The 118,140-nt window shown below is 40.4% G+C and overlaps 1 protein-coding gene across 1 annotated transcript; it reads right to left on the bottom strand.

The window, feature by feature from the left end:
* Nucleotides 1-17,551: 17,551 nt before the first annotated feature.
* Nucleotides 17,552-117,844, bottom strand: cacna1ba (calcium channel, voltage-dependent, N type, alpha 1B subunit, a). Its single transcript, XM_076165127.1, has 52 exons — nt 117,585-117,844; nt 115,305-115,410; nt 113,767-113,906; nt 84,950-85,041; nt 84,604-84,756; nt 80,845-81,032; nt 69,240-69,343; nt 64,697-64,812; nt 64,496-64,582; nt 62,140-62,223; nt 60,521-60,727; nt 59,170-59,282; nt 58,674-58,786; nt 58,452-58,583; nt 57,953-58,025; nt 57,759-57,876; nt 57,539-57,606; nt 55,784-55,890; nt 53,999-54,064; nt 52,549-52,584; nt 50,779-51,542; nt 50,269-50,487; nt 49,371-49,491; nt 48,159-48,288; nt 47,791-47,850; nt 46,911-47,017; nt 45,999-46,010; nt 43,775-43,798; nt 40,626-40,722; nt 40,323-40,483; nt 39,412-39,549; nt 38,567-38,768; nt 37,813-37,977; nt 37,052-37,162; nt 36,893-36,976; nt 36,104-36,109; nt 34,709-34,825; nt 34,475-34,540; nt 34,262-34,353; nt 32,815-32,965; nt 32,356-32,483; nt 31,105-31,201; nt 29,334-29,439; nt 28,096-28,203; nt 27,516-27,631; nt 26,720-26,901; nt 25,636-25,768; nt 25,103-25,222; nt 22,624-22,662; nt 21,395-21,629; nt 19,685-19,905; nt 17,552-18,106 (listed from the first exon to the last, which is right to left on the bottom strand). The coding sequence occupies exons 1-52, from the start codon at nt 117,842-117,844 to the stop codon at nt 17,552-17,554; spliced, it is 7,230 nt and encodes a 2,409-aa protein (XP_076021242.1).
* Between the last annotated feature and the right edge of the window lie 296 nt (nt 117,845-118,140).

Below are 118,140 nucleotides of genomic sequence, written 5' to 3' on the forward strand. Positions count from 1 at the left end.
ATCTACTTAAGGCCGAGCTTTACCAAATGAACAACAAACCCTAACCCTAACCCAACAAATTCAGCACATATTTAACAACAACAAACATATACAAATATTTATTGATTATTTTACACTGCATAGATTTTGCCCCTCCCACTAAGATCTGAAACACCACCCTTTAAGCCACCACCATCCTGATAACCATATCCAGTCATATTAAGCCGGAAAATGAAACACTGCACCATACTATTAAATCCCAGCTTTACAAAAACAAACAACAGCAGAACTGCATTTTATGCTTCCTCCCTTAGTCACTTCTCACTTCCTCCTTCAAGCCTACAATGTGTTCTACTAGTAGCAAACAAAGCAATGCTACATATTAAATTACAAGGGATATCAAATAGATTGCAGGTGATATTTTAAGCAAGTATTTTCTTTGATTGGTATCATAAAATACAGTCAATCTTATAAGTACTTCTTCTTTTCCTTTTGGCTGCTCCCTTCAGGGGTCGCCACAGCAAGTCATCCGTCTCCATCCACCCCTATCCTCTGCATCCTCTTCTCTTACACCAACTAACCTCATATCCTCCTTCACTACATCCATATATCCCCTCTTTGGTCTTCCTCTAGGCCTCCTGCCTGGCAGTTCCCACCTTAGCATCCTTTTCCCAATAAATTCACTATCACTCCTCTGTACATGTCCAAACTATTTCAGTCCTGCCTCTCTGACTTTATCTCCAAAACATCTAACATGTGCCGCCCCTCTTATGTACTCATTACATTACATTACATTACATTACATTACGGTCATTTAGCAGACGCTTTTATCCAAAGCGACTTACAATAAGTGTGTTCAACAAAGGTAGACATTCCTGATCCTATCCATCCTTGTCAATCCCAAAGAGAACCTTAACATTTTCATTTCTGCTACCTCTAACTCTGCCTCCTGTCCCTTCCTCAGTGCCACTGTCTCCAAACCATGCAACATCGCTGGTCTCACCCCTGTCTTGTACACCTTTCCTTTCATTCTTGCTGATACTCTTTTGTCATACATCACTCCTGAGACTTTTCTCCACCCGTTCCAACCTGCTTGCACATGTTTCTTCACCTCTTTTCCGCACTCTCTGTTGCTCTGGACTGTTGACCCTAAGTACTTCAAATCCTCTACCTTCTTTATCTTTTCTCCCTGTAACCTCACTGTTCCACTTGTGTCCCTCCCATTCACACACATGTATGCGGCTAACCTCCCTGCTCTCACTACAGATCACAATGTCATCTGCAAACATGGTCCATGGAGATTCCTGTCTGACTTCATCTGTCAATCTGTCCATCACCATAGCAAACAAGAAGGGGCTCAGTCACACCTACGGCACACCTCACCACTGTCTTGCAGCTCTCATACATGTCCTGCACCACTCTAACATACTTCTCTACCACTTCAGACTTCCTCATACAGTACCACAGTTCCTCTCTCGGTACCCTGTCATAAGCTTTTTCGAGATCTACAAAGACACAATGAAGCTCCCTCTGTCTTTCTCTGTACTTTTCCATCAACATCCTCAAAGAGAATACTGCATCTGAGGTACTCTTTCTTGGCATGAAGCCATATTGCTGTTCACAAATGCTCACTCCTGTCCGTAGTCTAGTTTCTATTACTCTTTCCCACAGCATCATTGTATGGCACATCAACTTTATTCCCCTGTAGTTGCCACAACTCTGCACGTCTCCCTTGTTCTTAAAGATCGGCACCATCACACTTCGCCTCCATTCCTCAGGTATCCTCTGGCTCTCTAAGATCTTTTTGAACAACGGGGTCACAAACTCTTATATTTACTGATTCTGCTTATTTGAATGGAGAAAAGTTTCTCCTGTGCTGTTTGGTATCATTGTGTGCAGAGATGTCTGAAGAGATAGGAAAACAATTGCCAAGCAAGGTTGAGGTGAAAGAGCATCTCCAAGTAGCTTGATGTTCCTATGACCACAGTTCCTAATGTTATCAGGAAGTTTAAACTCCCTGGATGTGGCCACAGGGGTTAAATTGACCCCAGATTGGATAGAGAGATAGCTTGAATGATGGAAAAAAAAGGAGAACTTCAAAACAGATACAAGCTGGGTCCAATCACAATGAAAGAGAAACATAAAAATGCAGACTGGAGTTTACTAAATGCATTGCAAATTGTTTTTTTAGGTACACATTAAGCCACATTTTATGTTAGAAATTAATCAAAAACCAAGTTTACCAAGTAGGATTCAAGCCTAAACTTACTCTGATATAAAACGTAAAGGTTCTAACATCCATTCCATTCCATTACTAATATTAACATTTGTTGGACAGTATATCAGAGAATTAAGTGTTGCAATTCATCAGCTGAGCAGAAAATGTACCTTGTGTTATTTCACAGCACATTTAAGCACCAGCATTATCAGCATCTATAAACCTATATGCATGAATCGTGTACTTATATAGCTCTTTAATCCAAAGAACCTGGAAAGAAAGGTCACATTTGGAGTTCTGTAATGCAGGTAAGAGAATGTTTTGGTTCTTTATTGCAAGATGCTAATGCTCAATGCTAATTTAATGCTGTGCAGCATTGCATTGTCTTTGAAGAATGGGGCTTTGTCTTTATGCTGTGTCTGGTGTTTTATGGCTTACATTGAATATGGAGAATCAGTGCTTCATATTACTATTATGCTGAGGTCCACACTTTGAGGCACTTTGTTTGAAAAAAATAGGTAATATTCACATTTGCTCAGTCACTTAGTATGTCTAAAATGCCTTCAGGATAGTGTTTGTTTTTGTGGAGCTGATATGCAATATCTGTAAATATAATACTTTTGCATGCCAATTAAAATATTCAGGGTTTCTTTTAACAGAAGCAAGATGAGGTTTAACTCTCCTACCAAGCTGGTGTTGGAGGCTGGTGGTTTGCAGGTAGGCAGGTGGAGTGCACAGTGGTCTCTAGCAGCATCTGGATCCCCCATCACAAAGGTCATCTGTCTGACAGCACCCTGAGGACACCAATCGTAGGATGACAGAGTGCCAAAAGGTCAAAAGTTATGTGTGGGCAAACTACAGCCACAGGGAGCTCAACATTTCACTCATATATGGTCATTTCCCACCAGTGCAGATGAGGTCATGAGGGCCAGGAGAGGAAATGGAAATTTACTACTGCTGTGATCTTCCTAAGACCTTTACTTCATACCTTGGAGCTTCGACAGTGTTGTGCTTGGATTTGAAAAAGAAATGGATGATAGATCATGTAAATCTAGTCGACATAACAGAGGATGGCATGAGAGAGCATCCAGGGTGTTTTCTCTGGATTCAATTAAGCTTCAGATGAGCAGTTAAAAGATGACTTACACACTGGTCTCACACTTAATTATGTTTTGAGGTGAAACGTTTGCATTATTTTCCTTTTGTGTTCAAAGGAGATGCTTAAATTTACAACAAGCAGCCAATCATTTCAACTGTTAAAAAAATGACTTGAACAGAAAACCATAATGCATAATATACAGTATAATATAATTAACTTTTATCTGCTGCCACCAAGTGGCAGAGAGGAATCAGTTTGCTGTGGTTTAACATCTGATACATTTTTATCAAGCAATCACTCATATATGTGGTCAAACAGGCAAATAACAATCAGTTATACTTTCTTACTTCAAAAGCATTCTCAAAGCCTTCCAGGATGCCCCCCAACATCAAAAGTCCATCAGTGGCGATATCCTGCCAAGGATAGGCCCAGTTCACTCTCTCCACCAGAGCACAGTCCACATAAACCTCCAGCCAGAGTGGGGAGACACCCAGAGATACCTGGTGCCACTGGCCATCACAGAGAGAACTCACTGGAAACCTGCATATGATACAGGCGAGATAAATTGAGTAAAACTGAAAAGATATTCAAGAAAGTGATATAAGCTCTGACCAGGGTAAAGAACAGCTGTCAGGGCTACTTGTACAAGCAGCGACGTTAACCATGACATAGAACAGACATCAAATAAACATCTGAGCTCATTTCTTACACCAAGGCATCTGACCATAGACTAGAATGGATGCTCAAGCAACCTCCTGTTGCTGTTCAGCACTGTTCACTTGTGCCGGACACTTAAATATGAGTACTAAATTACAACCTCAAGCTCCTCAGTTCCGTTCACACCAGCCCTGTGAGAAAATATTCCATTTCACCAGGAGGACTTTGTGAAGAAGAAGGACGTTTAGCAGCCTTCTTGAAGCTGTGACAGCATTTACAATTTGATTTACACAGAATCCACAGCAAAATTGTGCCTAGTTAAGTTGGTCAATTTGAAGTAAGCTCCCAATTTATTAAATAAACGCACGGTAAACAGCTGTAGCCAATGAAGGAATATTTTTGTTAATGTCTGACCCAAATGGACAGTTTTGTTTCAACAATATTAACACAGTAGTTACACTGTTAAGATGTATGAGTAAAGCAGTTATCTGTAAAGTGTAACTATTGTGGTGAAACCATACGTTGCATACTAGCAATCACAGTGTGAACACATGCCATTAGGCACAATAACAATCATGACAAATGAGGTTTTGGCACCTTGAGTTGGTGAGGCAAACAAAAGTATAAATCATACATAATTAAAACAATACATTGTATCTTGTCAAGGGAGCTTTGAATAGATATGAACATCTTCAAGAAATCTACAGAAATATCTGCTACAAATTTATGTGAAAAGGACACTGAATGGTTGATACTAAAAAGGTGGCCTCCTGTGTAAATACAGTTAAATAAAGTTGGGCAGAGTGAGGTAGGTGGGGTTACCCTCCACAGCGTCCCTGAATGGGACCTCACACATGGCAAGTAGAGCATAATAAAAATAATGTCTAAAGAAGTTCTAATGGTTTGAGTGTTCAACAATATTGCCAATACTAATAAATTATAAGACTGAGCCACCCTTTGCTGACAGAGTAAGCTGTCAAACTTTGCTGCGCCTCTGGTCTACAGTACATGCTGTGGGTCACCGTGCACAGTAGAAGACTGTTTTCTGGGAGTTGCACATACTCATATTCTCTGTGTTGTGTGGAAATGAAGGTGAGTGAATGGGGGCTAAGGCGGAGCTGGAGGTGGATGTGATGCTGTGAGTTTAACAGAGTGACCAGACTGCTCTCCTGCTTCTGAATGCTGCGCAACTCCATTAGGATGCTGAACTCATTGGGAAACCTGAGAGGAACAGACAATAAATCATAAATACATGCATGTATACACACACTCAAAAATGCGATATCATTGTATCATAACATGTGTCATTAATATCATAACATGATATAACCACTCATTGTAAAGTTATCTATATGACCTGTTGGTACATTATTACATTTTTTGTAATAATTATAATTTAAATAATCACCATAACCTTGTTCCAAATGCCCATTGTGCAGCCATCACCAGACTGCCATATCGTGTCATTTGCAGGGCTAGACACCTCTGGCTGCCCTCTGATAAAGACATGTTAGTGGCACGAACCACAAGCTGGGAGACACGCTGTAACACGTCCACTTTTTCTGTGGAGAAGAGAGAGAAAAGTTTGACTTGTGAAACTACTATGGGCAGTTCCTTCGTACAGCAGTTCTCTGAGTGGAGACTAGGGTCTACACACTAAGAGGTATACATTATACAGTTATGATATAATAGGAGACAAAAATAACTTCATACTTGCATTAAGAAACATTGAGGCATCAGTTTCTATTCTATTCTAGAATTCAATGATAACTTCAAATGATTATTTATGTAAAAGTGAAAATGAAGGCCAGCTTCATTACTAGCATGTACCAGTAGAATTGATAGTCTGGTTGAAGGATTACACACACACACACACACACAAACACAGGACAATGCGTTTATTGAAAGTATTGCAGTTCCCTCTACGCTGGAAGTGGTGGAACATGCCCTGTGAAGACAGACACAATTAGTTGGCTAATGATTGCTAGATGTGTGTGTGATGGGAAAGGCTGTGTAAATGGGTTAAATGTATGTGGTTTGTGTACACACCTCTTGTGTCTCCTCTCCAAGGTGTTTGGGCAAAAGAGTCCCAAGAGAACACAAGAACCTTTTTTAGGTTCCAGGAGAGACCAAGTATGAATTACTGCAGGGGTCATTGTTGGTAGCAGGCTATAGAAGGCCGGCAGTTCCCTTTTGAAGGAGACTGCTGTGGGGACCACATGCTACCCAAAGCCTCAGGATTGTTTAATTTGGATAATGTTTGGTTATCTGTTTGTTTTCATCATTGGAGAAAATAAACCCTTGGTTGTCACCTTACCTCTGCCTCAACTCCTCCTGTTAAAATCCAACCGCTAAAGGCCATGGTAACAGTCATCTTATCAAATTCTATATCTGGGAGGGCCTGCAAGTATTTATCAGTATCATTATCAATACCTGTATGTTAATTTATAATAAAAGTTTCGCTATGCTGAGCTTTAATATACCCTATCATTTTTATTTCTTTTTATTACAGGCATCACCATTGACATTAGCGACTGTTGGTATCCATTATGTTTAAACTACTGTACATCGGTTTGCTTTCCCAAGAGACAATGTTCCCCCGGAATGGAACATGGAATTTATTTGCTACATGTCAAATCAGAATCAGCACTTCAGACAAGATATTTTGCCACCACATTTCATTTGGCCTTGGGTCCAAGTCAGAGAATCTTTCTCTCATCTTCATTTAATTTTTAGAATTCTCATCAATCCAATCTGCTCATCCAAATTTTAACTGCAGACAGGCAGGCTGAGAGTAAATGTTGTATGCAAGTGTGCCATGCTCACAGCCCTACCATTAACTCATCCCTGTGACTCCTGACCCAACCCTTGCACTTTTGTTACATGCCACAGAGGAGCCAATGCAGTCATTCAGCATGGAATGGCAGTGAAATCCAAAACTCACAGTGGGGGGAGAGCAAGCCCATTTATTTCCCACTGGCGAGAGTGGAGCTCAACAGCACTGTAACAGCCATGAATGAAGGAAACATGCACCAGACAGAAAGGAACCCAAACTATCTAGCAATCTACAAGCAAGAAGCACTAAAGCATCTAACAAGAAACGTTGTAACTGTAAATGTACTGTAAATGTCCTGAATATAACACACAAAGCCACCCGTTAATCTGAACGAAACGTGTTTACCCAACATACTGTGTATGAAAAAGGTTTTTTTTATCTCCTTTCTCTGCTTTGACTCTGTAATGTGTGACCCATGACATAACTGCTGACCTACTGAACCCTCCAATGGTTGAAGTTCTCTGACACTTCTTGACTTGATTTCTTTCTTTAATATTGTGTTTTGATCAACTGGATTCCAACAGTAGCAATTGTTTCCAAAACTGTGTTAAGCCAACTATAAGCTACATGCCCATCCCCAGATGACTGACTGTGAACTGCCACTATTAAGGAACTTGAAATTTAAGAACATGTAATACTAATGCAGGATCCCGGTGGACCGCATAATGCCTAGACACTAATTAATGAAGGGAGTGAGGTAAGAGGAAATTAAGTTATTAGTTATTTTTTCGATTGAATGCAATATTGCAGCCGTCATGTCTTCACTGCCATTGTCATTTATCATCATAAAAAGGGCCTGCATGAACTCAACTCTCTCTCTTCTCTTTGCATGATCAAACTGTCTTCAATAACCACTGCAGACTTTACATGTGCTTCTCTGAAGTTCAAAAACAGGCACCGTTTCATCTCCTGTAGTGTTCAAACAACAATGATAAATCTGTTTTAGTATGCATTTTAACTTGTCTCTGCTCCTACTACTTCTCCTTCTATATACCCACCCAAAATATATAATGCATCAACCCAAACGATGTATTGATGTATTGGGGCTTAGGTAAAACATGTCAGAGACCTCTGTCTGTACTTGAGACACACAGATGAAACTGATCTTGGCAGCATTTTTTCTGAAATAAGCTCATTGCCCAAAATGTCCGACTCTGTCTTTTTTCTGAGTGTGTGTGTTGAAAGACCTGGCCATGTAACTTTCCCCTGAATATGTGTTCACCAGAGACATCACTCAGTGTGTTTGTCCTTTCCATCTTTTCTCTCTTCCTCCACTACTGAGACTCCAGTCGCACATGACTGGGCTCTGATAACGCGATGAAAGGTCTGGCAAGAGCCATGAACTGCATTCCACTAGTCAGTCACCTAAATATTCTATACAGCATGAGTTTCAGTAAAGTGTTGAAAAGAGGCCATGCATTCTTATGTGAATGTCGTATAAGAATGAAGTTTTTCTCATATTCTTATCCTTCGCTTTCACCAATTTTACCTTCACATTAACAGCATAGAGAGTATTTATATTTCAATATGAAATCAATAGTAAAGAAAATCAGTGCCAAAGACAACAATTTCCCTCTATGGTGTCATCATACGTGCATCATACGGGGATCTGTGGCATTAATGTGGGTCCGGTTAGGCAGCCTTATCTGTGATGATGATGTTTTTCATATGCAGCTTTTCAACATGAGGGACATTGGATAAAATTGCAAGAAGTACACTGAAGCTGCTATGGATGATTATGTCCTGTAGTATGTAGTAATCAATGTTTATATTATTGAACAATGACCATGATCGTCCCATAGCCATAGCACAGAGGTGTAAGTTGTCACAAAAGCATTTGCAGTGACATTAAACATGAAAAACAAAATACAGTTAGCAGTGGTCTTCCCCCAACACATACTTTGCTTTGCACATTTTACAAGATAGTTGCCTATGACCCAAATTCAGAGGAGGACGGTTTAAAGACTCATGATATTACAATGTCTGAGAAGCCCTGTTGCGGTGCAGAAAAAGAGAAAAACACATGGAGAGGTGTTATTTTTCAAAGTGGACACAATGACTTGATGTATCCTGGTGGAAGCAGGGAATCAGGCATCTTGACTCCATGTGTTCAGGGAAGATAAGAGGTAAATTCTGACTTTACTCTCAGGAGCCAAGCCAAACCCTGACAGGATCATGGATGGAGTGTTTAGTGATGCCAGAAGGCAGTGGTATCTGTGTATCGTATGTGTCGTTCAATACAATGTTGAATGTAACTTAGTCTGACTACATACAGGGATTCATTCCTGTCTTCTTTGTTTCTCTCTTTTAAACTGTTATTGATCGAAAGAGGCACCAATATTAAATGGATGAGGGTGAAAAGTAGTTTTTCAGTAATTTCTCCATACAATGTTATAGCAAGCAACTACAAGAAAACTCGTAAATGGTCAAAGAAACAGCACACTGACTTTTAACTCTGCTTCTCCTCACATCTTCTTGTGAATCACATTTTCTTTTAGGGAAACAAGTCTGGGATAATTCATAACCAGTCATCTAAGCCAAATTTTAAAATGCGTTGTTCCGTGTTAGTATGTTACATTTAGCTAGCATATTTGAATTCCATTTAAACACATATTGAAATAAATCAATGCAAATATTCCCTTAGAGACCTTTCATCTTTTACCTCACAGGATATGGTTTCAGATTATTTGCATTCTCTGCCTTCTGTACGTTTGACCCTAAAATATTTCCTCATTTCCTCCCTCTGAGAAGAATAATATTGAAATATGATGAGGTAACCCGGGGTGACAGTAACCTAATACCTACAGCGTGTTAGCCTCAGACTTCAGAAACAATCTGATATGACGCACAAATGTGTTATGTATATGCAACACAGTTGTTTGTAATACGATAACATTTTCTGTTTCAGATTGTATAATACTTGCATGTAGAGTGTGTTAATTAGAGCTATCTCTCTCTCTCTCTCTGATTTAAGATGGCAAACCCAGCTGCTCCTGGATCTGCTTTTCTGTCCCAGTCCATTTCAGCTCATCCTGCATCTGATCTGCTGTCACATTCCAATGTAGTTGGTTGGTTTTTCACATTTCTGCTGGTCCTCCATCACTCCATCAGTTTTGCTTTCAAATACATACTCTGTGTGTTTACTTATACCATAGCAAGTATTGTGTTTGTTGCTCTTCCATCAGTCTTCCAGGAAACATTCCAATAATCATTCACAAGAGACAATATAGTTCCTTTGACTTGAAAATGGGGGGTTTAAGCTTTGTTACTAGGCTTAATATGGAAAAGATAGTGATATTTTTTTCTCTTCAAGACTAATACTGATATTCAATACAAAGTAAAATGTATATGTATAATATTTTTAACAAATGCCGAATAATATGTTAATAATGTCTGAAATTGAAGACACTCCTCCCACACCACACTCTGGTTAGACAACAGTCTCCTGACCCTCATTTTCACAGTGGTAATGGTGTGTAGCCTTGTTAAAATTCTTGTTGACATTTACGGGGGTCAACCTGTGATGCTGTCTCTTCTACAAACAGCTCATTCAATTATGATATTTTTGCTACCACCAGTGCCTCATTACCAGGAAGCCTGTTGGGTTCCTACCTGATGCGCGCCAAACATTCACAGCAGCCAAACCTACTGTGCATCAGAAAAGCAGTCAGTCACAAAGATAAAGGCCATGATGAGAGCCAACAACTCAAAGCTTTCCTGCTACCATCAGCTCAGGTTTCAAATGTTGGAACTGTGCTTATCACTAAATACAGATTATTCACTTTTACCTTATACAAGGTGTCCCCACAGCAAAGAGAGGATATTCTGTCATTTTGAGATGTGACACAAGTTAAACTGATTATAGACCATTTGCTGAAATATTGCTTTTCTGTTGAGATGAAAGGAAGACTGTAGATGCTGCAAAGCTTGTGGTGATTAAAGGGTCGTAGCAGGCTCAGATCTCTCTGTGTGCATGAGAATAAGTGAGGATCATTAAAAGATGTTTTGCAAACAAAAAAAATCAACCAAGATACTATCCTGCGTAGGATGTCTTAACTAGCAATGCCACAGCATGATTACAGCATGGAAAACACACGCAACACACGAAAGGACGCACAAGAGGGCTTTCTTCTTCAATGACAAAACTGTCACTTTACAGTAATTCCACTGCTGGTTTTGTAAAGTAAAATGACTCTACTTTTACCCCCACAAAGCTATTACTCATAGGTAAGTAACTTCAGCCACACTCTCTCTGGATGTGGTGACACTCACATTTTCACTTGGCACTAGGTGTTAGTATTGGGGGGTCATACTGTAGGTGGTCAGGCCAAAAGTCCCATCCAATTACATGATTTTATTTTCCCTGCAAAGAAGTAATAAGATTGCTGCTGCCTGCCTTAAGTCATAAAAAGCTGCTTCATTTGACTTTGAGGTTACCTGCTTAAGATGTTGATGTTTATTGAATAGGTGTTAGTGCCAAAGGGCGGTAATCTGGTATCATTAACGACAAGAGGCCTCTGTCATGTTAAAGGCCCATTCAGGCTGTCAGAGTAGCCTGCTGTTGTTCTTGGATGCACCTAAACCTTGGCCTGTGGGTCTTAACTGAAGAGACACAACAGCTTTTAGTGAAGAGTTTCCCCTCCTTGTGTTTAGAAAGCCAAATTCATTGACGTCAGGATGTAGACCAAAAACTGAAGGCAACAGAGACAGCATTCGGGAAAGGGAAGGTTTATATTAAGAACCTCACACAAAACAAAGAACCTCTTACACCAGTGTGGCTGAAAGGGTCAAGTTCAAAGGGTTTAAAAAAAAAAGACTTACTCCACATAATTTATTCATCAACACCACGTTGAGGTTATAATTTCCCCTGAACTCTGTGGTCCTTGACATCTCTAAAAGACTACTGTCCACATTTCTATTAGATCTGCTGTGGACATTCACGCTCCCCGGGGGACAAATCCTGATCTTTTGGAGACCCTCTAACCCCTACATCAACTATGAAGCTAAATCCCATAATGGTATGCAATACATTTCTGACATTTATGTTCATGTATTTTTTAAGCAGTTACTGCAAAGTTTTAAACTAGCCAATTTGACCATCGCGGTTCATACAAAGGAAAAAGTGAACAGCAAAGTTACAGCTTTAGTTAGAGCTCTACTTTAATCCACTCCAATACAGTATTGTCCAACTGAACTATATTTAGCTACATAAAAAAGTATGTAGAGTACATAGAGTTTTTGAGCTGTATAGCGGCGGGCCAGATTTGGCCCGCAGGCCTAAGTTTGACACCCCTGACTTAGGGCATGGGAAACTACTCCAGTGAGAGGAGAAGCAGGGCTTTGCATCTGGACAATTGTAGCAATGATCTCCAGCACATGTGGAGACAATAAGGAAACTTTATCTGAAAGAGCCATGTATGAGAATTATTACAACAAAATGTCTGAATTCTATCCAAAATAATTAAGTGGCCTACATGGACAATCTTTTCGAAATGTTGTTTGTTCAGAATAACAGATTTCACATTATACTGGACATTTCATTTCGAAGGACCCCCCTGCCATGACTACATACAAAGCTGCTACTTTACTATTTCTAGCTCATCAGATAGATCTAATTAGCATTTAAAGTGGTTTCAGAAATGGTAACTGATGTTTTAACACTGCAACAGCTGCTCCTAGTGGAAGTCTCTGGTACTGCGCCATTGAATGGCAGTATAAATGCAGATTCGCCTTCTTTATGCTGCGAAGATATCAAGTACAAAAGGTGCAAAGACGATTGTTGTAAATGAGAAATTAAATTTGAAAATAATCGCAGCATATATTACGTGTTATTCGGTCTCAAATTAGGCCCATGAATTTACATATTATGATTTTTCTTTAGGAAATAATCTGTTCAAGTTGTCGTTGTCGTGCAAAGTGTTTAATACGGTACATTAGTGTTCGTATAAATGATTAATAGTTTTTTATGTTTCTCTTACCTGTTCCCGGGAAACTCCGCGTGTTTCGCTGTTCAGACAAACCGCCCACAACATGTCCAATATTGTAAATATAATAAAATAAATACACGGCTACAAAGTGTACTCCTCTTAATGGAAACATACTGTATAAGCTTCTTTATTATTTACAATAAACACTGAGCCTAACTCGAAAACTTACTCACGTCAAATTAATTTCTCTACTATCGTCTCCATTATTCTACATTGACTTAGTCAACTCACAAGCTGATGACCTGAACATTACAGTTTTGCTCGCTTTAGTTAAGCTACCTGCAAAGTGAACATCCGGTTTGGATTTCCAGAACAAAACCTGCATCAATAAAACGACTACGTTCCAAATTATTTGGTCGAAAACATAGTCGGTTAAGGTGAATATTATATTGATGATAAAATAAAGTAAAAAAAAAAAAAGGTTACATGCATTGCATTTTATTATGAGTGCGCCATTTCATTATGAAGGAAGTTTTATTTTGAAAGGTTTTGAATTTTTATTTGCAGTTTTATTGGAGATAAAAAATCAAGCCCTGGATCATACATGTAATAAAACGATAAATATAATATTCTGTGTGTATATTTATAATGATGTGCTGTATATATATATATATATATATATATATATATATATATATATATATATATATATATATATATATATATATAAATAAATAATAAAATTACAATCATTTGGCAGACGCTTTTATCCAAAGCGACTTACATTACATTACCACCCTTTGCAGAGGGGGGAGCAATTGAGGGTTCAGTGCCTTGCTCAGGGGCACCTCGGCAGGGGCTCAAACCAGCGACCTTCCGGTTCCCAAGCGGAAGCTCTACCCACTGAGCTACTGCCTCCTTTAAACTATATATGCCTCCTTCCAATATATATATAGTGTGTGTGTGTGTGTGTGTGTGTGTGTGTGTGTGTGTGTGTGTGTGTGTGTGTGTGTGTGTGTGTGTGTGTGTATGGCATAATCACACACACACACACACACAAACACAGACACACACACACACACACACCATATCATTAATATGTATAACAATACCCGAAGAATGGAAGATCAGACTTTAAATTACATCGTTTGACTCTTCCAACTGGACAATCTGTTTTTCACCAAATGCTTCACCAAGTATTTCCACCAACGTTAATAAGAGTTCTTCAAGGGTTGATGGAAGATTTTGACACAGCTTCATTTAGTTATTTTTTTTATTTCAAGGAACTTTTCTTCATACAAAATGTTTAATGTAGAAACAACTGCAGAATTCAAAGTCTGGCCAATAAACATAAATCAGGCAAACAAACATGTCACTGAATCCCAAGACCCAAATTAAGGAAGGTTCCAGCTCTGCGGCACGGTGGAACAATCAACAATGTTCAATACTGTTTTTTTGTATAAATTTGTCTTTTCAACAAACCCCACAGTTGATATCAAATATTAAAAATTAACAACAAAATAACACATGGTATCAAAAAAGTACTAAGTTCTCTACATGCACATACATTTTCAGGACATGCAAACATTTTTGTCTCAAGCAAAGCCACATCTACACTGCCAATGGTATGCAGAAATAATGGGATTTGGTGTCCCACAGGCTTGGGCACAGGTAAGTTTCCTTTGATGTAATACAGTGGCCACAAAAAAGGTACAGGAATTTAGTTAATATGATTGCTGCCTCACTGGGATAATTATTTCAAGGAAAAAGGAAAAAATGCGTTTGCAGGAGAATGATAAGAATGTGTCCTTGTCTTTGACAAAAAATATTTCAAGGATGATCGATGAAAACAGGGCCCTTTGTTGTGACCTAATAGGACAGAGGTAGAAACCACCTCATCCTGTATTCATACATGGTTTTCTGTGTGACATTGTCAAAGTAGGTAAATGTTATGCATGCAAAGATATAAAGTTGCTGTATTATAAATATTATATCCATTTCTTGTTTACACTTTGTGCCTTAATGCATTTTTAAATCTTTTTGTTAACATTTTCCAGAGTATTTGATATAAAACATTTGGTCACAATCATGCTGAAGCCTGAATTTGAAGAGATCAGCATGTAAAGCTACAATGATGGAGAAATGGTGCTCAGTCTTCTTGCATAGCCCTACTCCTTCCACTTCACCTTGTTTTTGCAAGCAGAAGGGCCACTGTAGTGTTGTGGTTGAAGGCCCCTGTCTTTACCCTCCTACAAGTTGAGGGATTTGGCTTTCACAAAAGATCCTATGGGAACATTGTAAACTGTTGCAGAGGTGTAAAACCTTCTCTTGTGTTGAACATTGACATGATGCAACAGCATGGAAATAAAAGAGCATCTAATGCTGATGCTAGTCATGTAAATCAAGTTGCATATAATGTGTAAGTATTGTCCTTGTGTTAATCAGTCTACAATCCACTACTGTCCAGCTTAGAGCAGTGTGGTGTGATGAATCCTTACATATCGGATAATTGGAAGTTGGAGATCAATACAGCAGTGGGACATATTGAGAACCCCCCCCCCCCCTCCATTTATTATTATTTTGTTACTGTATTGTTAGTTTGTAAAGTGATCACACTCCCTTTTCTCTCATGCAGCCACCCACGCATGATTCTGTTCTCTCTCTATATTTTTCTGGGTTATCAGCTTCCATACTCTGAACTTTCTCTTCAGGAGGTGTGTCTGGACTAGATTTTTGTTTTAGCATTTCATTGTTCAAAATACAGTATCCCCAAAAACATCATGACATACTTTATATGCTTCATATGTAGCAGATCCCACAAACCTGCCTCATCTCCTAGTTGATTTCCTTTATTTACCAAATAGCCTTACAACAACAATCCCTAGAGATGATGCATGCTTTCAAACAGACATATGGTATATGAGCATATCAATACCTCAGTTCAGAGATTAGTTGCTTTATGAAAATGAAACATGTTTTTTTTGCTTTCTATCCTGGTCTATTTTCTGCTACTTTAGTTGAAGCTGGGATCTTTGCCTCTCCTACATGGTCACTGATCACCAGTGCATAATGTCTGACATCACAGCCTGGTGTATACCATTGCTGATCAATGCTGTCAACTTCCATTTGACAGTTGCTACTGGAAACATTGTGGGATGACGTGACAACATTGAAATTTTTGCCAGTTATCCAAGAGAGGAAACAAAAAACACCATAAACAACAAACTGGACCAAGAAATGTAAAATACATCATGTGCATTAGCTGTTACGTATTGGTGTCATTTTGGGGTTAAGATTCGTTTTTTAAACCCCCCCACACACACACACGCACCAAGACATGCGACCTGGCCTGTCTCCAATAACTAAAGACGCAGATCAGATCTACTGCTACTACTCTGGGTCCTAAATCTGAAAGTGCACACTGTTTAACCCTGCACCCCCAATCATTTTCAAGCTGACCCACACACACTTGACACACCCAACAACAAAACAGAAGGCAATACAGGAGCTCAAAAGGCTCACACTGTAGTGACATCCTCAGCAGAAATACAAAAACAAACTCCACAAGGTCATCACAGCATGTTGTGGACCAATTCTACCATCTAAACATGCACTTGTGTTACTGGCATTAATGTAACTGGATTGATATATCATTTATGTAGTTTGTATAGTTGTTAAATGCTCACATAGCATTTGCACATTGATTCTTGCTCCACCCACCCATAAACAATGTTATGGTTTTATCGAAAAACAAAAACATGAAAAATATCCACTTTCATTGGGTGGTTTTCCCATTCCTTTGTTTTAAGCGTGTAATTTCTCTGCTTGAAGATAAGGCCATCTGTACAACTTGTTTTCCTGGAGAGCTACATACAGAATGAACCAAACTACAGTGGATGCATTAGAAAACAGTTGACGTTGCATCTTTTTCTACAGTATATCTAAAAGGATAGGCACTTTGTCTTAACATCGCAAAGAAGTCTTTAAGAAAACATTACACCTGAAACGATGGCAGACCGTAAGCAGTTCACATAAAACACGCCTTTTTTTTATGTCATACAAAAAAAGCACACAATGAAAAGATAACATCTACAAGTAAACTTCATATAAAACAAATCAATTAGTCAGTCAGGTACATTTTACTATCATGCTTTGCTTCTGTCACAAAGTTTGCCATAAACGCTCACTGTCCGTGTGACAACAGAGACCCACAGAAAACTGAGTGACTGACTGAAAGGAATGTCATAAAGGATTAGGCATTATCAAAAACAACAGTGTCGGTAATGTCTTTGAGGTTTTACTTAATGTTATATAACTAACATGCTCATCAGTCACAGGACTGTTGACCCACATATTGTCTGACAGTGAAGTCTGTTTTCTGCCGAGGCCACCAAACAGTCTCCCAAATAGACTTTTATCTTATATCTAATATTTTTGCTGTTACAGCCAGGTGATACGATTGGCTATTGTAGAATCTGTGTTTCTGAATAAAAGTTGTCTGAGAGTCAGCAAAATGGCGTCAATAAAATGCGGATGTCACTGCAGATCAGGAGGAGCTACTGTAAAAAGAAAAGAACAAAACAAGCCTACTCTACGCTAATTTCCAAACTCACTTTCTCCTTTAATTCTTCCCAAAGCCGGGACACAGGTGACACCATAATATAATATCCCACCTTCTTAACTTTATTCCTCTTCCCCTTCATCTCTTCGGGTAAGAATCAAAATACAGCATTATACACACACAGTGACAAATGTAAACTAAAGTCTTCAAAGAAGATGATAAAACTCATCACAATTCCTCGGAAATGCATTAAAAACCTTGGTTTAAAGCCATGCTAGCACCATTCATCTTCCTCTGCCTCTTGGTAATACCTGGGTGCCCTGAAGCCAGAGCCTGGGCTGGTGCTGCCCCCATAGCTGTAGTGGTACCCGTTGGGGACCCCGAGGTTTTGCTGTGGAGTGGGAGGCAAGGCCCCCATCATGCGAGGCAGTGCAGTCCGAGAGGAGCGTCCGGCACGAGGGCTGGGAGACAGTGATGGCGTGTCCTGGAAGACGTCCAGCTGATCACAAAGGCTGCTGTAGGGGCTGCCCAGGGCCTCACTGTGGCTCCGGCCAAGGAAAGGCTCTGAGCTGATACGAGTGACGGGGCTGGGAAAGTGGTGGGAGCCACGGTGCTGGAGAGCATTGTGCTCCGACAGGCCACGGCTCAGCCTGCCGGGACTCAGAGAAGCCTGGCTGGACACAAAGTGCACAGGAGAGGAATTGGCAGTCTTGTAGGCCACCCCGGGGCGCGGGGTGAGGGGGGTCTGGGGGAGCTGCCGGCGTCCACGACTCGATGTGCTAGAAATGGAGCTCAATGCCACTGGGCTGCCTTTAACCCAACCACTGCCCTAGATGAAAATTGGACAAGCAATTTGAAACGATAGAACGATGAGGAAAATATGTAAGAGAAGAAAAGAAAAGGGAAGGAGACAGATTGTTGCCAGTGGAGGAGGAAAAGAGAAGGAAAGGAAAGGAAAGGAAAGGAAAGGAAAGGAAAGGAAAGGAAAGGAAAGGAAAGGAAAGGAAAGGAAAGGAAAGGAAAGGAAAGGAAAGGAAAGGAAAGGAAAGGAAAGGAAAGACACCAACATGAGATTTAAGATTACATGAACAATGAGAGACCACAAATGAGAGACAGCGGACACAAAAAAGATTGAAAGACAGTAACAATAATGGATGGAAAATGATGAAGAGAAAAAGTGGAAAGAGAAGTGAAAGGCCATGAGTGGCAGCACTAACAGCAGAAAGTGGAAAAGGTTGTACGTAAGAGCATGCAGAGGGATCAGTGTAAGTGTTCAAGATGCAGTTAACAACTTTCACAAATTCTGTTCTCCATTATACAAAGGCTGATTGATAAGTTCTGAGTGCACTGCATAAAGATCTACCTCTGAGGTGTTGTACCTATTTATTTTCTAACATAATCCTGTTGCAAATCAGCACAATTCTGCCAACCATGTTGGAGGGATTTTATTAGCCGTCCTTTTCTTCACGGCCCGGAAAATGGCTCCCAGGTGAAGCCCTTTCATGTTTGTGAAGAGGCAAAAAATCAGGTGAGTAGGTTGAGTGTAAACTAGTTCAAACTAACTAGTTCAAAATCACAATCATGGCTAGCAGCCACATGTTTGTAGGTTCATTGTTTGCCCTTGAGGTGCAGATCACAGCTCCTTGGATACTCCTTAACTTACAATAGCATAGTGTAAATGAATGTAGTTGATGTATGAAAACACACTACTTCAACATAAAATAATAATAATTTGCTGCAGAGCCAGGCTAAGTATGTATCAATCCAACTTCTTAGTTATACAAATGTACTGTGATTAATACATTGGAAGATGATCTCCGGCTGTCAAATGGGCTTTTTTTTCTAACATCTGGTCTTGTCAATGTGATTCACATTTGATATGATACAGTTTGTTTTGTGCTGTATTTACTGAAACTGTCTTCGATACCTTGAATACTAACTGATTACAATTGTGTTGTATTTGTTGCCTTTTATCGGGGCAGTCAATAACAAATCCGGCGTGCGCTTGCTAGCCGAATGTTACGGTGTCACGTAACCAAACTTGACAGCAGCGTGATTTGTTGGACTGACAGCTGATTGGTTTACAATCGTTTTGTGACAAAAGGGGGCGGAATATTTGTGAATTTGATTGGATAGAAATTTTAACAGCTTTACCAAGTGACATTGTGTTGTCAAATGTAGGTATTCTTTGAACATTCTGCGAGCTACTCAGAACCGGAACTGGTAGCTCGCGAGGGACCTGTTGGTGACCACTGCCCTAGACGATTGGACAACAAACTAAACGTTCTTTTCCTATCTGACATGAATGACACTAAGCAATGACACAGGAAACCTCAGATTAAATTCTACATGATCAGATCAACCGTTCACAAACCATTTCACCCTTTGCCATGCCTGCCTTCCCCACCTGCTTGTTGAAGCCTATTTCCTGCCCCTCGCTGGGGGAGGCCGCACAGCTGGCAGTAGCAGATTTGGTGTGGCAGTGTTCCCGGCTGCAGTAACGGTCACAGGAGTAGTAGCGCTGCTTGTCTGTTGATGAGTGGGGGTGCTTCCTCTCGTGGGAGCGTCCACGGTCATGGGCTCGTTCTCTGGAGCCAGCTGAGTCAAAAGCTGGGTCACCTGGTGCACCTACTGATAAATACAGTTTTGCCCTTTATTTGTTAGAGGTAACTTTACATCTAATGGTACTGACAAAACAGCGGCATTACTTGGTTTGCTGCTCAGAATGCTTCACAGTAATTAAGACGAATAAACATTTCAATAGATGTGGACAGATCATATCTGTTATCAGTACCCAAGTGATTGGATGAGGGCTGATTGATCATGTCTGAGCCCAGTAAATATGGACGTAATCAAGGGCTAAACATGGGTCGGTTAAAATCATTTGGCTATCTAAAAAACCATTACGTCCTTTTACAATATTTGCACTGCAGTGCATGTTTGTCTGCATATAGGGCTCATTATGAAAAAAGAAAACTATAAATAGGGGGATTTATCAGTGGTGTTGGAATTTTAAAAACGTAACAAGCATACAACTCAGATGAAAATTACAGAATGCAATGTTCCAATGAGTTGAGATAAAACTGTTGTTTGAACTTGTTCTAGTTCTTTAAAAAAATATATGAACAGCAATATTTCACTTGCTGATTTGTAACAAGAAAAAATCAGAGTAAACACTAAATATGAGGAATTCTTATATTGAAAATCAGCATATAGCATCTGATTTATCTGTATCTGTATTCTTTAAATGATTTTTCAACCACACGGTCTTATTGGTGACAGCTATGTCCAGCAGGGTTGCTTGGACCCCCATGGTTGAAGGTTCTGCAGCACTCAGACAGACTCTGGACACCAAAGGAATTTTTTTCCCCCTGCTGACATTTTTCTTTCTCCACAGCCCTGCCCTGCTGAGAAGCTGCTCGTAAATTAGTGGGTCATTGGCTGTTCATGTCTGTCAGCCTCTTTTATCTGAGTAATAAAGAGCATCTGTATGAGGCTGCAGTCTGACACCCAGACCTGCTGAGACCACTGCTGATCTCTATCATAGATGAGTCAGCAGTGTGGCCCCTTCTTCAGTCCTCTTGTATAGGGCCAACTTTTTGGCATCCTGCACCTGAGCCTAACTTTGATGGCAGTGGCTCAGTGGGTAGTGCTTACGCTTGGGAACCGGAGGGTCGCCGGTTCGAGCCCCTGAGCAAGGCACCGAACCCTCAATTGCTCCCCCCTCTGCGAAGGGTGGTAATGTAATGTAATGTAAGTCGCTTTGGATAAAAGCGTCTGCCAAATTATCGTAATGTAATGTAATGATGTGATGTGCACACTTCCCCCTCCTCTAATCTTTGTTAACATTTCCAACATTTTGTAAACTTGCATTATGTATTTGTTGTATTTTGTGTTCATTTATAAGGAACCTTGAGTGAGTTTCTTGGATAACATTTTATGTTCAGTCAGTTTTAAAGAAGGGATGGCTATTTGTATTTGACCAAAGCTGATATTTGTGGGGATATATGAGATATTTCTTAGATCATTTGCCAAAAAAGTTCAATATGTGTTTGCATAATGCTGGGTGTGTTTGTATGCAGTATGAAAGTGTACACTGTGTGTGTTGCTGACTAACCAGCAGAACTGGGAGGTTGCCCAGCCACAGATGTATCCAAAGACCTCTGCTTCTTTTCGCGATCTTTATCTCTATCTCTGTCTCTGCGGTGGTGGCAGCGGTGATGGTGATGATGGTGGTGGGGTCTGTCCTGGCTGGGTTTCTCCAGGGTGAAGTCCCTCAGGTTATCCTCCTGAGGGCGTTGTGGAGCCGCAGTGGAAGCTGAGCGCTTCATAGCGCTGGCATCAACAATAGGCTGAGAGAGAGAGAGAGAGAGAGAGAGAGAAATGTGATTTGTGCTACACGGACTCACATCAAATAGCATTCCCATCTCGTGGTGCCTGACACAAGTGCACCAGCAGATGTGACTTCTGTTTAATCTCAAGAACCAGAAAACAATTTCAGTCAAGCAAGAAGATGCATTACTGTTACAGCTGATTGTTAAAACTGGACATGAAAGTTCCTCTGTGTAAGTAAGCAATGACATGAGCCGGGTCAACCTGTCCTTAAATAAGTACAGGGCAAAGGATTAAAGCAGGAATCAATTTGAATTATTTACGTTTCTGCCCAGCTGTAAAAAACGTTTACATTTCAGAATATTGTACTTATATAATACTAATACTACATCAAGGGTTCTTTACTGGGTCCAATGTACTTTTCCATTTACATGCTTTCACTTGGAAATCTGATTCGTAGTTTTAGCATAGATTTCCATTCTTATGCGGATGACACTCAGCTGTATGTAAAGGTGTGATGACATAGAACCTCCTGCTACTAAATGTTAATAAAACTGAAATACTAATCTCAGGTTCAAAAGAGCAGAGATTGACGTTCAGAACATCTTAGTAAAATGTGAAAACTCCCCTGTCCATTGTTTCATAACAATATAATATATACAACCTTAATCCATGCATTCCTTACTTGTCTACAATATATATATATATTATACTATACTGCTGATAAACAGGATGTGTGATGTGTGATGTGATTAGCTGGCCTAAATTTGTTTAAGGCTTAGCCAAGCCTTAACTATCTCTCTCCCTCTCATTTTGCTCTCTTTCTCAGGACAAACATCTTTTGCTGTATTCTTGTGTGTTTGGTGCTTTATTGTTGAATATGTTTTATATGTTGTAAATGCCTTTGTTTCAGATTTAGCCTGAGTACATCCTCTTATCTCAATGGCAAAGGTGGACTGTTTCAAACTATTTCAAACCACAAACAATTACTGTCCACATGTTGTAAGTACATACAGCCAGCTGGATCCCTGGAGAATGGCGCGAGTGGCTCCGCTGTGGTGCAGGAGAAGAGAGGACAGAGAAAGGGAAATAGAAAGAAGCAAAAGTGAATATTAAAATATAATTGGTAAAAAGATATAAGAAAAGAGAAGAACACTGCATGGTCACTAGTCTTTTGTGTCATTACGTTACTTATTGGTGTGATGGAGTTCATGTAGAATACAAAGTTCTCCAGATTTAGCAGGCTCAGAGTTCCAGTTCATCAAGCTTTGTGAAATGTTTGATTTTCTGATTGGATTGCATGCCATAGTCTTTCCTGTTGTCCTTCATCATGACATACTATGTGATCCTCACTGTTTAGCCATAGTGGCAGCTGTTCCTAAACACTCCAGGGTCCAAACCTTTGGTAAAGTATTTGCATCTTTTCAACAGTTATTACAGGAATTTGAGATTGGAACACCCTTATTCTAGGTAGATTCAGTTTTGCAGTTTGTTCAGAAATCCTTCCCCATGACTCCTTTCAAAACATATCCTCTCCGTTTTGTATAACTTAAGTAATTCATTACTCCTTTACAACAACTTGCGTTTGCATCATAGATCTGTTTGTATCATTCCTCTTTAGTCTCTGCTGCAAAGGATCTGACACTATGTGAGCGATGTCTACAGTTAAAAATCTAATTTTTAAGTTGTTTTTTTTGTCATGTATTCGTCAATAGATCAACAGCCTTAGGTTTGCATATTCTCATGCTTTGATCTTGCACTTCCACACCTAACTATTGGGAAAAAATGATAATCACAAATCATCTAATCCTGTAAAACCTACTAACAGGGCACTATTCACTGCTACATGTGTTCTCCAAAGGATTTAACTTCTCTCAGAGGATTTTACTTTTGTGTTAGACACTAGAACAATTCTGTTTATAAATTGCAGACATTTTCTGGTAATTTTAAAAAATAAATACATCGGGCTTGTTTCTATAGTTAGATTCCAGACTAGTAGGTAGATAGGTAGCTTCTGTTTATCCATTTCTTTCATTTGTATTGATTTTGTGGTGGGTTGTTCAAATTTTACTTTAAAATACTAAATACCTACACACTTGACCAGCTCAAAAATACAAGCCCATTTTATTCTGAAATATAGAGGAAAAGAAATAAAAAACTGTGCAGTGCTTGTACATTATTTCCACCGTTTTCACATCCAGCTCTATTAATATCCATGATCTTGAGTTATATACAGTATATTCCATATTTCAGTACCTGTGAGAGAGAAAGTCTCATGTTTTTGTGTCTGCCAGAAAGACCTTTGTTTCTTTCAGCACCTAACTAGACTCTTCTGTGATACCGCAAAGAAAAGATAAGCTTTGATACTTTCTGTTCATGCCTGCCAAGCTTGTAAAGTGGAGAATGGCCAACGAGGGAAAACACAGCAGGTATAAACAGGGTGATGAAACTGCAAAATCAGTATCCAGTGCTGCACATCAGCTAGGTGTTGGCTTTGCTTTCTGTAAGGTTTCATTGTGAATGAAACGGGCTGATTTGAGGTCCATGAGGGACTAAGGTGTCACATGTCACTGCAGTACAAAGAAGGATTTTAGGAGGAGATGTATCAGTTCCTGATTCTGGCAAAGCAGAGCTCAGATTAAGCAAGAGCAGCAATCTACAAAGAGTGAAAAATAAGCTGCCAGCACTGATAATGGAGCACAGAAGTCAAGTCTGCAGGGTACTCTTCCCATCATGCTCCACCAACAGCAATCTCCAAAAGGCCAGCATTAATTTGATTGACTGAGGTATTTCCTGCCCTCTGCCCAAAAAGATGAGAAAAATAAGACAAGCAATTGAACAGGGCAACCTGCCACACTCCTTCCACCCATCCTTCTATTAAATCCTCCGCTCCAAATTCTTTCTCTTCTATACTAACCCAATTACCGAAAATTCCTTTCCCAGTGAATATTGGGCCCAAAGACATTTGGAGCCACTATCATCTTTTCAGATGAGATGAGATGACAGCAGGGGAAAACAACACCAGACATAGCTGGCAGCCTGCCAGAGTCTAATCAGATTACAGTGGACTTCACTTCAGTGCAGTAAGAGTAGGATCAACAACTGCTCCTCCAATTGGGCTGTGAAAGGAATGCACTTTAAATTCATGAATCGATCTACATCAACATCACTCAGGAAATGAGAAGCTTATTATATTTCTTGGGATCTAGTGTAAGATTCATTTGGAGTTGTTCAGCCTTGAGTGGATGAATAGTTCATCCCTGCTTGTCCTCCTTCTTTGCAGAGATTTTCTTTGTGACAATCCACTATAGTTTCCACAGAAGAAATACGTTTACATGAGAACACCAGGAACTACCTTAACTTTTTTAACAAGAATTTAAACAATAGCCCAGGAAAGCATCTGCTTGAATGCTATGGGACAATGGCAACAACATCCAAACACAGGGGCACATGTGTGCTTGCATGTTTATACGTGGGGTGTGTGGAAGAGGACCTGCATCTCAGCATTAAGCCGCGGCATAGAAGCAGCCCGGCCCTGATTCTCTAGGGCCAAACCAGGAACTGGGATTGTACTGCTGATGCTGGTCTCCATCTTCCTCATCTCCACTGACTCCTGGACACAAAAACACACAGATACACAGACACATGCACACACTGAAAAAAAAGCTTTACTTGTATCCCTTTGCCTTCCATTAATTTTGTTAAATCAAATATAATTGTTGCAGGTCTATTATTGTTGCAGCTCTATTGTTGTTGCAGCGAGACTTCTCACTGCACCACAAATGGCTCATTACTACCTGGTTACCTAAAGCAGACCTCCTCCCTTCAGACCAGATAAACAGAGACTTAAACACTTTGCCAAACCCCCATTACGAATTTCATGAGCAAAACCTCATTGAAATCAGGGTGTTTCACTCTGTACTATGGAAGACACTGTACCCTCCACCATGCATACTTTGGAGAAAGCCCAACATTTATGTAACAGTGCTGAACAATTCAAAATTAGGAATATCTGAAACACAGTACCTGAGCAACAGCAGTGTCCGGTGTGTCCTCTGATGGACCCCTGGACAGAGTTCTTTTCGTCTTAGCTCTGGGCACTTCCTTGGGTTTCTCCATTACCCAAGAAGATGACGCCTTGATGTGATCATGACTCGGCCTGAGCATTATAGCAGCCACCACAAAGTGTATGGATAAAAAACCTTAGTCAGAAGTTATCATTTTAACTTTCCATTGAATCCTAAGCACACCTCTTTATTTTCAATCCTGAGGCTTTACGTATAGGTTCAACAAGAATATGGAGCAATAACTTAGGTAAAATATAGGATAACAACTGTCTATGATAAACATTCTTCCATAATGAATATCAGGATATAAAACTACTGAGAAAATGAATTGATTAGCCTTCTTCATTTAATGGAGGCTCTGCTGCTGTATCATGGAAGCCTATGAACCCCATGTTCAGAGCTAAGGTGCTATGTTTACTATGTAACCAACAAATCTTGCGTAAAACCTAATAAAGCATCTATTTTGACAAAATGGTAATTCCAGGGGGCAAAATAAATCTAGCACTAAACCTAAAATCTCGATGTTTTATACCAAAAACTAAGAGAGATGTTCATGGCCATGGTCTTACCTATCATGCACATTTGAGCTCAGGTAGGGGAGACGACCTTTAGTTGAATTGAACCAAACCCAACATGTACCCATGGAATTTCTTTATAAACTAAAATGTTACATTTTAGCATTAAAGAGGCAATCTACCCTTAAGTTATTGTATATATTTGATTCTTTATGTCAGAACACTACCTTAATTTTTGGTAAAACAAATAATACAATTACACATATATAGTATACAATTAATCCCTTCAGTGAAAATGCTCTAAGACCATCTGGAGTTAATATCAACATCAAATGCCATCAGTTAGTTAGTGTTGATGTGATGAATCCTGTGAAAAAATTCTGGTCTGGATGCAGTAAACCGACCTTCAATCTTGATGCATGAAATCAGACTACGGAATGCTGATGTAATAATGCAACTGTTCATTTTGACTTAATTTTTGGTCTTTGTCCCACAATTAAACATGAGACCCTTATATGTTAAACTTACGCAGTGCCTCCGTTGTTGAGGGAGTTGGAGCTAGGTCTGGTCTGTGGCTGGGGCTTGGCATGGGATTTGGGCTGGGGTTGAAGCATGCTGGGAGGCTCCACACTGTTTAACATCGTAGGCAGGTCTTTCTCCTGCATGTGAGTCAGAGGCAGCAATGGCTTAAACCGAGCCCCGACCATGCACTGTGGAGGAGAGATGGATGGCCACATGCTGAAGACATTCGGAGGCAGCAGGCAGAATATTGTTGGACCCAGGTCTGGCAACATCAGCCCAGGGCCAATCAAAAGGTAAAGACTTGGGCCAGAATATTTTTTTCTATTTTCTATTCATTTCTTTAATGTGTACAGCACATGTAGTATTCAGTATGTGTGGAAACAATGTTTGGATATGGTTGTGTCCATGTGTGCATGGGTATGTGCAGGTACACCCATGCATCTGTGCAAGAAGTGCAGGGTGAGCAATTTCCACCAGGTTAATGTTGGGCAGTGGCTGGTAAATGTGGCTACACTGCTAGCTATTTTAGCAGAAATGCAGATGCTTTTTACATTACAAGCCTTATATTGTTAAACTGTAAAAGCGGTGCATAGTGTTTGCATTCTACCAGTTAATGGCAACAATACAAATGCATTTATTTTGCTTATGTTTGCATGCAGGCATACAATAACAGAGTGCCCAAGGAAAATATGTGCGCGCACATACATGCATATTTGCATGTGAGGGTGTTTCCATGCATATTTGTGAGTGTGTATGTTGTCCTGTTTGCGGTGTGCATGCATCTACGGTGTGTATGTAATACCTGGGACCCGCTCTGTTGTTGCTGTTGCTGCAACTGGAGCCTCCTGGCTCGATTCTGCTTATAGTAGTCGAAGATCATGAGGGCAGCATAAACCTTCCCAACTGTCAATTCATTGGCTGAGGACATAAGAGGAAATGAGTCAGAGAGAAACGGGAGAGGAGAGGAGAGGAGAGGAGATTTTCTGCTGACTCATCCACCAACATACTATTTGGCTGCTTTTCTCCATAATGGTTTGATTCCGAGAAATACATTTGTTACAACAGTAATTTGATTAGTTCACAGTAGTAATCAAAAAAGGTTTTCCAGGTAAACAAAATAAATGACAAAACAAGATTGGGAAGTGGCTTTAGGTAGTAAACAATTCTTGCCAGAGGGTGGCAGCAAAAGTACAACTCAGATGTGAGTCCATGTAGCACAAATCACACCTCTCTCTCTTTCTCTCTCTCTCTCTCTCTCTCTCTCTCTCTCTCTCTCTCTGTCTCTCTATCTCTCTCTCTCTCTCTCTCTCTCAGGAATTTAATTCATTGCACCTTATCGAAAGTCTGACATGACTGGTGTGATGTGACTGGTGAAATGTTACGTTTATGTGGTGTCACCAACAGGTCCATGGTCTTAGTGGAGAGGTTGGGCCACACTGTGGACAACTCCTTCTTCAACTCAGCATCACGCAATCGCTGGCCTACCATGCCTGCAGCAGGGCAGAGAGAGAGAGAGAGAGAGAGAGAGAGAGAGAGAGAGAGAGAGAGAGAGAGAGAGAGAGAGAGAGAGACAGAGAGAGAGAGAGCAAGAGAGAAGGGAAATGTAATTGGTTAATTCAAGATTTACATGACAAAGCAAGCAGCACTAAATGAGCTGTTCCTGAGATGACGCATGGAAGAGAAATCCTCATTAAAAGTGCATTCTGAGGCAATGAAGCTAGGAAAGGGAATTCTACAGGCACACCCAGCACAGCACAAAGCCTTCTAATGGATCCAAATGGGACCCATATCGTCCATTCCGAGGAGAGAACAACAAGCTCGCAGCTGGTTTTGCTACATATTTGTCACAGTGGATGGTTATAGCTGGCTGGTGAATGTAAGATTTTGATAAAAGCGAAAGCTGTTAAAGTCAAAATGATGTGATGTTTTGAGACACAGTTCCATTATGCTCAACACCACAGCACAAACAGGCTGTTACTCCTTTCTCACATGAGCTGGCGCTGGTGAATGGTTGGGGGCCTGTTTAATAAAGCAATTCCACCACAAAAAATAATCGCAGCTGAAAGCCTTGCTTCACATGCACATTTTGATCACCCCAAATACTTGGAGGTGATGTCACACAAAATAGACACTGACAATAAGCACAGCACAGATGTGAAAAGATGGGGGCCTGATGTGTCTGACCTTGACGGTAATGTCACTAAACAGCCATGTAACAAGAATAGTAATTTTTTGGGCCATATACAGACAAAACTTTGCCAAATGAATGCTGAAATGCTGGGGGTCATTATAATCACTCAATACCTAACTTCAAGTCATAATGCTTTAAAAGTAAAGACTGAAATAAAGAAATTAGAATGTTGCAGTTATGGGTTGATAGGCTGTGAGTGTCACACTGAAGTAGTTCTCTAAGCTACACAATGCTTGTTCAAGGCAACTGGTAGAACTGACAGAACTGATTAAAACTGATCATCAAGAATAAACCCTTGTAAACAGTATATTACATGTAGATTTAATTTGTCAGTTTTCAATTCAATACAATTCACTGTTCACACATTACACATTACACAGTTCTCTGCAATTGAATTCTAGATTGATGACAAGAGGTGTATTCTCCAACCTGAGGCCAGTTTGATCTCCAGGGCAGTGCGGATCAGGGCCATCAGGGTAGATGTGAAGTGAACGGTATTGTCATCAGCAATGGGCATGTTCATCTTGACTAAGCGCTGAAGAGAGGAGATGTTGGAGATGTTAAATCAGATCAATGTTTGTCAGCAAAAAGACAAATCAGAACAGACAAGTTCACCCAGAGAAATCAGTCTGTGTGCTGTGTTCACTCTCAGGTCCTAACTCAAAGATATTTGCAAAATTTTGATGAATATATGTAACTTGGACTAAGTTGTTGAGAAGATTCAGAGATTCAGTTCAGCACACAAAAAGCCTTCTCAACAATAACACAGAGAGGAGACAAACTAGACATTCACATTCACTGCTATTGGCTACAGTATGCACTATGCTGCAAGTCAAAGTGCACTGGTGCAAGACTGACATTGACCGAAAAAAAGGTGAAAGAAGGCATGTAACGCATAACCATGAAAGTGCCTCAACAGTCGCAGGAGCTCGACTCTGGTTGCTATCCTAGCAATAATCATCAACTTGGGGTTGAGAAGGTTATGTAAACTTCAAAAAACTAAATATAGCCTTAGCTGGAAGACTTGGAGTTTGTGTACTGTAGAACTAATAGAAGTAATACATGCATACATAATGCTGTGTGCTGTAAGAGTTGAGCTCCCCTGAACACAAAAAGCATTCACCTACATGTGCTATCAGTGGCAGTGCAGAAATTAAGAAAGACTAGAGTCAGAATGAGACAGGGATGGAGGGGTGTGGTGCAAACACACACACACACACACACACACACACACACACACACACACACACATACACACACACACACACACACACACACACACACACACACACACACACACACACACTCATTTACTGACACAGACGGACACACATAAAGGCTACACAAAGAAAAATAGAACTGCAGTTTTGTAAACTCAAGAGGCTGATAGAAAGGATGCTTGTCAAAAAAAGGGTCAGGAATCTCTTGAGGAAGTTATCTTTAGCTTTTCTCCGGGTCAAAAAGAAATGTGGCATGTCCACACTGATTTGAGTTCATGTATCATTTAAAAAACAAACATAGCATCATATTTGTCAAGACTGTGCAACACTGACAAAGAAACACACTCGGATGCACTCACACAAAGACGAAAGCATTTTGATCACTTGATAGATTGAGATGTAATGAAACAAAGATGAGTGGGAATGAGCAGTTAAGACAGAATCGCAAAGTGAAAAGCATAGATATAAATTAGTTCTCCCACAGAAAAGCAACAGAAGCAACTTACAAACAAACACACACAGCCCCCCCCCCCCCCCCACACACACACACACACACACCCACACCCACACACACACACACACACACACACACACACACACACACACACGCACACTGCTCCACAAAAATTAATTCCCAATCAGGACATACTGTACATTCAAGGGAAATAGGAAAATGGTGGCACAAGGGAGCAACATTTCTCCATGAAAATTCTACTTAATGTCTTAACTTAGTCCTCTTCATTAAACTCTCTGTTGCTGTTATTGGCGAGGGGTACTAGCCCTCTCAAGCAGCTACACCCAAAAAAACATGATAAAGGAGAGGAATATGCAGTAGGGGCCTACACAAAAATGTCAGAGCACTAGCAAAACAAAATGAAGAAATGAGGGAACACTGCAGAGCATAGACTGGCTTGAATTCACGCCAATGGGAGAAAGGCCGTTGAGCACAGGGAGGAAGGTGGAGGAAGAGGAGGGTCTACCTTGTAGGCGACTCTTGGCGGACATTTCTTTCCCAAACCTAAGGGTGGGGACATGTGGAGCAGCATCTGATACATATCGAGGTACTTGATACGGCCACTTCACAGGGTAGGGAAACCAAAGAAATCAAACGCAAATAGAAAAGGATGGGGAGTTAGAGAGGAGGAGAGGAACAAAGGGAGGAAATAAACCAAACAACAGAATAATGGAAAGGAAAGAACAAAAAACAGAAATCTGTTGTTAATAGATTTCCTTGAGTGAGATGATAGATGGATGCCATCCTCGACCACTTTGTGGGTGCGCGGGGATGCATCATCGCTGTGGTGCTCAGGATCCCTGAGAGGAAACATGGGATGGTAAAGAGTGAGTTTGATGGTGGGGCTGAGGAGGGCAGCGAAGAAGGGAAGATGGGTTGACTCAACACACTGAATGCTGATGGGAGGGAAGAGAAATGACAGCATTGTAAGGGGGGATGTCTGCCTTGGCATGCTCGCAGACATCCCACTGGTATTTCAACCAGGTTGCACGGAGACAAAGGTTTCAATGCCAGCCCAAGTGTTTGTTTATGGCTTTTATTCTTAGGTTTAAAAAATTGAATGTTCAAGTTTGAATCAAGTTTCTTTCAAAGCATCAGGATGAGGTTTAATGTAATTGTTGAACATGTCCACTGTTTATGTGGCACTGTGGACACTTGTGGAAAGTAGGCATGGCATGTGGCATACTGGGACAATGCCGTGGCTTTGAAAGCTTTGTTTCCACTCCGGCATCATCAAACAAAGCCAGTCAGTTTGGAAGGGCGGGTGCTAGTGTACAGGCGAGTTCATTGGTGCGCAGCCATTCAGTTGAAATTCTTTTGGCAGAGAATTACACAAAGCACCCTAGTGACAGAAATGTCTGGTGGTTGCAAACCTTGTATGCTACCCTATTAGGGCAGTTCTTTCCTAAGCCAAGGGGGGGTGAGATAACACGTAACAAATTGTACATATCCTTATAGGAAATCCGTCCGCTGCGGAAAAGAACAAGCACATAAATAAACATAACTTCAGGACAGCTTAAAAAAAACAATGATCATCAGTGGGCTGACTGCATACAACAAGGTAACGGAACATGGTCTCTGTTAGGCCATTAGGCCTTATTCAGTCGGCTTAGTCACAAGCAGGGAGGAGAAGAATATGGTTAGAGGTTTGTATTCCATCTACCTTGCATTTATTTCTATGCTACGATCGGGAGCCCACAGGGATGCATAAACATACCACGCTGCTGGGTCGTACTCGGCCCAAACCCGGATGAACTCATCCAGGTGATGGGGTCCCAGGATGGAGGAGTCTCTGGTGAGGTACTCAAAGTTATCCATTATTACCGCCACAAACAGGTTCAGCATCTGGAACAGAGGCACAGAATGGGTTTTATGCCAAATTTGTAACATACCTTTCAGGCTATGATAAATTGACTTGACAAATTATTTCTTGGGATAAGTTTTTGCCCCTAATTTCTACATTTGATTCATGTGATCCTCTTTTATATACAGTACCTTTCTGAGCCCACTGGACCGTGGAATCCTTCAACTTAAATGAAAAACTCAGATAAAACAGCTAACTACCTAATTCCTATTTGTCCCACTATGGATCAATCAAAGAACACCATTCAGTTATTTATATTACTAATGTGATCTCATTATCAAGTTTGATTGAATGACTTGTTATAGTACTGACCAGAAAGGAGCAGAGGAAGATAAAGGAGACAAAGTAGAAATAGGCAAAGTCACTGCCACACTCCTTCCCCTGGGATCCTGATTTCTCATCACAGGTTCGGTGACTCAAGCATGATAACATGATCTCGTGCCATGCTTCACCTGTTGCACTCCTAATGCAGAAGAAAAGAGACAAAGGATCTAAGATGATATAAGTAACATATTGGCCTTGAACGTTATGAAATGTGTCATTTGGTCCTTGTGGAATTTTAACGAGACAGTGTTGTTCTACAGTGACTTCTGTGTTGGTTTAATGTGAAAAGTATATACTTTACATGAATGCATTGTTGCACTTTAACATCAATGAGTGAATTAATCTAACTACCTGCATGAACTGCTGCCCCAGGAAAGAGACACTCACTAATAGGACTAGGACTAAGAGGAACAACTGCACACCTAGTCGTTCATGGATGGGGAACCTCTCTTGGAATTGCCTCTCCCAAGGTTTTCTCCTTTTTTCCTTATACATTTAGATTTTCTCAAGTGTTTTTCCTAGTCTTCCCTGAGAGCTTTGGGCGGGGTTGGAAATGTTTCTGATTTTGTGGGCCTGTAAACCCTCTGATGTGATATGGAGCTATACAAATGAAGTTGACTTGACTTGACTAAATCAACAGGAACACAAATGTGCTGCAGAAAACATCAGATATTCAGAACTCAAAAAAGTGCTTGGTGCTGAATCAATCAGAATTAGAAATGGAGTAATAAACTTTGCTTTGTGTCAAAAGTATGCAGCAGTCTGATACAATCCGATATATAATAACATAAGACACTTTGGATAAATTACATTCAGTAACCAGAGAGAATATAGTTGGTATTAGAGTTATTACATAATAGTGTAGATAGTTCAATTCTGGATGAGATTATTTGGGAATTTCTCACACATAACATGAAAACAAAAAAGAGAAAAATATATATGAAACAATTTTGTTCATATATAATTGAAATTGACGGAGATTTAAATACGTAATAAGTTACAAAAATGCCATTAAATGTGGCACAAATATGTAACATCATTTATATCAACACAACAAAGAAAGAATGGGCCAATCACTCGATTCATTGAGAAGATCAGAGCATGGCACCATCTAAGTAGTTGAATGGTCACTGTTTTAAATTTGGGTTTCTGTTTATTGATATTTAAGCGAAACTATTATTTACACCATCAACTTAATAACACAACAACATCAACATACTGTGTCATGCATGGGTATACCTGTGTAGCTCAATTAATGTAAACACAATTATACATACAGGTGTTTGACTTGTTGCTTATATGATGGGAAAGCAATTTTGTAAGACTGTTAAATATTGAATGTAGACTTCGGAGTGAGTTTGTGTGCATCTTTGTTGTTGTTTGCCTTGGTGATGGAGATGGTGATGATGAGATATGTCTCATTAATGAGTTATACCTGAACAGTAACATCAGAGCCTGGAGGAAAGTGCGGAAGTTGTTGTGGTGATTAATTGCTGTATCCTCATTCAGCTCAATGTTACCAAACACCTAAGAGAGGAGACACAATGAGGTTAAGAGAGTTTTACTGTCAAAGTAATGTGAATCATATATTTTAATAGGACACCACTGTATCACAGCCTACAGGACTAAGTTCAGTAGCAAAACCTACCTGCATCCCAATGATGGCATAAATGAAGAACAGCATAGCAATCAGCAGGCAAACATAAGGCAGAGCCTAAAGGGAACAGAGGGGAGTCAAAACATTCTATTGATCACCATTCATAAGGATGTTTGTGTTTATGTTTGCAACAAGTTCTGTCTTTATACTGTGATGCATCACATGTGAATGTGGAGGGTTATCCATTGACAAAATGTGTGCACGTGTGTGATGATGTGTGGGTACTTTGAAAGACTGCACAAAGGTCCACAGCAGGATACGGATGGTGTAGCCCTGCCTCAGCAACTTTATAAGTCGAGCGGCTCTGAAGAGCCTCAGGAAGCTCAGGTTCAGCAGTCTGTCCTGTTATTGACATGACACATTATCAAGCACTTATCAGTAAACTAGACCTATCACTAACTTATCAGCACTGAATCATTCAAATGCTCAATAATTCAATTGGTTTCCTCTTATTGGTTAGGTGACATATTATTGACCCCAAAGGTTTAAATGTACTAGATGCACTTAATATCTGCATGGAAATACAAAAACAATTACTCCAGGTAACTGTATAATAAATATACTGTACTTGGAATAATTACCATAATTATCTGTAGATGTGTTGATTTCAACACCACTTAACCTGAAAAACCTGAATCCCTTTACTATGGTCAAAAATACTATATATTATGAAAAGTTCAAAGTCTCCAAGTTTTCAACAACTAATTAATATCTCCCTCACCCTTAGTTTGGAAAGAATGTGGCAAAGTACAACATTGTCCCAACATTGTCCCAGGGCTACATTGTCCCAACGCTACAAATCAGCATGTTTTCTATCCTACCATGAAATTAATTGTTTTATCTGGTATACCAGCTGATGCAATAACAGATTAAAGCAATTAATTTCATGGCAGGAGAGGCATGCTAGACACACTGGGACCATGTTGTGTCTTTAATTTGAAACAAAGCAGCAAATAGTAACACCATGGTACACAGATGACACTCCAAAGCATTGAGCCAAATTCTCATGCTATGGGTTACAATGACCATCACCAGGAACAAACCAGTCTCCTACTTTGGGCTTTAACTGACACTGAGGGGAGAAAAATGGTAAGTACATCATTATGGGCTGTATTAAAGGTTGAGAGTTCATATCTAAGAGTTAATGCCAAGGTTGAAAACACCATCATGATCAGACTGCAGACTCTTCTGGGGACTTTAAATGCCTCTCGGGTGAGTAAATTGTCCCTACATAATGCCCATTCTGGCAGGAAGCTGTAGTAAATATTGCCTGTCATGTGTTTGAAAACATCTTGTGCTGATGATTATGTTTTCTTTCAATGTAACATTCACTCAGGCAACCGTTTGTACATAATTTGTATATCGTTGCCGTTTCTTTTAATCATTTCATTTGATTACTATTTTGATCACTTTTCCTTAAATTGCATATCTAAGGTGTTATCGTTATTGGTGGGATTAAGCTTCTTGTTTGAAAAGAAAGGCCTTAGCACATTGGAAACATCAATTCCCAGAAAGCTGCACAACCATTGAGGCTCAGTCTGAAAAACAGCTGAAGGTGCAGCACTCTGAATACAACCTTATGTAAGTAAGGCAAAGTAATTACAACAGAAAGTAACTCACCGTAGTCTAGAGGATTTGGACGAGGAGATGGTAACACCGGTGAGGACAATCAACAAAATGAAAATGCAAAGAGATAGAGACAGAGATAAGTTGATTGAGAGAATGAGGGCGAGAGAGAGAGAGAGAGAGAGAGAGAGAGAGAGAGAGAGAGAGAGACAGAGAGAGCGAGAGACAGATAGAGAGAGAGAGAGAGAGAGAGAGAGAGAGAGAGAGAGAGAGAGAGACACACACAGAGAGAGAGAGAGAGACACACAGAGAGAGAGAGAGAGAGAGAGAGAGAGAGAGAGAGAGAGAGCACACGAGAGGAAGGAGATGAGAGAAAGTAGAGAGGAAAGGCGAGACAACAGCAACAGTCATATTGCACAACATAAACTGACAGAGCTCCACAAACACAAAAATGTAAATACATTGGGCCACTACATGTGTCACACATTTATACAGCTAACTGCATTGTACATAACAATGTCAGTGTCAAATGGCACAATTCACAACAGCATGTGGCTTTGCTTTAAAAGCAAATAAAAGATACTGAAACATCTCAGGTGCTCAAATCTTATACAAGAAATCAGGCAACGCCTTTTTCACAATCCTCTCTTGTTTACTCTGGGCCAAGTCATTGCCTTTGATTAGATGGCAAGGAAACATGTTTGCATAGGGTGTATGGTACAGGCCGCTTTGTGTATCACTCTCCCTGCCCAAGCACATAACCATGAAAGCTGTGTGATATGGATACAATGCGTTTAGCCTTGCTAAAATGTGGGTACAGTGTACGGGGAAGGTTGCTCTTACATTGATTTCAGTGACCACGATATCGGTGATGCTTCCCAATACTGTCACAAAGTCAAAAACATTCCAAGCGTCCTTTAGGTAGTTCTGGGAAAGAGCAGTTCCAGGTCATTATTCTGTCTTAATTACTCAAGTAAAAAAATACTGCTTCTATGTACCCACCAGTGGACCAAAGGCAATGATCTTGAGGATACATTCCAAAGAGAACAGGGTGGTGAAGACAATGTTAAGGTACTTCAACATTGCTTCATAGTAGTCTGGTGCTCCGTGGAACTGAAAGAAACATAAATGGAGACAACAATCTAGTTTCATGACAGATCTTCGGGATAATGCTCTCTGTTCCGTTGTGTTGTCATACATTTCCATCGTGTTGTCGCTAATGTTCATTGTGTTGTTGGCCGCTTCCGTTGTGTTTCTTCAATTTGCAGCGTTTTTGTTAATGTTGCATGTGTGTCGTCAAATTGATGTATGTGCGACGTCGGTTTTTCTAATGTTGTATATGGTGAGCTCTCTCCGGCACCATGCAGACCAGTTATAACAAGTAAAGAGGCGTGAATATGTGACACAGAGGCGAACTTTCCAGTTGCATGTCCAATCTGTTATAAGGTTCAGTGGTCATTATAGGGAAAAGAATTGACCATAGAATGTCATGATTGATCAATTGGAAATGTAGATAGTTGAATAATTACTGTTATTAATAATTACTGTACTGGTAATAATAACTCTACTGGGGCCTCGGGATCTTACGCACATAGGTTAATGTTGTTTGCCATAACCATACAGTAAAGTAACGTTTACTGTTCATCCCCATATGGAAATTTGTTCCCCAGGGGGGACATTGTAATTACAACCAACAAAGAATATATTTGGAAAGTTACATTGTATTTCGCAATGTAGTTTAATAATTATTGTAGATCACGTACCTTCATCATGAGCACCACAGTGTTGAGCGCAATCATAATCATGATGGAGTACTCAAATGGAGCTGAGACCACAAACTTCCACATCTTGTACTGGAAGGACTGGGTGTTCTCCGGCATGTAGCGAGTTAAAGGCTTGGCATTAATTGAAAAATCAATACAAGCCCTCTGTGACACACAAAGACAGACATTTATGTCTTTGTCAGTATCATTTGGCAGGTTAAATACTCTACGAGTCATTCTTGTTGTATAGATTTCTAGATGCGCTATCTTTAAATGTACAAGACTGTCTTTCATAGCATTCATTTCATGAATGTGTCCCCACTTACACTGGGACACATTCTGTGTGACCTTATCAAAAGCTTGTATTGCAATAGTGCTCTCAGGATTGGCATAAGATATAAAATATCATGCCGGGATACTCGGCTGATGTGTGTTAATTGTTTGGGCCTCAAACACATAAGTTGCCACTGAGCCTTTGGATCTGGCAATTGCTCAAGATCCTTCAGTGCTGACTGGCATAACAAACTAACCTAACAGAGCTTGAGTCCTACAGGTGGTTGCAGTGGGTCATTCATGTACGATTAGCATAATTGGTTATGCTAATGTATCCCCACGTCATGCCCCTTGCTCATTCGTAATGAGAAAGAGGTGACTTCTTGCAAGACAGATTAATACATAGAGCTCAAAATCTCTTTGAGGTTAAAGGCAGATTTGATCAAATAAACTTAGAGAAGCTTTAATTGTTCTGCTCTACCTCATTCTTTTCCAAGCTGCACTCAGACAAGGCCTTGTCTCCCTGCTCCTGAAAGGTGATGATGATCAGAGCGACGAAGATGTTGACAAAGAAAAAAGGGAAGACTACAAAGTAGACCACGTAGAAGATGGCCATCTCTATCCGGTAACCTGGACTGGGACCCTGGTTTTCAAAGGTGGCATCCACAGAGTGCTTCAAGACACTACAAGGAGAGTTCAGTCAATAAACAAAACAACAGCAAAAGAGTAAAACAAATGTCAGCAAATGTGCTCTAAGACTTTTAATATCTTAAAAAGTATAAGAATGGATGGATTATTCTTAACCAGTCAATGACACGCCGTACATTTCTTTTCTTAATACAGAAATTATGAATAAAGTGAATGTGTAATAGCAGTGATTTTGATATTCAGCAATAGGGGATACGAAGGCTTATTCCTGTTAAAGGAATGTATTACACAGTTTTCCCATCCAGCTAAAGATCTTTCACAAAAGCCCTCAGGTTGAGTTGTGAGCTGGTACACAACAGCTGCACAGAGTAATGCCTGATGAGAAGCAACGTAAAAGGAGTTACCCAAACAATTACTATATTAATACTTATTTAAATCATGTCTGCAATGTGACTACTGAATATTACACATTTGAAAAATCTTGAAGTTGTGCAGCATGACCCATTAAAGGGCAGAGAAGAAGAATAAAGTGTACATGTTGGCTACAAATTGTTTGTTAAATTTTTTGTCATTTTAAAATGTGCTTTTCTTTAGTCCCACTTTGTTTCTTAGGTTTTATCTGAGTAACCTCATTTTATAATGTTTGTCAGTATAATATTGAACATTTGATCAACTTACGTGGGCCAGCCCTCCCCAGTGGACACAGTGAAAAGAGTCAGAAAGGCCCACAGCACATTGTCATAGTGGAACTCATATTTCTTCCATTCCCTTGGCATGGCGGACACTTCATCGTTGTCATAATCCAGGAACTGCCCTCTGGAAGACATTAAGGCAGTAAGGACTATGGTATTACATGCATAACAGAAAAAAGGTTATGTCACATAAACAACATAAAAAGCTCCCTCGGACATTAAATGGTATTTTTCATGGTTTTGTCCAGCACTACAAGTCAAACAGGGAAGCTGCCACTCAGGTGAGCTCAGTGTGACACAGTCATAAAATGCCACATCGGTGAGATGAATAGAATACGTTTCGGTTCACTATTGTGAAAGGATTTACAAGTCCCATTTTAGAGACCTGCAACCACAAACGGAATAAGAATGTCAGCCCCCAGAGTGCATATTATTGTACTATCCACAATCCATGCAAAAGCAAATATAAGCTACTCACACTACAGTGGTCTGGTAAAAATATTTACAGTAGCCAGTGTTCGACCTCTAGCACAGGAAATTTCAATATGTTAAGAGGTTCCGAAAATCTGAAAAACCAGCTTTTGTCTTGATTGTACAGAGTTACAGTATGCGTTCTAAGAAACAGGCATAATATTATCCAAGAATTCTGGATGATTTGCTGGCTCAGTGGAGCAAAGATTTACTTTAGACAGATGCCAGAAGTCTCCTCATCAGTGAGTATGACAATTAGTTTACAAGCAGGCAGTTGTATTTTCTGTATATTCTATATCCTCTATGAGTTATCTTTAATGAACCTGTGAGCACCCTCTGATTTACTGGTTAAGCACCCCTGGTGAAGTAAGGTGAAGTAAGAAAATAAGGAATTGGTAGGTTTAATTCCTCAGTGTGTGAACCAACCTGCAGTCCTTTTCCAAGCCCTTTGACTCATCTGTGCAGTAGAAGAATTTCCCCTTGAAGAGCTGAACAGCAATGACGGCGAAGATGAACATGAAGAGGATGTAAACGATGAGGATGTTCAGCACGTTCTTCAAGGAGTTGACCACACAGTCAAACACAGCCTGGGGACACATGCATATGTAAACATTTGGTTTATAAGTATAGAGTAAAAACATGATAATGTGATTGAGCAAAGCGCAATGGTACATTTATATTTTATTCAAGCACTGTTAACCCTCTTCAATATACAATAACAAACAGCACCTTAAGTTTCGGCAGACGCTTGATAGTCTTGAGAGGCCTTAGCACTCGGAGAACCCTCAGAGACTTGATAGTGCTGATATCTTTGCCTTTGGTCCCCCTGAAAAAACAAACAAAGTTAGAGCATTCATTTGGCAAAACAGCAAACTGTCAAGCAACTTTTACACGATTGAATATATAAAAGACAGATTAATAATTTAAATTCTTGAATATAGGAAACAACGGAGAAGTTGGAGTCTTGAAGTCTGTTGGAATCTTTGTTGTATTAAGTTGGATTCTTAAATGAAACATGTCTGTTACAGCTGAGCTCTGAGTGTTGCTTATTTATTGCATGTGCTATCTGGGAATCACATGACAGGCTACGTAGAGTCCTAAGACCTATACAGTGTAAACTAATTTCACGCAATGTCGAACAGAGAAAACATGCATCAATCAGCTTTATTGACATTTCTCAAGTAAAATATGTAGATACTCCATTACTTTTCATGAAATTCAAGACCATTACTCAACACAAAATAAGTCAGTGTGATTATTCACAGATTAAATTGCTGCATGCTATATTGTCACTAGGCAAATTGCATATATTAGTGGAATGAGATATGTGTATTGACAGACAAGTTAGATCAACACATTCTTTACACCACCACAACTGTGCAAGACTCAGTAGTATTTTTTTTCCATAATTTTTCTAATCTTTTTTAATGCGCTACTTCTTAAATAGCATTTCATTTGACCTTCAATACGATTATAAATAATTTTTTTGATTGGATCGTACTTTTACTCAAGCGTTTTTTTCTAATAAGCAAAATATACTCATAATCAAGTTATCTATTTCTATGTTTACTCAGCTACAGCTTTGAGGTATTTCATCCACCCCTGCTTGTAACATGGGGTGTCGCTTATTCATTTGGCAGGAAATCAACATTACACTCTATTGTGGAATGATCTACTGGTAAGCGGCAGTCTGTTAAGTGGTAGTCTTATCTTCAGAAACATTACTGGTTAGCATTAATAAACAGGCCAATATGAAGAGAGAATTCAGGAAAGTAAAAGTAAGTTCTATAATTAAAAGACAGTAATGTGTAATTTCAACCATTAATAATAAAGCCAAAAATGATATATTTAAACTTAACACTCCAATTTTTAGAACCACAACACTAGTGAGGTGTCAGCTAATCAACATAGATCCATGTAATATAATAACATTTGTTCCTGTCTTTGCGATCCCTCTACGCCACAGGTGTCAAACTCAAGGCCATTTTATGTGGCCCGCGAGAGCAAAATAAACTAAACTAAACTACATTTCCCACAACGCATGTCGATTTTGTGACCTGCGAAGTGACATCATTAAAATGCTGCATTTCCACAACAGCGTCAGATCAGCGTTTAACGAAGGTGATTTTCTGAGTATAGATTCTCGGATATTTTAGTGAATGATTCTTTCATGTAATCTTCATCTGTGAGCGGCTTTCCGTGCCTTACGATCTCCACAAATCGATCTTCTTGCTCTACCCAGCTTTCCACAGCAGTATCCAAATCGATCTTTTAAGTTCAGCTTGGTACTTTTCAGTAAATGCTGTGTGTCTGTTCTGCAAATTTCTTTGAAGATTTTGCCTTTTACCTCTCTCATTTATTGTAAATTTTCTTTAATTTCTCTCCATTTAGCAAGCACATTATTATAATTTTTTGTCTCCTGTATTGTTGTCAGTGAAAGCAAATTGTAACTGTCCAGGCAGAGCTTTGTTCCTCCAAGACTTTTCTGGAGTTATCCACGAATAGTGACTCAGTTCAGATTACATTTCAACAAAGATGTGGAAATGTATGGATATGTACATTAAAGATAATTTCTAGATCTTGACTAGTTGTTTTATATATACCTTATTGTTATTGATTATTGTTGAAATTGCACTTGTTTTACTTAAGAAATTTCAGGTTGTTCACAACATGTTTTGAAATCGATAGTTAAATAAAAGTAAACATTTGAAATATGAACTTGTACCACTTTGCAATAAAACAAAGGGAAAACTTGGAGTTGTCCATTTAAAGGTTTTTTTAATAATCCGGCCCATTTGAGTTTAAATTGGGCTGAATCTGGTCCCAAACTAAAATGATTAACCCCTGCACTACGCCATCACCCACATGCAGCAACTTTCATGCTCTGGTGCATATTAGTCAGACATGCTTTCAGTAAAGAAGTGACAAGTATATAGGACAGTAACACAGAGGGCTCAGGGAACAACCACTTAAGGCATTCTGATAGCTTTCAAAGAAATCCTCAACCAGTAATCTGATATATTGAGGAGGGAGGGCAACTTTCAATTCAGCTGTCTGTAATGTGACATGACTTAGACTTTAAGAAGGGGAAAGAGCTGCAATGATAATGACGATAAGGCCAGAGCCCAGAGCTCCCCTCATCTTACTGAAACCAGAACAGGTGGGTCCGAAAAAAAAGCACTTCTCTCCAAAATCTCTTCCCTCTCTCTCTTTCTTTCTAAATTTGAGGGGATTATTACTCAGCAAGAAGGATGCAAAACAATTGCAGCTTTCAATTGAGCAATGTTAAAGCAGTTATGAGGAGTCATTAGGTCTGATGGCCATGGCCTTGGACTGTGGAGATGTTGATCATATTGTGTTTTTCCCACATTCCAAAACTACGTCTCAAAACACACTATCAGCGTTTCAAGCAACAGACTGGAGCCAACGTCTTTCCAAGGCTCCATGGAGACAGATTTAAACCTGAATAAACATTTGTGGAAGATTTTCACATCCTTTACACATCTAACAACTGATGACTGGAGGACAGCAAGCAACATAACTGTGGCCACATTCTGAAAGCAATACGACACTAACACCATTTGCAATTCAGAATAATGTGAGCATTCTGTATTAAAGATGTATTAACATTCAGTTTTTTGTAGGCGGAGGCAGGTTTCAGTTGAAAGCTGTCAGATAAAAATGACCATTGTGTTAAAAAGGCATTTGATTCAGTGCAAAACGGATTTCATTGTTCATATACATGAAGCTGGTTTAAGCATAAATACAATGAGAGTTAAAGGGGTTGGTTTTGCGGAAGGGGTTAGGGTTAGGGTTAGGGTTTGGGTTTGGGTTTGGGTTTGGGGTAGGTGTCGGGGTGACATAGGGGGGTTCCCCACCTGGTTATACCTTGTTGCAATCTACTTGGGGGAAAACAGTGGTAAAACAAGGTACAGCACATTTATGGATGCTTCACACACAAACAAAATAAAGCATATGTTTGCATCATACGACAACACCAGAAACAGTTATATTGATGAAAACAGATGTAAAAATATATTTTGGTTGGTAGCAGACAACTGGTTCATCAAATCATCACTAAATAACAGGCTGCACAAAATTAAATTATGCCATAAAGGCACAAATAACACATGCAACCTGATGCAAAATGTTTCCTCTTATCTTTACTGGTAGCCTTTCATTGATCAAGGCTGTGCTACAGTCTGACGCTGCTACAACTTCTCAGTCTCAACCAAAAAATCAAAGCAGACCAGAATGACAAGCCAGGAGATTTTCTGACGAAGAAAAATCTCGGCATCATCCCCACAACCAAATCCAGGTTATCACTGGCATCTGAGGCTGACATTCAAAGGACAGCTATGCAGTTTACAGCCTCAAACATGAAATGAACGAAAATGCTGCAGACTTAACTGAACAATTGGGTGATTCTAGTAAGAGAGGTGAGATGACACAGACTGACGGATCTAGCTTTGATGATGCTGGTTTCATCATCCTTGCAACAGGCAGCTGATCAAATGAGATCAAAATGAGTGGCAGGCAGGATGACCTCCAGGGACATGCAACCTTCAGATTCAGTCACTACCAATACCAGAGTAACATGGAGCTAATAGCCTTTGCAAAAAATGTTGTTTTATCCTGTTTAGAGTATCAGGTGTTTCAAATTTACAGCATAAGAGCAGTTAACATAGAAACACAGGCTCTCAATCACAGAAAAGTGTGGAGATTAAGAAAACACATTTGCAAAAGCTACCTTTAGAGCCATTGTATATGAATACATTCCTAATGACAATGCCGAGGCAGACATACACAGCTTATCTGTAGAACATATTGCCTGTAAATGATGTTAGTAGTAGTCAATAAGTACTCATTAAACCTTGCACATGTGTCAGACATGGCACATATCCCATGCTTAAATCAACAGATGTGCTCAGCCCTCCAACAGCAGCTTACAACAGTCTGCCTATGGGGACTTAGTAATAGAGAATGTAAAACTGATGGTATCATTCCAGTCCAAGCAGTGCGATGCCGAGGTAAGAGGAATGGGAATGATAAGAATGATGAGCACACAGAGGTGACGCGTCCCTCTGTAGCAGAGGAGAACATGGAGAAAAGAATCTGTGTTCAAGCAAATGAGGATTAAGAAAAGGACGACTGGATGTGGACCATAAGATGTGAGTGTGTTCCGAGCCCAATACTTTAGACTGCAAAGAACACCCGTCCTAACAAGCAATTTCACTTCATATACTGTGTCTTACGTTCAAAGATTGTACTTGTTTGTACCCCACATTTCATCACAAAATAACTCTCAATATGCACTGAACATACACAAATGTTGGATAATTTGAGGGTAGATTTTGTTCTTTAAAGTACATTTATAATTAAATTGACTAATGGCATTCAACAGGAAGAATTTAACTGAATCAAACATTTTTCTACACCAGTGGTTCTCAAGCGGTGGCACATTTACCACCAGTGGTACTTGACATACCCCATGGTGGTAGGGCAGATAATATTGGTTAAGTTCTACAATAAAACAAACCATTGGCAAATTATTGCCGATGGTTTGGCAATAATTGGTTTGCCAAACCAATTGGGTTTCATCAAGGATTAGTTGATTATTATTCCCCTTTTTAGGATTGTGTTTTTAATAGTGAAACTTCTCCCATGTTTAAACTATGTACATCTCTTCTATGTGAGTGTCATGTAAGTTTTTCATGCTTATACTGTGAACCTCACAGTTTCAGTACAACACACATGCTTGCAATAGGTTTCCCTCTGGTTTTTTAGGCCAATTGGTGAGGCCATTTTTTATGTTTTTGCTTGTTCAGAGGCAATTAAAAAAGTTTGAGAGCCCCTTTTCTTTCCAATAGGATGGCATTGTCCAACACATGTCCATGTTTTTGATCAAAAAACTTATTTCTATTGAAATAATAAGTGGTTATCTTAGCCCTGTTGGTGAATGTGCTTTAACTTTAATGTTCCATGAAGAAGTAAGATAGAATATGTTAGGAAATTGCTTGTGTTTGCCATGTATGCTTTCTCTCACATACATACAGATCGTAACACAGACAGGCAAGGTGAGAGAGATAAAGGAGGCATTACCCCATGAAGCTCCTTCAAATCCCGGGCACAGAAATAAGGGAGAGGATCACATCAATAATACACTCTGACAACATACACACACGTATAGAGGTGCATGTGCATGCACAGATGTGCACACACTTGCTGGTCGTTTTATATTTCAGGATTTTAGAGTCATTAATTTGGTTCTAATTGCAAGTTAGGGTTCTGCTTCAGTCATTATCAAACTCCTGCTTCATAAAAAGATGTACTTTTACACATTAGCAATATAAACCATACACAGGACAGAGAAAATACAGCAAAGTTTTAAATGTGTCACTGTGTTAGTTGTTGTCATCGCACAACATATTATATATAGTCTTCAAGGCTTTAAAATAAAAGCATCTAATTCCATTTACATACAAATAAACAATAAGTGTCCTGTCCTCCTATTTTCTCAGTGGTATCCTTACAGCCTTTTAAATATATTTGTATTTTCTAAATGCTTCTGAATATGCTGTTTTCCACTATCGTTGGCGAGATCTGCCATTCCAGTGCAAATGTGACATATACTGTAGGTACAAACACAGAAACCTGCACTGCACATGTTGACTATGGAACAGACAAAAAGCCAATCAGTGAAGATCTCTTGCCGTCATGGTGATGCATGCACCAGTAGTCCACATCATGTCTGATTCTTTCTAGTAGTTGTTTACGTAGTATCTGTTTATCAACAAGTGAGCCATACATCTATTAGTGTTACCCTTAGCCATAAGGCTAAATGACCACAGGGCTCAGCTATGGCTCGGCTCAGTCATCAACCAATATTGGAATAGTTTCCCCAAGTCGACCATTTGGTGGTGCATTGCTTCACATCTATGATTTACTTATAAGTATTATCAAATGCACTTGAACAGATGTCACCCAAAAACAATTTGTAGTCATTGAACTTACGAAAATGCAAAAGCCACCAGCGCCCCACTGACCACTATGAAGTCTAGAATGTTCCACAGGTCTCTGAAGTAGGCTCCAGGGTGAAGCAGCAGTCCAAGGTCCACCATCTACACCAAAGAAACCACTGTTATGTTGGTCAGTCTTTCTGGCTACCAAATGCAAGGCGGTAGAGTGGATTAGTTCTTGGTTCAATTTTATTGCATTTTATTCCATGGACTCTTCTTGGAATTGTTATGGAATTGACTGACACTGTGATAGTCTAATAATTAACATGGTAATTAAAATGATAAATATTTCATGAAGCAATTTATTTCGAAATTGCGGCTATTGCCAATGTGTTAAAATAATAAATATAGATTTTCTTTAGTTTTGAATACAGATTACTTATATTTAAATAGTGTTCATTATATTAGAATAAGTTTAAATGTTCAGGTAGAAAGGGACAGTGTGGCCAAATATCCTAAAATGCAGCTTATTTCTTTTCTCTGTCTCTCTTTTCCCCCCTCTTTCTGTATCAAAAAACAATCTCCAAAATGTCCCATAACTGTGCACTCATTGTCATGTCAAATGCTTTCTTCAATAAAAATATATCAAAAAATAAATACAATGCAGCTTAGTGTTTACAGAGAGGTGAGGCTCTGGCACAGTGACTGCTCTACTGTTCTCTCCACATTCATCACAATAAAGTACTTTCAGTAAGTGGGAAATCTAATGAGTCGTGTGGCTCGCCACCAGGAGCAACTGAACAAAGGCCAGCAAATCAATTCTGATTAAGTATAATTAAATAGATAGTCATCACAGTTAAACACAGACAAAGATAAAGTGTAGTAAAAAAAACAACAGCGATAGATCCCATTAGAGTAATCATCTACCTTCTTACCTTCATCACCATTTCAAAAGTGAAAACCCCGGTAAAGGCGTAGTCTAAATACCTAAGCACCTGCACAGAAGAGACTGGACATCAGTAATGTAACTAGTAAACAATACACAGCAAGACATAATACAAAATTCATTAACAATAATTATTTGTAATATTATTAGTAAATAATGGTATATGGCTGTGTTTGTGAGAGAGAGATCTATAGGAAGTATGATATCTGTGCTTTGACCACCTAATTTCAAGCATTTCAAGCATCGACTCTGCTTTGGCTGTTGGCTATTGCTAACATGCCAGAAATCAGTATGAGTTTACAAATACGTAAGCAGAATATTAAAATGTGTATTTTATATGGGCATTGCATGTCTCACATTGTTGCGAGGCGCATTGGTCCAGACAGGATCCTCTGCTGCCAAAGCAATACTACTCATTGCAATGACAACCAAGATGGTCATCTCAAAATAACGCAGGGTCACAATGTAGTGACATAATCGCCTCACCCTGAGGGGGGTAGAGAGAGAGAGAGGGGGGGGGGGGGGGGTAGAATGTGGTAGACAGAGATATGAATGAATCCTGTGAGGATGTTGGGTTATTTCTCAAAAAAGTTCATGGCATGCTGAAGGACCCATCCCACCCAGGACACAATCTGTTTAAACTGTTGCTCTCTGGCAAACGTGACAGAGTAATAAAAACATGGACCAACAGACCAAAAACAGTTTTTATCCCAGAGCCATAATCCCACTGAATGCTGCCCCAACTAGATTCTGCATGCAATCCAAATGAATCCCAGCAATGTTCTGTGTGTGTGGTGATTCTGTTGCACTTTTTCCTTTTAGAGCAGGGGTGGGCAAACTTTTTGGCTCAGGGTCCACAATGATTTTTAAAGTTGTTGTACATTTCGTGCAGAAATTGGTTTAAGCAGCCTGGTATTTCTCCTGTTAAATTTGGCTACCCATTCATATTTGTACCAATATTCGACGGGCCGTATTAAAAGGCGCAACGGGCCGCAAGTGGCCCATGGGCCGTAGTTTGCCCATCCCTGTTTTAGAGTCTTAGTCTAGTAAGTTTATTTTTATGATTATGACATACTCTCACAAAAACAAGCAAGATCCAAAGTCAAGATCCGATTCACAAGAGTGTTAATAAAAAATCTTATACTAATATGTTGAATCTCATTATGCTGTTTGTGACTTGTGTGTGTATTAGCAGTTTATGTGAAGGCTCATCCGTATCAGATGTTACTGATTTTAAAACAAGATGTTCAGCAGCCTTTAGTCAAACCTGTTGATGAATAACACACATGAAAATGTGATAGGTGAGTGCATCACAGAATATTAAAGTCATCTAATTTACAACAAACTATTTTGTTCACTGGATTCACCACAATATTTGTCTTCATCAATGTCGATGATTGAATGCATTGGATACACATATACCCACTTTTCATGAAAAAACTGGATCAAAACAGAAAATATCAAAACAGAAAAAAATTATAAAATTATACAGTTGATATCATATCATATAGCTAGATAGAGAGAGAGAGAGAGAGAGTATAAAACTGAACGATTTAGGCCTTGACTCACGGATTGGCTTGTCCAAAGATGAACATGGAACTGTAAGGCAGGATGGGTTTGGGTCCACTTTGACTCAGATCCTCCAGGGTCTTCTCATTCATAGGCATTGTCTCACAGTCAATACTGTTCACTGTGAAAGCCAAGAGTTTGATCACTACAAAGCATGAATAAAAACTAAAGTTGAAGGTCACGCAACACAGAGCTGAGCATACTCTCATACTGTCAGGGGACTTCTATCTGCACAAAAACACAATAGATCATTTGTTCTGGAATTTTGTTCTCCCAAATTATATATGCAACAATTTGGCATTGGATCCCCAACAATCTAAACTGTGATTCAGAATGGTAGATAGATACATGCCAAGAAAAGAATTTCCATAAACATCTGCATCTGATTTCTAAATGACATAAAAAGTGGTCCCCTCTCCTGGGTTATAGTAATGGCACAGTTCCATTTATCATCATGTACCTACACTAAAGTTGTAGGTGCTCTTGTTAGTTGAAAGATGACACTACTAAAAACTGTTAATGAAATAACATACTTTGCTGAATTCTAAGGCTGGTCCCTACTCCAAGTGTTTCAATACATTACATTATATTAGTGCTCAAGCCGCACTTGGCAAACTAGAGTCTCCAAATGACGATCATTGCCTAGATGTAGAAACATAAGCAGAACATATTAGTCCTCTGTTGTAACCTGAGGGATATAGAAAATCCAAATTACTAGTGTACTTGAAGTACTAAAGCTTTGTGCCAAGGAACTGAGAAAATACAAACACTTATTACATATGCATTCTGCTTGATGGCCTGACAAAAAACACATTTTGAGTGAAGGGTCAAAGAAGAGCATGTGAACAGTCAGCGTAAGATCAGTTGATGCTAAAGGGAAAGCAGCTTTTAGACTGACTTGGTATAAGCTGGGTCTCTCCAGGCGGGGAGGTGATGGTTACAGGAGGAACCTGGGTGGAGGTTTGGCCAGAACGTATAACGTTCCTCTGGTTGTCTGAGTCCTCGGGTCTGTCAGAAGGCCAGTTGGGCACCTCAGAGCCTTGCTGTGGAGAGATGGCCAGGGTCTCCCCCTCAGAGTCACCGCACCTAAAAGAGATATAGCTTAGATCTTGATTTACTTAATCACGGTATGAATAATACAAGTGGCGAAAAGCAGGCAGACCTGGTAATAGCATTAACAGGCCAGTAGAAGTACCTTTCAATTAAATACTACAAAGTGCAGGTTTAAGTATATCCAGGTAAAAACTTATTGAAGTAGTTCCTGTATTTCCTGATTTCCTTCCAATAGCTAAATATGAAACATCATTTGGATTTGGTTACTGTTGGTCATAATCTCATGTGCTCTTGTGGGTTATAAATGAGATAAAACCATTCATTTAGCACAAGTATTTTGATCTATACCTGTGACTGTGGGTCTTTTCTCTTTCGCTGGACTCCTTTCCTTCAATAGTGGAGTGGCCCCTGGATCCGTGTGTCCGATGTCTCCTCCTCTCTCCATTGGCTCCACTCTCACATCTGGAACTCCTATCTCCATCTCTATTACAAGAGCGGCCATCTTTATGGCGGGACCGTCTCTCTCCTCTCCCCACGCAGTTCACTGTCCCGTTGCCTTCTCGGGACTGCCGATGTGAATGGTGGTGTCGATGCTCCTTCTCACCTGTGACTCCTCCACCGTCATCCACTGAGCTCTGGTGGTGGTGCCTCCTGCCTCCCTCTCGGCTCCGGGATCTGTCACTCTTCCCTTCCTTGCTCCGGCTGCTGTCATGGTCTTTGGAGCGGCTGTGGTGGACATGGTGCCTCACCTCTTTAGTTGTTTCTCCGTTATCATTGGTCTCTTCCCTGGGTTTACCTCGGTCCCTGTGGCGGTGATGGCGCCGTGGCTGATGAGGAGGAGGAGGAGGTTCAGTTGCAGTCTCGGCATCCTCTGGCATACAAGACTTGTGATGGTGGTGCTGGTGGCCTCCCAGCAAAGGCCCATCACGTGGTTCAACAACCAGTGGACGGTCCAGGTGGGTGTTCATGTCTGGCCGGATGTGGAGGGAGAGGCGGATATGTTCCTCAGGGTCTAACTCATTGTACAGAGCCTCACAGCTTGCTCGATTCTGCTTCCTCAACTGGTTGGCCCTCTGCTCCCATACCGACATCCCCTTCATTGACTTCTGCTGCTCCTTGCTAGAGGTAGAGTGGAAATAATAGACATTTCAAAACCACCAGGACTTTGTAATATATAACACATAGACTCTGAGTTTGAAGTATGAGATCATCATCACAAACCAATCACATCAGTTACTACAATGTAGTTTCAACAAAGGATACAACATTCGACAAAAGCATTCAAACCTTCGTTTCATTTTGTTGTTAATATGCATGTTAGTATGCATTTCATGAATTTATGGCAGAAATCTGACAATAAACCAGCAGATTTCATTTTAAACCTTGTCACGGCACACATAGTCCCTACATGCTGAATGAGTGATAAGGGTGCAATGATGCTTTCAACACAGCAAACCTTTGCATCCTTTAATCAGAACAGTTGACTGTGGAGATGGCTCATCTATGGATATGCCTGAACGAAAGCCAAGCATGGCCACATCACCATGCTTTCACATGCTACTTTTGTCTGAAATGGCTGACTGCATGCAAATTTGATGATTAAAGAAACAGTACTGTATCTTACTATGATTTTTGTTGCAGATTTACATATTACAATGCCATTTCCAATGAATCAGAGAACTTCTTCACATTACTGTGAAGTAGCAACACAAAATGTATTTCTATAAAAGTAATTATGTGTTTACATTAAAGTTAGTCTTTTGGTAGATGCTTTTATCCAAAGCGTCGTACAAATGAGATTAGAATACACAAGCAAAGATCTATTCCAGCGGCTACTCGTAATTACTATATCACGGCATCATCCTGGGGTTGCTTTCTCCTTACTCACCCTTTATATGTGTAACACCTCAGGAACAAGCACACTACATATACACTCAAAGCAGTCTAGTTTAGATGTTGACAGAAATATGGCACTGTAATCACTTAACTAACAGACAAGCCCACAACATGGAGTGTAAGAACAGAATATGAGGAAGCTCTTTTTTATTTATGCAGAATGTGATCATGTATGTTTTCACGCAAGAAATCGTCATTGACCACCCTGCTAGCAGGCGGTTGGGTTTACCTCAGGTAGTGGTGGACTGGGGTGCAGACATAACTCCTACAAACACATACAGGGCGCAACATTGAAATAGACAGAGGGAGAGAAGTAACTTCGAAGGCACAGAAACAGGTTACAACAGACAGTTAGACAAAAGCACAGGGGACAAATAAGCTTCAGAAAGTGACAAAGGCAATCACATGCAGAATGGAGATACAAAATAACACAAAAACCCAAAATAAACTGTTTTTGGAAGAGGAGGCAGGGAATAATGAAGACAGATGACAAGGATGCTGAACACAGAACAGACTACACACGGGTGCTGCAGTGCAGAGTTGCATAGTTGAGCTTAGATTGGATGGTTATTCATTTTTGGCCTTGGGTGTGAAATGTCATCGCCATTGAGAAAATGGAGGGACAATTTGAGATGGACTCAACTTTTTCTTTTTTAACCAATGTCAGTTGTTTAAGCTTACACCACTCAGCACTGTTCCTTAGAGTTAGAGTAAGCGTAGGGTTAGGTTTAGGGTTGGGGTTAGCTGTGTAATCTGATTTGAGAATATAGGAAGGAAATCTCTGTTGCTTGCTGCTGACAATTTCTGAACAACAATTGTAGCAACAATTCTGAATGAATTAACAATTTTGAAAGTCTTGCTGTCTCATTTCAAGGTATTATTTTAATTTAGGAAGGTCATAATGTTGTGCGTAAAATGTAAACAGTAACAAACAAGTATCAGGTAATGCAACCGTGTTCACTGGAGAGCTGGAGAACTATTTAAAGTTCAGAGCTGGCGGCTAATATGTTTGCAAATATTTATGGTCAATCTTGAATATAACTATGTTTTAGAGAACTCTCCTATCTATGGCTTTTTAAGCAGGCCCCTGTGACACATTTGTTTACTCCTCTGCTGGGATTTAGCACCACAGGCAGCATGCACGCACTCTGCATAGACACGTCGTGCTGATATATTTTATTATTGCTGGGAGCTAAGTGTGCACAGTGAAAACTTCAACCCTACCAGAGCCATTTACGCACAATTAATCCCCCCGCCCTCTTTTTCAGCATCCCTTGTTTGGATGTACATCCCCACAGCTATGATTGTGAGTCACCAAGTGTCTGTTTTATTAAACGCAGCTTCTCTGAATCTTGGGTAAGGGTTAGACAATTGAATGACGACTGAAAATGCGTATATTACAATCATGCAACGTAACAAATCATATTATGAATTATATTTGTCAATCACAGTTAACAATGATCACTGACAGACACAAGCGAAAATGAGACAATAACAATACATGAATGGAAATATGTGGAGAGGGAAGAACTGCTGTGTTCTTTTATACAACTCCACAAACAACAATAACATGATGGTAAGGCCAGAAGAAGACAAGGTTCAACATCAGGGCAGGTATGAGAGAAGGAAAATGGAAGGATTTAAACGGGATAAATTGTAACAGAGAGGTCATAACTCACAGTGAGTTAACGCTGCAGATGGATGAGCTGCTAGAGTGCGCGTTACCTCGACTGCGTGTTAGAAAACTGCACATGCACAAAACAAAAATTGGGGAAGGGGGACATCATACAGAATGAAGTCAGAGAAACAGCCAGACACCATTCTACGTCTCTCCAGCTTCCCTTTTGTCCATTACAGGTAAATGTGATGGACAATCTAAAAAGAGAGTCTCCTAGACTAACTACAGACAAGGCTGGGGCTGAACTGTAAAGGAAATGTTAGACAAATGGAACATTGACAAACATTGTAACTTCCATAATGAAAGCGTTGCTATCATTCAGTATTTGTGAAATTAGCAAGGCAAAAGTCCTCAGGTTCATATCTGAGATACTAGGGTGAGCTGATTTTAGCTATGCAAAGATTTGTTTTAGAAGTACAGGTGTTTGGAGACACAATTGATGTCATCGGTGGAGGCAAAAGTATATTTGGCTAAATCATGTGCTAGAGTTGTAATGCTAGTAAGAAGCACTAAACTGGTCTGTTTTCTAAATCTCCCTGCTTAATCGGTCAGCATTAATCTTGGACTATGCAAAGACGTTGTTGAGAAGTCATTAGCATTAGCAAGTATTAAAAAAAATGACCAAAGGCTCTTTCTCACTAGTAAGAAAAGAAAGCTAAAAACACAGATTTATCAGTGTTTGGCAATTTTTACACTTTTTAAACTTCAGTCTAAATACTGGATTAACTCCACTGGTGACATTACTATGACAACAAACAAATAAATACGTGTGGGAATATGTGGGAAACAAGAATTAATTCGGAAAAAAACTACAGTGATTAGATCACAGGATCTTAAAGTCAGTGCAGTACTTCTGAAAATTGTGGGTTTTGTTTATCAGCCAATTAACAAAAGAAGACACAAAACAAGAAAAAGACATGTTGAAAGGAATGAACAAAACAGGAAATAGACACCTGAACCAAAAAGAAGAAAAATGGGAAAAACGTCTCAAAGATCTACACAGAAATAGACAGGAAAAAACAAAGAGAAATTGCTGTTTTAAATGTTATTTTGTCTTTCTTCGTATGTTGTTGTGCTGGGGCTTTGTACATAATAGTACTAATAGGAGCATAAACAACAATACTTTCTATTGTAATTTCCTCTATGTTGGAGAATCAGTGAATTAAACTAATTGACAGATTCCCTGTTGAGTTTTCTTGTTTAACATTCAGTGCCATTCTTGTCTTCCTTTATTGGCACATTCTTACCTTTAACTCCACAATATCGTCACAAATATTGCTCATGCTGTTATATTGGTGAATAGGGCAACCTCTGATGTAAAGACCAGTTTAAAAAAAACACATATCAATACAAAAATATATTACTAATTATGTTTTCACCTACATCACCTAAAATTGCCAATGTACATAAAACTAGATAGTACAGGGAATGTGTGTGTTATTTAGTTTACCTTATGAACTTGAGTAAAAACAAATTACAGCAGATAATAAGATAAAACTTTATTTATCCTGAGGGAAATTGCTGTGCAACAGTTGCAGTACAGTAGAGATTAAAAAGAAAAAAACAAGTAGTGATTGTTGTGTTTATTGTGCCTCCCAGGACATGGATCCCTCTGAGGACTATGCACTAATGAACTGGTTTAACTGGATACAAATCTGTTCTGTTACGCACAAGCAAGTACCCCAAACGTACTAAAAATTCCCCTTTGAGTCTTTAACGTGTGTGTGTGTGTGTGAGTAAGAAGACATGAGATATTATAAACCGAACAAAGATCTTGGAAACTTACGCCGTGATGGAAATATTAGCGGCCGACATGGGGCTGACCTCCTTCACCTCCTTGGCCTTCTGGAGGGCAAGCTTTTTATTGATGGCCTCCTCTTGCTCCTCTTCATCCTAGAGAGCATGCATGCACACACAGTATACGTACAGTACAAACAGAACATGCATTCATAATTCATAGGTTGTGACCTCAAACTAACTCTACAATGTGATTTATCTGGCCTGCATTAGATTTCTGTGAACCAGACCTGGCTGATGTGCATATCTACAAGCAAGGGAGCCACAGCAGAAAAAATGTGGACAATCATTGTTTTGAGCTCATTGAATTCCATTTGTTTTCCAACTTAAAATTAAAAGCAGCCAGAAATTGAAATAATTACAATGCTTCAGACATTTATGCATAGTTCCACTTGTTCCGCTCAGAACAAGATTCTATTTTACATGTTTGATATATAATGCCCTCAGAGTCCCAATGCCTTTAATCTATAGTCCTACTATGTTTATTCTCTAATCAGGGGGCCTAAAGTCAATCATAAATCATACTAGAAGCCAGTAGAGGGAGGCCAAAATGCTCCCTCTTTCTGGAACCTCTGCTGTGGCATTTTGGACTAGTTGCAGGCCAGATAGGGTCAACTGGCTAATCCCTGTGTACAGGGAGTAACAGTGGGCGGGAGGTAATGAAGGCGTGGATGACTATTTCCAGATCACTGAAGGAGAAGAAAGGTTTTCTTTTAGAAGTAAAGAGGTATCTTTTACTACCACATATTGCAGTTTAAACTCAAAGGCAGAGTCAAAAGTCTACCATAGTTTTTGACAGAGGGTAAGTGGACCTGGGCTGCTGGTTACCTTTATGGAAGCTGGGGGTCCAAAGAGAATGACTACAGATTAATTTTTTTTATTTATTTTTGTTAATTTGGAGGGAATTCTGAGACATTTAATGCCCTCAAGGTAATCTCTGAGGCACTTGAGATAAAAGTGATTGTTTTAGTTTTAGACATTGAGCTGGGTGTCATCAGCGTAGAAGTGGTAAGAGGTGTTTCTGGATGATTTTGCAAATTGGGAAGATCCAAAAGATCCAAAAGATCCAAATGAATTAGTATAGTGCAGTTACTGGAGTTGAAAGTGAGGAGGCCGTCATTAGAGACTTTCAGTAATGCACACTCTGTGCTGTGAGCTGTGCTGATTGGAATTTATCCAGGATGTTGTCTAGATAAGATAGCAGTAGGGATAGAATGGCCTTTTCTTGAGCCTTGGAAAGAAAGGATAATTTTGAGTTGAGTTTGAGTTGAGTACTCCTGCGTTGGATTGGGCTTTATAGAAACGGCTGGACCCCAGCATTTTGAAATAGGATGGGACAGAGCTAATGGCTGGAGAGCTGTTCATGATGAAGAGGATGCTGGGACCAAGTATTTTAAAGAAGTCCTTCAGGGGACAGGTGGGGACAATGTTCTCAAGGAAATATATTGCATACTTCCTTATTTACCTAGCTCAGAATTGTTTAACCGTTTCTATGTGATTATATATTTTGAATGTTCTTCATCAGTGGTGAAATATTAACAATGGCAAACAAACAAAAGATCAGTTTCATTAATTGAGTTACTAACTAAGCTGTATCTCAAGCTACTTTCAAAAAGGACAATAAAAGTGAGGTGTACAGGGATAACAGGATAAAACTCCACATGCATGTGGCATTTGCATTAGTGTGAAGGTGCTGCTCCCTCTGTTGAGTCAGGACATCTGAAGCCATAAAGAAAAACTGTACCTTAGTGAGCTCCTGGGCATTTGCAAGATTATCAACAGCAATGGCCAGGAAGACATTGAGGAGTGTATCTGGTTATTTGTGGTCTCAGGAAAAGATCAAACAAATGATTGCAACTGTATTCCAAATCAATAGTATAACATTCCACTACAGTATGAGGAAAAGAGTCATGCTGCCTTGCAGCCACAAGGGTAAATCAATTCCAATCACTGTGGCAGGATACAGTTTCCAAAGAGAGTGAGAACGATGAAATAAATGGAGGAGAACATTCCCCCATGAACGCCTCCTTGTGATTCAATCCCATGGTACATAACTGCGTTCCAATCCTCCCCAGTTAGGATCTGTAGGAGAGACATGGGGGAGTTTCTGAGTTCAGCTCACCGTGGTACAAGCAGACCAGGGGGAAAAAAGCTTTACCTGGAAGACGGTGAGAATTGCTGCTGGGAATGTGTCAAAGTTTGTTGTTGGTGTTTCCTCTTCAAAATTAAACCTGCGGGGGAGAAACAAACAATCTTTAGATGTAATGTGCTTTCAGTGGTGCAACGCAGTCACATTTAATTCTCAAAGAGGAAATAGAACAGTGCTGTTAGTACAGACAGTGTGTTGTTATTTAAATAAAACACTGTACTCTTGTCTGGTTGGTGTGACCTTATTGATTGTTTACTCCTCTCAAACTGATGAGTTGTGTTAATAATGATATTTTCTATTGCTGTCCATCTACTGGGACCTTATTACAGTGTGAGGGATGCAGATAGAGGGGATTTGAATGGCAGTGGAATTTGCCTTAAGTCTTCTATCTATTTGGCTGTAGGGGTCGTCATCAGATGGGTGGATCTATCAAAGTTGTTAGGCTGCTTTATTCCATGATTCAAACATATGTGGCCTATGAAGAACACACATGAAACAAGTTACTCACTGGCCACCAAACAGCTGCATGCCGAGGAGAGCAAAGACCACGATGAAGAGGAACAGGAGGAACAGCAGACTGATGATGGACTTCATGGAGTTCAGCAGAGAAACAACCAGGTTCCTCAGAGAGTTCCAATACCTGTACACATCAATAAATACATAAACACCACTTCCTAAATGCTGTTTGAGAAGAGGTCTTTTTTTAGGTCAGACATTTGTGCTCACTCACTTTGTGACTTTGAAGATCCTAAGCAGTCGTAGAGCCCGCAGGACGCTGATCCCAAATGATGCCCCGGGTTTAATGGCAGCCCATATTACCTCAAAAATACTGCCAATAATCACCTGCAAACACATTCTAATGAGCGAAGGTTTCCTATACATTTTCAACATGCAAATGTCCACAACAATATATGTTTTGCTTGCAAAATGACGACAAATATCTGGAGCAGCTTTTTCATGTCTTCCAAAATACTTGTTTGAATATTTTTGGCATTATATTTCATTATGTCATACAGTATATTCCCACTCAGCTATTTGTGTCAACGCAGTGAATCAGCTGTGGATTGTTCTTTCAGATAGCATTATCTAGATAAATTGTCCAGTTATGCATTTTTGATACATTTGTTGTACTGGTAATCATTAAACTGGTGAACCAGGTGAACCACTCTGCCACACTATAAACTACTGTGGATTGATTCAGCTCCCAGCTGAACAGAATGACTCACCCCAAAGTCAAAACAGTTGAATGAGGAGTGGAAGTAGTTCCTGGGTCCAAGGCCATACATTTTCATGGACATCTCTGCTAGAAACAAGCCTAGAAATACAAACTCTGCCAGGTCTGTCAGGGGAAAATGAGAACACAGATCAATGCCCAGGGTTAAACAGGTTCTCCCTGCTGATTTCCACAATTCAATAGAGCGAAGCAACTGGTGCCTGTTCAGCTGTACCCAGCAAATAGACAGAGAAAGAGTCTATTGTTTAAAAAAATAACTGCTGCTTTTACCCATGATGGAGTGCATGAGATGTATGTTTGCTCCTATGTGGTTTCATGTCTGTTTCTGTACAATTGTGTTTGTTGAATGTTTGCGCACATGCAGGATTTTTCTGCCTTTCTAAATGTGCTCAAGGTAAACCACTAAGTGTATTGTACCTGCCATCAGACAAGCAGCTGCATGAGACAGCAGGTGCGTGGCTGTGCACACACCTGAGCTTTGCATCCCTTAGGCCGTAGATGAGGTGAAATGCCATATCACAAAAGAAGCAAGTTGCTATGATGTCACATGAACCCACAGGTAGCACATGATGGTGTATACAGTTTTCTAAAAGGTTGTATTCAGACCGGATACGGATCAAATCAATCGGTCCGAGACGCTCAAAGAGGGTGGTCTTGGCCCATTAGCAACTGCTCCACAGAGCGCTTCGTTTACAGTGAGAATGCAACAGGCTCAATAAACTGATCACTTACTTGCTGTACTGCATATGCTATGAAAAACAGTTTGCTGATAATGTCTATAGGATCATAAATATCTAGTCAAGCTGACATGATTAGTCTTCAGTCGAAAAATGTATGAATATGTGGTTGTATGTCGATCAGCCTCTGAGGGGAAAGGAAGCTGGGGCTACACTTAACAAGCGCATCTTTTCCTACAGAGGTGACCTGAAGCTTCTGATTAGATACATCAACACATTGCTTACTGTGCTTTCGTTTTGTTTGTTTTTTTACGCTGCAGATGCATTATTTTCAATTGTATTTGTGATTTGGTCTGGGAAAAGAAGCAAACGTTTTCCAGTTAAGGGGTGAACTTCCTGGTCAATTCTGACATATCACAAAACAGTTTGCCAGCACGGTTAGTTTACAAATCTTGGATCAACGGTAAATGTTACAAACATTGCAAACACGCAAAGAAATACTTAAAAGCCCTTTTCCACCACAAGGTCAAATCGCTGAGCCATTCTGAGCCCAGCCGAGCTGAAATGACCTGAGACCTTAGTTTCTGGCCAAAAATACCAGTATCATATTAACTTTAAAGTGGCAAAATAACAAATATTCAATGTGTTTATAATGCAGGTACTCACATAGTGCATATGTGAGCCACTCCGGCTGGGCATAATGTACAATGGCTACACACAAAGTGTTGAGGCCAACCAGACACAGCACTGTCCAGTAGAAGCTCTGGGACTTCACCAAACGACGGATAGTGAAGCGAATTCTCTTCTCTTTTCTCCTGAAGTAAGACGAGCTGTCATTCTTGCTCTTCACGCTGGCTCGGGCGAACGGTGACCCTGGGGGGGCAGTTGGACCAAAACACCAAAAGAATTGCGATAAAGTGACGAAATCTAAAGGTGAGAGACATTCATATCACACAGAATATGACCATATACACTATCTATCTATCTATCTATCTATCTATCTATCTATCTATCTATCTATCTATCTATCTATCTATCTATCTATCTATCTATCTATCTATCTATCTATCTATCTATCTATCTATCTATCTATCTATCTATCTATCACTCTGTCTATCAATCTATTCATCAATCTTTTTCTAAGACTTACATAAGAACTTCATCTTCAAAATTATTATCATTATTATTATCACCATGGTTTTTTTTTTAAGAGACCTTCTGCATTTTTTGTTGGTTGATTCTTCTTACAGCACCATATCCCATGAATATCAGAGACACAGAATCTGAAGTTTGAGCGCAGGATTCTGAAATGTATGTATCCCTGGCCAAAGTTCTTTAACACGCAAAAAAACAGCATAACAATATGGACATGTATGAAAAATTATTGCTGGAAATTTGAGAATGGTGACTTTTATCATTAAGTAGGGGAACTGACTGACATCGGATTCATCAGAAAATATTAAACTAATCAATGTTGTGCATGACTATAGGGTTTAACAGTTCAAAACCTTTAATGTAGTTGCATAGCACGGGATAGACACAATCCAATGGTCAAATTTACTGAGCATGATGCACATCACCATCCAGGCCACAAATGTCTGCATCACTGCATGTTTTCAGTTGAGTGGGGTGCTCTGCTGGTATTTAAGACAATGGACCCAAAGAAAAGAGAGTCGTTCTCCTATGTGAAGCTAGAATTCCTGGTTTATGAAACACATTATTACCACATAGACCTGCAATCTAGAAGTTTCATTCCTAGCACAAGATGAGCTCTATGGGAGAAAATAGCAGCCAAGGTCAAAGCTGTCAGCAAGTAAAAATGTTCATTACTGACTTTAAACATTGGCATGATATTATTGTAGAAGGCAGAAGCTTTAAAATGCAATCTCAGTATCCACACATAGATCTTGTGATGGGACTTGCACTTAAATACCTCTCAACATCATTTATTTGTTCTCTGGATGCTGTCTGCATTATGATTAGATCAGGGCCATTGCCCATTCTTCTTCTTTGCTCTGTGGATGATCTTGATCCATTTTTAATATAGAATAACATTTTTGTATGGGCTGTCACTGTCCGTATTCCAGGTGCAGGTACCCAAATCACAAGTTGCAACTCTCATCGGCTCTATGAGTTGCATTTACACCTGCTACTAGTGACAGTGGTAAGTTCTGAGCATTACAATCGCATCAAAGAATCTGGGCAAAACATCTGGACAACAAGAGGCACCGTTTGGCGAGTTAAAAAGTTGCAGCAATAGAGAAGATGTTGTGTCTGATCCTCACCAACAGATGAGATGTCGGTAAAGTGGTCCTCGCCTTCCTCTGCATTGATCAGGTCATTCTTGCTCTTCTTGGCTCTTTTCAATACTGCAACAACAGCATGAGAAATCTGATTTGATCTCATACACTTCAATTATAGATTAAAGACCCCCTTTTTTTTTACCATGTATGTGACTGATAGGGAGGTTGGTGTTGGTTTTAAACATTTTCACTGTTATTCAGACTAAATAAACCATGATTCAAAATATCACCACATCTATCATGATTTCAGTGGATACAACCATAACGTGTTCCATCTTTCTTCGGGTGACAGGTCACTTTCGGATTGGAGAGTCCAAGCTAGCCTTCTGATTGGCCCATTGGGTCAGAGACAAAGGTTTAGCCAAAACTCAACACTTACTTTGTATCTTGAGTTTGTGCAACTTCACTGTTGCATGCAGAGAGTAGGAATTTTGAGTGCTTCATCCATTGTGTATCTTCATACAGATACACAAATCGTTTGTACACATACACAAATTTTCTTTTCAACCTCATAATTGTTTAGGCAGAATATTGATCTCTTAGATGACTGCTGCTGTACAGCTCTTAATGGATTCAAACTTTTAACCACTTACACTTTTGGCCTGATGCCAATCACTGATGTCAAATCACTTCCTTGATTTTGACAATTGCTCTTAGGGCATCCATGTGGAATTGCCCATAATTGCCAAAATATCTGTTATCTAAATCTCCATGAGAGTGGCACTGAGAGGGCGGCTTGCATTATGATGCTGTACACTCTGAATGCAGCATTATAGTGGAAGCAGCCAGTTCACCGGCTGTCAGGCTTCAAACTGGAGTGATGGGCCCTCTTGTCTCATGCTCCGGTGAGCCTCACACTGTGCTCACTTCTCATCTCATAGCACCATAATCACTATGACTGTTACCCTGAGAAAGGCGACAGATCCGGGAGGCAGTATGGCCCCCGATAAGCGGAGGGTGCCTGCACCCACATACAGTACCCACACACAGCCTCTGAGGGGAAAGGAAACACTTAACAACTACTCCTTTTTTAAATATAGGAAGAAAAATTGAAAAAAATTAGACCAATTTCACAAGTGTATACACATCCATTCATTCTCTGTATCCACTATATCCTTTTCAGGGTCTCCCCTTCCCTCATATTTTCCATCTACATACTGTATCTGCCCTGCATTCTTTCTTGCCTGTTTACTTGTGCTGTTTATGCCATGGTTGTCTATTCCTTATCCCCCTGGTTGCTGGCCTGAATTTGGCAGGCAAATGTCAAAATCAAATCAACATTTGCCAAGTTACAAAGTGCAAAGAGTATTCAAAAGATGCCATCACTTAGCAGAAATACCACGAAATATCACAGATAGCTGAATAAAAGTCAGCTATCTGATACAAGCACTGATACAAGCACTAATACAAGCACTGATACAAGCAGTTGGCATCAATAATCGACTATGCAGAAGACTATAGACCAGGGGTGGTCCGCCCCACGAGCGGATCCGGCGATCCGGTCCACCAGGCCACAATTCCGCCCACCCGGCCCCCGACCAGCAGATCACTCCGCCAATTTTGAAATTTAGAAGCCCGTGATAGGAAAAAGGTTCCCCACCCCTGCTATAGACTATACAGAGCTTGTGTAATTCCACTCATTCCACTCATTTCCAAGCATATTTTAAATTGCCAGATACATTGCCAGATACTGAGGTCTGGAGGAGTATCCATAGAAATGCATCCAGTGAGATAATTAGTCGTTCATTTCTGTGAAATGTTTTCACCAACTTGTTGACACATCCACAACAATGGATCTTTGGCCAACATCCACGCTTCTCAGGTCATAGTCATTGCCAGCTCAGGACTGACACATCTGAGCCGATCAGGACAGAGGAGGCTTTTTTGCCATGATTCCTTTCAAAATAAAGATGGTCTTACAAATCAATCCTATTCACCGACTGAATAACAAATGTGGTGCAGTCCTGATGCCTCTAAGAGGTCCTTGAGACACATCAGCTCACATTAGGTTAAATGAATCCAAAGGTGCTGAATGAGGGTTATCACTGGGTCAATCAGGAAGCCATGAATTGCAGAGGGACCCTCGAACATACCAGGAGTTTTTAGTATTAAATGGGTACGGAAAACCAAAGTGAGCTCGAGCGGCACCGCTGCATGAATCCAGTGTCTACATCTGGGCCTTTGTCCCATAAGATTCCAATTCAAATGGAAATAGCCATGTCACTCCAACCAAAAGCTTGAAACAAATGAATATATAGACCGAAAATGACTCTCCTGAGAATGGCAGGTTCGTTTCTGTCTTGAAATGAACACCCACAGAGAGGATTCAAAGCCTCACCAGAGTTGGTGTGTTTCCTTTTGTACCACGCTCCATCCAGAGATTTCTCTACTGCATTCTTGTCCTCTTCAGCCAGCATCACCTCCTCTGGAACACAAACACATTTGAGGAAAATCTATCTTGTGCGTGCGTGCGTGCGTGCGTGCGTGCGTGCGTGCGTGCGTGCGTGCGTGCGTGCGTGCGTGCGTGCGTGTGACAAACCTGCTTTGCAGATCCACTCCAGGTAACCAGTTAATTCTCGTTCGATTTGCTGCTGTCTGCGGAGCTTCAGGAACTCCTGTCTCTTCTCCACTCGCTCTCTCTCCTTTGCAAACTCCCTGCAGAAACAATAAAGAGACACACACACACACAGTTATAGAAATGTTTATTGGATGTGACCAGCAAACACACAGATCCTAGAGAAATGTTGACAGATACAGCAGAAAGTATCTGTAGCTTGACGCACAGCAGGAAAGAGTAAACAAGATGGTGAGTTTCAACAAGGCAGAGGTGAACAAAGCTATACTCTAGAATACACCATAAACAGTACTTTGTACAGTGCTTTTTACAATTTCCCCGTTGAGGGATCCAGGTGAAGATAATGTATATTCTGAGACTCGGCAAGAAATTATGATGGCCCTAAAAAGGGACCAAATGATAAACAATGATTACATATACATTATATCAGCCTTAATGAATACCTATATTTTGTAAATTCCAATGATATTTGTTTTCTCAGTTGTTAATGCCTCTTCCGGACTATGATGTGCTGTTATGTGTGGATTATGTCCTGTTCTGCCAAAAAAATGGACTTTTCCATTCAACTTAATGTTGAGGGGAAGAGAGGGGTAAGCGATGAAGCAATGAGAGGATGACTCAAAAAGAGGGGGAAGACAAGGGATAGAGAGATAGAAGGACTGCTTAAGAAACACAGAAGAGAAAGAGATAGGGAGAGAGAGGAGCGCTGAAAGAACAGACTGGGGGATCTCCAATCCACCCCCGCAGCTCTGTGATTGGTGTGTCTCCCAAACAACACTGGGGGAAGCTCAATCCTGCATTGCAGTGGCTGTCTGCTCGCCTTCCTGTGCGTGCGTGCGTGCGTGCGTGCGTGCGTGCGTGCGTGCGTGCGTGCGTGCGTGCGTGCGTGCGTGCGTGCGTGCGTGCGTGCGTGCGCCAAGCAAATTTTTGTGGCTACATATTGGACTATATAATGTGTATTGAGTGTGAAGTGTCCGTGTGTTTGTACTTGAGCATATGAGTGAGCATATGTGTGAATGTGTGTGTGTGTGTGTGTGTGTGTGTGTGTGTGTGTGTGTGTGTGTGTGTGTGTGTGTGTGTGTGTGTGTGTGAGTGTGTGTGTGTGTGTGTGTGTGTGTGTTTAAAGACAAATTGTTGCTGCCAGGATTCCCTGGCATTGTAGCAGCTTTGCTCAACTATAATTTCACACTTTCTCACTAACACGCAATGTGATACACATGCCGACAAAAGCACAAACACCACACATTACACTGAGAGACAAATCCACAGTACACAAGCTACCATGCACATATCCTTCCTATTGTAATGTACACACACATGTACACACACAGGGAGATTCACACACAATATACACATCCAGATCCTTCTCAAAAAATGTAATTTACTGTATTTCTATTGGAAAATCCTGTACAAAAACAATACAGCCACATGTGTTGTGCAGTATGCACAATGTGTGTGTGTGTAGGTGTGCAGGCCTGTTTTCTATGTAGTTGTTATTCTAAAACCTGACCTTTTCCAACAAGCCTGACCTTGTCTTTGAGTGTGTGCACACACTCAAAGACAGAGAAAATAAAGGTTGGTACAAAGTAAATGTATTGTGGACCCTGTGCAGAAGTCTTGCAATTCTTTACAATGATATGTTGTGTGCTATTTAGGCAGTTAAATGTCGCCTCTTCATGATTCATGGATGGTGAATATGCACTTCCTCCCCTGAGGATACATAGGCTTGACCATTGTCTCTCACCTCAAACCTCAGAAAAGCTAAGGATGTGTTCATGCAACAAAAAAAGTTGACACTTTAAAAAATATTTCTTACGACTCAATACTAACAACTTCAGGAACTAAGAAACGATCCTACCTCTTTAGCTGGTATTAGCTGGCAGCTGTTACTGCAAAACAGTGTTTGCAGACAATGTTCCTGTGCCTATATGAAATATCTTTTCTATGAGAGTTACATGTTCCATTGCATTCCAGGCTCTGTATCTGTCTGCATGTTGTAACAAAAAAAGGACAGACATCCTGCTGCCTGGTCAGATCAGAACGTTTCCCCCTGCTTGAACAATCCCAAAATATTGAACCGTACCAGTTAAGATCTTCAAATACAAAGGAGCAGCAGAACTAGTCCAGCAATAAAGTGGCTCCTGCAAGGACGGCAGATTGATGCTTGAGTCTGAACTCCCAAGGCTGAGCTTTGGTAACATTTATTTCAATTTAGATACCATACACATATGCATTTGAAATATAAATGTGACCAACTGTAGATGGGTAAGGATGGTTTGCAAAATGAAAGACGTGGAACTGTAGGGTGGGTTCAACTTTGATCAATGCCACTTCTCATCCCAAGCGCCCACACACTGGATGAAAGCTAAGCGAGTGGTCCTGACCTCCCCTGGGGGTCTAGTGTCTCTTAGCCCTTCGTGTATCTGCTTTCCGGCCTGCTCTGAAGCTCAGATTTTGACCTTTAAACACTAACATGCCCCCACGGACCTGCCAGACTGTATCAGTGACCTTCCACCACCCCAGTAACTATAAGGCCATCTGACAATTTCTATAGAAAGATCAGAGAAAAGAAGGGTCATGATCATCATTCAACACAGAGGGAAAAGCTAATGTGTGTGTGGGAATATGTCACAGGCTTGAAATAATTGTTGTAATTGTGGAAAAATAAACCATCGAATTTTGGCTTTGGGTAAGTAAGCACAAACTAGAATGGAAGATTCTTAACCTCCAAACTGTTAATGCATCAACAATAACAGTTTGGAAGTTACAACATTACCATCGCAATCACTGAGTATTTCACGTTATATTAGGAATTAATTAGTTTTAAAAGTACTCTGTAAGCCTTTGTAAGGCTGGCTAAAATGGAAAAGTGTGTTTACTTCTTTCCCATGGTTTTTGAGTAACTTGTGTTTATGGCTGTTAATTCAACACCCCCTCTTGCCTGAGAGGGGATTGAAGTCACTTGAGTTCCTGATCAGATAAGCAGCTGTGTGATTCTGCTGTCCTGTTGCCTTTGATCCTTGGGCTACGGACCGATGTCTCAGTTTGCACTACATCTACGCAATATGATTCTTCAGCCGTGGTCATGGATTCCCTTGTAGGGCCAGGTGCAGACATTTTATGCAGCCAGATACTGAAGAGCTGTCATGGTGGGACATGATTTCCCTACAGCTATAGACGGTAAAGCAATAGTGAAATCAGCTTTACCATGGAAGTTGCAAACTTACGTCGTTGTCTGGATTTCATTAGGTTGAGATATGTGTGTAAAATCAAATATCTGATAGATGAAAATACATGATCGGTCTCAATGTCCATTAATACCTGCAAACTCTATAATGGATTTTCAATGTAAATATGTTATTACAAGAACACAACTGCGTATGAGTGAGTATATTTAATGAGAATGCATACCAGACTGCTATCATTACAGAGACGATTACTATCAAAAGTTGTAATTTAATCCTTTAAAGAGGACAAATATCAGACAAAGGTCCCATCTAAAACTAATTAAACCACTGTCATGATATCTTAATAATGGAAGGAAAGAGGTGAGGAGAGAGGAAAAAAGGAGAGATGTACTACAGCCTTACACTGCCAGGCCCAGCACAACGTGTGAAGCAGCACATGGAGACTCATAAAAACGTGTGAATGAATGTTTTATAATGTTGTATTTTTTTTATTATAAACTACAATGAATTTTGTATTAGAGGGGTGAAAGATGTGACGAAATCAGCAAGTTTCCCAGCGACAGTTTTGCGTTACCCCAATATCAGAAGAAAATTCCATTGCAATTTACACACCGTGGCATGCATATCATGCCAGGGGTTCTCATCGACCGAAACTAGATCATCTGGTGGTAGTATGTGAGGATACTCATCAGGGTGCAACATCTTCGGTTGCAGTGGGAATTCTCGCGGTCCAAGGTGCTGAGAGAAGTGCTCCTCTAATTTCTTAGGCTGTATCAGCAGTATATTCCATCTCAGCATGGATGTATGGTTCTTTGCAAGACGGAATTCCTCCTCTCCATATTAATCCTCTCTGCCTTCTCCTTGAAATATTCCCCCTTGAGAGCCAAGCATAGTTTTTTAATCTGTTTAGACAACTCCTTTTTCTCATCAAGGTCAGATGAAACACAACGTTTTTCAACGCCTCATTTTCCCACGGCTTACTATCACACTCTTTTTTCCTCTCAGGGATGGTTTCTGATGACGCTGTGACTATAGCGTCAATAATGTGATGATTAATGTCATCAAGGCCTGACACTGGTGGCTGTTCAAGGTCTTCAAGTAGCTCATCAAGCCGTTTGCTATATAAGCTTCTGGTAGTTTCTGAATCCCTCAGGGGCTGTATGTCAGGAATGTGATGTACTTTTGCATGTCTATTCTTCCTAAACATTTCCCTACGTCTCCTACTGGATGGGAACTGGGCAATGGTGGTCACATCACAGGAGTGTTGGTAAAAGAATGAAACCCTTCACATTAAAATCATTGTCACAATTTGTACTCACCCCGACAGGACACCCAGCACCAGGTTCAGCATGAAGAAGGAACCGATGATGATGAGTATGATGAAGTACAGCCAGTTCCACGTATTCCCTGAGGCATCATTGGCCTAAATACAAACACAGATTAAAATTAGATTGTCAGTGCTGAAATGTAGCAAAAAACAAATAACATGCCATTAATGGATTTAGAACAATTTTGATGGACTTTTAAAATGAGTGATGATCTTGGAGCATATTTATGATTAGTTTCTCCTACTGCCTTATGGCTTTGTATCAACTTTGCTGATCAATATTCTCTGCAGTCTAAAATGCAATAAAACATCACAAACTATGACCTATACATATATAACCAAGATATGCTCAACTTAAACTCCACTATAGAGGAAATGTGCAAAAACCAGACAGTATATATAAATATAATGACAGAAACTTGATCTAGCAATAAAAACATCTTCCTTCGTGCTGAAGAAAGAATTATAGCTTTGCGTCTTGAAGGCTTAAAGATAATGTCCCCACCTATGAGCACCTATGATCACACATTACATGCTTACATCAAATGCTGATATAAGCAAAACAAATCACATATGGATTCGTTGTTAAGAGCAAAGGAGAGAAATACCAGAATCACATTCACAGGGGATTCTATTGTCACGTTGCTCTCCTTACTGCAAAGTCACTGGATCCCTTTGGATATAGTATGTCAAAGACAGATAAAGGGTATTGAATTGTCTTTTTTGTGGAGGAGAGGTGTGTTTTTGTATGTGGTTTGTCAGTGAGCGATATTGGAAGCAACAGCGGATCACAATCTGTGGTTTGTGCTCCCTACTGCCGGACCTGTACGTGAGTGACATCTAACCCGCTCAAGGCTTTGTGCGATAATGTTTCCAGAACCCAAAGTGGGATTTTGATGATTTTTTGGAAAGTGTCTCTCTAAATTCACTGAAACCCATTGTAACTGTTCCTGGCAATAGCTGTTAATTCCTCATTTGCTTTGATAGATTTGCTCTTTGTTTTCTCCAAGCAAATAAATTGTCTCATTAAGCAGCACAAGAGCTCCTTCCACACAATGGAACAATTATGCTCCTGAATTGGAGGACAAAAATGTTTCATGTTTACTTTACTTTACCAGTATTTAATGCGAGACACAGAATACAAGACACATTGACAGAAGAATAAACAGGAACCAGAAAACCAGCATGGAATAAGTGATGATAAAACATAAAATAATAGAACCTTTTGGAGTGTGTGTAGTGTCCCCATTTCCCAGTGTGTTCATGTGCCAACACAGAGGCTGACACATGAAACAGCCGCCCAGTAATTCTAGAATGTGTGAGATTGGAACGCTCCATTTAAATAAACTGCATAATCAGTGTGGTTCTTTTTTATTGATCACTAATATCACCAAGACAGGTCTTAACTTTTGCATGACGATGTGTTTTAAGAATGGCTTATGCAACATTCAAAAGAGGAATTATCGTAGCAATCCCTCAATCAAGGAATATATAATGACAGCACAACGTTGCGCGATGCAAATTGCTCTCAAGGATATGTTAAATCCGGTGATGTGTTTAATGAATTACCACCTATGGTTTGTCATTTTCAACCACATATACAGATACGCTGTTCTGAAATCAGTACATTAGAGACATAAACAGAGAAGGAAATAGAAATAAACCTAATGTAACCTACATACCCACAACTTGTGGTTACCATTAGAATGTCAAAAATAGATAATAAAATAAATGAAAAACAGAACATAAATGGAACCATGAAGATCACTGCAACCAATGCAGCAATGAATAGAAAATCAATAGTCACAAGAAATAAATCCTTCAAATGCATCAAACCTGTAAGAAACAATAACTGATTTGGTGGGACACCAGTGGAGCAGAGCATGTATGGACCTAAAACAAGTCCTGGATACACCATAGAACATGAGGCCAGAGCAAAGGTAAGATGTTTGTCATTCCCATAAGGATATCTTTCATTGAACTAACAGAATCACCCCTTATAGCTGTGATCCTAGAAATGTAGTGCATGCAACACGATGAGAGATGTGTGTTGAATGTGTGGTGAACAGTAGTGCTATAACACACACACACACACACTCTTTATACAGAACAAACAGTCGTTGTCATTGTTTACCCCCAAGGTTAGAAGGTTGGAAGTTCCGCTAATAGGTAATCAACCCTTGGACTCTGCAGTGATGGGTGAGAATTTGACCCTATTGTAACATGCACAACACCAACTCTGATTTTGGAAAAGAACAAAGTCACCTAAACTCATCATCTGAACATTAATATAGCATTATAGTTTCAAACTCTGCAACAAACAAAAAATGACTTTTATTCTACTAACAACAAGCATCCTGAAATTACAGACTGGACTTCAAATCCACCTCAACAAAGACATTATTTCATGCATTTTTCGAGCTTGCTTCATTACAAAAGCAGGCTGCTATGAAGCTACGAAGGGTAGACCATCTATATTGAACAGCTGCCAAAGAATCCCAACAAGAAGGTGCTCTACTGGAGAGGTGGAATCATTTGTCATAATGTAGCTCTGGGCTGGAAGTGGCTGCAGAGAGCTGGGTGTATTAGTGCATTAGCTGGTGTCAGAGTGAGGCTGCCTCAGACCTTGGCTAACAGAATAGAGCAAGCACACAAGGCAATAGAAAAGCCATTAGTAGCCCTGTTCTGCCCCTTAAAGTGTTAGCATGAGGAAAGCCATCAGTTCTGCACCAATGCCACACCCAGACAGCCACAGCTCCATAAGACTACAGTCAATATAACAAATAACAAAGACACCACAAAATGAGTGTTACGTTATTTGACTGAGACTGCTGACGCCTGATCCTTTTGAAACGTGTCAGTATTTTGCTGTGTGACAGTGTTCATGCTTTTTTTTTGTTTGTTTTTTGTTTTTATCGAAGAAACATTTTACATGACGTTGTGCATACAATTGTAGGATATTTTGGAGATCATTTTTTAAACAGAAAGAGTGAGAAGAGGAGAGAGAGAGATAGAGAGAAAGAAGGAAGGTTGTTTTATTATTACTATTGTTGTTAAACTTTATACGTAGACCCTGAGGTAGAATACAAGTAATTGAAATTGCAATGATCTCATAGGGTAAATACTGTTGTTACAGGATGATGTCAAACAGCAATGTAGGCTAGTACAGATCGCATCATAGGCTGTGGTAGAGAGAAGGAGAGAAGAGAGAAGCAAAAGAGAGGACATCCCACCCGAAACCCAACCCAACCCCGCAGTCACACACATCCATACGGGGTTGGGATGTAAAATAAAATGAAAAAATAAAAAAGTGTTCTGTTCGGTGTTCTGGTAATCAGTCACTGGTCTGGCATAGCCTATAGATCTGTGAAGTAAGAGAGAAATGGTTGCCATCTCTGATAGAACTTATCAGTGTGGCCCCTCATAGTGTACTTGATTTTCTCGAGTCTAAGAAAATATATTGTATCCTTCAGCGATTGCTAAATAGAGGGAGGGGAAGGGGATTTCCAATGGTGTCTAGCAAGCAAAAGAGGTGAACATGATAATTTCCTTTTGTGAGGTGTTAAATTGGCGTGAGTCAGATGGGGTGCCGGAGATGGCAATATGAGGGGAGGGTTGAACTTGCATTCCCAATATGGTGGACAATGTGTTGAAGTAACCGGACCAGTTGTTTTGGAGCCTGGGGCTGAGAAAAACATGTGGCTTAGGTTACAGCAAGGCTTCGAACATCTATTACATTTGTCCTCTATGTCTGAGAACAGTTCGGCCAATCTGGATTTAGAAAAATGGACCCTGTGTACGACATTAAACTGGATGAGAGTCAGACGAGCACAGGACGAGACGGTATGTAGATTGCGTATGACTTCGTCCCACCAGTCTATGTCCAGATGGAGTTCAAGCTCAGTCTCCCAGGCAGCCACTGTTTTAGAATTAGACAGGTCCCCGAGGTCCAGAATACGGCTATAAATCTCAGAGATGGTCCCACTTAGTGGTGTCTTGAACGTTAGCAGGTCTTCCCACATGAGTTGAGGGGGAGGGGAAGGGAAGTTTTGGAAATTGCTGCAGGCAAAGTGTGATTTGGAAGTACGTAAATAATACGTACTGATAATACTGATAACTATGATTAATTACATTAAATAATAAAACAAGCACTGTGTATGACATATTTGTCATGTTGAACGGGAATGACAAGTGGCCACAATTATCCAAATACTGTATAATAATAATAATATAAATCCAGTTTTATATATCCAGAGCGAGAGACTAGAAAGCAAATGGCTGTGAATAGTCAGCACTGTATCGTGTTGCTTTCCTCTTGCTGACTTGTAAACATCCTGCCCCCCTGGAGCTCTGTCTGATAGTATCTGAAAGACCGGCTGTTTACAGGTACATTTTGTGTCACAGTGGGGAGTCATTCAGCTGACACTAAATAGACATGAAAACCACTGGAAAAGCAGATCCGGCGCTCCTGGGTCTGCAAAGATCCATAGTCAGATAGCCTACTGCTGTACAGTGTGTTATACCATCAGCCAATACACACAGCAGGTTGTATTTTGGTCTTTTTTATAGTGTAGCATGACATATTTTCAGCTTTAATAGCTGGCTCTCTATTATGACACAATGTTAGAAAATGTATTACTGTGACCAAGCAGTATGTCAAAGCGAGACTTCTGTATGGAATGATTTTCACAGCTTCATCTGTCTGTTTTGGTACTTGGTACTACATCAACAGCTATAAAGCCATCCAGCCTTGAGGTTAATTGCTTCAGTTGTGATCATGAGCACATATTGTGCTATATTTTCATCTTTAATTTATAACCTTTTTTATATATATACATATTTTTTTAGGGTTGATAGGGTCTTGGGGTCTCCTAAGGAGAAATTGATGGTCTGACTTTTCCATTCCATCCCCATCAGAGAGTCATTGGCTTCCTCAGAGAGAGACGAGGGCCCATTGGGCCGTGATGGATGGCACCTGATGAAGAGGACACAGCCTGGTCCCAAAGAAGCAGGAAATGACTCAGTCGTCAGCGCTCCCTTGACAATCCAATCACAGAAACCACCAATCAAATACTGCAAAAACAGCAACCTCGACCTGCCCAGTCAGAGTATATTACCAGCCTGTCAAAGACCCAGAGACACAAAAAAGAGCTGGCTAATGATGGATGATGGAAAGATCTTAACCCCTGAGACATCACATCTCATGTAGACTAATACTGGATTAACACATTGGTCTAATGGGGATTATTCATCGTAGGAATGACGACATGAACTAAAGCTGACGGTGCAAAGGCACTAAATCTTGGTGTACTGTTGGAAGTGAAGCTTCCACATTACCAATAGGGTCAAGTCATTGCACAAAGGGGAAAATAAGAAACTCAAGTTAATTTAATGAAGTGAAAGCCAACTGTAGTTACTCAAATGGAATGAAGGGAGTCTGAGTCTGATGCTCCATCCACAACAACAGATCATGCCTCCATGCCCTGTGTAATTATTTTCTTATTTTATGTATATTTTTATCGAAGAAAGCATTAGACATGTGCGCATACAGTTATGCGACATTTTGGAGACCGTCGTTTTTGATACAGAAAGAGGGGGTAAAAAGAGAGAGACAGAGAAAGGAAAGAAGGTTGTGTATTTATTGTTGTTGTTTTAGTTTTTTCGAAGCAAGGCAGAGAGCCAGAGAGGGAGAGAGAGAAAGGAGAACTGAGACCCTGAAGCAAAATAAGCAATGTATTGTAATTGAAACAATAGGTTGACAGACGGGGCAACAGCAGAAAGCCACAGCTGCCATAGTCAAGTCAAGTCAAGTTTATTTGTATAGGCCAATATCACATACAATGTCTCAAAGGGCTTTACAGACCCACAACATCAGGAAAATTCCCGACCCAGCCCAAACCTCTCAAGGAAGACGGGGAAAAACTCCAGAGAAAACCTAGATGGATAAGGAAAAATAGGAAGAAACCTCGGGAGAGGCAATTCCATGAGAGATTCCCTCTCCGTGAATGGCTGGGTGTGCAATAGAGAGAGAGAGAGAGAGAGAGAGTGAGAGAGAGAGAGAGAGAGAGAGAGAGAGAGAGAGAGAGAGAGAGAGAGAGAGAGAGAGAGAGAGAGAGAGAGCGAGAGAGAGATGACAAGGAAGGTAAAGCACAGTTAAAATGTAGTTCTAAATAGTCTTTTTCGTAGGACGGTGATCTATGCAGGTAGCTGAGGATGAAGGCTGTGTAAACATGAAGCAGTACTGTGTAATTATTTTCATCAAAAACCTAATTCAACCATTCAGCCAGTCAGTCATTGATGTTGTCAATATTCATTCGCAAGCATTTCTCCATAGTTGTTCGTAGTTTGTGCAATATGGATGTCAAAAGAGTGGCAAAACAATTCCACATCCAATGCCATGAGTTGGTCAACAAATCTCATCACTGGCTTAATATTCAAAATAACTTTTTATTATGAAACCCAATATCATAGCAACTCAGCGTAGGGAAGGCTACTTCTACACAATTCTACTTTACTTTCAAACTTCAAACTTTGCAAACCAAGAGGACACACTGATGAGTAAGAAATCATTGTTTTTATGGGGCTCATGTCAGGAAAAGCTACTCTACATTGATTTGAAAATTGCTGAACGATTCCTGTAGCTATTGTAAAATTAGTGAACTTAATAGCTTCACTACTTAGAAGCTAATTCCCTGATCCCCAACACTAACCACAAGATGTGTAAAAGAGGCAAAATTGGGTATCGTGCAGAAATGTTATGATCAAGGCTGAATTTTCGCGGATTTATATAGCATTTTGTTTGTCATGTATAAAATATGCTATACAGTGTATATATAGAGCTATGGATGCCTTCCACACCTCAGTGAGACTCTCACTTCAGCTGAATGATGGACTAAACCATTATCTCTACATCAGGGAGGGAGGTGGAACACTCCCTCATTGTAACAGGCATAGACTCCTAACATCTCTTTAAATGGTACCGTGTGTGTGGGGACCAGCAGACTGATATATGCTCCCACTCATCAGGATGAGCAGCACAGAGTGGAAACCAGCCATCTCTAAGAGAGAGAGGTCATCCTGCAGTTAAAATGGCTCTGATCCCAGCTAAACCCAGTATGCCTGCATTCACAACACTTTTCTCATTTCGAGCCATAATACATTACATTGTCCAGCAAAGACTAAAATATAAAATCTGCAAGTTCCAAAGTACTCATCATTGAAGTACCTTTCCTTTTTTGTCATTGTAATGGTGAGGATGTTGCACACACTTAAGATAAAGTGGCAACACGTAGAGAATGCTTTGTATTAAATTGGCCCCTACAAAATCCACAATTTCAAATTTAAACATTTGGTTCTGGAAAAACACGTGACAACTTGTAACACACTTTGTTCATTGATTATAAATGTCTGAGGGCAGGAGGATATTACTGTATGGCAGCAGCATGGAACAATTACAGAATTGGCATATGTTCCTGTCTTAGTCATCTTTGCTCCATATGCCAAACAAACTAATTGCCACAGAATACTGACTACGACTTCAAGTCAATGTGTGGAAAACCATATACAGCTTCAACTTTTGTGAAGAAGACATGCTGAGTTCAGAGTGCTGAACAGGAGAATGGAGCTCATAATAAGGACATACAATCACATGCTTAACAAGAGCCATATTATACCAAAGCAAAGTTTAATTTTCAACAAGCAATCAAAGGTGTAGGTGTAGCCACCTGGTTCTAGATCAATCAATACATCTCCATATAGTTCACAAATGGATCTCAAAAAAGAGCAGTGCAGTTGCTTTGGTTGCACCTGAGTGTGACTACTGTGTTCAGACCTGCCCAAACACATATATCAAGGGCAGAAGCACACTCCAGTAGGATGTATGAAAGCAGGTATGTTAAGGCCTTCAGCTACACTAAGCACAGACAGTACAGTGCTTGATTTGCTCCTGATCGTGTTTAATTGTTTCTTTGCCTCAATTGTTCATGTTTCAGTGCTCAATGGAACTGTTATATTGAGGGAATTATTTCACATCAAGGAAGCAACAAACCAGCATCCTCTACCTCACCCTTTCTCCCTCTCAGGAACTAAACAACTATTGATTGGTGTCTGCCTCCCTTTTTTCTCATTCTCTTTCCATTTCCCTCCTTCAGCCCAAATACAAGAAGCTCATACTGCTAAACACGCATTCTCTTCCCACTACAGCTGTTTAATAATTTACCCAATTGTGCAATTGTTTCCCCTCAAATGATTTAATACTGACTCTTATACGAATGCCAGGGAGCTTTCACGTTGTCTTATGTTCATAGTAAAGCTGTGGTGCTGTGATCCTTATGGGGGCTGTGTGTGAGTCATCCTCCAGGAGGCTCTTATTCTCCATGTTATTCATCTCCCCATGGAAGGCTGATATGGAGATGTGCCAGGCAGACGGCTGCTCAGTGCAGAAACAACTACTAAATGTTAGGTTGCACTTTGACGCCGTCATATTGTCCACAGACATCAAACTGTTTGGCAGGGTGGTACACCGTACATTTACAGAAACCAGCTGCCAGCATGCAAGAACACATATAAGTGTTCCTGTAGCCGCCTGATCCCTCTCTGAGCAGCGTGCAGAAGGGGTCATGATGAACACTGAATCGAATTGCAAATAATGTGTAGAGACACCCATTTGTTTTGTCCCACTGCACAACATGTTCATCAGGAGCTGAGCTCAGGTCAGACTTATGACATTCTTCCAGTTTACCTTAGAGTGGTTCATCTCTGTAGGGGCAAGGAAAGTACTTGTATTTTTATCTGTCACTTGGTCACTTGATGGTGGGTGTGTGTCTGTGTGGGCGTGGTTAGTTATGACATGCACCTGTTTGCGGTCAGTTCTTTTGTTTTGGATTGTATTGGAGAGTGGGTGACAGGGGAGTTGTGACTTTCTGTTGAACGCTAAAGAGACCACTAAAGAAATAAAATATGCAATAACATCGCCACGGAGAATACTCTGTTTTTTTCTGCCATGCCATGGAAGAGAGTAGAAATGCAGGGATGTCTCCGGAACACGAAATAGCACGTCTGACAGACCTCCCCGTCTTAGCCTCTTGCGGCTAACAAACTTTTGTGGATAGCCGCCTACATTGTCAACAGACAAACAATACAAAAAGAGTCAACGCGCATCATCTCATCCTCTGTTGGACGGGCTGGAAGTGTGCAAGGATTTGGGTGAATCTCTCTGTGCAACCTTAATGTGGATGTTTGATGTGGACTCGTGGACACTGTATGTAGATGAAGATTCTCTGTGAAGTTGAGCTGCGCGTGCAACAGTGGTTGACGTCAAAATAAGTGGACCTTCTACTTCTACACATGCGAAAGCAGAAGCCTACCTGGCTGCTCTTTAACTTGACAAAGATTGCTCAAGGGAAAGCCCGACTTGGAGCGACAGGAAGAGGAGAGCTATTTGAGCTCAAAGTGTTCAAGAAATCTGACGGAATGGAATCGTATCTCAATAAATTGGAGCAAGGGGCTCATATTGCCCTGAATGTTGATGCTGATCCATTCGCGCTTTTCAAAAAGGTTGGAAATCCAGAATTGACCCAAGGAGTTCCTGGGTTTCATTTGACTGGCACTAAGCCACAGGAAAGAGACTCCTTGAGCAAAGGTTCTTGCTTGTACTGAAAGGGTGGACAACTGGAGTTGTGCTCTTTATTGGAAAAAGAGCACATAATGAGAAGATCGCCTTCCTAAGAGAACAAGGAGTTTGTTTCAGCTGTCTGTGCATAGGGCACATGAGTAAGGACTGCAGGAGGCTACTATCATGTATAACTTGGATCCGCATATAAGTGTGCGATCCAAGCATCCCAGCCTGCTTCATATTCACTCAAGGGATAAAGAATCAGTCAAGCATCAAACCGTTGCAAATCCGGATACCGCAGTGAACATTGCTCCAGTGGCTGTACAAACTAGTAGCGTTACTGGGGCCGGTGAGGACGACTAAACTTTCAATCGTTCTGGTGAAGGTCAAGTCTAAGAAGGGCCATAAAATTGTGGAAACTTCTGAACAAGGAATCTGATGAATCGCCTAGATATCTCTGGAAGAGGAACACAGATTTTCTTATGCACAATGGGCCAAAAAAGGTTGTGGATTGTTTCATTGTCTCTGATTTGGAGGTGGCTGGTCTGGACAGTGACCACTATTGTGAGCTACCAGATGTATTCACACAGAAGAAAATGCCTGCTAGCAGGAGCAATATACCACAACAGCACAATCTGCTCAGATGGCCATACCTGTGTAAGGTACATCTACCTGGAATTGAAGCCAACCTCAAGCTTTTGATAGGCTTGAATGTGCAGAGAGCTCTGGAACCAATAAAAGGTGATTTCAAGTGAGGATGGAGGACCATATGCTATTCAAACCATGGTGGAGTCAACTGTGAACAGCATGAAATTACTGCTTATAGCATTTTGTTTGTAAGGATGGAGGTATTATGGAAGCAGCAGTTTTAAATGGACTTTCCTGAGTCCAGCCAGGATGAAGAGGCGAGTCAATCAGAGGGGTCATCATCCTTGCAGCTTGCTTACCGGGAAGGCATTGGCGTAGACAATGATGTCAAACGTGGGCACCGTGGCAGCCACTCATCCCAAACCACAGCGCCACCACCTGCTCAGAGACTGCTACTGCAGCATCAACAAAACCACAAAAGAGCAAATGCACTGGAGCTCAGACTTAAGCTAAGGATAAAGCTGGAGCACAGAAAACTCTTAGTAAAGCAGGCCACTGACAAAGATGTCCACCGATTCAAATGACTTGGAGGCTCTGACTCCCAACCATCATCTTCTCCTCAAAGTTCGACCATCATGGCCAACTTGTTTTGGAAGAGATGGACGAAGGAATATCTGCCGCTGCACTAGAAATGGAACAGAGCGAAACTTCATTTCTGGGGGCATCAACATCCTCATTGCGGACGACTCTGCACCTCGTAACTCTTGGATCTTGGGGAGAGTTTTTGAAGCTGTTCCAGAGGACTTGTGCGACAAGTCAAGACCAAAACCAGCTGTCTGGACAAGCCTGTCATGAAGCTTTGCCTTCTGCAGGAAGCCAGGGAGTCCTGATGAATTTTCTTTTTTTTTCTCTCTCTCTCTCTCTGACTTGTGACGATTGACTTTTTGACTTGGAAGAGCACTCTCGCAAATGAACTTTTTGCCTGAGTTTGTGGCCGAGATAAGCTTGAAGATCCTTTCCGTTTTCGAATATTTCTTGAATTAATTATTACGTAATCATTGTGTTATAATAATTAGGGGCGGAATGCAGGGGTAAGGAAAGTACTTGTATTTTTATCTGTCACTTGGTCACTTGAGGGTGGGTGTGCATCTGTGTGGTGCGTGCATCTGTGTTATTGTGCGTCTATATTTGCGTGCTTCTGTGTGATTGTGCATCTGTGTGAGTGTGTGCGTCACGGAGCGTAGCAGTGTTTAGTTATGACTCGCACCTGTTTGCGGTCAGTTCTTATGTTTTGGATTCTATTGGAGAGTGGGTGAGAGGGGAGTTGTGACTCTGTCTATGACACTATCACTTATCTTTGCTTTAGAAACAGTATTTAAGCCCAGAGCTCACTCACATTGTAGAGGATGTCCACCCATCCCTCCATGGTGATGCACTGGAAAACAGTGAGAACTGCAAAGAGGATGTTGTCAAAGTTGGTGATGCCAAAGTTGGGTCCAGTCCAGTACTCCTTACAGGCAGTGCCGTTGGCACAGGTTCTAGCTGGAGGCTCCAGTCCACAGGGGAAATCTGCTGCCTGCTCACCTGCAGGCACAAATACACATACACACAGTCAGATACGTAAGTATAAATACACCAACATAGTGAGGAATATCCCGGAAAAGGCTGCGTGATGTATTGTGTAAAAGTATATTTTATACCATGCAGAATATGATATATACTATTATTTTTCATTGTATATGTTCTGTTGATTGCTTATGCAAAGTAGAATGTTCCTGATAATGCTACCGATATTTGCTGGAATCATGTGCCAATTGTTACCTCTGCATAGGAGATCATTTTCACCTTAGACTTAAACACTTAATTTGTCCTTGTGACAGTTCGATGTGTGTGGGTGGGAGGTGCTTTATTTTGAGTTATTTTCCGTTTAAGAGTCTGATGGCTTGAGGGAAGAAGCTGTTGCAGAATCTGGCTGTTCTGGGAGGGTACCAGGGAGAACAGTCCATGGTGTGGGTGGGTGTGGTCCTTAATAATGTTCTGGGCCCTGATCAGGCAGCGGGTGTGTCTCTGATGGACAGAGGGGAAAGCCCTGATGATCTTCTCCTCTGTCCTCACCAATGTCCGCAGATGCTACCAGTCTGAGGCATTGTAGTCTCCAAACGAGATAGAGATGAAGCTGATTAGCGCGCTCTCTGTGGTGCCTCTGTAGAACATGGAGAGGATGGGAAGGGGGAACTGTGCTCTTCTCATCCGGCATTGAAAGTGCAGACGCTGCTGCACTTTTTTCACCAAGGATGTGGTGTTGAGGGACCAGGTCAGACTGTGGTTTGTACTGAACCCTCACAGACTGAGGTCTTTCGGTGAGGAAGTCCAACCAGATGCTGGGGGATTATCGTGTTGAATGCTGAGCTGAAAGCCAGAAACAGCATTAGCACATGGGTATTCTTCTCCTCCAGATGTGCCAGGCTCAGGTGGAGCGCAGAGGAAATGGTGTCCTCTGTGGAGCGGTTTGGGCGGTAAGCAAACTGAAGCGAGTTGAGTGTCGGGGGAAGTCTGGAGATGATTAGGTCCTTTACCAGCTTCTCAAAACATTTAATCATGAAGGGTGTGAATGCTAAAGGGCGGTAATCATTTAGACTTGTGATTTTTTATGTTTTTGGCACTGGAACAATGGTTGCAGCCTTCAGACATGATGGAACAACAGCCCGGTCCAGCAAGGTGTTAAAGATGTCTGTGAAGACATGGGCCAGCTGGTCAGTGCACTCCATTAGCGCTCTTCCTGGTATATTGTCAGGGCCCGCTGCGTTCAGAGGGTTGACTTTCCTCAGGGTCCTCGGGACATCTGTTGTGTCAAGGCTCAGTGTTAGTTTGTCATGGTGAGGAACAGCTTTCCTTGCAGGGGAGGTGTTTATTGCCTCAAAACAACCAAAATATTTATTGTGGTCATTGAGGAAGTTTCAGTTGTCTGCACAGGGGGAGCAGCCTTGTAGTCTGGCTCTGGTTGCAAAATCCACATGCTGATGGAAATGAAGGAGGACTGTCTTAATATTTCCCTGATTAAAGTCCGCTGCGACAATGCAAACACCCTCTGGGTGTGTATTTTGTCACTGATGTTTTCGTAGAACACTCAGGGCATCCTTAGTATTCACACTGGGTGGGATGTACACTGGCATGTTGGTGACAGTAGTAAATTCCCTGGGTAGGTAGAAGGGTCTGCCCTTTAAAGTAAAAAATGCCAGGTCTGGAGAGCAATGACTTGCGACCACCGATACATTTTTACACCAGTTGTTATTTATGTAAGTTGAAAAACAACTACATAAATACTACATATGTGCAGGATATGTAGTACGAAATAAGTAAGCAAGTAATAGACTATTCTTTGGCTTTGCATTACATAGACAATTTACAGTACATCCAGAAGATATTATATAATGACAGTATGTTACAACATCATAGAGCTTCTCAGTGCTTAGCTTGAAGCAGGCCTACATTCCTGCTGTAGCGGCTTCATAATTCTGTATTAAAGACAATTATATCCTACATCAGAGCTTTACTTCACTGGTCTAATTGGAGTGTGAAAACAACTGGATTTCGAGTGACATGTGAAAAATCTGAAAAAGTGGGCAGAAATCCTTATAATATAACAAGGGTCCGTTTCCTTAACATTGCACATCTTCCTCTAACTTCATTAAAAGTCTTTATACAGCTGAACAACAGAATTTGGTGCATTATACTTGGTGGAGTTGCCTTTAAAATAACAGGATGTTTATAGAGCTTGAAAACTGGCTCTGATCAAACCAGTTTGTGACATGTCAAAGGGATGTTTTCAGTAAATGGCCAATATTGGCTACAGCTCCCCTGACAATAACGACAAAGGGATTCAGGGGGCAACATGGAGTAATGTCAATGCCACAACAGCCTCACCAAGTCCGCACATTCTACCCTAATAGTAATTTTAGCAAAGTAATCCTTTGCCTAATTTAATGCGTAAGAGTCTTAGCTGTAATTAAAACTGTGGCAGGTGATAGACCTTCATGTATACAGCCTTTGTAGGGTGAAATACAGGTATCAGATCTAGCAGGATTAGTTCATCTATTGTTTTCAGGTGCTGTAGTTGCTAAGGCCACACTGAGTGTTAAGGTAGAGAAGCTGGAAAACCCTCTGTCTTTACAGGTCTGAGCACATGGCATATGTACCTTGGTTTGCCTTAGTTTGTTTGTCTGATTGTTTCGGTCTTTGTTCTTGACTGCAAAGTGCGTCATGGAGACATCCATTTCAAGGATCAGCCTCAGGCCCAAGTGGATTATCACTACTGTTGTTGCCTGAACATGAATCATGTACTTCATTATAACTGATTAACTCACAGTATCTGACAGGTACTGTAAACATGTCATTTTAGGATGATAAAATTAATTTAGGCTTGAAGGATAAGTGGGCACCATGACGGGGACCAATATGCAAAGTTTGCAAAGTGTGTGTATGTGTATGTATTTGTATTTTAGATGTATACATATACAGTACTACACCTATGATTTTTAAGGACCCTCTTAATGGTCCGCACCTCAGGCAAATTTCTGTTGATACCATTTTGTTATGTATTCTTATTAATTTTACACTTGGAAATGTGTCAATAGTTACTTCTACAATGCCAGAAGAAATAAAATAGAGTAATTACAGTGTGTAACACACCGTAATTCAATGATTTGCTATGGCAAATGTCAGATGACTAAGATACCAAACTTCACTGCAACCATAGCACAGAAGCACACTCACATTGGTGGTAACTAATTCTATCAGGCACTCTCTGGAACCAATACATGTCATACGCCTCATGTTCATTTTTCCTAAATCAATTTGTTATTTGTTCAAGCTCATCCACAAATGCAGACAGAAAAAAGAAAAAATATAAATATATATAAGTTAGTTATAATTAAGCAAGTAGTATAATTAAGTATGTTATAATATAAACATACATATAAGGCACTCCTGTTTCATTCATATGCCATCTAAAATCACAAACACACTCAAATTTCTATGAAAATGTATAGCAGAGTATAACAGCTTTGCTTTATTCTGTATTTGTTTACAGAATAACTATGAAAAGTATAAAGAAAGCACATCAGCACATTTAGGCTTAGTTCGCGAGCTCTCTTACCTGTGTCTATCCTGAAGCAAGTGCGATGGAACTTGCCCATGTAGAAGTCGAGGCCGATAATGGCAAACATAAGGATGGCAAAGAAGAGCAGCAGGCCGATCTGCAGCAGAGGTACCATGGCTTTCATAATGGACTTCAAAACCACCTGAAGACCTGGTGGAGAAAAGAAAAAAAACACGGTGATTTCATGAGATTTCAGAAACATGTCCAAAGATATTAAAAAAGGGATAAAAACATATAAGTAATAGTAGCAGCAGCAGTTCTTTTAGTGGTTGTGATTAAAAACAAATCTAACTTTTTTGTCAATGATTACAGAATGTGATTAAATGTCAAAATGTGAACTTACTAGGGATGCCGGAGACCAGCTTGAGTGGCCGTAAGACTCTCACCGCCCTCAGCGTTGTCAGATCAAAATCTGCCCCCACAGTGGCCAGGATCCTGCAGATACAACAACACCATGAATTCAACATTACGGGAATAGGTTGTAGACAGGCAGCACTTTGTGTTTTACTTCATGTTGAGGTCTGTGTGAACTGTTTTTGCTGTATTTGTTCAAAAATAAATATTCAGGAACGTTAACCTCCTCAGATCCTGCTTGACATTACCTTATTCCTTCCCTACACCTTATACATCATTGTGCTTAACTTGTCTGCATGTCTGGACATGTGTATAAATACCACTTTGAGTTGCTACAAAAATAGCAGACAGAAAGAAACGTGTTATGCTCTTAACTATATGGAGTACACATATGATCACACGCCACATTTCTTTTTGTTTTATACTTACTAGTTCCCACTAATTTCAAATAGCTAGGCGAAATTAAAAATGCATACAAAATATGTCCAGGTCTCAGGAGGTGAAGTATTTTTAACATCAGTGTATCATCATCAAATACACTACACCTTAGTGTGGAAATAAGACAAAGGTTCAGACAAATACTGTTATAAGCGTCAAGGTTATATACTAAATATATAAATAAATCTGCGTTGAAAGCTATTGGCTTACCACTGCGCCCTTTCATTTTCAGCTTTCAGCTCTGTCTGGCCTTAAAGAACAGTCTTTCTTCCTGTTTTGAGCCGTTAAACAATCTTTTTCTAATTTCCCATGAACATTTTAAAGTATTTCTTAACCATTTCAAACCATTCTCAATAAAAAAGACTTCATAGAAAAGGTCCAGATCCATATAAAAGATCCAATTGGATTGAATAGATGCTTGGAAAGGGGGAACATTGCTTTTCTGTAATAGAAAGAAATATGCAACAACCATTAATCTACAGTTGAAACTCTGTTGAATTCTCACCCAATCAGTGGCCCTTTATTTTTCCTTGAATGTGAATGCTGCAGAGCTGGTAGTCTGTGTGGTGTGTGTTCAACATTTAATCTCCTGTGAGTTGGGCCATATTAAAGATTTGAAACTCAACTTTGTGTGTCTATGTGTGCCCTGCGATGGACTGGCGACTGGCGACCTGTACCAGGGTATTCCCCGCCCTCTCCCTGACAGCGACCCTAGCGACCCCAGCAACCTACTTGTAGATAAGCGGTGATAGATAATGGATGGATGGAAGTCCTACAACAGCTTTGCTGCTACACCAAACATTCCTGCTGTGTCTACATCATGCACAATATGTAGAATAGAGATGATCCCACATGGGACATGGGGATAAGCATGATGGCATTTAACAGCAGTTGGAAAAAGGAGAAAACAGTAATTCTAAAAGTTAACTTGAAAAAAAATATCCACACTAGAAGCTTTTCCATAAGCTTGGTGTGACTTGTTCTGGCTAAACTGCAACACAGCAATAACTCTTTCTGGATAAGACAATGCTACTCAGAATCCACCATTCTTCCTACGCCCCACCATCTGCCTGCACTTCATCTTTTACATTAATGATGATTTAAAGGCAGGGGACAGATTATTTTGTGAGTCCTGTCTTTTCACACAGAAGTAGTCGCATATATTAAATCAACTTACTTTGCCCAATTTGGCATCATATTTTTAATTATGTAATTGACTTTAACTAGTGTTTTAACCTTTAAAAATCTTTGAAAATAGGATATTGGTTGGTACACTTGGGAATCTATCATTTGAAATGTTTTCTGCTGATGAATCAGGGCAGGATGGGGAGACCAGCAGAGGTGGAAGGATGGAGAAGAAACAGAAAGTAATGGAAAAGGAATGTTAGAGACAGTGGGTAAGAGGATGCTCTGGGATATTGCAAACAAACAAAATAGGAGGAAATGAAGAGATGGAGGACAGGCAGACTGAAAGTGATTGAGCAATGGAAAAGGAAGCTCAGCAGTAGATGGGGTGAAGGAAAAGAAGGGAGTGAAAGTATGGGGGCTGGGGAGAAAAGACGAAAGGGAGGAGGAGAGAAGAATAGGGAGGAGGGGTGTGATGGATATGCATTAAACCTGTGGCGACTGAGCCAGTGTCTGGCCAATCAGACCGCTGTATTTTTCCTCTAACTGGATGCTGGTGCACAAAGGGAGCTGCTGCAAGCTGCCTGGTCCACAGGGACACAGCTTCAGCCACGCTTAGGCTCACTGTTTACAGCCACAGATGGCCAGCTACTCTTTCTTTGTCTCACACAGACTTAAGCATTCCCACACACACAGATAAACACAAGGGTAGTGTTTCAAGGCATATAAGGATTCTGTTCACTGTTGCCATTTCCAAAAACAAACATGCAAAAGAACTGCTCATTATGCTGCAGATTATTATATTCCCGAAGAAGTATAACACAATGCACCACAAACTACAACATAAGGGGTATTTCTACAATTTAATTTTACTTCAAATGTCTATTTCAAATATTAATCATATCATATCATATCATATCATATCTATGTATCTTCCCCTAAAATGTGTTCTTTTCTATCGGACTGAAATTAGAGAGTGTGTGTGTTTGTCTGCATGTTTGTATGTTGCAATGTGCACTTTTCCTACAATCGCCTTCAAACTTGCCTAAAACATTAGTTCCAGTGTCCTGCATTGGCATGGGTGCTTGTCTTCCATGAACATAAATACTGGATTAGCAGTTTCATCTTTTATTTGCATTACTAATGAATGGATAGGGAATGAAATATGGAATATGGAGTATGGACATAAACAACCAAACATGAAACATGAAACACAGGCCAACATGGTTATGTGGTTCAGCAGCTAACAGCTAACAACAGTCTTCCGCTGAGTGCAGAGAGGAGAGTCAGCAGAGAATTAAGCCAATCAGGTTACTGGAGTCGCCTGGGGCCTCAGGTAAATGTTAATGTAATGTTAATGTTTCCAATATTTATGTTTCCCACAAACCCTTTCATGAATGGTGTCCACTGTAGCCTCATAGTACAATTTTCTTTGTGAATCACATGTGGACATCCTTTATTGTATTAACTAGTTAAGACAAGATGTCCACTGTTGTACCACTGGTTATGCCTCATTTCAAACAACCACGGGTCAATATTCATTTATATTTCCTACTAAATATTTCATGCATGGTCTTTAGTGGACATAAACATATCTACTTCAAAATAATTATTTGAAAATAAAGGTTAAAGAAAAACACCCTGCTGTATTTCTTACACAATTCAAACATGAAAGATTTATTCTATGCACATTCTGTCCAGAACTGCTTAGAAAACATGCTGGAGAGAATCTCAAAAGCAAAAAAAACAGCTGCCCCATAACAATTCCAAAGAGAACCCGTTTGCACTATGCTGACGAAGAAGCAACCATCAACTGCGTTGCCAAGATACAACGCAAATTGCAACATATTGACTCGGACATACAAATCTCCGTACAAGACAGATAAGAATGACCTTATATAATCATCATATACAAACCATCTAATTCAAATATGGCAATTGCCTAAAATGAAGTTCATGGCTAATTTCATTCCTGATTTATCGCACAGTAACAAAATACACAAACATTATTTGCAATACCCCATACCCCCGTATTCAAACAAGACCAAACATGACTATGATGGTTTAATTTCAAACAACTAATAACTACCTGACTTTGTAGATGACCACTGTGGGGGGAGAGATGACACAGAATGAAGCAGACCGAGTCATTGGTCTGCCTGGCCACAGGCAAATATTCATGTTTCCAATATTCATGTTTCCTGTGTTGGAACTGCCTGAGGCCACATGTGAGTACCACAAACCCTTTCATGGATGGTGTCTATTACAGTCATATAGTTTCATTTGTGTATCATATGTAAACTTTCTTCTGAGGCTCCATTATCAGTGTATTAACTCTGTTTATACATGAAAACCGGAGGGTCGCCGGTTCGAGCCCCTGCCGAGGTGCCCCTGAGCAAGGCACCGAACCCTCAATTGCTCCCCCCTCTGCAAAGGGTGGTAATGTAATGTAAGTCGCTTTGGATAAAAGCGTCCGCCAAATGATCGTAATGTAATGTAATGTAATGTAATGTCCACTGTTGTGGACGCATACACATATCATCTTATATATTTACTTATTTATTGTATGTTGTGCTTTTGTTTGGCTGTAATTTGATGTGTGTCTAATCTCTTATTTATCATTTTATATTGAGTTTAATTAGTTGTGATATTTATTATTTTTGTCTTTGTTTTTTTTGACTCAGAAATGGAGGATTTGGGGGATTTTATAACACAGAAAGTCCTAAAAACTAAATTTAACATCTGTTTTGAACATCTGTTATTCAAGATCACTGTGTGATTATCTGTATATTGACTTTTGCCCATAAAGTTGGTATAACATATTTTTTACCTCCTCTCATGAAATGATTGTGACAATGTGACTTGTTCTTGATAGATAAAGTGTATATCTTCTCAAAATTTAATTGATCAATCTCCTCCAAACATCACAGTGAGAATTAGATTAGATTAGATTAGATTAGATTAGATTAGATTAGATTAGATTAGATTAGATTAGATTAGATTAGATTCAACTTTATTGTCATTGAGCAAAGTACAGGTACAAGCCAATAAAATGCAGTTAGCATCCAACCAGAAGTGCAAAATGTACTAGAAGATATACAGAATAAACTATATATACAGGTAATAAATTAATAAATAGTGAGTTAAATTGTTGTGCACAAAGTTATGCAAATGGCAGTGGAGTGCAAAATGTTACTAGTGGGGGGATGGAGTAGAGTGGGGGAATGGAGTAGAGTTCAGCAGTGTCACCGCCTTGTGGAAGAAACTCTTCCTGAGCCTGCTGGTGCGAGAGCAGAGGCTTCTGTAACGCCTGCCAGATGGAAGGAGGGTGAAGAGTTTATCGTCAGGGTGGAAGGAGTCTTTTATAATGTTCTTGGTTTTACCCAGACAGCGTCTACGGTAGATCTCTGCGATGCTGTCCAACTGTGTACCGGTGATCCTTTGGGCGGTTTTCACCACCCACTGGAGTGTTTTCCAGTCTGATGCACAAAAAATACACAAAGAATAACAGACTGGGGGTTTGGGTTTGGGTTTGGATTTGGGTGTGTGTGTGTGTGTGTGTGTGTGTGTGTGTGTGTGTGTGTGTGTGTGTATGTGTGTATGTGTGTATGTGTGTATTTTAGTGCCAGGCTTACATGTATCTGTATAGTCAATGAATCTTCCCCTCTGCCCTTCTGTCGCAGAGGCCAGTGCAGCATACACAACCAATAACCAAAAGACAAATGCTAAAAAAACAGTGTGATGGTGCATAGTTTTCTGCAAATTTACATAAGCAAAATCCTGCTTCTCTGAAAGACTGTCAGCACCGACATGACTGCCTTTGTCCAAGCACAGGGATTCCTCAGCAGATGCAGAGGCAGAGCTGTGCTTTAAATACGTAATCCTCTCCACTGTAGTCATGAATTGAAGAAAATATTCTATTTTTAAAACAGCTATTAATCACATGTGGAAGCAGACGTGTTGCAGAGGTGGAAACACATGAAGAGAGAATGAACACTGATAATTACAGGTGATAACTTTTTTTCTCATTTTGGTCTTTTAATAGTCCATCTTCACTAAAACAGCTTTGTAGAATAATAATATAAGAAAGACTTCTAATATACTGCACTTCTTTATTCCACTGTGTGTTAGTAATAAAGACTCATTTACGAGGAACATACATTAGTACCACACTAACAAATGGTACTGAAAACAAATCATACACAGTGTTTAGGATAATGGATGTGAAAGACGCACAGAATGAATGGATGCTTGTGATTAACAATTGGAGTTGGAAAATTTTACTTATTTCATTTTTTAAAAGCCAAATATTATCACGAAGTTACCGAAACTTATTTGAATATGGTTTTATCACACAGTGCACCTTGCATACATAAAGATGCCATTAAAGAAAAATGAGTCCAACAAATTTCATAATTTTTCAGTGAGTAAATGCTGTTTGTTTCATGTCCTCCCTTATAAAGATTAAATGTGGAATGTCCAAACAGGACACTATTCATTACACTGAATATCATCTGCAAAGGCCACCAGGTTCATGAGTTTATCCAGCTGCTAGTTAAGGAAAAGCATGTGGGAAACATTATTGTGAAACCATAGATTAATTTTGAGACATTAGTTCCATTAATGTAAACAAATTACACTCTCTCTGAGAAGCTTGGTGGACACCTTCCTCACCTCGATGATTTAAATGTGTTCAGAGTATCTTTTCTATTGTTTAAGTGAAGGAGATGGTTGTGCAGGAGACAAGCTTGTGGACACCTACTGTGTGATGCAATGCTCAACTTCAGTAAAGCCTATGGTGTCCAATGAACCATACCAATGAATGTGTATGAACATGAAACACACAACACAAATTGAGTGCACACCCAGCCATTCGTGGAGAGGGAATCTCTCATGGAACTGCCTCTCCCGAGGTTTCTTCCTTTTTTCCTTATTTATCAAGGTTTTCTCGGGATTTTTTCCGCGTCTTCCTTGAGAGCTTTGGGCTGGGTCGGGAATTATCCTAATGTTGTGGGTCTGTAAAGCCCTTTGAGACATTGTATGTGATATTGGGCTATACAAATAAACTTGACTTGACTTGACTTGAGTGTTGTTGTGCATTCACAATTAGCTTGAAATTAATGTCTAATTTACTGAGATTGCAGCTAATTACGCAAACAGCGAATATGGCCGCCTACTGAGCACATTTGGCGCACACACGCACGCACGCACACACACACACACACACACACACACACGATTTACCCTGTCCCCTCTTTATCATGACAGGCTTTTTGCTTCACCTTCCAGTAAAGATATTTGGAAAAAGTAAAAATGGTATTCAATGAACAATGCAGCTTATTTTGGACAGGTAATGTACATTGTATGTTTCCACTCTCTGTATATTGGATAATTCAGTGGAGGGACAGAGTGACAGACAACAGGTGCATTCTGGCTGCTGTGTGATAATAATATTCTTGTCTACATGTCTGAGCTTTCTGACAACTGCTGAATAATGCATGGGATTGTCTGACATACACAATGGCTATAAAGGGTTAGGGTTAGGGTTGTGTCTCTGACATTCACCCATGTCAAGCAGGTTTCAGAATGAGTCTGAATCCGAGGCAGACACAAGCTCATGCTCACACAGCATGAATTTCTGAAGACCAGACTGTGCACACTCCTATTATGAACACATCTGAGCTCTGACCTACTCCAGTGGCCTCGGGTTGCCAGCTACAGTAAGTTCCTAAAATCTAAATAACAAACCATTACCGTTCAAGGTGCTGCCTCTTGAAATTGCTGAGATGCTCTTAGTCCGTAGAGTCACAAGAAATATACTCATCAGATCATGTCACACCTGTGCTCCTACCTCACTTCCTGTTTGGGATCTTTGCCAGCTTTGTTACCAATAATTACATGGTTACCCAAAGCGAGCCGCACTCGTCAGCTTCACTTGCGTGTTTCAAGCATGTAATAGGCATACAACTTAGGGCAAGAGATGAGGCACCAATATTTGTGTGAATTTCACATTGGTGAGATATGACCTCAAAAGTCATGTATGATGTTTTAGAGTCTATGTACTCAAAATCATTCATACAATGGAGGCAAACTAATGCTACTCTCAACTTTTTTTGGCTTGGTCCTACGATTATATGAGCCAATTTTTGCAAAGATTCTCTAAAATTGCTTTTTTCTTTTGAATTTGTGAAATATGCAATATGGTTGAAATTGAAACATGTTTGGGTTTGACCCAGAGAATAAGGAGACACCAGAATTGGGATTCTAAGCCATACAGCTGAAAATTAGGATCAACAAATAGTTTTGTAAATTTTAACCATTTGTGACCTTTGACCCTTTCAGGGGCAGGTACCAAACCGAGTTAGATTAGCTGGACCATTTAGACCCTGCCAAGTTTTTGAATTTATGTACTATATATAAATGCAATTGTATATTTCAAATGCATTGGCACTGAGCTTTGACCTTCGCCTGTAACTGCTCATTGCTTCATGACATAGCCCAAGGTATGTTGATTCTGGTGTACCTTTTATTGAGAAGTTCATGTATTGTTTATGGTTTTAGGAGTAGTGATATTGCTAGATGAATCAGACTCTAAAATGCTAAATGTTAAATAAATTGATGATTGTTAAACTCCTGGTTATTCGTAATGTGATTGATTCAAGTAGATTCAAGGGTCCTGTGTTCCCGCATATTGGGACGGGAGCACATGTTTCGGCCCTCACAGTGCGGTAGATCTGAGCGGGTATGGACCTGGTCCATACAAAGGACGCACTGACGATGGCTCCGCAATCAGCATATAGTTATGTGATGATTTTTATATGTACTACTTTCACTTTCATAAATTTTGCACTGTTGCTCATCCAATATGACCGACTAGCACTTTTGGCGATTCGTTCTTCACTGGATACAGACTTTTTTAACACTTTCCGGAGCGCAAGTTGGGATCCCTTTGTTCTGCAGCCATTGTGTTTACCAACACCTGGCGTAAGAGGAAGAAGAGGGGGAAATGAGCCGGTATCCTCTGCAGATCCCGATCGCAAAAAGAACAACCGCCACTACCGAACATTTTACTGGCCAATCTTCAATCCCTGGACAATAAAATGCTTAACAACACACCGCTCACCAGACCTGGAACTACTAACTGTAAAAGTACGCCCCTTCTACCTCCCGCGAGAATTCAGCTGCGCCATCATCTCAGCTGATCCCCCCGAGGCGGACAAATCCTGCGCGCTAGAAGAACTGCATAGGTCTATCTGGACTGGACTAGAGAATGCTCATCCTGGGAAGCTTTTATTGTTGTGGGCGACTACAATAGAGCTCAGATGAAGAGAGTCTGTAGTTCCCACCAGCTTCAAACAGACCACCATTGTCCCTGTACCTAAAAAACCCGCCATTACCTGCCTGAATGATTACCGCCCTGTAGCACTGACATCCACCATCATGAAGTGCTTCGAACGGCTAGTCAGAACCCACATCTGCTCCTCCCTCCCTGACACCCTGCACCCCCTTCAATTCGCCTACCGGCGAAACAGATCCACCGACGACGCCATCACCCTGACTGTGCACACCGCCCTCTCCCACCTGGATAAAGTGGACACATACGTGAGGATGCTGTTTGTAGACTACAGTTCAGCATTCAACACAATTGTGCCCGCCAAGCTAGTCTCCAAGCCCAGGATCCTGGGTCTTAACAACTCCCTCTGCAACTGGATCCTGGACTTCCTAACGGGCAGACCCCAAGTGGTGAGAATGGGTAACATCACCTCCTCCGAACTGAGCACTGGAGCCCCCGAAGACTGCTTGCTCAGCCCCCTGCTATACACCCCGTACACACACGACTGTGTGGCCACAAGAAGCTCCAATGTTATCATAAAATTTGCTGATGACACCATCATTCTGGGTCTCATCTCCAACAATGATGAGGCCGCCTACAGACAGGAGGTCAGTGCCTTGGCAACCTGGTGCCAGGAAAACAACCTCTCTCCTAACGTTGGCAAGACAAAAGAGATGGTTGTGGACTACAGGAAATGGCAGGAGGGGCACACCCCCATTCACATCAATGGGGCTGAGGTAGAGAGAGTTTCCCATTTTAAATTCCTTGGTGTGCACATCAGCGACGATCTCACCTGGTCTAGACATTCTGTCACAGCAGTGAAAACTGCCCAGAAGCACCTATACTTCCTGAGGAGACTCAAGAAGTTTGGCATGTCTACCAAAACTCCTCACCAACTTCTACAGGTGTACCGTCGAGAGCAACCTCTCCGGCTGCATTACTGCTTGGTATGGCAGCTGCTTTGCTGAGGACCGCAAGGCCCTCCAGAGGCTGGTAAAGACAGTGGAGCGCATCATTGGCTCCAACCTGCCCCCCCTGCAAGGCATCTATCACACAAGATGCCTTAGAAAAGCACAGAAAATCACCAAAGACCACAGCCACCCATCACATGGACTGTTTACCCTTCTGCCATCTGGTAGACGCTAGCGAAGCATCTTGGCACGGACTACCAGACTCAAAAACAGCTTCTTCCCCCAGGCCATCAGGCTCCTGAACCAGTGACTTTTCACTCAGCACTCTGTTCCATCAGCACTCATGCGACTTTAGATTTATTAATTAGTAATAGTCTGTTTTTTTAATATATATTTTTATTCTGTCATATATAGTCTGGTCTGCACTTTATTCCATTTTCTCTAATACTTAGTACTTTGCACAATCTTTTTATTGCACTAAATTCAATTCAACTTCAATATGCTGCTGTTGTTGTTACGTCATAAAGAGTCGCGATGTTCAGTATGACCTGTGTTTTACTGTGCACATGACAAATAAACTAGAAACTTGAAACTTGAGTTCCTGAGCGACGAGAATGACCAGAGACAAATCTTCTCATCCCAAAACAAAAGAATTGGCCATCCAGATATAAGATTCACTCAATCAGAGACTAAATTATCACTAGCAACAAATACATTTAAACAACCTAAAACGTTAAACAACACTAATAATAATATCATGTTGCTGAGCCGGGAGATTCCACTAGCCTTCCCCACTGCTATCGGCTGCCATCAATGGACCAGAGGGCGGGACTTCCTGGTTTTCCTGAGGTTTTACAAGGTCACCACATGTAACACTGTGTAAGAGGAGTATGTTATGATGTCGAAGCTGATGAAGGTCAGATTGTGTGTAGTCCACAATCAGTTACTTGTATTGATGGTAGTTTACAGCTGTTTATGCGCCATAGCAGCAGGCAAATTACATTACATCACATTACGATCATTTGGCAGACGCTTTTATCCAATGCGACTTACATTACCACCCATTACAGAGGGGGAGCAGTTGGGGGTTTGGTGCCTTGCTCAGGGGCACCTCGGCAGGGACTTGAACCGGCGACCCTCCGGTTCCCAAGCGGTGAGAGTTTAGGCTTAGATTTCTAACACTGACAGAATATTGTGATCTCTAAACTGACCATTGATGGATATATCTCACACTGCAATCTACAGTTAACCTTTTGTCTAATCTGAAGGAGCCGTTGCCTTCAGAGGCTTCTGTCTGTAGTAGACAGAGTAGTCACAGTTGTAGTCATAGACAAGAATGTACAACAATGGTTAATAATGAAAATAATTTGAATGCAGTGATGGTGGTGTGGTAAAATACACCTCATACAGCAGTGTGAACTGTTTAGAAGAAGAAATGTTTGGCTTTTACCTCATCTGCCCTCCATTCACAAGCCTTTACCAGACTAACAATTACACAGACATATCCATTTTGGAGCACACAGAAAGACCTCCACCAACAGTCGTCAACAGACAAGGATGCAAGGTGACTGCAGGACATATTTAGTTCAGAGCAATGAGAGAAACTGTTATGCTGGTCCGATCATTGTCACTGTTATTACACTTTCAGCTTCAGGCTTGTATTTGGCACTGACAAGAGATATTCTGGGAAACACACAGTAGGATGTCACTGACTGAAGTAGGTTTCAAAGAGCAGGTTGATGGAAAGTGGATGTATTACAAAATAAAAAGTGAAGTAGTGTTCTTCTCTGCCAAGGTCCAATAATTCCCTCACTAAACTCTGATGCATAATTAACAGAGCAGTTATGCAATGGCAAAATTTCATACCGCAAAGATTAGGATTTCCAAAGTCAGGCTTCTTCACTGTGGGACAGTTTATGTGCACAATAAATCATTGTAAAGATATATGACGCAAAGTTGAAAGCGGTCACAAAGCTCTTTAATGGGGATGCAGTATGTGTTAGAGTGAAGGAGTGTGTAGTGTTGTTTCCCTCTCTCCTCTCCTCAGTTTAGAGCATCAGGATCATCTATCTACTATACTCAGGCAGGGGCCAGCCATCTCGGCATCCTTCCAGGAAAAAAGACTGTGAGGACCCCCACAGCTCGTCATCATCACTAACAAAAGAATTGAAAAGCCTATGCAATCTCTAGGGTCGCAAACAAATTTCAAAAGACAATGGAAAAAGACTGATTAAAAAAGCAAATGACGGAACAGGTTTTAGAGAACTGACACAGTCACTGCTTTGAAATTTATTAACTTAATGAATAATACATCTTCCGATGCCTGCCTTAGTGCAGGCAGGCTTTCTCTGCACTAAAATGGCACTGTTCCCTACTATGAGTTCAAAATACTATAACAAGAAACTATATTGACTTACAATGAATTATTTGTTGTGAATGAGATGGAAATCCAGTCCTATTTCTTTCTTTTACCCATGTACGGTTATAAATCTAAACCATAAATTCCTTTCCCCCACTAGGGCTCTATTTACTGTATAAAGTGATTGATTAGATTTCTTGTAGCTATGTTGTTTTCTGAATCAAATCCTAGGTAGTAAATCATGGTGACATACTGTGGGCAAACTATATGAAAACAGCCTGTTAAGTCTCTTTGGCTGAAACAAATTTAACCTGTCTATGTTGATAATGTTTGCCTGGAAAATCATAAAATGTCAAAATCTAGTCTAGGGTCCGTTTGCCCCTTAAAATGGGATCTGTGTTAGCGCTGCACAATCAATCTAATTCAAATAGAAATCTCAATAAGGCCACATGCAATCACCTATCGGCAAGAAGCTGCAATTTCTTTTAATACATGTTTGGAGCCCTCAGAGTTATGGTAGTGTAAGTGTGTCCAAAGTGTACTTGGGACCTAAGGAGATTGTAATTTGCCATAGAGTGTAAAAAACTATTTCACTGGTTCAGGTTAGATGGTCATCAGATCCATTTAATCACTGTTTTAGTGTAGTGTTTTCACCTTATCTCTGCCGGCATGGTGCAAACAATAATTTACACACTTTCATTGAACAAGAATGCATACCAAACTGATTAATAAGTACTGCATCAACTAAACTATTAACTAAAGTATTAAAACATGAATGGTAAATTAAGTCATGATTCTCAGTGTATTAAAGCAATCTTTTTTGTGAGACTTACTTATGCAACAATTTGACACATACAATAGCATTTCCCTGGTATATAACATACCACACATTCCAGTACAATTGTCCATTTCCTCTACACGTTTTTCCAACAACTCATTCAACATGAGTTACAAGTTCATTACAATACTCTTTGTGCATACCCATACACAAGCCCTGGCACCCCTACATTTGGTGAGACAAGCAGACTGGCAATATATAGCGAAGCAGAATTGGATAATTGTCTCACTGTGCCGGTGGAATCAAACATCACACACTCAGCTGACGTTATTTTGCACAGGCCCAGTCTGGAAGCTCCATTAGCAGCAGGCACCAACAGCAGGTGAAGTGGAAAACAGCCAATTATGAGAGATATAGCTCAAGCTCAAGCTCAAGCTCGCTCTCTCTCTCTCTCTCTCTCTCTCTCTCTCTCTCTCTCTCTCTCTCTCTCTCTCTCTCTCTCTCTCTCTCATTCTCTCTCTCTCTCTCTCTCTCGTGGTATTTTCTGAAGCAACCGTTTGATTTTATAAGTTATAAGATATTTTGGAGATCGTCTTTTACACAGAAAGAGGGGGGAAAGGAAGAGATAGAGAGAAGGAAAGAAGGTTGTATTATTATTATTGTTGTTGGTGTTCTCTCTCTCTCTCTCTCTATCTCTCTCTCTCTCTGACACACACATACACACACGCGCACACACAGATACAAGCATTTACATCAGCCTGCAAGTGAACATATGACAATACCCACTCACTCACTCACTCACTCACTCACTCACTCACTCACTCTCTCTCTCTCTCTCTCTTTCTCTCTCTCTCCCTCTCTCTCCTCTACCCACACTTGATTAACTAAATCAGGCTTGTTTACACAATGAATATCTGAAAAACTGATCAAGTGAAGACCCCTGACTTTGCTAATTAGCAGGGCAAGATGGCAAATATGCAGGGTTGGAGGCCAACAGGTCCAGGATTGGGAACAACTGCATCAACCAGTATCAAATCAAAGTCTCAGAATTGTGACGTGTCTTTCATTTTAATCTGTGTTCAAGCAGTTAACGGTGTAAATTGTGTTGCTTGGTGTGCCATAGTGGCCATCCCGGAGGTAAAGTAAGAAGTTCTCCTTTCATTTATTTTATGACAAATACACACAAACAATAATTAGTAAACACCTTAAGCCCATTGAGCACTAATGCATACATCAGCAGCAGAATGAATATTTGATGGACAGTAACAGAATGAGTGACTGATTAAAAATAACAAGCTGCGTAGTTTATATGTTTACCAACCATAGGTTCAGTCGAAGGTGTGTCGGTGTGCATTTATATTTACTGAGGATGGAGAGCACTCGTGCATTATGACACCAATGTGGAGGTGTTAATTATAATTGTTTTATTATGTTTAATATGGTAAGATGACAATCTCAATAGACAGATTGTGGAATCACACAACATATCTATTCTTTTTACTGACAAGTATAATATTTCATCATTTATTATGATTATAGATTTGTGTGGTAGAGGATTAGGCCTTGGAGTGATGACTTAGGCATATGAGCCAAGAACCACAGTGTGCTTAGGTCAGATATTGAAATTCCTTAAATGGACCTCCCCCTTAGTAGACCATTAATCCTTGTCATTTACAATATAGATTCCAGTCACCTTTATGCCTCTGACTGGGGAGAACAGTAATTAGGTCCAAGAAGGAAGCGATCAATTTATCTTTATTTTATTTCAACAGACATTGCTGCAAAGTTTGTTTCTTTTCTTTTTAAAACAGGCTTTTGTTTTATGTAGTTTACAACCACAGTTCAACTTCAGCAAGGCCGACACTGTGTACATAGTACAGCGGGGACATGCATGGAGTCTCCCAAAGCTTAGGTATAAGGCTTAGCTGTATAGAAGACAGAATGCTTTCTCTTTTGTTTTCATTTTACACAGGAGCACCGAAAGTGATATTACGCACTGGACATCTGTGCCAAGTGCCCATCATGGCAAATTACCCTATGCGTTTTCAGTACAAATGCTTCTTATATTATATGACTATCTCTTATCGTTCAGCATGACAAAGCCTGAAAATCATGTTTGATTACAATTAGATCACATCTGTGCTTCATCCCTCAAGTCATGGCAGTGACTCTGTGGAACGAAAATCAGTGAGACTAAACTCTGGTTGCGCAAAAGATTTGTGTATGGCAGATTCATAGGGATCTCACTTTTCTGACTTGCATCACTGTTGAAATGCACTTATGGGACCTTACAACCAGTTTACGTGATGTAAACATGTTGCAATACTAGACACACAGTAAGAGACACATAGAACCAAGTGAGCAAGTGATATAAAATAGAAAGTTTTACAGCAGAATGTGACTTATTCGTTGTTGGTCACCATCCTCGCAAGTTCAACCTCGGAGACCATACCACTGCCACTATGGACATGGGAATTTAAGGATGATTCACAGACTTTGTACGAAGTAGTGGCTTGCCCAACCCACTTGCCCCCCATAACCGAAACGAAACGATAGGTTGTACCGACCAGACATCCTATCTCTCTACTAGTTGAGCCATTGTCTCAGCTCAGAAGTTAGTTCATATTCATAGTGTAAAGCCCGGAGTTGATCCTCAACGGTTCTCTTTGTGGGTGTGTGGGTGTAAAAGTAAAGCACAGGAACTTCCCTTTCGCACTTAACTTTATTAACCAATCAACATTTCTTCATCTTCTTCAACCTCTCACACCTTTTTGATAAATAATAATAATAATATATATCATCTTAAAATAGTTTTAGTCACTTTTTATATATTCCATAATGTGTATCAAAAATTAATTTTGAGCTGTATGCTTTGCCCCAGCTTAAACCACAATAAAATTATAGACAGAATTAAAGGAGTGTTGTGGACATTTAATAAAGGATTATTTGGGGATTGTAAAAATAATTTAGAGGTGTGAGTTCCAATTTGAAGAGGTTATTATAGGTTACTCTAGCCAAAAAAAAAAAACATTACCCTTGGGGCTTTCTTTCTAGCCACTAAAGCCAACTTAACAATTTAGAACGTGTACAACCCAACGGTTAGTCGGTCGGGTGCTTCACCAGGGGAAGCTGGGTAGAAGTTCAGACGTAGGCAGTGAAAAGGCTAGGCTAGGCCTCAATGGACAGTGCCGAGGAACCACACACGCTTTAGTGGCTAGAAAGAAATTCCCAAGTAACTGTCCCCTTCTGGGAAGTACAACCCGATAGTGAAATTGCTTGCAGCAGAATCGGGCATAGAAAGTGTCCTGGTCGATTCAGGGACCAGGATAACCAGCAAGCAAGAGGAACATCAGGAGATGGCTAGGCTGCGAGCATGCACTGAATAAATTGCAAAGGAGGCGAAGAAGGAAGAAGCTAATAGCCTAGTCCTTCCCGGATCAGAGGAAGGAAGCCAGATGGCCCACAGCAGCTCAGAGGATGAGTAACTGGAATGGGAGCGGGGAAACGGCAGCTCAGATGACAATGAGGTTTGCTGGTCCCATGTGTGAAAGACCAGTTTTAGAGACTGTCTGAATATCGTATGTGATCTCATTGTCTTCCTTAAACTGTTCACTGTTCACTGTGCTGTGTTGTTTGGTGCAACACAACTCAGATACAACAAAATTCTCTTGTACTTTTTACTTTAGCTTGAAGAATGATGTGCATCTATACCGATTGGATGTGAAATGTACATGTAGATGAATTTAAGCCCAGGAAAAAAGACACTTATCAAAGTGAAACATGATCCACCCAGTATGACGGTGTGTTGTGATATCTGCAGAGATGAAGACTCACTGCTGCATCATGGGATCACACTGACCCCAAAATCTAATATTCAATTGAATATTCATGGAAGCATCATACTTGCACTTGGCTTAGGGCCAATATAATATCATCACGGTGCTAAGCTGAGTTTTTGTTATTCCCAGATTACTCTTTCAGCTTCTGGTAGACAAGGAAGGGAAAGGTTGAAAAGAGGGAAGATAGATGTAAAACTCAAAGAGGAGAGAGCAGAGGAGTAAACTAGATTACTTAGAGTATTGAAAGGCAGATGGCTTGAAGGCAAACCATTAAGAGAGAAATAAACATAAAGCTGAGACAGATAGAAACATGTGGTCATGTTCGCAAGCTGGAAATGAGCTGAAATTTACTATGTGCTCCACAAAATGTGCCATGATCAGAAATCAGTGATCAGCCTACAGCCCTATATATTGTATGTAAAGAAACAAGAAACGTGTCATGAAAAGGAATGAAGACTCATTTCACTCAAAAAGAACATTTAAAAAGTAAAGATTGTACAACACTATGTTAAATAAATGACATATAGCAGAAAAAGGGCAACGTCGCCCCTTAGGTAGAGGGAATCTTAAACTCATAGGGAGAGTTCAGCTCTTCTTTAATCTCTCACTTGCTTGTGACCACAGTTAGCAAAAAATGAGTGAAATAGAACATTCAAACTCATTCTGTGGCAGAAAAAACATTACTGGTTTTAGCATCAATTTCTATAGCAGTGATAAATCTGTTAATTTTCTGCTGGTAAGCCAGAACAGTGGACAGGCAGGCTGAAAGAGAAAAAGACAATCTGATGGGTACGTAGAAGCCAAGAGATGAGAGAGGCACTGAGAGAAAGAGTGGGACCGAGAGATGCTTAGGGAGGGGAAGTCACAGTGGAGACGACTGGAGGTGTCGCCATAGAAACAAAGGAGGCTCTGCTGATCACATTACAGACAAACAGGCGGGAGAGTGGTATGAGAGAGAGAGAGAGAGAGAGAGAGAGAGAGAGAGAGAGAGAGAGAGAGAGAGAGAGAGAGAGAGAGAGAGAGAAGAGAGAGAGAGAGAGAGAGAGAGAGAAAGAGAGTACTGTATTGTACTGATTGTAATGATTACTTGCACTTTTACTATGTCTCATCAGTTGATGTTTACAACTACTACTGAAAGAATTTGGTAATTGCTGTTTTTGTGTTTCTTACTGTCAAGCCAAGCTAAATGAAGGAAGTATGTGGTGACATGACTGAATAACAACGAGATACACTGCAGCTTTAATTAAAAGGTAATCTTTCATGTAGAATATCAGTCTTGTAACCTCAATGACATGACGTGAAATTCTTAATTATTTACTTCCTGCTAATTTACTGACCTAAAATCAGCAGAGCGGTTATTTTGCTTTGTTAATCTTGCTGCTGTCATAATTGTGATTTCATCGTTCTTTTTGTTTTAATTGCTTCTGAGCTTCTGATTCACCAGTAACATATTTGTGTGTATAAGTGTGTTTAAATGTACTGTACACAGAAAATATCAGTTGTACTTCATTGTTGCAATCTCAATCAGTTTTCCTATCCAAAGTGAGCTTGTCACAACACAACATTTGCCATTTTAAATATTTTATAGTTTTTTACCGTAAATATATTCAGTTGTATATTGTAGCCCCCCCAAGTACAAAGCAACAGTAGTACTCACGTCAAACATGTCATTCACTTTGAGCTGCTGCTATAAAATGAGACTCAGCCATCTCTGTGGTGAAAAGTAAAAAGTAAATCAATGCTTTGCGTTCAGACAGAGCTCGAGCAAGTACCAGTGTTCATGTAGTGGACATCAGCTTAAAATAATAATAACAGACTTCACTCAATGAACTACACTCATCGCTGTCTGGCACTTAAACAAAGAGATCACATGGCTGAGTAGGGGAAAAATAGCCAAATCTGGAAAGAGACGATTGAAGACTTCCAATTTTGTCATGGCCCGTTAAACTGGACAAATGGGTTCATTTGATCCTACTGTATATATGCAGTTGAATTAATTCCAAACGTTTTAACCACATGCTAATTTTCCCAGCATGCGCTTTGGCTGCCTTCCCCCTGCAGATGAAAGTTTAAGCAAGGTGGCATGCAGAGATACATGGCTAGTAGCTGAGTAGAGACAGCGGGGTCTGGCTGCCTGCAGGGTCCCGACCCTCCCTGACAACCAGCTCTCTCAAATCAATCAGCTCCCCTGGCGGTGATGGTGTTGGTGGTGATGGAGTGGGGGGGCCTTGAGACACCTCCCTGGCCTTCGATCCACTGTCTCAGAAAAAAAACAGAGAGATTCTCTTTCTGCCTCTGTCTCAGTGTCTGCATCATTTTCGTCCCTGAGCTGAAACATGTTGACTACTGTTACAAGCTTTGTGACAGACGTTCGCTCCCTTCACAGTAATGAGGGATTGCAGAGAGGCAATGCTCCAGATGCGCCATAAGAAGGTCCAAAGTTCAATCAGACAAGGGCTTGGGTTTGGTTTTAACACTGGTAAGGACAGATATGTATATGTGTACTTCCTGTCGCTTCCTGTATCTTTTTCTGTCAGCTACATTTAGCAAAACATTTATTTAATTAAATTATGTATTTAGTCATTATTTCTGCATTTAATATTTAAATATTGGATATTGTAACCTGCAAGATTTGTATGGATTTGCCCTTTTTTGACCAGGCTACAGGCCATGTAAACAAATTTCTCAATGGTCAGATGGTTGGAGAAGGAATGAACATATGCTCAGTCCAATCATGTCATGATCAAAGCTTCAGACTTGTTTTTGACATTTATACAAGATGATTCTGCAGTCATATGACGAGATCCTGCAGATATAGAAGTGCATAAAATTAAAGTGACTCTTTACTGGTCCAGTAATCTGGCTGATGAGGCTTAGCTTGCTCATACCACTCACTCTATTGTAAATAACTTTTCATCAAATACTGTTCTTGCGGTTAACGGATCCACAAGGTCAAGGTTGGTCAGACACTATCAGATCACTACAGAAAGAGTCCTTGCCAGTTGTATTACAGTTTTTGCAAACCAGCAACAAATGGAAGCAGTGACCCATTGTCACATTGCCTAAATATTGAATATGATCCTCAAAATGCTCAAATACCAAACCAAGATCCTCAACACACAAAACATCAGCACAATCTGATAAGAGAGACTGACCAATAAACTGACAAATTAACCCATTCAGGCTCTACTGAACAGACAGGGGAATATTTCAAAGGGAAAGATTTCAAAAGTAAACATTCATGATAACTGTGGGCAGAAGAATAAGTATCTACTAAGAGACAGATAAAAGCGCCTGGCAATTATACATTTTTTATGAGAGTCCATTTCTTGCAAGGCAATATCACAGTCTAACGTTAGAGCCTGAGGCCTCATCCATCTACTCACTCTCCTTTCACATCCTTCTGCCTGTCCTCCCCTTCTCAACACCTTGTCTTTTTTTCTCAAACCTTTCCTGGCTCCCCAAGTATCATCCTGCTAAAACTGTATGTGTAACCCACTTCCTGCAATGCGGGTGAGAGAAGCAGGTGCACGATGTTTAAGGGAAGAAATGTTGGCATAGGTGTGCTGTCACAGTTAGAAGTAACTACAATAGTGAGATAAAGTCACTGGCCCTGTGGGATTTTGTGGAATTCTACATTAACTACTCTTCAAAGACATTACAATAGACAACTGCATTATACTTTGAGTAAAGAAATAACAGCACTAGTTTGAAACAAAACTGAAAACAGCATCTTATTATTCACAGTCTTGGTTTTAAAGTTAGTGAATCACTGAGCTAATGATTTTTTCCAACCGAAGTGATGAGATTCAAGGTGTGGGTCCTGCTCTGCACTGTGAAAAGGTCACACAAAGTCTTGATGGAGACTCCTCTGTTCTCAGAAAAACATTTTTTTTTTCAAAAAGAAATAAAAAGACCTGAGAAGAAGAATTGTGGGCAGACCTCACTTAAAAATGATGCAATTGTGTATTAAGTGTGAAGTACTTTTAGTCATGTCTTTATTCCAGTTTGTTTATAGAGGTGTTTGGGCTATTATATGTGAAAGGCCATTCACCAATAGTCTGTACTTTTGGTAGTGGTCAGGTACAGGCTCATGGCAGAGACATTGTGTAGGGTTTGCCAGGCAACCCAAACTGAAAAGGAAACACTAGACACCATGGTGTCTAGTGGTAAGGTAAGGCTCAACTAAAGATGTAGTAATACATCCTATCCTACTACTCTAGTTAGATAGCGTGTTTGTTGTTGTCTGTTTGTGCATTTGTGTGGAGTTGCAACAAGCACTGCTCCAACAATCCTCTTTAAACTAGACAAAAACAATAGTTCTGGGGGTCCGGAATGGCATAAGGTGCTTTTTAAAATTACATAAATATTTTATTATCAGCAGCGGTTTATGTCAGCTTAGTTTTAAATGGAAACTTTCATTTTGGTTTCAGGTAAGAAGACCTCTTGTTGAAGCATAAAGTTTACATCACCCCATGACACATGTAACACTCAGCTCAGGCTGAGACTGCTCAGCAGCGAGATTGAAAAATGGTGGAGGAGGCTTGGAAACAGTACAGACATTTTATTTTCCTCTCTAGCAGTGCGGCATATGTGCAGTTCAGAAAAAATGGCAAAGCTCCTTTGAAACTGGCCCTCCACAGATGACACAAACTCAAGAACACTGAAAGAACAAATTTAAACCGACATTTCTCCATCATTACTTGTAAAGGCTATGTTTGCATGACAGTGTTTGAGAGTGTTTGCATGAGAGTGTATTTCGTATATCTGTGTACATGTAGTATATAACATGTAGTATATATAACAACTGAGTTCAACTAAAGTGGTGGCAGTAGCTCAGTCCATAGGGAACTCGCTTCTTCTTAAAAAAAAAAGCCCCTTGTGGTAGACCCTTTCCCCTGTACTTTGATCAGATCTCATTAATCATTAAGCTGCTTAAACCCATCCCTCCCTCCTTCCCTTCTTACTCCATGGATGAAATAACTTTTGTGTTTTGGGTGTTGCTATCTGTGTTCCAGAAACAAATCCCCAGGCAATTCTCACTCTAATAACTTTATGAATGAGAGAGAGCTGGGAAGATGAGGTGGGATGACATTTACAACTCGTGGGTGGAATTTTTCATGTTAATGTGTCTCCACTGTACAAACTGCCAGACACTGAGGGAGATCTGGGAGAGATCACAATAGTGTGTGGTCTGTTGGCATTCATACTTGGCATTAACATACATTCTCCAGATAATGAGGCAATTGGGGCCTGCATGACAAATATCAACAGTGTTACTCATTATTGTAAGTCTGTGTATCTGTCCGAGTAAACCGAAATGTATAGTCATGTGAGAGCACTCACACTGCTCTTCGATCTGAAATGTCTAAGGGTGGGGGCAGCACCATCAACATAGGAAAATGTAACAAAATAACATTGAAACAAAGACAGAATTGGGCAGAAGCTGAATTTGACTACAAGACAATATGTGGAAAACCACAAGCTGCTTTACAGGATGTGAAATGTGCAGCAGCAACAGGAGAATGGAGTGCACATTGACCACATACAACCATATGCTAACCTTCAACATGTTAATATTAATATAAATAAGGTAGGTATGATATGTTACTACGTTTGACAGTATCTGTTTAATTTTCAATGGCTACATTTTACATATGGTAAATTTTGTTTTGTTGCATATTAAGGAGCCTTGATCACTCTCCGGCTCTAGATCAACCAATAGATCCATAGATTGGTTTGTAGTTGGTTTAAGACTAGAGTAACAAAGAAAAAAAGAGTAGCATGGATCATGGTCAAACAAATTGCTCCCAAGTTTGTTTGGAACCAGGACATTAGTTTGCACAAAACTGGTCATGTTTTCGCTGTAAAGCTTCCCTTATGTTGTGTACCACACCATGGCCCACAGGGGTCTACCAGGTAAAACCCACTTAAAATTATTACGTTAAATGGCTGCGTATGTAATACTTTATACTGAGAGAGAGAGGGAGAGGTAGAGAGAGAGAGAGAGAGAGAGAGAGAGAGAGAGAGAGAGAGAGAGAGAGAGAGAGAGAGAGAGAGAGAGAGAGAAATGTGAGTCAAATTCAGTTTGAAACATCACCCGCATTTCATGGTGATGAAACATATTTATCTATTATTATTTATCAGACTGAAATAGGTCTTCATTTTTGCTTGATGATGTGTTTTATGAATAGCCCGACACTGGCAGAGGAAATACTGTAGTCCCGCTTCTTTCATGGCAAGTGGAAGGAACAGAAGAAGCAATTACCCCTTTATTTAGACTATAATGTATAATATGCCCAAAGTAAAGTAATGTATACTTCAGCAATATCTTGAATGTTGCTTCACATCAAAGCGCCCTATCTTACTGGGCTCATTCATCTACAGTGGAACATCATCAATTATTTATCTATTTGTTCCAGCTTTTCTCTGCAGAAATAGGCTGATTAGAAAGGAACTCTGCAAATGGCACAGTCTGCCATCCTGTAGAGATATGTGGTAGACTGTATGCATTAGCTCTGACCACTGGGCCATCATCACAATATTTACTGGATTGTGATAAGCCATCAGAATCCATACATCAAGGAGGCCACAACATCTCACTCAGTAATGCTGAGGACCCAGGATACATATGCGATACTACCAATAATAAAATGATATTTATGAAAACAATAATTGGTTTGTTGGTGACTAAAGTAAAGTAGAAGTAGTGCCTATACCATCTTTACAAGTATAGGTTTGATGTTCTTTCTGAACTGCAGCTACATACACGTATGGAACAGCAGCAATATTTAATTGAAATGTAAAAAAACAAGAACATTCATGAATCCTCTCTTGTGTTAATGAGCGCACCACTGTAGGGCTGCAACATATAAAAGCGCATGCAGATCAACAATGAGCTACTACATACAGTATGAATACAACTTCTCAGTCAGGTGTGAAAGCTTAATGGACACATGAAATCTGTACTGTAACTGTAATAGGCAGAGCATAGAGGTTTCCACTTGAGGAAGAGCACCACTAGAATATGTGCAAGATCAAAATTCCATTTAAATAAACTGACTTATTATCTGAGCTGTCTTAGACGTCAGTTTTCTTGATCACTAACACCTGTGAGCATGTGAGTTTAAAACAGTGGTGGGGAACCTCCGGCCCACGCTCCGGCCTGTGAGACAGACCGGCAGATCGCAGCGCAAATTTCGCAGTGCAAATTTAAAGTTTAAAATAAAGTTAGTTAAACAACAACAATAATAATAATAATACAGCCTTCTTTCATTCTCTCTATCTCTCTCTCCTTTTCCCCCTCTTCTGTATAAAAAACGATCACCAAAATGTCCTATAACTGTACGTGCACTGTCATGTCAGATCTTTGCCTCAATAAAAAAATATACCAATGAATCAATTCCACAACATAGAAATGAGGAAATGCTGCCATAAAGCCTTGTTCAAAAAGCATAATAAAGGCCAGTAACAGGCATTAACATCCACGCTGCAATTCATTCATAGTGTCTTTCTTCAACACACGTTTTCAGGATTCCAAAATTTCCTCAGCAGAAATCACATTCTTATGAAACAAGTGACAAGACATAATTGTCTTGGTTGTGCATATCTAGGATTTTACAGTGTTGTTAAAAACGTTAAGGACTGTTGCTCAGTGTGACGGCATTCATCATCTTCACTTGCCTCTGTTGGTTTGTTTGTATGTTTGTTGTTACTCAAACAGGGCCATTATATTCCAGTGCTGATCCAGGAAGTTATCAATAGTTATTTACCATTGTAAGAAAGGTGTTTTTTTTAGGGAAATTCTCATCCCATCTGTAAACGTTATCAACATATGTTGGTACAGTACTTAGCAGGCATGTGGAACAGACTCCTCACCAATTTTATAGCTCTGCTCGTGCTTCCAGCCAGCATGCATTGTGAATGCTCTAAGTGGTAAACATGAGCACTGAACAGACAATTGTGCCGTACAGCAGAAACCAGTGTGAAACAGGTGTGAGGTCTGTTTCACACTGGTAGCCGCTGAACTGAACCGCAGTACTACTGCATGACTGCTTGAGCTATCCTGTGTTTTTCCTGCTCAGCCTCTTGTGTATCATCAATGTATGTGCAGCTCTGTGCTGTATCACACACTGTTACTACCACTGGCACACTGCAGTCCCTTGTGTGGGTTAAGGGGGAGGTGAAGGTGCTGCTGAGAGAGAACCAGGATCCTCTGCTGATCACAAGGCATTTACACAGCAAATAAACCAAATGGCTCTCATCCTATTCCTACCACGGCTGTTGGTAAGGCTGTAGCCCGCACAAACAGAGAAAGAAAACAGGTTCAGAATGCAAATACTGATAATTCTTTTGCTGAGCATTGAACATATTATTAGTTGTGGTTTTTGAAGGTACTATTAGATTTTTTTTAAATTCGACTAAAGCATTCAATGAAACATGGGTGGAATGGCTGTGTTGCTGTTGCAGTGCAGTTGCACCATCAGCAACCAATTACATAATGAGATGAACACCAATCATTAACTGAAGATAATCATCCTAAAATACACATCAAGTCAGTAGAAATGTCTTGTTTTGCCAGACTCATGACCTGTTTTGTGTTCCAGTTAAAATGTGGTAAACCTGCAGACGTGAGGCTCCCCAGTTCAAAGGCGGCCTCTTTGAGTGGCCTCATTGATTTTGATAAGAGTTAAGTGCGATGTGTAATGTAAGAGACTCTTCCCAAAGCTTCAATGTAACCTATCAAAAGAAGGCAAGCTAAGCTATCCTAACCTGTAGTGTGGGCAAGATACAGAAGCAAGCTGCTGCAGAGAGCCAACCATCACAGCTGCTTTGATCCAGCAGTTATAAAGAGAGCTGAAGTGAATCTATTCCCTCTACGTTCAGCTCGATACACAATCGATCCGGGTGGAAGCACAGAGAGGCAGATATATGCTCTTATTAGCAACTCCCTACAGCTTATTGGAACACACGAGTGTTGTGTTGTGTTTAAAATAGACAAAGTATGACTCTTTCCTTCTTTCTGTATCTCTTCAACTCATGCCATTCTCATCTCACACACTTAACAACTGATTGCCCATTTGAGGTGCCCATGAATTGCAACATATATCCTGAATTGGTATGACCATGACAGAGTAATGATATATATATACCTCTAGATTGGATTAGATTAAACTTTATTGTCATTGAGTGTCACAGGTACAAGCAACAAAATGCAGATAGCCTCTAACCAGAAGTGCAAAAGCGATAATTAAATACTATGTTACAATGAATTAAATATATGATACAGAGGGTATTAACAGCAGAGTATGAATGAATTTTACCGTATATGCATACTTATTTGGTTCTCTATACCTGTGATCAGAAAATAACTGACTGCATTCCAGGTGCACGTACACTTTTATATCAACGAAAATAAGATAAAGATATTCCTACAGTATTCCCACAGTCATTCCCACTCGAATAACTTTATGAATGAGAGTGAGCAGAGCTGGGAAGATGAGGCTGGCTGACATTATCAACCCGTGGGCAGACTTTGTCTCATGAATGTTTCCCTGTTGTGCATGTTGCATTTACAACATGATGTGCCCTGCGAGCAATTGATGGCGTGTTTGCAAAACCTGGCTACTTCTGACTCTGAGAGGCAATCACAATGCAGGCCTGACAAGGATGGCATTTAGATCACAATGTTCTGCAAGCAAATTGCATTACCATGTGATGAATGAGTTAATGTGTGAATGAGATTGCATGTGAGTGCAAGGTGTAAATGAGCCCTAGGTCAGATCTCCCCTTCAATCTCCGACATGAGAGACATGAGTAATGTGTTCTGCTCCCTTCACTGACGATGAAGACACCCTTTCCCTTTACTCTTTCTGCAACACTGATCACATCTCCTATATACACACTGATCCAACATTGATATTACAACAACTTCACGTTCCAGGTCACAAGGGAGAATAGGAAGAAGGAGAGATCTGAACTGGACATTCAGGGTGCACCTAAACTCTTGCATTCACGCTCACATTTACACCTTTAGGCACCCTGACCTACAAACTCCAGGTCCCAGTCAGATTCAGACAGTGCTAATCTCCATGACACCAAGCTGCCTTCATCTCAGGATTTGTATAGCAAATAACATATGAAGCAGGACGTTGTCAGTGAGGTGATCCACCCAAGTGATTCATTGAACAGCAAAGAACATTACCACACCCACATCGCAAATGGGTAACTGATTGATTGTTATTGTGAACATACACAACTGAGCATGATGCGGATAATCAGTGAGTCACTGCTAATGCCTAATTGCAATGGGTTACTACACAGCACATCCTGCAGGAAATGGGCACATCAAAGAGAAGTGGTTTGGTGTGCATGCGTATGCATGTGTGTGCAAGCATGACTGTGTATGCAGAAATGCATGTGTATTTGTCTTGAGCTGTGCAAGATCTATATGAGCCAGTATCTCTCACAACATGGCTTAAGCCCTTGTATAGTGTGGTAGTGATAAGATGTCCAGACCGCTGCTATAATGGCCTCTATCCACCACTCGGCCCTCCAATTATGGTTATAATGTCAGTCTGCTGAGCCCCAATTCAATCAGGCCTCCCTGAGCCACTCCCATCTACACACACATACACATACACATACACACACGAACACACACACACATACACTCACGCACACAAATAGGCTCTGGCTGCAAATGTATAATGGCTCTGACAACCTGTCAATAACCCTCACCTCGACCCTCCTCAGATCAGCATCCCCACAGAAACTGTATTACCACACATGTTTTAACTTCTATAAACATGTAAGCAAACATGTTCATTGTGAATGTCAAGATAGATTCAACGCTCAGTTGATTTTCATAAGAAAAAAAATGGAAATGAGTTGCAGGAGATTAACACCATGACAAATCTAAATGATATAGATGCTGAAGTAAATAGAAATATAGTGTGATAGTAAAAGCAAAAAAAGTAACAGTAACGTGTTCCTTTAAGTGTCAAACATTATGCATGCATATGAAGACACGGGCCAAATACGCACACAAACAGATCACTCCCTCATTCCAGTAAAACCAGACTAATTCCGGTGGAGGTCACTGATTACATTTCCCACTTACTGCTTCGCCTTCTTTTTCAGCCAGCAAAAGCTTTGTGACTCCGAGTGGCTTCCAGTGGGAGGGGAGGGGCATAAATGAGAGTTTGGGGAATTACAGCAAGCTCTGATTATCGTGGTGAGGTTCCTCACATATGTAAGGCCCAATAGATGGGACAAATAAATCACTGTGCCATTATGTAAGAGAGGCTGAGGCCATTCCCTTGGGGAATAGGCAACTATCAAGGGACTTTCTCCAGCGTAACAGCATCCTCGGTCACTACCCCCACCCTACCTCACCAACCCCACACATCTCTCCATCCCCCCACTTCAACAGCACAGTTCCAATAGTAGTTCTCTCATCCAGTACCACAGGGGCACCTCCTTTGATTTAATGCACCATTCTCAGCAGCGTGGAAAAGTACATACATCCATCTTACATATATCAGTTTTAATTGTAATACCATACAGTTCAATCAGCTGTGTTAGTTCAATTAAACATAGAGGAGATACAAGCCAACATTAAGCCAGTGTTTCTAAGTGAAACAACTACTTGATTTATCAATTAGTCATTAACAATAAATTGTTCTGTAGTAATTTAGACAATTACTCAATGGCTTTAAGTCAGTAAATCAAAATCTGAATAATGCCAAAATTGCCAGTTACATTTTCTCAAACCTGACCATTTGCTGCTCTTCTATTGGTCTCATAAAATGGGCAATTTGAAGACTGACTTCAGGCTCTAGTAAGTTGTCATGGGTGGTTGGCTTTTTTGATGTATTAAAGACTAAACAATTCATTGATTAGTCAGTAACAAAATCAATAAAGGAACAAAACATGCTGCCTTTTGAAACACACACACTAAAACACAGTGTAGCCTTCCTCCGTTTAGCAGGTTTAGAAGCCATTAGGCCAGTGCTACTCACCCTGTTAGGACCACCACAAAATCCATTACATTCCAGCCATTACGCAGGTAGGAGCCTTTGTGAAAGGCAAAGCCCAGGGCAATATTCTTGATACCAGCCTCAAAACAAAATATTCCAATAAAGTAGGGCTCCGTGTCATCCTGTTAGGACACAGAAAAAGGAAGTAAGGCAGGTTAATGAAATTACAGACTTACATCCATCGGATCAATATTTCAATTGATGATCATTTTCCATACTGGTCCAATAGTAAAGTCAGATAGCATCCACTTAATATCAGCAATTTTCAATATAGATACAACCATACGATTTCCAGAACAGCTTAATTTAGCAAAAACTGCCATTACGAATCTGTATCAGGCTTTGGAAAAAAGATTTTTTGGCAGCATATTTCAGATGTGTAGTAATGAATCATCTGAGCGGTGATTCAGATGAAGGCCGTGAACAATACTCTTGGAAATATGGAGTAGTACTAGAAAATTTTAGAAAGTTTAGAATTGCAAAATACTGCCAAAAATACCTGCTGACCTGTTGGCAGCTACCAATCATCAGCCTTGATAATGTACAAGCAAATCCCCCAAATCATCTAAACCTCATTTCACATCACATCTATTCTTTTTTCTGGCCTTCCTCCCAAACCGGCTTCAGCTTTAATCATAACTTTAAAGCATTTTGTGTGACAGCATTGTGTGAGCTATTCAATAGGAATTACGTGGTTGAATTCTATTAGAATCAGTTTGGATTACATGAACCATGACACAGTTCTATCATGACTGCAGTTTAGAATTTAGACCTTTAGATCTATTTTAGAATTAGGGAAATACTGTCAGCCATAGTGTTTTACACTGAAAAGCTTTAAGCATCACCAACATCAAGGTAAGGTCTGCACAGTTAGAGTTTCAAGGCTCAGACAACAGACTTGTTCTTTACAAATATTCATTTGTCTACATGTGGATTGGAGAAGAGCTGAGTAAATACATTAAATCTGTATAGGAGATGGTATAATGTAATGCCACAGTCCTGATCTGGTCCATTTCAAACTCTGCTAAGGGGGTTGGGTCAATGAATTTAGGTAGCTGGGAGGCTCCTTGCTTGAGTGAGAGACGTTTCATTCTCTTTTTTAAAAAGCAAATGCTCGAAGTGTGATTGGACAGAGGACATTTGATAATGTCACTTATGCCGTAATGAATAATTTAGCTCCAGGGCATAAAAGGAAGGACTGGATTAAGCATGGCATAAGCAGTTGGAGTCAGCATATGTAAACAGCAAATCCAATATGTCCAAATGCTTCACACACTTCACCCAATTTGCGTATTTCAGTCACAGAGCACTGACATAAAAACAAAAGCCATATCCAAATGCCTGTGTAACATTAGTAAGTCAATTAACGCATTTTAACAAAGCATTACGGTGGTTATTGATGCAACACTGTGGCAGCTCGGGTTCATAAAATGTCCTTAACTAAAGCAGTTTTAATATAAATGATACTGCTGTGGCTTCTCAGGTAATAGTTAAAGTAGCAGACAGAATTGGTTACTTACCAAACGCTCAGACATTGGTGTTTTGTCTAAAGCTGGTAGGTGTTGCTCCAGGGCCAGCACAATGCAGTTGGCTATAATGGTGGCAAGGATCATGTACTCAAATGGAGTGGAACTGTTAAGGAAGACTTATGGGAAAAGAATGCATATAAACATGCAAACACAACTGTTCCATTAAATCAAAACTATAATAATGCACCTGTCCCTATCAAACATTAAATAGAAAATAATGGTAAGGAAAGGAGCAGCGGTGGAGGTGGAAATTAGATTATTTAAATGACAAATCCACCCTAAGGTTTCAAAACAAAGAGCTACTGGAAATGCACATGAGCAATTCAGCACTTATTGGTTGCTTGGTGGTGTTTACCTGGGGGGGCTTTGGAATTTGCGCTGCGATCTGCCGGTCTGACGGGGGGATTATGATCAAAGTATAATTATTTATATGCCGTCATGGAAAGAGCCAATATTGTCTCGCTGGCCGGACCAAACGGCCTCAATGGCTTTAAATCCCGCGGGCCGGAGGTTACCCACCCCTGTTCTAGAACATTACAGCCGCTACAGTGGCATTCAGACCAATTATTTCTGCAACATCACTGCTTAAGTGATATAGTGTCACTTACTCAGAATCAAAGACCTATGGTTTCATTCCAGACATATCATTTGGTACTGAGGCACACACACTAACAGTATCCTGCAGCAACAAATACATAATGAGTTTGAGAACAGGGTGCGGCCTCAATCACAGTCTTGCCCCACTGTCAATAATCCAGCTGGTTAGCTACCTATCTATATTCCTATACACCTCCTAAGGACATAAAGAAGAGTATGAAATCAATCTAAATAAAAGATGGTGGAATTGTTTCAGAGAAAATGGACACAAACAATAGGTAAAAAAAATGCCTCCTGGAAGGATTTCATTTAGTCATCTTAAATGACACATAACATAAAATAAATCTGCTGGATTTTCCTTTCAGGATTACAAATCTGCAACATATTGTTGCCACACAGCTGGGACTTTCAACAACAGCTTCAAATTCTGCAGTGTTGAACAAAAAGAGGTGGTCTAGATATGTCAAAAAAAAGATTACACACAAATCAGCACAGGATTACTGTGTTCCTCCTCTCCCAGCAATGTCCCACTGTTGTGTCATTAGTGCAACCACTCCAACATCCCCTCAGGGCTGCACAAGTTCTGCGTAGAGGAGGAGGAGGAAGGCCTCCAGAGAGGGATCAAGCCAATAGACTCAAGCCACTGGCCTCCAGCTGCTTGGGGCCACAATGGATCACTTTGCATCAGGTGCACAGGAATCAACAGGTGATTATGTGGCATTCATCAGTCACGTGATCAAGTGATGCAAACAGAACGCAACATTAAAAAATGGACACGCAACTTATCTAAAACCTTCACCCTGTCATCACTGTTTGCTTGTTTGGTGTCACGCCCATGCAGATTGCAAAAGCCTTGGTGCTGAGAGCAGCCAGCTGTTAGCTGGGAGTTCAGCACCCTGGACAGCACCATCTAAAACATAGGGGCGTCACAAGGGGAACATAACTCGTGCCAAAGGGTTGTTAGACAGCAAAAGACGAACTGCGTCAATCATTAGTCAAGTGATTTTCTGAGGCAATGCACGCACTGCTTGCGTTATGCAATCCTTAAAAAGAAAGAAAGAAAGAAAGAACGTATCTTGCTCCAAATCCCAACCCTATTCAGCACTGCATGGAAGCGAATACATGCATATTGTGATAAGAGTTTTGACTATCTGCAGACAACTGAAACATACAAGAAGTGGCAGGGAACAAATGTAACACATTCTAATCATCTGGGCAATCAGACCATGCATCTAAGACATTTGATCTTCCATTGTGTCTCTTTCGCTCTTTTATGTCGCTTACAAATGTGTATTGTCTGATACAAAGAACTGGTAGAAGACTTGCAGAAAAGATTAAATAGCTATTAAAGTCTGACAGGCTAGACGTTAATATGTCCACCTTAAAACTCTGAAACCGCGGGAACAACAGGCAATCCAACTGTTACAGTTGAACAATTAACGATGGTATGAACGACACTTTCATATCATGCTGTGTTGCATGTGCGCCGAATTGAATTGTTCTTATGGTGATTGTGAAAAAGCCTTTGAGAATGGCATTGTTAACCTAAGACATTGAGATATATTATTATAATCATTATAATACATATATTGTAATAGAACTCTGCCAGCTGATCTCTCCATGCGGGATACAACACACATGAACCTGTGGACTAATGCTGCTTTTGAAGGATATGGCCATTCAGTGATCTTTTTGGCATATTTCCGTATAATGTTATCCTCACTGAAGATGAACAGCGAGCGGTTGACGGTGAGGCAGTTCTGTTTGACTGGGATGGGGTTGTATATGGCCATGGTCCTGGCTCGTTGGGCCATCGTCTGCTTGTACACCCGCGGCCCAGCAGGAGGGCCCGGCTGCCGGCTTGCCCCTCTAGGCGGGCCCGCGGGACAGCCGCCTGCATAGCGGGTGGACAGTTCGTCTTCAAAGCGAGCCATTCTGGGATAGCGCGGATCTTGCCGGAGAAACCAAAACTGACACCAGAAAAGAAATGGAGAAGAAGCATCACAACACACACAATCGTCGCGTCCCCCAGGTCTTTTAGGTGTGCGTTACGTCCGAGAATAGGAAATACATTCACAACAAAATAAAGAGAGTGGGTCCCTTCTTCATCGACGTCAGTCTGTTATCTCCTCGTCGCTGTTGCTGCCCATGCCTTCTCTTTCCCGGACATAAAATGCTTGAAAGTTTAAATGTTCAGATTCCATGGTGCATCATTTTGTCATGGGTGTAC

Source organism: Genypterus blacodes, unplaced genomic scaffold (genome assembly GCF_046128005.1).
Source record: "Genypterus blacodes isolate CSIRO-AG114 ecotype Tasmania unplaced genomic scaffold, CSIRO-AGI_Gbla_v1 ptg000141l_1, whole genome shotgun sequence".
NCBI classification, from domain to species: domain Eukaryota; kingdom Metazoa; phylum Chordata; class Actinopteri; order Ophidiiformes; family Ophidiidae; genus Genypterus; species Genypterus blacodes.

Coding starts and splice junctions, on each gene's coding strand:
- cacna1ba (XM_076165127.1), bottom strand. CDS start 117,844: ATGGCTCGCTTTGAAGACGAACTGTCCACCCGCTATGCAGGCGGCTGT. Junction 21,630..22,623: donor CTCCAGGGATCCAGCTGGCT/GTATGTACTTAC, acceptor TCTCTCTCTCAG/CCTATTGTTGATGCCAGCGC. Junction 18,107..19,684: donor AAATAGGCTTCAACAAGCAG/GTGGGGAAGGCA, acceptor ATTTTCATCTAG/GGCAGTGGTTGGGTTAAAGG.